General features: G+C 37.3%; 1 protein-coding gene and 1 non-coding gene across 3 annotated transcripts; both read left to right on the top strand.

Annotated features, from left to right (window-relative positions):
* Window positions 1–26,041: 26,041 nt before the first annotated feature.
* Window positions 26,042–136,966, top strand: LOC108986663 (putative pectinesterase 63). 2 transcript variants are annotated; one of them, XM_018959363.2, is made up of 4 exons: window positions 26,042–26,604; window positions 26,985–27,191; window positions 27,382–27,608; window positions 28,026–28,493. In XM_018959363.2, the coding sequence occupies exons 1-4, from the start codon at window positions 26,086–26,088 to the stop codon at window positions 28,183–28,185; spliced, it is 1,113 nt and encodes a 370-aa protein (XP_018814908.1). In that variant the 5' UTR covers window positions 26,042–26,085; the 3' UTR covers window positions 28,186–28,493. The 2 variants fall into 2 exon arrangements, with proteins under 2 accessions (XP_018814908.1, XP_035550472.1); XM_035694579.1 differs by lacking the exon at window positions 28,026–28,493 and adding an exon at window positions 136,652–136,966 and having other exon boundaries at window positions 26,045–26,604.
* Window positions 111,902–112,008, top strand: LOC118349800. The gene has a single exon (XR_004802714.1). It is a non-coding gene; the product is annotated as a small nucleolar RNA R71 (small nucleolar RNA).
* Window positions 136,967–138,275: the final 1,309 nt, after the last annotated feature.

The raw sequence follows: 138,275 nt of genomic DNA, 5'->3' as shown, positions 1-138,275 counted from the left end.
TCATGTTCCCTTGGCAGAGGCAGCCCCTTAGGGACCTCAAAGACCTCTTGAAAAGTGGTCAGGATTTTGTGGACATCCTACCCCCAATGGCAGTGTTTTATGCCTTTTTCCTCCTCCACTAAGTGCAAAAACAACCGTCTCCCCCTCTTAACTGAATTCAGCATGGCCTTATTACTGTCCTCAAGTGTGAGTTGTTCCAATCCAATTCCATCCAACTGAGTACCCCTTCCCTTATACATAAATTTCATAGTGAGAACTGAAAAATCCCACACGATAGGTCTCAATACTTCCAGCCATTCAATGCCCAATACCTAGTCACATCCTCCCAAAGATAGTACATAAAAAGAGGAACTGAAATTAGTACCTTGAACTCTTGTGGTAATCTCCTTGCAATGACCTTCACTTGTGATAACTTGCCCATTAGCTACTTTTACGGTCACCCTTTGAGAGGTGTCCATCACTATTTTGGCCTTTTGTACCACCGATGGGTCGATGAAGTTGTGTGTACTTTCTGAATTAATCAAAATCACCACCTACACCTTCCCAATTAGCCCCATCACTCTCATAGTTTTCAGACATGGTGTGCCCGTAATCGCATTTAAAGAAATCTCAGGTTCCACAGTCACAACCTGAGTTATTATGTCCCCTTCCACTTCCAAGGTTGAGGTCACCACGGTTTCTGTCCCACTATTTGCACATTCCTCAATAGTTTGGATTAAGTAAATCCTTGGGGATTTACATGCGTGGTTCGGGATCCACTTCTCCTCATAATGATAACATAAACCCTTCTTTCATTTTTCATCCATAGACAATGAGGATACTGCTCTTTGAAAGGTTTTCTGCCCCTTATTACTACCTTCAACTCCAAAAGTGGTGTCGTTAGGGCCATGACCAGTTAGCACCAATCCCCTCTCATTGTTCAACTTAATGGGTTTCTGAGTACTACTTATGTATTCCTCTTGAATCCGAACTAACCCAAAGGCAGCACCTAAATTAAGAGGATTAAACATACGTAGGGGCAACCTGATTTCATCTTTCAACCGCTGAGAAAACAACTCAGCTTATGACGGTCAGAGAGTCCACGTAACCTGTTGGATAGAGCCTCGAACTGTGCTTTGTAGCTAGCTACTGATGAAGTTTGCTTAAGATGAGTTAGAGTCTCCATAGGATCATCGTAAGCAGTTGGCCTGAAATGTACCAGCAAGGCTCGAGCCATTGTGTCCTAGCTATTAAACTGGGCTGTGTCAAGAGCATCCTGATACCACACCAAGGCTTCCCCCTCCGTGTGATAGGAAGCAATTAATAGGCGTTGAGCTTGGTTTTTTTGGTGATATTCAAAGTATTGTGTTGCTTTGAATATCCAATCTGATGGATTTTCCCCGTTGAAATGAGGAAAATCTAATCTGATTCCTTATGGAAAGCCACCCCTATTCTGATTTTGATCATCCTCATTTGTGTTTTGCAGGTCCCTGGCTAGTGTTGTTCTGATTTGCTACTAATGTGCACCATATCCATCAACTGGTCCATTCTAGTGTCTACGGTCTATTGGTTCCCACGCACTTCCCGCAACCCTTCCCCCAAAATGTCAATCTTGTGTTGAAGACCTTCAGGGTTGTTCTATTTGGATCATGTTGCTTCAACCATGGTTTTCTGTTTGGTTGGTTTTCTTGAGGTGAATGTGGGTCTGGAATGGTCAGGATTTTCTGGGTTGTATTTCAGGGTTGATCTATTTCTGGGTGTATGTGTTTTTGGGATGTATTTCTGGGTTTATGTATTTCTTGAATGGTTTGGAATGGTTGATTGTAATGGTGAAAGGTTAGGTCTGGTAAGTTCGGTGCTTGTGATACCACTTGTTAAGCTCTGTTTTCTGGAACTGTAAGAATAATCCAACACTCACACACACAGCAATATAAAAAATTCCGAAGAATATGAACAAAAATCTCATAAATCTACTGGGTTACTCGAGGTAACCCAAACCTCCTTATAGAAAGCAAAAACCTTCAGAATATTCTCGATGTCCTTTCCCTTCACCAGTTTCCTCCATATACACGCATCATGCATTCCGTAACAGACTGTAGAGTATGCTAACGTAATCATTACAAAGCGAGCTACAGTGACAGGCAAAACGTATCGTTTTATGCCTACACCAAAAACGGCCTTCACTACAATTAAACGACACTATTTATTTAATGCCCCTAACGACACAGACTCGACCACGACTACAATACCAAATAAATTCTAAAACGCAATATTTACTTCCTTCACTCTAGATGACGCCGTCTTGAGTTCTCTTAAACTTCGATCTCTTCCAGTCTCACTTTCGCTGCACACGATCTTCACCAATGTTTTTCTAGGGCTTCATAACAGAGAGGCCATGAAAGGGAGAAGTCGGAACCCTTGACGGCGAGGGTTTGTTCACAGGCGGCATAGCGTCGCGGCGTGAATTGGTGGAGAGGCTGCTTGAGAGAGGGGAGGGGCAGGGGCTACGTGAGAGATTAGAGCATATGAGAGTATGAGAGACTGAGAGAGGGCCTTGATGTTTTACCCTAAAAAATTTGAAACGACGTCGTTTCTTACCCTAAAAACGACGCGGTTTCAATCACTGAGGAGTTATGTGTTTCTTTTAACCACTAAAACGACATCGTTTTGAGTGTTTGGGGGTTGGGCAGCTGGGCTTTTGGACGTTGGTCTGGGCACCCATTAGTTGGTTTTGGGCTTTTGGCCCGCAGGGCTTTTTGTTTTATACATATATATTACTAAATATATTATATATACATACACAATACATATTATAATTTATATCTATATATATACATATAAATATCATAGTATAATTTATATATATAATATATATATATAGATTAACATGTATAAATTATTAAATATTAGTACTACTAGTAGTATATAGTAATACTATTGGTATTGGTAATCCTATACTAATACTAAATAACTATAGACTATACCAATACTAATATAATAATACATTGATATTAAATTTTTACTAATACTAATATACTATATACTATACTAATAGTGTTACTAATACTAAAATTTTAAGTTAACTATACTATTATACATATATTATGCTCTAACTTTTATAATATATATTATATATTAATATGTCATTCAAAGTTAAATAACAAAATAAAATAGTAAGCTAACAATCAAATATAATAATATAACAATATAATCATCAATGGCTCTAATACCAAATGTGTAAATCGCAAGTAATAAATAAGTAATAATAGTTTAATGATAATAATAGGCGGTATAAGCAGTCATATGCATGAAAACAGATAGAACAGGCTATATAACCGACCATATGCGTAAGGAAGTAAATATAATAGAAAAGATATACAAAAACAACTTCTTTATTAAAGACATAATATTTACAAGGAGACTAATTCTCAAAAAAGTTGGAAGTAGAAGACATGAAGAAATAGAGATTTACAGAGGATGGATTTTGAGAGTGAGGAGCAAGGAGGACAGGACTAGAGTGATTTGGGCGAGAAAGGAAGAGGCTTTAGATGAGAGATTCCGATTGCCTTCTTTATTTACAGACTCCTTTATATAGACACTAGAACAGTACAAAATAGTGATTATAATAATACATGAATAGTATCAGCCAATACTAAAAACAAACGGATACTAACACAGTACAGAACACGTGAACTAAAAATAAGCCGACACTAACATAGTATAAAAATAAACCGACACTAACAAAGTACAGAACACATGAACTAATATGTACAAAGTCATTTGTTATTTTCCTGGACAATAATTATGGGCAGCGACAATAATCTTCTGAGGAGATAATATTTCTGACAATTTCCTTTGTCATGCTGACTAATTGAGTATTCTTCTGGAATCACATAATCTGGGGATCATAATTTGCTAATTCGAGATTAAATGGATCTTGGGAATCCATCAAATGTACTGGATGGTAGAGTGTAAGGGTGATACCCGCATGGTGCGGGGCGGGGGGTACCCTCCCCCACACCCCGCCCCGCACCATGCGGGGGATGGGGGTATTTCCATAGCCCCCCGCCCCTGGGAGGGTGGGGTGGGGTCCCCCGCCCCAATGCCGGGGGGCGGGGGAAAAAACACCATCTGCCCCGCGCCCAGCCTAGGCCAATACACTATGTTTAACAAAAAAATTTTTGGTCCAAAAATCATTTTTAGACCAAAATAATAATATAATTTAAATAATAAATTAAAATTTATAAGTAGAAAAATAACTTAAACTCATTAGAGTTAGATTTTGGATTGTCTTGGACTCCTAGGCGAACCTTTATATAGGAGGCCAAGGCAATACAATAGTCATTCTTAAACAATATGGGACTTACTACTAAGTCCCACATTGCTTAAGGATGTAGTAAGTCCCACATTGCTTAAGGATGACTATTGTATTGCCTTGGCCTCCTATATAAAGGTTGTCCTAGGAGGCCAAGTTAATCCAATGACTTGAATACAATTTTAAGTCTTTAATAAATTGTATATATCTATATACAATATATTTATTTATATATTTATAAAAAAAAAATTTTATATATGTGGAGCGGGGGCGGGGGCGGGGCGGGGTAGAGGGGGCGGGGCCCCGCTGCCCACCCCTAGTAGGGGGAGTAATCTTGAAAATGAGAAGCGGGGGAGTTATCCTAAGAATGAGAGGCCTATTGAGAAGGAGAGGCCTAGTGGGCTAGTGATAATGTAGGTCGCTGTAATGTAGATAATCTAGCTAAATGTTGTGCTTCTTCTTCATCATCGCTATCTGAACCTTGTGACATTGTTTCGGCTAATTTTGTCAAGTCTTTCTTGTTAGTAATTGATGATAATTGTGCTTGAAATATGCTCCATTGAACTAGAACTTCTGGAGGTTTGGTAATTGTTTTAAAAAATTTTAAGACATGATCATAATTGTATTTTTCCCACTATTTGACAGAAACTTGGCGGGTTAGAAACATAATGGTTTTGAGAGAAGGATGAGATTTGATAGCGTATTCCCATTTCATAATCCAATTTAATTTTGTTTTAAGAAATAAGAGAAGAAGTGGTGAGCATATGCTTAATGCTGGTGGGCTATCATTTTGCGGAGTAAAATTCCGAAGGCTTTCTTGGAGGGGGAAAGGAAGGATGAGAGGTTCATGTTCATAATGGTCCCACGACAGTGAAAACTATTTTGGAAGCGTGTTGATTTCTTGTAAGTTGTCAAAATGAAGGAACCACGAATGACGTAAATTTTTGTTTTGTTTTAGGAATATTTTTGTCCATGCTTGCTGGTAATCATAATAATAATAATACGGCGGATCATAAGGATGAGAAAACATTCTTGTTAAATAGGAATGTTTTCCCCATTGTTCCAAAGTGAGAGCCTGTTTAATAGTGACTTTATGAAAATCAATAATTGGATATGCAGGTGGAGACGGTTGAGTTTGAAGGGAATAAGGGATCTCAGAGAGAATAATTGAGTCGATATCTACTAATATGAATTCATAAAAATATTGGATTTTCTTAATGTTTTGTTGAACATAATGCCAATCTGGTAAATGAAAGGCATCAAGTAATTTTTGGGGGTCAGACAGGTGTTGGATTTCAGCTTCGATGGGGAAGACTGTGTGCTAGTGAGATTTAATGGTAATAGAGAGTGTAGAAGGATGAAATAATAATGAAGGATTAATAATTTGAGAATGAGAAGGGGAAGGAGAGGAAACAGTTTTGGAGTAGGTTGGTAATTTTGGAGAAGCTAATGGTGAGAATGGAATGTAAGACGGTCTAATATTTTGTGGTAATGACCCTAATACCGTATATGGTCTTTGAGTTGCAGAAGGACAATGTGAAAGATAAGGAGGAGATGGTGGCCGTGCGTAGAAAGATTTGGACTTTATTTTTTACTTTGAGCTTGATATGATTTTCCCTGTAAGAATTCTCGATATAGAAAATCAGGAAGAGAATTAGATTTTCCTTTAATATGTTCAATATGAAAATAAAAAATACTTAATATAGCTTGTCATCTAGCAAATATTTGTTTAGCAGTCAAGTTTTTCACACTTTAATCAAAACCTCATTGGCTGATTTACCATATCTATTCTAAGTAAAAACTTTTAGTTCAACAAATCATCTTGAAACTTAGAAATACATAATACAATAGCTAAAATTTCTTTTTCAACAGTACTATAATGCTTTTGGGTAGGATTTCAACATCCTAAATGGAATCGAACAATTTGTTCCAAATCAGTTGATAATTTTTGTTTCATAATTCCTCCATAACCAAGGTCAGAAGCATCTGTTTTAACAATTTTTAAAGTATGAGGAGATGAAAGTCTTAAGCGTGGTAATTTCTTAACGTGAGCCTTAATTTATTTTATAATATTTGTATATTTGTCTGTCCATGGAGGCGGATTCTTTTTTAATCTTTTAAATAATAGTTTGCATAATGGCTAAAGAGATTGATAAAAATCTGCAACATAATTGAGGCTTCCTAAAAATATTTGTAGTTGATGCTTATCTTTTATTTCATCTGGAAATTTATCAGCAAATTCTATTGCCCTGCTAATTGATGTAATAGTTCCTTGATAAATTTTATCAGTGAGTTAAAATGCCTAGATTATAATTTAAGGTTTGAATTAGAAAGGTTGATGAATAACATAAAGGATCTTAAGAGAAAACAACAATTGATAAGACAAGATTATACATTAATGATGTCTAAATATCATGTATATCAGAGTAGACAAGCGACAATAGAATTATTTGAAGCTGATTGCGAGTTTTTAAGAAATGAAATTAAAAGTGTAAGAAAACATTTGAGGCTCCTTTCTTTATAATAAAAAAAAAGAAAAAAGAAAAAAAAGTAAGAATTCACTGATACAGATTTCTACAAGGATAACCCATAGCAAAAAAGAGAATGAAGCATATTAAGAAGCTTGTGTTGGTAAGCTATGAAAATCCGTTGGTCAGCTCATTCATGCAGTAAGGCTTTAAAGGTGGTCTCGGTAGTGTTCCCTTAAGTTCTTAATTTACTTATTTCTCTTTGGATATATGAAATCTTTGTTTAAAAATTTGTCTCAATGAATTCTTTCTTTATTCAAACCTAATGAATCCACTACTAGTATCCCCATAGAACCTGATAACATCAACCAAGAAGATTACAATATAATAGATATAGAAAGAAATTTTTAAAATTGGACAATTCCTAATGTTCCAAAAAACCAAATATACAAACATTCTACCTTTTCTTCTAAATTATCATTTCTTACAAATTATACTATTAAAACACTAGAAAAACCATTAGTTGAAATAATGATTATGAATCGCTACAACTATTAACAAAGGAAGCTATTAAACATCACAAAGAACATAAATTTTCTTTCATACATATTGGACTAGTACAAAGAGCTATAAAAGCACCCACCAGAAGCGGATTAAGAGATGGAAGACACTAATTTTCATGATTCATTATTAGGAATGGTAGAATCAAGCTTATTCCAAGGTCCAGTCTATTTTAATTGTTATCTCAATTATTCTCTTTCATTATTTGATGCTAATATCATACATGTTTTAATATTAAATATTAAAACAAACGGTTATCAAATGATGAAAAGATTACATCCTTTAACAGTAGTATATAGGATTCATTATAAACTTATGAAAACAACATTAGAACCATAAGCTCTGATTACCTGTCTAAAAGAATATACATTATTATTACAATCTAGTACACAAAATTCTAGTATACAAATTCCTAAACAAATCAATTGGAATCAAATTACTCACACTAATGAATGGCAATTAAAGAACATTACCTCATTACCTAAGGTATAAAATAATTCTAAAGATGATCTTGAATATATAGATAAAAAAACAGACAAAACAGTCCAAATAGATTTTCAACCTTTTAGAAGATCTCTATCACATTATTATTCTCCAGCACCTTCTAATTATCAAATACCCATATATGTTCTTACATCAATATCTCATAATAGATCTCAAAATTTTGACACCAGTTTCTAGAGTCTAGACATACAGATTCGGAGACTTATTCCCAAAAATATTATTGATACACCAGTATATACTGTTAACCATCCAGATAGAGCATCCACGTCTCATAATCCTGAAAAGAAACCTTCTCCATCATATTCACATGTAGTTGGAGATGATGCCCAAATATATATCCTGAACAAAGAATAATTTAAGATTAACAAAGAATATCTCAAACAAGATTATATGAAAGAAGAAAATAGTGATTAGTATTTTTCTCAAATTCTACAAAAATAGAAAAAGATTATATTCAAGAAAACTATTATGAGTATTTAGAGAAAATACAGATTAATATACCAAGTTCAATCACTCAAATATTGGCTTTACCGATTAAAAAACACAATAATACAATAGAGGGAAAAAATGCCGATAAAAATATTGATAATATAATCCAACAAAACAATTATATAAATTTATATCTAAAAACCATGAGTAAACAATTAGAAAGAATTGAAGCTCAAATATCTCCTATTAATCCTCCTATTATAGAAGTAAAAGAAACATCTTTATTTTTTCACCATGAAATCTCATCTCGTTTAAAAACTATTTTTTCTAAAAATAAAAATGATTTATTGGAACAAATCTTTAATAAATTAGAAAAATTAACTATTAGTAATAATGCATTTACCTCAAAACAACCTCATATTAATGTATTAAGCAAGACAGATTCAACTGTATTATTTGATTATTAAATCAGTAATATTGAAAACCAATTTAAAATTTTAGATTTACAAATAAATAAGATTAGAGGAGATCATGTTAATAGTTTTTCAACTAGAGATTCCAAACATCATGTTTCTATTACTTGCAATTGGTATCCGATGCCTACTCCACCGGATATGCAATTTGAAGAAAGAGAACATATAGTAAGATCTACTTTTACACCAAATGTGTTATTTGAATGAAATATAGATGAATTATCTGGGTATGAAATATTAAATCATTTCCAAGAAATGATTATGATTGCTAACGTCTATAAGAATAATAGAAAAACTGATCACCAAGTAGCACATATTATTGTTATAGGGTTTACTGGTCAATTAAAAGGTTGGTGGGATCACTATCTTTCACATGAACAAATGACACAAATATTAACTGCATATAAATATGATGAAAACATGCAAGTAATTAAAACAGAAAATGGTTTACCATTAGAAAATGCTGTAAATACTTTAATATATGCATTAACTAAACACTTTGTTAGTAATATATATTACTAAAAATGGTTTAACTTTGTGTTATAACTTTTATAATATATATTATATATTAATATATCATAGTATTATAGTGTTACTACAGTAAATTATAATATTATGCTAATAAGTAATATCATAGTATTAATACCAACTTATTAAGTTAATTATATTATACTATAGCTCTTATAATATATTAATATATATTATACTATTATAGTGTTACTACTACATATAGTGTGTCTAAATATATATTATAGCCTATAGGGATATGGTGATACTAATACTATATGTTAATACTAATAGTGATATTATAGGGTTATAGACTTATAGTGTTACTATATACTATACTAATAGTGATATTAATATTAACATATTAAGTTAACTATACTATTATACAAATATTTTGTTTTCTCAACTATTATACATATATTATATTATAACTCTTATAATATATCCAGATATAATAATACTATATATTATATATAGGGATATTAATACTATATATAGTTATAGTGAATCAGTGATCACTATAACTATATAATAGTATTAATATTAGTAAATATATCTCACTGATAATTATACTAATACTAATAGTATAAGTATTACTATATCACTATACTATCATATAGTGATATGGTATTACTATAACTAGTAATACTATAATGATTTATATTATATATAGTTCTTTATATATAGACTTAAAGTGGATTAACTAATATAAATTAGTATACTAATGTATACTAATTAATTAAATCAAAATGTAATTAATATACTAATGTATATTAATATTAGTATTACTAATGTATTATGTGTTTATCAAACGAAATATGTTAATAATTTATTAGACCATAAAATGTAATTAATATTATAATATATATTTTTTATATTAATAAGTTAATAACGTATGATCAAAAAAATTACAAATGTTCATATTTAAAATTAACATTTTATGTTATAAATTATAATATGAAATTATTTCTTACATGATATATAATTATATATATTCTTTATAAAAATTTCATATATGATTATATATTATATATAAAACTTATATATATAAAATATTTTATATAATATATCAAATTAATTTATATATATATTTTCTCAACCGGTACAGTCCTGGAAACTACGGAACCGAAACCAGACCTGGTCTGGTCAGTTTTCATAATACAAGAACCGGTCTTGGATCGGACTGGTTCAAAACCGAACCAACCGGTTCGGTTCAGTCCGGGCTAGTTTTCCGGTTTCCTAATTTAAATTTAAAGCCCTACTTAAGATATTAACATTTGAATATTATTAAATTCACATTCGAATATTATATCTATTTACATTTGAATGTTATTATGTCTATGTTCGAACATTAAGGGTAGGTTTGGGGGGTGAGATGAGAATTTTGTGTTTTGTTTAAAGTTTAAAATATTAAGTTTTAATATTATTATTGTTTTGGAATTTGAAAAATGTGTATTGGGATTTAAAAAAGTTGAATTGTTTATTATATTTTGTATGGGGATTTGAAAAATGTGTAATGATGAGATGAGATGAGATGAGAATTTTGTGTTTTGTTTGATGTCCCAAACCTGTCCTGACATTGACGTTTGAACATTCAAAGGTTACCAAGTTTACATGTGAATGTTATGTTGTTTTTACTTTCGAACTGTAAAACTCGAGCCTAGCGCCAAGCCCTTTTCTTTTCTCTTTTTTAGGTTAAGTATATGAAAAGGCCAGTGGAAAATTTTCGAATATTATTTTATGGGCGGAGATAATTTTTTCAAACAAGTTGGATTTTTTTTATTTAAGTTGGGGTCCAAAATTCAGGAAAGAGCGTTTTATAGGTTTCCTTCACTATTCAAACCATGGGCCCAAATTTTTTTAAAAAATGTGACCTAGCCGATCACCCAATCCCATGTGGATCAATTTCTAGACTCCACACTTTGCACGTCTTCACCCGTCACCGTGCCATGCATGTCTCTCATGCACATCTCCTGTCTTTTTTTTCTTTTTGGTTCTCATCTAGGGTTTTTCTAATCATCTTTATATACATGTATTTCTCTCCAGAAAAAGAATAGCCGCAACCTATTGTTTTCAGTGAATCACCTCCTTCACGTAACTGCTATTGTCTTCCTATTTCACGCCTCTTTCCACTGAAGAAACAGCCCCAAAATCGCATCTGCACCTCCACAAGCCGTCGGTCCACTCACAGTCGAACCATTCTCTGCCGCAGCAACCCACACATAACTCCCTCTCGTTCACTGCTGTCAGCACGTTCACATCCAACCACCAGCCTTGAGCTGCCTGGCCATGACCACCAAGCTGCTGCTCAACTCCAGACCGCATCCTCCCACCACAGAAGCCTATCACGAGTCACCCCCTGCGCGAAGAAACCTCACGCCGCTGCCCTGCCACTCGAAGTCGAAGCTAGCAACTCCTCCTTGCAAATAGTGCACCACCCTTCAGGCCGTCCTCACCACCCGCCTAGCTGTTGAAAGAAAAACACCCACGAAATACTCTGTTTTCGACCACTGAAACAGAGGAAGTAGTTTTCCCCATCGTGTGCAACCAACCTGCCACCCTACGCTGCCAACCTCCTCCACGACATCGCCACCACACAGAGAACTTCGCCTGGTGCTGCCCTCCATCCAGGTCCGTCGCTCTCCACTCGGTAAGCTTCCACCGAACTCACCTATTCTCCTCTCTGTCTCTTTCCGTCTCTCTCTCTTTTTCTACGTGAGGTTCCTCTCTCTCTCCGTTATCTCTCTCACTGTGTTGCTCTCTATCTCTCTCTCTTAGTGCTCCGTCGCGATCACCACCCACCACCGCCCAACTCTTCGTCCGTCGCAACTTTCTCTCTTCCGGTGAGTATTCGTAGCACAACTTCAATATTGAAAATCTGGTTTACCTAAGGTTGCTACAAGAAGAAGAAGAAAAAAAAAAAAAAGAGTTCAATATTACTAGTTTGACATAAAGGCCCACGGGCTTAACTTGTGTTGGACTTATTTCAAATGGTTTTGTCTTTTAAAAATATTATGGGCTAGATTTTACTTTTCAGAAATTATTCTAGTTGTTTTGGATTTGGTTTAAATGGGTTATGTTTTTAATAAATGGTCTTGATTTAATTTTATTGAAGAAAATACATGATTTTATAATGATAATAATATAGATTTGTAATATGGTATTTGTATTATTATATTTTTTAATATATTTTTAGAAGTACAATGTAGTGCAAGACTTTTATTTTGAACCCTTTAAAGAGAGACTAATTAAGTCTATTTTAATTAAATGGTATTTGTCCTTTGTCTGCTTTAATAGTTTTTTTTTTATATAATTATGTTATACAATTTTATTATTATATAGTTGAACTTCAATAGTAAATAAGATAGATTTTCATGTTGTAGTCAGAGTTATTAAGTGGAAACTAATGAATTTAGAAAGTGATGGTATTTTAGAGTAAATAGAAATTTTAGGGTATTAAAATAGGTATTTCAGGTTTAGATATTGGAATACGTGAATTAGAAATTTATGGAAGTTACGTGATTATGTTATAGGTGACGATTAATAGTTGTTCGATATTTTTTAGGAAAATTCTGAAAAAGCTAAGAAGTCCAGATAAGCAGGGTTCCTATACTAGACTTTGCATAAAATAGAATGAGCTGAGGTTAATTTTTAGAAAATATACATGTTTGGTCATGAAAAAAAATTTGAACTACCTCAGTTATTTGTTCTGCATTACTTATGAGATTTTGTTTAAGAATAAAGTATTTTCAGTCATGACTGGTGTGGACATGAGCTTATTTTTGACATTTTGTGTCTGAACCATGGAAAAGAGAGAGAATATGAAATTTTGTGAAGATGTTCAGTACTCTGATATGATATGATGTGTTTTCTGAAATCCTCTAGGATAACATTCTGTTTTTGTTCCGTTCTAACCTTACCCACGGGTGTAAAACTGTGGCCTCTGTTCGGGTTGGTACCAACTTTTCTATTTCTGGTGCACCCACTTTGGAAACAAAGTGGTTTTCTGCGTGGTCTTTCCTATGTGCACACTCAGGGCTCCGAGAATGAATAAGGGGAAGATTCACATTCTGTTTCTGCTCGATTAGCTACCGGGGTTTGCACAACCCTACCACGGGGGTTAAACATGGTATATGTTCCAATATGATAAGATAAGATGTGATGTTTCAGTTTATGTTATGCCAAAGGGATTTTGATTATGAATACTTTTGAACTTTTGCTCTGATATTTTTTATAACATGTTCTAACTCTGTATTCTGAAAACAAATATTCTGATTCTGCATTCTGAAAGAAAGAATTTTGTTTTGCATCCTGAACTCTATAAATACTCATGTTTACACACTAGTATATGTCCTCTACTTACTGAGTTGTTGATAACTCATCCCTTATCTCCAAAACATTTTTAAGATGATTTGAATATTTCAGCTGAGGATCAAGAATATGAAGCATGGGTGAGATGAGTTAAGAATGATTAATTAAGCAAGGTTTATATGAGTATTGAGGATTTTTATTCAGTAATGTTGTTGCGCACTAATGATATGATTTGTTGGGAGGTTGATGTTTATATTAAGATTTATTATTGTCTTAGAATAATTATACTGGAGTAATTGATGTGAATTAATGAGTATTTTGTGTGATAGAGAAAAATTGGAGTATGTACTATGTGGTTGGAAAATGATTTTTAGATATTAAGAGCTAACTTTTCAGACCTCCAAGATCGGGGTGTTACACAAACGTTATTTTAGAATGTCACAATTTACTTTCAAACATATTAGGTTCAGAGGTTTGAAATATAGTAACGTTTGGGCGTACTTTTAGTGACATAATTCAACCATCGCTATAAGTTGATCGTGTCCGTAGGCTCAACCAAAGCTTTAGACACAAACCGTCACAAAAGTATTTTCAGTAATAGTTGCACTGTATACCGTCACAGAATCTATTTAAAGACGCAGTTCTTATGTCGGTAGGTTGACGGTTTTTTTCCATCAGGCAAAAGATTTTTTGTGTCAGTTTGGTTTCTTTGTCACGGTTTTTTTCCATCAGGCAAAAGATCTATTGTACTGTTTCATCCTCAATCCTTTATGCCTACCATTGCCAATATTAGCAACCATAAGCTCAACGTATTTTCATTATGAAAAATTCTACTCATCATTCTCATACCACACACCACACATAATTTTTTATTTTTATTTTTTTCTTACCAAATGTGTGATATATGAATGATAAGTAAAATAACTCAATTAGTTTTGGTTCTTTCAATAATTAGATTACAAGGCTTTTTCATTAATTATATTACTATTTTTTTATGGAGTGTGTTGCGTTTGAGAAAAACTTTTAGAGAGAGAACCTCCAACTTCTTTCTAAAAACTTCATCACTCTGAAATTAGCTTGAGGGGGGTGGGAGCTTTGGCTCCTCCCCCCTCACTTCTTTTCCTGTTTTATTTTGTTTGTGTTTTATGTATTTTTTTTAGATCTAATAAAGGAAGAACACTCTCTTGGTGCTCCCAGTCTCATAAAATTTTCATCTCTGTTTCTCGTTCTACACAAAACCCCTGCTACACAACCCCTGTTTAGAACCAACCCACAAGAGCCGCAAGGAAGGCCTGGTGGTGCTCGTTCGATGGGTGGCCCAGGGAAGGTGCAGGAAGGATGAGGGACGGTGGAGGGCTCTCGTGTTTCGTGATGGGTGTGATTCGTGGTGGCTGCTCGCGATTCGTGGGTGAGGGATGGCAGTGGTGGAGTGAGGTGCTTGTGTAGGTGGGTGGATGCCTGAGGGACGATGGAGGAAGGTCGAGAGTGGTGCTACTTGCGACCCCATGGTGAAAAGGATCAACATGAGGGTGCTCACGTTTCGCGATGGATACGAATCGTGGTGGATGCTCACGAATGCAGTAGGGGCAGTAGCAGATGGTGGCAGTGGTGGGAGTGGTGGCGCTGGTGCTCATGCGGAGCCGGTGATTGAGTGGGGCAGCAGATGTAGTAGGGGCAAGAAAAAGAAATGAAGAAGAAAAAAGGAGGGGGTGGCGGGATTAGTTAGAGATGAAACCCTAGGGTAGTGCTTTTTCTGCAGTCCAAGTGTTTTTTTATATTTTCTATGTAGTTGGAGTTTGGTGTGGATGGGTTCCCTCTCCTCCCTTTGGAGGATGGGGTTTTTGTAGTTTTTCCTTAATGTTTGTAATTTTGTTCAGTTGAGTGAGGTGTTGAGCCACTTGGATCGGACGCAATTTGGGGCTACAGTTGGTCAAGAGGGGCAGGCATTGCTATGGCCAGTGGTCGTGCAGCCGGTGGAGGCTGGTGTCCGTGTGAGAGCTGGGTGCTCGTGTCATCTTGGGTTCGTGAAGCCGATGCTTGCGGTGGGCGTGCCATCTAGGCCCACGCCGGTGCTCGTGGTTTTGTATTTTTTTAATGTGTTTTGTTGTAGTTTTTTATTTTTAGTAATTAATTAAAAAGAAATAGACTATTGGACTTGGGGTTCATAGTAGCAATGTCTCGTACTCCTCCTCCCTGGAAGAACGAATGAGGCTAATTATTTCTGTTTTTACAGAGCGTTTTCTCTGTTAGGAGAGAGATTTTTAGAAGTTAAGATAATGTCCGCTACAAAGAAACTTGTGTGCGGGGAGGCTCTAGAGCATATGCGTAGTTTGGTTTATAGTCTGGGTTTTCTATATATTGATAAGTCACAGTTGTAACTTCGATTCATTGAATGAAATGAAATCTAAAATAAAATAAATTATATTACTTTTTAGAGGTAATTAACTCTAGCAAGGCATGAGTACAATTCCTATAGATTTGGATCCGTTGAATGAAATACGTGTCCTTGTGCCCTATTATAAATCAGGTATGATAATAAGTGGTCCAGTTCCAACGAAAACTAGAGCCAAACTAGACCTTTAATGTAACACCCCGTATTTTTTTTAGTGTATTTTTTTTAATTGAATGATTATTTGTTATTAATTTAAAAATTGATTCTCTTGTTTTAAATTTTTAGATTTTAGTGGATTTATTTTTATGATTTTTATTAATTTGTGAAAATTAAATTTGACATGTTTCCTTAATATTAATAATTTTTATGCATTTAAATTTCTCTTAATTTAAATTAGTTTGTGGGTTTTAAAATTATTGTATTGTTGGTTTTAATTATTTTATTTTACTTAGTCACTGTATTTAAATTTATTTTATTTAAAACTGTTGTGTTGAAATAATCTTTTTATTAGAATTTTGTGACTCAAGTTGTGAGTTTTAGACCTCATTTATTTCCCTTCATTTTTCTTTTCCACTTTCTTTTTCTCTTTGCTTTTTTTTTTTTCTTCTTTCTCTTTTTTTTTTCTTTTCTTCTTTCCTTTTCCGGAACTGCTCCTCCCGTGCGCGACTTCTCTCCCTCTCTCCCCATGCGTTGCATCTCCTGCCCAGCCCGCCGCCGTGCGCCTTTGTCCGGCGACACCGCCCAACCCATGGCCTTCCCCACCCTCCAATCTCAGCCCCTCTCGCGTCGCCGTTTGCCCCCACGTGCAACACTATGCAGCGGCGTACCTTGTGCTCATGTGCCGCCGTCGCGCCACCACCGGCCACCATTTCTTCACCACTTCATCCTCGACCTCCTAGCAACTTAGTGCACACATCCTTGGCTCCGATCTGTCACCGGTGAAGCCCCATCTATCTCCATCTCCGATTTGAGCATTTTGGCCTTAAATCGCCTATTGTGTCGCCACCCACGGCCAATCACCACCACCACTAGCTTCACCGACATCCCTAAGCCCTACCCTATCAATCTCGGGTCTTCGTTTATACCCGTTCAAAAGTGAGTTTTTGAGACCCACGGCCACAGTGCATTTGGCACTGTTTTGTTGCTACATTGCCGCTTCTAGCACCTCCGTGATCTTTCAAAAATTATATTATAGCATTGTAAGTATCTTCTCAAAGAATTTTTGAGATTTAAATGTATTTTCGTGCTAACTCATATTTACTGTGAATTGGTTGGTTGTGCCGGACTAAGTCTGAGGAGTAAGGGGGTCGGTTGGATTGGATGATGGAGTTGTTTGTGTGATTGGTTTATGCTACGAAATTTGTTGGCTGTTTTGGATTTAAATATTGGTGTTTTGAGTTTGACGTTGGTCATGGTGGATATTGGTGATTTTTTTAGGAAGTGGTGATATATTTTGGGATTATGAGGGTTTTAAGTTTTGAGAAATTAAGATAGATTATTTTAGAAGCTTAGGCTTAAATATGGAAATCCGTGATTGATTGAAAACTTACGGAAATTGTGTGATTATTGTTATAGGTGACGATTTATAGTCGACTCGACATTTTTGAGGAAAATTCTGAAAAGCTAAGAAGTCCAGGTAAGCGGGGTTCATATACTAGTTTTGCATAAAAGATATAAAATGAGGTTGATTTTGAAAATAAACGTGTTTGTTTTTGAAAAGAAATGATCTGAAAACAACCTCAGATGTTTATTCTGCATCTGCATAAATTCAATATAAGAGAAAATGTTTTCTGTCATGACTGGTGTAGACATGAGCTAGTTTTGTGCATTTTGTTTCTGAACTATGTAAAAGAGCGAATAAGGAATTCTAAAAGTTTTGTTATGAACAAATGAGAATATTTTGTTTATGTTTATCTCGAACATGTGAAATGATCTAAAACTTTTCAGTGTTTTGTTTTGATATGATGTGTCATTTGAAAACCTTGGCATGAAGTTCTGATTCTGTATATGATTGTAATCGGATTTTCGATGAAATCTGTTCTGTTTCTGTTATGGCCCAGCTACGGGTATAATGGTGGTTTATAACCCTACCACGGAGGTGAAACATGGAATATGGCCCAGCCACGGGTGTAATGGTGGTTTATAACCCTACAACGGGGGTGAAACATGGAATATGGCCCAGCCACGGGTATAATGGTGGTTTATAACCCTACCACGGGGGTGAAATATGGAATATAGCCCAGCCAAGGGTATAATGGTGGTTTATAACCCTACCACTGGGGTTAAACATGGTATTGTCCCGATGTGATGCTAAGAGATGATTTAATTATAATGTTTCAGTTTGGAAATGCCAACGGATTTTCTTTTTGGAATAAGTTGATTTTTCTGTAAATTTCGATCTAATGTTTTTGTATAAAGTTTTGTTTCTGCATTCTGAAAGTAAATGTTTTGTGCTGCTTATCAAATGTTATAAATGCTCATGTTTACATGCTAGTATATGCTCTCTGCTTACTGAGTTGTTGATAACTCACCCCTTATCTCCACATTATTTTTCAGATATTAAGATGGTTCAGCTGAGGATCAAGATTATGAGGCATTGGGTGAGACGATTTAAGTGTAGTGGTTCAAGCGTAGGAAGTTTTTTTTTTAGTATTGTCGAATTTTATTAAGAAATTTTATTCTGTTGTGATGACTTGGCATTTTGGAAAATTGGTTATATTGAAGAAATTAGATTGAATCCAATTTTCTAAATGATATTGGAAATTTGGAGTCTTTTTTTTATATTGTTGGAATGTGAGTTTAAGTGCTAGGAAGTAACTCTCCGACCCGTGCGGGACCGGGGTGTTAAAATAATGTGGAGATAAGGGGTGAGTTATCAACAACTCAGTAAGCAGTGAGCATATACTAGCATGTAAACATGAGCATTTATAAAGTTCGGTATGCAAAACAAGACATTTACTTTCAGAATGCAGAAACAACAAATTTTCTTTTAGAATGCAGAAACAATATATTTTCTTTCAGAATGCATAAACAAAACTTGTCACAAAACATCGGAGCGAAATTTTCAGAAAAACAAACTTGTTTCCAAAAAGAAAATCCATTGACATTTCCAAACTGAAACATTATAATCATATCATCTCTTAGCATCACATCGGGACAAATACCATGTTTAACCCCAGTGGTAGGGTTATAAACCACCATTATACCTGTGGCTGGGCCATATTCCATGTTTCACCCCCGTGGTAGGGTTATAAACCATCATTATACCCGTGGCTGGGCCATATTCCATGTTTCACCCCCGTGGTAGGGTTATAAACCACCATTATACCCGTGGTTGGGCCGTATATCATGTTTCACCCCCGTGGTAGGGTTATAAACCACCATTATACCCGTGGCTGGGCCATATTCCATATTTCACCCACGTGGTAGGGTTATAAACCACCATTATACCCGTGGCTGGGGCTTAACAGAACAGATTTCACCGGAATCAGATCACCATCATATACAGATTCAGAACTTCATGCCAAGGTTTTCAGATGACACATCATATTAAAACAAAATACTTAATAACTTTAGATCACTTCACATATTCGAGATAAACAGAATCAAAATATTTTCATTTGTTCATAACAAAACTTTTAGATCTTCATATTCGCTCTTTTGCATAGTTCAGAAATAAAATACACAAAACTAGCTCATGTTTACACCCGTCATGACAGAAAAACACTTTCTCTTATATTGAATTTATGCATATGCATAATAAACATCTGAGGTCATTTTCATAGTTCTTTTAAAGAAACAAACATGCTTATTTTCAAAGTCAACCTCATTTAATTTCTTTTATGCAAAACTAGTATATGAACCCCGCTTACCTGGGCAACTTAGCTTTTCAGAAATTTTCTAAAAAATGTCGAGTCGACTATAAATCGTCACCTATAAAAATAATCACATAATTTTCGTAAGTTTTCAATCAATCACGGATTTCGATATTTAAGCCTAAGCTTCTTAAATAACCTATATTAATTCCTCAAAAGTTAAAACATTCATAATCCCAAAATATATCATCACTTCCTAAAATCACCAATATCCACCATAATCCACGTCAAACACAAAACATAAATATTTAACTCGAAACAGCCAACAAATCTCATAGCATAAACCAATCACACCAACAACTCCATCATCCAATCCAACCGACCCCCTTACTCCTCGGACTCAGTCCGGCACAACCAACCAATTTACAGTAAATATGAGTTAGCGCGAAAATACATTTAAATCTCAAAAGTTCTTTGAGAAAATACTTACAATGCTATAATATAATTTTTGAAAGATCACGAAGGTTCTAGAAGTGGCAACGTAGCAACAAAACAGTGCCAAAAGCACTGTGGCCGTAGGTCTCAAAAATCCACTTTTGAATGGTGACAAACCAAGACCCGAGATTGCTAGGGTAGGGCTTAGGGATGTCGGTGAAGCTAGTGGTGGTGGTGATTGGCCGTGGGTGGCGGCGTGGGCGGCAGTTTAAGGCCAAAATGCTCAAATCGGAGATGGAGATAGATGGGACTTCACCGGTGACAGATCGGAGCCAAGGATGGGTGCATTAGGTTGCTAGGAGGTCGAGGATGAAGTGGTGAAGAAATGGTGGCCGGTGGTGGCGCGACGGTGGCACACGAGCACAAGGAACGCCGCGGCATAGTGTTGCGCGTGGGGGCAAACGGCGACGCAAGAGGGGCTTAGATTGGAGGGAGGTGGTCGCCGGAGGGTGGGGAAGGCCATGGGCTGGGCGGTGTCGTCGGACGAAGGCACACGACGGTGGGCTGGGGAGGAGACGCAATGCACGGGGAGAGAGGAAGAGAAGTCGTGCAGAAAAGCAACGGTTCCGGAAGAAAAGAAAGAAAAAGAAAGAAGAAAAAAAAAATAAAGGGAAAAAAGAAAGTGGAAAAAGAAAAAAAAATGGAGGGAAAAGAATGAGGTCTAATCCTCACAACTTGAATTACAAAATTCCAGTGAAAATTATTGCAAAACAACAATTTAAATAAAATTAATTTAAACACAGTGACTAAGTAAAATAAAATAATCAAATCCAACAATACAATAATTTTAAAACCCACAAAATAATTTAAATTAAGAAAAATTTAAATGCATAAGAATTATTAATATTAAGGAAACATGTCAAATTTAATTTTCACAATTTAAAAAAAAATTCATAAAAGTAAACCCACTAAAATCTGAAAATTTAAAACAAGAAAATAAATTTTTAAATTAATAACAAATAATCCTTCAATTAAAAATACACTAAAATACAGGGTGTTACATCCATCCCTCTTTAAAAAAATTTCGTCCACGAAATTTGTAAGGTCAAACATCACACTAAAGCAAAAATACAAGATACAGCCCAAAACACGCTCGAAAAGACCATACCATCAACAACTCTCAACAAGCATGAGTAATGTTCTCTCAAGTCTATTTCTATAGGCGATTCCATCATACTTGTATTAGTCCCTCAGTGGCTCAACACGTCCAGTATTCCTAGGGTGGCTATGATATCCAAAATCTCATTTTTCCACAAAAGCCTTAAATACAACATCTAAGGAATCTCAATGATTGATAGCTCTATTCGATAATCTATACTAACCTCAATTAACTACTACGGTATAACTTACAAATCTTTATTATATTTTACCTTTGGTAACCTAATGGTCACTTCCAAAGTTACCATCAATAACATAATTGGTACAACTGTGTGATTAGTCTCCACAGCTACAAGTATCATCTTAAAAAATTCAAGTCACGACTAATTTCTCAAAATCAACACAAAATTTGAACTCCTAATTACAACCAAAATATCACGCTCCTGTTGCGCACTCTGATAATTCGCCACATGCATAAAATTTATGTCCTCATAGAGACAACACCATCGAGTACAAGGTGGCTCCATACCTACTGATCAGAAAACTCTTATCACATTTTGGTAGAAAAAAGCTTGATCTCCCAAAACCATGAATTATTACAAATTTTCCCTCAAAATCACTAAGAATGCCTTCTTGAATCTACACCAACTATCATCCTTAAATTTGATATGGATCAAATCCCAAAACCTGCCACTATAACTCCGAACTAATAACAATCATTATCCAAACTAGATCACTACCTTCAATCTCAAAAAAATAATCTCCTTGAAAATCCCTATATTAATAACTCGACTCTAATCAACCTCATTTTAATGGTCACATAATATTCAATCTCCAAAATAAAGTCTGCAAAACCTTAAACTTTTGGTGAAATTCTTGTAAATCTATCCTTAAAGTTTGTTGAACTTACAATCTCCTATTCTAAATATTTATACCTAACAATGGCATTCTCAGTCGTACCATTTTCCTGCCATAACTTAATTCTTAACCCACTTTTCAACTTCGGACTAAACGAACAAAATAAAATAAAACAAAATAATATAAAACAAAATAAACTTAATAAATAAAATAACATAATTTCAATTCAAATAAAATAAAATCAAACAAAATGGAATAAATTCAATTTAGATATAAAAATAATAATAATAATAACAATACTAATTTCAAATTAAACCTTTAAACTTTTCTGGTACTGCACATATGGTTTTACCCATTCTTAGTCATATCTTTAACCAACTCATATAGTTCTTCCTACCATCTAATATTGTAAACTCGACATTGCTCTAAACTCCCGTACATTTTTAGAATCTAAACCTCAAAATTCTAAACATAAAATCTTATAAAGATTATTTCCAAGTGATGTCCTACATCCTACAGAATAAGCTTACCGGATCTAAATCCTCAAATCCCATCAAAATCAATCATAAGGTTTTTAGAATCTCGAACTTAAATATCCACATGATCATTCTTAAATTCCTCAAGTTCCTACACTGAAATCTTTATATCCTATGAACCCACAGAAATCTAAACCTCCAAGGTTTATAGTATGCAAAATTCAAACCTGACTCTGATACCAACTGTAATGCCCCGGTCCCGCACGGGTAGGAGAGTTACTTCCTAACACTTAAACTCACATTCCAACAATATAAAAATAGACTCCAAATTCCCAATATCATATAGAAAATTCGATTCAATCTAATTTCCTCAATATAACCAATTTTCCAAAATGTCAAGTCATCACAACAGAATAAAATATCTTAATAAAATTCGACAATACTCAAAAAAAAAAACTTCCTATGCTTGAACCACTACACTTAAATCATCTCACCCAATGCCTCATAATCTTGATCCTCAGCTGAACCATCTTAATATCTGAAAAATATTGTGGAGATAAGGGGTGAGTTATCAACAACTCAGTAACCAGATAGCATATACTAGCATGTAAACATGAGCATTTATAAAGTTCGGTATGCAGAACAAGACATTTAGTTTCAGAATGCAGAAACAACAAATTTTCTTTTAGAATGCAGAAACAACATATTTTCTTTCAGAATGCATAAACAAAACTTGTTACAAAACATTGGAGCAAAATTTTCAGAAAAACAAACTTGTTTCCAAAAAGAAAATCCATTGGCATTTCCAAACTGAAACATTATAATCATATCATCTCTTAGCATCACATCGGGACAAATACCATGTTTAACCCCCGTGGTAGGGTTATAAATTACCATTATACCCGTGGCTGGGCCATATTCCATGTTTCACCCCCGTAGTAGGGTTATAAACCACCATTATACCCGTGGTTGGGCCATATTCCATATTTCACTCCTGTGGTAGGGTTATAAACTACTATTATACCCGTGGCTGGGCCGTCTACCATGTTTCACCCCCGTGGTATGGTTATAAACCACCATTATACCCGTGGCTGGGCCATATTCCATGTTTCACCCCCGTGGTAGGGTTATAAATCATCATTATGCCCGTGGCTGGGCCTTAACAGAAAACAGAACATATATCATCGGAATCAGATCACCATCATATACAGATTCAGAACTTCATGCCAAGGTTTTCAGATGACACATCATATTAAAACAAAATACTTAATAGCTTTAGATCACTTCACATGTTCGAGATAAACAGAATCAAAATATTTTCATTTGTTCATAACAAAACTTTTAGATTTTCATATTCCATCTTTTGCATAGTTCAGAAATAAAATACACAAAACTAGCTCATGTCTACACCAGTCATGACAGAAAAATACTTTCTTTTATATTGAATTTATGCATATGCAGAATAAACATTTGAGGTCGTTTTCATAGTTCTTTTAAAGAAACAAACATGCTTATTTTCAAAGTCAACCTCATTTAATTTCTTTTATGCAAAACTAGTATATGAACCCCGCTTACCTGGGCAACTTAGCTTTTCAGAAATTTCCTCAAAAATGTTGACTCGACTATAAATCATCACCTATAAAAATAATCACATAATTTTCGTAAGTTTTCAATCAATCACGGATTTCGATATTTAAGCCTAAGTTTCTTAAATAACCTATTTTAATTCCTCAAAACTTAAAACATTCATAATCCCAAAATATATCATCACTTCCTAAAATCACCAATATCCACTATAATCCACGTCAAACACAAAACATAAATATTTAAACTCGAAACAGCCAACAAATCTCATAGCATAAACCAATCACACCAACAACTCCATCATCCAATCCAACCGACTCTCTTACTCCTCGGACTCAGTCCGGCACAACCAACCAATTCACAGTAAATATGAGTTAGCACGAAAATACATTTAAATCTCAAAATTTCTCTGAGAAAATACTTACAATGCTATAATATAATCTTTGGAAGATCACGGAGGTTCTAGAAGCGGCAACGTAGCAACAAAACAGTGCCAAAAGCACTGTGGCCATGGGTCTCAAAAATCCACTTTTGAATGGTGACAAACCAAGACCCAAGCTTGCTAGAGTAGGGCTTAGGGATGTCGGTGAAGCTAGTGGGCGGCGGCGTGGGCGGCGGTTTAAGGCCAAAATGCTCAAATTGGAGATGGAGATAGATGGGGCTTCACCGGTGACAGATCGGAGCCAAGGATGGGTGCATTAGATTGCTAGGAGGTCGAGAATGAAGTGGTGAATAAATGGTGGCCGGTGGTGGCGCGACGGCAGGGTTCGAGCACAAGGAACGCCGCTGCATAGTGTTGCGCGTGGGGGCAAACGGCGACACGAGAGGGGCTGAGATTGGAGGGAGGTGGTCACCGGAGGGTGGGGAAGGTCATGGGCTGGGCGGTGTCGCCAAACGAAGGCACACGGTGGCAGGTTGGGGAGGAGACGCAACGCACGGGGAGAGAGGGAGAGAAGTCGCGTAGAAAAGCAGCGGTTCTGAAAGAAAAGAAAGAAAAAGAAAGAATAAAAAAAAAAAAGGGAAAAAGATAGAGGAAAAAGAAAAAAAAATGGAGGGAAAAGAATGAGGTATAATCCTCACAACTTGAATCACAAAATTCTAGCGAAAATTATTTCAAAACAACAATTTAAATAAAATTAATTTAAACACAGTGACTAAGTAAAATAAAATAATCAAATCCAACAATACAATAATTTTAAAACCCACAAACTAATTTAAATTAAGAAAAATTTAAATGCATAACAATTATTAATATTAAGGAAACATGTCAAATTTAATTTTCACAATTAAAAAAAAATCATAAAAGTAAACCCACTAAAATCTTAAAATTTAAAACAAGAAAATAAAATTTTAAATTAATAACAAATAATCATTCAATTAAAAATACACTAAAATACGTGGTGTTACATGTTTTGTCTACAGTGTTAAATTCACATACAAATATACAATACATATACCCGGACATTGTAGTCTTTTAGTTCTAAGAGAAGCTCCCTTGAACTCCTAAAATGCCCCAAGCCTAAATCCCTCGTATACCTGTTTCTTTCTCGCCTGCGATAATAAAGCTTTAATCATTGAAATTATCCTTTAAAAGGAAAATGAAATTTTGGGTTGTTTTTCGAGTGAGTAGGAGCATTTGCATGACAAACAAACGGAAGAAACAAAAGTCCCGCGCGAAAACCACGTTAACTTCACATACCTTGATACCCATGATCTCTCTGTCGCTATTTTATCTCTAGTATAAATAACATACAAGCATATGCATGAAGCACCACAAAGCAAGAGAACTTACATTTCTCAACTTATATCATTCGAAATTAATGGCTTTGAAACTAAGACATTTGGTAACTCTGGTACCGTTTCTAGCCACACTGCTCGTGCTCCAGCTTGTCCCGACAACTTTATGCGATGCCAACCAGACGGTGGCAACGAATTCAGGGTCAAACCTAGACGCATGGATTGCAATAAACAAGAAAGAGTACGATGAGGCTTCAAAGCACATCCTTTCCGACAACTCCCTAATCGCATCCCTTAGCAAAGCTCCGATGAAGATCATCAAGGTCAGAAAAGATGGTGCTGGAGATTTCAAGACGGTGACCGACGCCGTTGAGAGCATTCCGTCAGGAAATACAGACCGAGTGCTAATATATATTGCTGGTGGTGAGTACAGGGAAAAGGTAGTTGTCGATAGGTCAAGGCCCTTCGTGACGTTCTATGGGCAACCGGGCAAAATGCCCACCATAACGTATGACGGTACGGCAAAGAAATATGGGACCTGGAAAAGCGCCACGGTGGCCATTGAATCTGACAACTTCATGGCAGTCAATATTATCTTTCAGGTGCGTTTTTGCACTTCTTTTCTTTTTATTTTTCTTAGCAAATATACCAAAAGTAATACCAAAAAATTTAATTTATATTCTTTGTCTTTAATCACTTTTTTATTTATAATTATATTTATGCAAAATATTTTAAGCGACTATCATATAAATATTAATTTATATATTGTTTCATTGGAATGTATTATATATTCATCATTTATTTTCTTATCAATATTTTTTCATCATCTTATAATGTGACATTAAATGATAGATTCATAAGTAAAATATAATAAATAGTTTTTAATTATTTAATATCATATTATGAGATGATGAGAATCGAGATGATGAATAACATTACTCATCTATTTAATTCACATTTAATTTGTGAATGGTGTTTACAGAATTCATCTCCAAAACCAGATCCCAGAAAATCCGATGGACAAGCAGTGGCACTGAGGATATCAGGGGACAAGGCAGCATTCTACGGTTGTAGGTTCATAGGTTTCCAAGACACTTTGTGTGATGACGTGGGCAGGCATTTGTTTCAGAGCTGCTACATCGAGGGCAGTGTTGATTTCATATTTGGAAACGGAAAGTCCATCTACAAGGTAAGCTGCCAATCGTTTTACCATTTTCTATCCTATCATAAGATCATGATATAACAATTCATCGTATTGCATTTTGTGTTAAGATGAAAATATCAAGCTATCCATATTCTCATCTTATACTTAATATAATTAATATATATGTATGTATGTATGTATGTATGTATTAAGTTAAGAATGTATAAATATGCAGGACACCACCATAAAATCGGTTGCAGAGAATTTGGGTGTGATCGCAGCACAAGATATGAATGGCCAATCAGGGGACAGCGGGTTTGTATTCGTCCATTGCAAGATACAGGGGACTGGCGATATGTACCTTGGTCGAGCATGGAAGGAGACATCTCGGGTTGTGTTTGCCTATACATACATGGGCAGTAACATCAATAGTGGCGGTTGGATGAAGTCTCAGCACCAAAAGTATGCATGGCCAATTACCATCTTTCCCCGTTTTTTTTTAATATTTTTCCTTTTATTTTTAAGAAAGAACAAAGAAAATAAATTGATATTTCAAAATTTTTTTATTAATATATTCGGTCTAACAACAAGTTGTATATTGACCGAATAATAATTTTACGTTAACATATATAGAGAAAATATATTTGTAATCATAATTTGTGTAATCGCTTCGTAATCGTTTTGAAAAAAATGAATAAAATATGAGATCTATATTAAATAATTAATTTTTTAATAATATATTTCACTCTTTTTCAAAACAATTACGTAGTATTTACACATTCTACGATTATATGTAAAATAACATTTCCTTCGACATTTTCTTCAAGTTATTAACTCACAAAGGTATGGCCGATTAACATGATGCATGATACATTGTAGGAATGTGTTTTACGGAGAGTACCAATGCACGGGCCCAGGGTCAAGTGCCTCCAACCGCAAATTTGGAAAGATTCTTTCTGACGATGAAGTACAGCCCTTCTTGAGCACGACTTTTATCGGAGGAAGTCAATGGCTTGTCCCAATTCCAAAGATTGCTTAAAAACTCTTTACAATTTGCCAAATGCATAGCGGCAACTTTTCTCTAACTGGATATAAACATCCAATACATTCATGTACAGTTGCATTTAATTTTCTCCTTTTCTAACACTATATTTACATTTATATAAGTATAAAGAGATAAATTCCATAATTACTATGATGTGATGCATGTACAGTATCTTTGTAACGTCCTGGTCCCTGGTCTCAAAGGTCTGGAGAGTTAACTCTTATTACTTAAGAATAACTCCAATATCACAACTATAAAATCTAGAAACTCTATAAAGTATTATTTCATTTGCTCAATCCAAATATTTATGTTCCTTCATATGGGCAACAAAAAAAATCTCAATAAAATAAATTTAAAACTTCTGAACACTTGAAAATATCCTTAACTCATCATATCATAAGTAACAGAAAATAATCAATTTATTAACTATGACTCTCAAATAATTATTTGTACCCCTGAGCACTTATTCATCTACGAACATCAAACCTCCCTAACATTGCCTACTTTTGCTCTCTAGTAGAACCATCAAGATTAGGTGAAAAATGTTTGTAGATAAGGGATGAGTTATCAACAACTCAGTAAGCAGAGAACATATGTTAGTATGTAAACATAAGCAATTTTATAGAGTTCAGAATGCAGAAACAAAGCATTTCAATTTCAATATGCAGATCTCAAAAAATACATATTATCGTAAAATCAGAGCGACACTTCAAACTATTCATATTCAAAAACTAACTTTTCATATTCAAAGACCCCTTTGGCACAACATGACTGAACATCTTCATCTTATCATATCATATCATAATAGAGACTATGTTTAACCCCCGTGGAAAGGTTATACATTCTACAGAAAGCCAAGCAGAACATAAATCACCATATTACGAAAGAAATTGTACTTAGAGCAGAGACCACTAGTATATCTCGTGGTAGGGTCAGAGGTCACTATTATATCCCGTGACATGGCTAGAGGTCACTATTATATCCCTTGACAAAGCCACATATCAGAGCAAAACAAAATCAGAATCACCATATTAGAACCAGAATCAGAGTTAGAACAGAATTAAAATTAGAACAAAATCAGAAAGTCATACCAAAGGTTTTGTCACATCATATCAAAACAGAGTAATAAAATTTAGATTATTTCACATTTTCCAAAATAGATTCAGAACATCTTCACGTCACATGCAAAAATTATCAAATTTTCATATTTGCTCATTTTGCATAGTTCAGAAAACTGAATGCACAAAATTAAATTCATGTCTACACCAATCATACCAGAAAATACTTTATTATACAAAATTTCATGAGTAATGCAGAAAAAATAACTGAGGTATTTTCAGATTTCTTTTCATAACAAAACATGCATATTTTCCAAAAATCAACCTCATTCCATTTTATTTTTATGCAAGTCTAGCATAGGAACTCTACTTATTTGGATTTCTTAGCTTCTCAGAATTTTCTCATAATAGCACTAAGGGAATAAGAATCGTCACCTAATAACAAAAATCATGTAGCTTGAGTAAATCTCCAATTGAACAGTCACCTTGTCTTTACACCCAAAACACCTATTTTAATTCCTCAAAAACCTAAAAAATTTCTTAAACCTAAAATATCATTGATTTCTAACTTCATCAATGTCCAATATAAAACTAAGCTCATGATAAAACAAATTTAACTTAAAAATTAAGCCCAAAACACCCTAAAACATTAACAAACTTTTGAAATAAACCAAGCCTTAACCAAAATTAAGCCCAACACGAGTTAATCCCATGGGCTTTAATGGCAGACTTGTTAATACTGTGCGGCTGTACTTATCCAAGCAAGAAACCATAACCAAAGGCTCATTGTGGCTGAGCACTCCGTTGAAGTTGACGTTCGGCATGGAGCAGAGAGATGTGGCGGGAGTTGGCTAAGGGTGCTATGGAGTAGATGCCATCGAGTTGAGCGACTGAGCATGCGAGAGAAAGAGAGAGTGATTTGAAAGAGTCCGAGAATGTGAGAAAAAGAGGGATAGGCAGAGATGAAATTGTGGGCACGGCGTGAGCTTACCTAGAGGGATCAGCAATAGCTTAGGGTGGTGTGGGGTTCCCGGTGATGCTTTCTGTGCAGTGCGGTGACTTTAAATGGGTCTGGCAATGTGGCTCACGGCGGCAAGCACTTCCCCTCTTTCAGTGTGGTGCAAACAGAGCACACAGTCCAGATTTTTCGGTGGGTGGGCATGGAGGCTTGGGCGACTTTGTGGAGGCTTTTGCCGTTGCACGGTCGCTGATAAGAGAGAACATGACGAACTTGCGACAATGGCTGAAAGGTGCAGTGTAACACCCCGCTTAATTAACTCTTGATTAACCTTTAAGTACTCTAGATTAGGCTCTTATTTTTTGGTTAATCACTTTCATTAAGGTTGATAGTGGGATTAGCATTAATGTTGGTACTTAGTGTTAATGGCTACGGATTAAAGAGGCAAGCCCATTAGTAATTTTGCTGAGGCTTTTTAGGACCCAAGTGCATTCATGGGCCTAGCCCAAGAAAAACCTTGAACCAAGCCCTTAGGAAATGAAGGTTAGTCTTGGCCCAAGTATAGGAAGGCATAAGGCCTTGGTGTAGATTGGACCCTTGGCCCTTTTCAGGCCTATATGGCCCAAAGCCATGTTTGGACTCATTTTACCATTCAAAGACCAAAGGCTCAATACATCATACCATTGGTTTCCTTAAGCCCAAATCACACTCAAAGTACCCAAATTAAGTTTTAAAAATTGTCTAAGGTCATTAAACATCATACTTGAGGTTAGTGCACTTTAACTATGCTTTGAAGCTTAATCATGCTTAATCTTTTCTTAAACTTTTTAATTCAAATTTTCTTGAATTAATACTCTCTTAAACCATGATTAGAACATGTTAATACCCTAGCTAAAACATTCCACATGTGATTCAGAAAAATGACATAACAAGCCCAAACCATGATTCAATCGGTTTTGTTCATTGCCCTTTGTAATGCTTGGATTGTTTTGCCCTTGGGCTCAACTTTTTTGTGGTTTGTCTTCAAGGGTAATATGGTCCTTAAACACCTCATGAGACCCTCCAAAACTCAGTTTGAGCTTTGGAAGAAATTAGTTGCATCAACCAACTCAAAGAACCAAATCGGGTGCACCTTGGTCTAGTTTGTGTAGGAACCATTTGGATTGAATTTGAACCAACCTCCTACCATGGTTTTCACCACTGCCCCATGCCACCTCCTTCTCCACCCAATCAAAAAGAAGTACCATGGCCATCATGAAGGATTTTGACTCATTTTTGTTACCCAAAAAGATCCAAAACCGAACTGATTTTTTGCCACCACAAAACCACCTTCATCCACCTGTTTTCAAGGGTGATTTTAGGGATCTTCTGCCATCCAAATAATGCCCCAAGACCTGGAGTCATCTACAAGACCCTTGCAGCTACTGTGGAGAGGAAATAATAGTGGTTTAGGGCACTATTTCATTATGCACAAGTGACCTAAGCTCATGCAAGCAAATCTGGAAATTTTCCAGATTTCAGCACCTCCCACTTCACCCAATCACCAAGCACTCAAGCCAACGTCCATCACCCCTTGGCCACCTATAAATACTTCCCTTCCCTTCTCATTTCACCCACACCATAGCTCCAAGTATCATCTTGAGCCTTGAGAGCATTTCCCCCTCTTAGAGATCAAAAGAGTGCAAACTGAGTGAGTTTTTGTGAGTTTTTGAGTGCTCTTATGTAAGCAGTCTAGAGTGCTTGGAAGACCACTAAATTTGTAACTTTTATTTCTTTTGATCTTAGCTAGCATGTCAAGCTTTGTTTCCAAGTGTTGGTACGAAATGTGGTTGAGTTTTGAGAAGGTTATGATGCTTAATGCAAAACCGGGTCAATTAAAGGAAGGTTTGAATGATTAAATGTTTTTAATTGGAAATTTAGCTATGCCATGTCCTAAGCATGATTTGATATGATTGATAAATATCCTAACATGATTATGGAAGGTTAAATTTGTGATTAGAAGCATGTCATGATAGGTTTTAAATCTATCTTGTTTTAATCATCAAGCATAAATTAGTTTTAAGCATATTGGTGATTAAGGATTTCTTAGCTTTGATTAAGTGTTGCGATGAACATGATTACTCAAGTATTGGACTTCATAATGTCCCTAAAGATGTTAGTGATCATTAATGATTGAATAAAATCTCATATGCATACATTCATAGAGATCAATAGTTGAAAATACACATAGGCATCAAGTAGGATGCATGCCACAGGTTGGGACTAATTGGACAAGTTGCACTTTGAATTATGAAACTTTAAGGGCATATATGGTTTTAGAATGCCAAAAATATGAAGTCCATGAAATTTGGTTAAATTTGGAGTTCGTTTGCAATTAGTGAAAATTTAGGGCCTAAATGGCAATTTTTGAAAGTCTAGTGGTACTTTTGTAAATACTTTTTTTAAGCCTTTGATTTTGAACCTATCTATAAGATTATTTACCCTAACTTAGTATACACATGATTTTCGCAGTTATGACGCTAATTTTGAATTTTTCCGAAAGTTTGTAAGTTGACCTCTAACTTACACCTTGATAAATTTCTTATGAATTATTGATAAATGCTTCATTTATTCTTCAATTATCATTTTGAGCATAAATTATCATGTTATATGACACCTTGAGTGCATACTTATATAACATATGACATTTTCACCATTTTTGACATATTACATTTATAAATGTCAGTTTTGCATTAAATTTACTACATACGCACGTCATAAAAAATATTGTTTTTAAAAGTATAGCATGAAAATCATTTTGTCATGACCCCAAAGACTGGGATGGGGAATTATTTTTTGGAAGTCCTCTGTCCACTATGGAGTATTTAATAATGGAGTGGTAACTCTTAGGTTGACAAAGAACAGTCAACAGGCTTCGAATGGGTTCTTTTTAAACAACACCGGAGCGAAGTCAACATGTTATGACACCTAACACTAGTGGGTGTACACATTATGAATTTTATGATATTACGTTATATTTACCAATGCATTAAGAATGAGTCTATAGATAATGTAGTTTCAATATAAGTTATACTACGGTCACCGGCAGGTACTCACAGTGCACATGGAGAACTGTAACATTACCACACATTATGTTATTAATTAAGATAATGATGTAAGTCTATGATGATGAAAGTTTATGATGAAATTTTTATGAAGGAGTTATGTCTTTTCAAAAATGGTGACGAAATTACTTACTGAGTAAAAACTCGTGTCTCCATATTTTTTAAAAAATGTTGAGGAATCTGGATGGGAGACATGTATACTGATTTTCTGCATCTCATGCGTTGCATATTTATCATTTTTCATGATTGACTTATCTTTGTGTCAGTTAGTTGTTTAACTTACTGAGATTTCGAGTGAATCTCATCCTTTTATGGGACCACTATCATTCCACTCGAAATGATAGAAGTTGTGTCAAGAATTGACCAGGACGAAATTGATGGAGCACTGGATTCGCATGATTGAGGAGGAGTCGGATCTGGAGAGGAAGCTGGACTTAATTTTGATGTTCATAGCCCAAGTCCTTTATGCTTTAGATCGCATTAAGAGAATGATATGACTTTGTATATAAGTCTATGCTACTTTAGTATTTCGAAATGATGATTATCTAATGAAGTTAGGATGTTTTAGTTATTCTAGCATATTTTTCACCTCAACCTTTTATTTCCGCTACAATTATTGCATACTGCTAGTTGCATATTAGGATGCATTGCATATTAACTGTCATGAACGGGGGGTATGTAACCTTATGTTGCATTCCCGATGCTCTAAGTCTCTGTTCCATCCCAAGTGGGGATTGGGGGTGTTACATGCAGTCTTTGGCTGTTTAGGATGACTTGAACGTACGGGGTTGACAGTGTGGCGAGGCTGCTCTATGGTGGTTTGAGCGACTGTTCAAGGGTGCAGTAGACAACTACGGTGTGCGTGGATTTCCAGTCGTGTGGCTTTTGGATAGCACGGGGGCTGCAAAGATGACTCCATGAAGCAACTGTGTGAGGTTGTGCTAGTAGGTGTTGGGAGGCAGCGGCGAGGAGACGTGTGGTAGGGAACGTGCGGCATGGAAGAAACTAATGTGCAGGTGGTGTGATCTCTGTGTATGCTTGCTAAATAAACATGTTGTTGGAAACCCTAATGGAAGTTGATGATGTACGTGCATGGGATATGGGTGTGAAAACTACTCCCGGGTTGCCACGGCTTGGTCTTTTTCATTGACTTTTGGGCATCTATCCAAAACTCTATAAAATTACGACTTGTCCTATAAATTTTCTAGGCCCATAAAAATATTCTTAACCCAATCCAAAAATATTCGAAGAGTTTAACTACAATGGCAAGTCCATTAGAAAATATGATATCCGTTGAAAAATAAAAAACAATTTGGCTCGTAAAATAGTATTCGAAAAAATTTAACTAGGCTTTTTATATGCTTAACCCAAAAATATTAAAAAGCAAGCTTGGTGCTGAACCCGGGTGTTACAATATTAAATAAATATATTTATTTGCTAATATTATGGCTAACCAAATTATATATCTCAATATCCATAATAAACCCAAAAGTTATATTTGGTTTGTCAGTTATCAAATTATTAGTCACTAATTAGCCAATACATAAAAATAAATAAAAGAAACAAAGAAATAAGCTTTTGTAACACCCTGTCCCTCTAAGCTAGAAAAGTTAGAGAACCAAGTACTACTAACCTAAAAACACCACGTTCATGAACTAGGTATAAAGAATTCTATACATTTATAATTTATGAGTACTTTTGTAACACCCCGTTCCCGAAAAGACATTTTAGAATTTTCGAGGAGCCAGTGTGCTACTACTAAACTTAAATATAAAAAAAAAAACTTTTCATTTTTAACAACGCGCCAGATACGAAAGAATTCCATAAAATAACAAACTTCAATAAATACTGAAAATTTAAAATAAAGTCTGCGGAAGCATTTATTAAGAAATACAGAAGTCTTATGTGCTTATCAAAATAATTTATTTAAACCATAGAAATAATCATAGCAAAATCTGTCTAGGCCTCAGCCTTGCCTCCCGGAGTCAAGTCCTGTCCTGCAGTCTCATCTTCATAAATGTCATCACCTGGGGGGTTTAAAAAAAACATGAAAACAAACTAAAATGAGTCGAATACTCAATAAGCAACACATCATACAGTAAACATAATAAACATAAGGTGTCTTGAAAAGCGTGCATATTCATAAATACATGCATAAATAACATGAGCATGAACATTAACTTATCTTTCACTTATCATAGGCCGTTACCCACTGTTGACCCCCGTGAGTTAGGGTTAGCGAATCTAAAAAGATTCCGATTCCGCCCGTGGCCGCGGGTTGTGGAATCCATACATAAGGAAGACAATACTGGGTGCACTACCAGCATGCACGACCTGGCAATGCAATATGCCCATAACATAGGTACCGTTTTCATATCATAACATAGGCCGTTACATATTTTATCAAATCATACTTGCATACTTGTCATTTCATAGATTTCAAAAGAAATCACATACATACTTGACATATCGTATCATAGATTTCAAACGAAATCGCATTCTTTCATAAACGTCGTGATACATGTTTCATCGCATAAAATCATGATTTTTCATAAATATTTTACGAAATAACTCTCTCCTAAAATCATGCATTTCCTAAATAATTTTATGAATAATCTTTCACTTAAAATCATGCATTTCATAAATAATTTCATGAATAATCTTTCACTTAAAATCATGCATTTCATAAATAATTTCATGAATAATCTTCCACAAATAATCATGACTTTTTCATAATTTTATCATGTTTTGGGTACGTAAAAAGGGGCTTCCAATAAAGGGCATACATGCATAATATCTTTTATAAAAAGACAAACAGCTCACTGTACATACGCGTAAGGATATGATCATGCTACTTACCTTGCAATGCTAATCCACTATTTTCGGCACGAAATCGGTTGCCTATAAAAAATAAACACGTATTTTGCATAAATTTCTAATTAAACAAGTGATTCTATTTAAAAACCTAACTACTAAAATAGTCTATATTTTCTAAACCTAAACACTTCTCGACACTAAAATAGCCTTACCCGTTAGTCTTAAATAAGCAAGGATATTTTTGGAAAATAACATACTGTACATGGGCATTTTGGGAAAATAAAAATAGAGGGGCATTTTTGTAATTTAACTAACCAAAAACAATATTGATTACGGGTTGCATGGATTCAGTTTGGTTTTACGCGTGAAAGGGAAAGGCATGCAATCGGGTTGGGGTGCGATGCTCACCGAGAGAGGAAGCTGATGCGACGGTGGTTCTGGTGGCTGGGCACGACGTCAACTCCGACGAGTGGTGGCTAAGCAACCGAGAGTGAGAGAGAGTTATGAGAGAGGGAGAGTTTACGGGATGAAAGAGAGGGAGAACACGGCTTGAACTTACAGAGCAAGGGTGGCGGCTTGCTGTGGCGTCACAGGGCAGTGGAGGCTAGATCTTCGGCGTCGTCTGTTGCTGCCAACGGTGGCGCTGCGGCCCAAAAGTGGCAAAACGTGGTTCTCGGCTTGAGTGGGGGGGGGGGGGTGCTCTGTTTCGAGGGCCTAAAACAGAGCAGCTTCAGCTTCCGCTTTCCACGGAAGATGATGATGGTGGCTACTGTGTTTGGGCTGCTTTAGGGGGTGGAGAGGAAGAGCTGCGTGTGTGTAGTTGTGCGGTGGTCTCGTGCTTGTTCTACGGTGAGTGTTGGTTGTGTGTTTGGAGGTGGATAAAAACCGAGACTCTCTCTCGGTGACGGACTTGCGGGTTTAGTGGTTTTGTGTGGTGCACGTGACGGCTTGGCTAAGCAACGGGGGTGGAGGGCAGCGACGAGGGCTTGCTACTGGGTTGGCGTGGCGGGGATCATAGTGCGACGTGGGGAAGAAGGTGTGGCTTTGGTTTCCATGGAAAATTTTCAGAGAGGAAAAAAAAAAATAGCTTGGCGGCAGTGGCTATGCCTCTCATGCAGAGGACAGCTTAACTATTTATAACCTAGCCAAAAGAGAGTCAAAAAGAAAAACCCTAGGATGAGAAACGTGAATGTGCATGTGAGTGGCTTGTTTGAAATTCAAAGAAAAAAAAATCCGGAAAGAAAGGAGTTGTATTATGAAGAGGATTCAAGGGCTTGGATAGAAAATAATAATAATAATAATAATAATAATAATACTGATGGAGTCTTAATAAAATTATTCAAATTTTATCCCTAAAAAAAAAATATAGGGTCGGGTCGTTACAATCTTCCCTCCATAAAAAAATTCCGTCCTCGGAATTTGCTAGAACTCAACAACCAACATACTAATTCTCCACATTCTTTTGTTGTCTTTATTCTAAATCCTTGGTCATTTAATCGAACCTATTATTCCCTGACTTTTAATCCTTTGATATTTATTCTTACACCTCGCTAATTCTTCAAAATTGTAAGCCTCGATAATGAATACGATTACAAGCCTAAAAATAATAATTCCGCGAAAAGTATTTAAAAAGAAAATTCTCCACATGCAATAATAATCTCAAATAAATCATAACCTGAGATTCTCCAAAGTTCAGATCCTAACTCCTATAATTCATGCTAAGATTGAATTTCGTTACCTATAGCACCTATAACATTTCCAGTAGTCATCATGAATACCACAACTTACATAGCTAATACTCCAATCAATAACCAATATTTCTAATTAAGGAAAATAGTTACCAGTGTTCTCATTGGCGGGCACATCGGTGTCACGCAACTGTACCAAAGAGAAAACTCGAGCTGGTGCCATATTCTTCTGTCCATCTCTTGTAGCTTGAGTAGTAGCTATGTTCTTCCCAGGACAGTCTCGAAGATGGTGTCCTTCCTTCCCACCTTGAAACATGCTCCGGTTCCCAACAAACATTTCCCTGCATGCCTCTTACTACACTTTCCACATAGGGGAAGCCATCCTGTCTCGCCCTGTCGTGGCCGTTGTCCATTATCCTGACAAGGCCTCTTATCCCTATGTGATGCTGGTTGGAGTTGTTGTTGCTGCTGTCGCTTTCTTTGATTATTGTAATCGATACTTTCTTGAATGTCTTCTTCAGCAATGGTAGCACGGGTGACCAGTTCCGTGAAACTCCGAATCCTGAGAGTACGTACACGCTCCCTAATCCTGCGATTCAGACCTCGCTCAAACTTTTCAGCTTTCTTTTCCTCATCTGGAATTAAGTAACTGGCAAAACGGGAAAGCTCCATGAATGTCGTAGCATACTGTGCTACCGTCATTGATCCTTGAGTAAGATCCATAAACTGGCGAGCTCTCGACTCCTGAAGGGTTTGCGGAAAGAAATGGTCCAAAAAGATTTTCTTGAAATACTCCCAAGTAATGGGGACTGCTTCCCCCAATTCCAACTGAACCAAAGCCCGAGTCGACTTCCACCATTTGTTTGCCATGTCAGTCAAATGGTAAGTGGCATATTTCACCTTCTGATCATCCGTGCAGTAAAGCACTTCGAAAATTTGCTCCATACGTTCAATCCAACTTTCCGCGTCTATGGAATTCAATCTACCATCGAAAGTTGGTGGGTGCTGGTGGGAGAACTGTTCTAATGTGCATCCTACTTGTGTGGTTCTACCTACCACCATATCACCATTGACCATCCCTTGAAAGAAACGTGTCACTGCAGCAGCGAGTACTTCTGAATTATCATCTTGTACGGTATTGTTCTCAGAGGTGGGTACGCGTGGTCTTCTTCCAGGAGGTGCCATTCTAACATGCATGTTTTAACAATGTCAATCAAGATGCATTCAACTACTAAAAGAAAATTTATAACATACTTACTGCAGAGCAGAACTTGCCTTGGGAGACCTTGGCCTAGACATTTATTTCCTTCATTCTCTATTTTCCAAACATTTCTGTTTTTTTTTTTTTTTTTTAAAAAAAAAAAATTTCTTTGCAAAAGTTTTTCTCTCTATTTTGAAAAGTCTACAGAATCTTTTGACCTGTCTCTGATACCAAATGTAACACCCCATTCCCGAAAAGACATTTTAGAATTTTCGAGGAGCCAGTGTGCTACTACTAAACTTAAATATAAAAAAAAAAAACTTTTCCTTTTTAACAACGCGCCAGATACGAAAGAATTCCATAAAATAACAAACTTCAATAAATACTGAAAATTTAAAATAAAGTCTGCGGAAGCATTTATTAAGAAATACAGAAGTCTTATGTGCTTATCAAAATAATTTATTTAAACCATAGAAATAATCATAGCAAAATCTGTCTAGGCCTCAGCCTTGCCTCCCGGAGTCAAGTCCTGTCCTGCAGTCTCATCTTCATAAATGTCATCACCTGGGGGGTTTAAAAACATGAAAACAAACTAAAATGAGTCGAATACTCAATAAGCAACACATCATACAGTAAACATAATAAACATAAGGTGTCTTGAAAAGCGTGCATATTCATAAATACATGCATAAATAACATGAGCATGAACATTAACTTATCTTTCACTTATCATAGGCCGTTACCCACTGTTGACCCCCGTGAGTTAGGGTTAGCGAATCTAAAAAGATTCCGATTCCGCCCGTGGCCGCGGGTTGTGGAATCCATACATAAGGAAGACAATACTGGGTGCACTACCAGCATGCACGACCTGGCAATGCAATATGCCCATAACATAGGTACCGTTTTCATATCATAACATAGGCCGTTACATATTTTATCAAATCATACTTGCATACTTGTCATTTCATAGATTTCAAAAGAAATCACATACATACTTGACATATCGTATCATAGATTTCAAACGAAATCGCATTCTTTCATAAACGTCGTGATACATGTTTCATCGCATAAAATCATGATTTTTCATAAATATTTTACGAAATAACTCTCTCCTAAAATCATGCATTTCCTAAATAATTTTATGAATAATCTTTCACTTAAAATCATGCATTTCATAAATAATTTCATGAATAATCTTTCCACATGCAATAATCATGAATAATCTTTTTGACATAATTTTATCATGTTTTGGGTACGTAAAAAGGGGCTTCCAATAAAGGGCATACATGCATAATATCTTTTATAAAAAGACAAACAGCTCACTGTACATACGCTTAAGGATATGATCATGCTACTTACCTTGCAATGCTAATCCACTATTCTCGGCACGAAATCGGTTGCCTATAAAAAATAAACACGTATTTTGCATAAATTTCTAATTAAACAAGTGATTCTATTTAAAAACCTAACTACTAAAATAGTCTATATTTTCTAAACCTAAACACTTCTCGACACTAAAATAGCCTTACCCGTTAGTCTTAAATAAGCAAGGATATTTTTGGAAAATAACATACTGTACATGGGCATTTTGGGAAAATAAAAATAGAGGGGCATTTTTGTAATTTAACTAACCAAAAACAATATTGATTACGGGTTGCATGGATTCAGTTTGGTTTTACGCGTGAAAGGGAAAGGCATGCAATCGGGTTGGGGTGCGATGCTCACCGAGAGAGGAAGCTGATGCGACGGTGGTTCTGGTGGCTGGGCACGACGTCAACTCCGACGAGTGGTGGCTAAGCAACCGAGAGTGAGAGAGAGTTATGAGAGAGGGAGAGTTTACGGGATGAAAGAGAGGGAGAACACGGCTTGAACTTACAGAGCAAGGGTGGCGGCTTGCTGTGGCGTCACAGGGCAGTGGAGGCTAGATCTTCGGCGTCGTCTGTTGCTGCCAACGGTGGCGCCGCGGCCCAAAAGTGGCAAAACGTGGTTCTCGGCTTGAGGGGGGCTCTGTTTCGAGGGCCTAAAACAGAGCTTCAGCTTCCGCTTTCCACGGAAGATGATGATGGTGGCTACTGTGTTTGGGCTGCTTTAGGGGGTGGAGAGGAAGAGCTGCGTGTGTGTAGTTGTGCGGTGGTCTCGTGCTTGTTCTACGGTGAGTGTTGGTTGTGTGTTTGGAGGTGGATAAAATCCGAGACTCTCTCTCGGTGACGGACTTGCGGGTTGAGTGGTTTTGTGTGGTGCACGTGACGGCTTGGCTGAGCAACGGGGGTGGAGGGCAGCGATGAGGGCTTGCTACTGGGTTGGCATGGAGGGGATCATAGTGCGACGTGGGGAAGAAGGTGTGGCTTTGGTTTCCATGGAAAATTTTCAGAGAGGAAAAAAAAAAATAGCTTGGCGGCAGTGGCTATGCCTCTCATGCAGAGGACAGCTTAACTATTTATAACCGAGCCAAAAGAGAGTCAAAAAGAAAAACCCTAGGATGAGAAACGTGAATGTGCATGTGAGTGGCTTGTTTGAAATTCAAAGAAAAAAAAATCCGGAAAGAAAGGAGTTGTATTATGAAGAGGATTCAAGGGCTTGGATAGAAAATAATAATAATAATAATAATAATAATAATACTGATGGAGCCTTAATAAAATTATTCAAATTTTATCCCTAAAAAAAAAATATAGGGTCGGGTCGTTACAACTTTATTAAAATGGAAGCTCACAAAATAATATTTTTCTGAAACACTTATTAAGAACTATTCAAATTTCTTGAACTACAATTTTCTCTAAAACTGTAAAATAAAATCATATCCTTTCTCGGTGTCTCAAGCCTTGTCAATGTCATCTCCCAGACAACACCTTCGCCCACAGCATCCTCGTAAACTTCCTCACCTGAGGGTGGAAAAAATATAAAAACACTAAAATGAGTTGAATACTCAATAAAAACCACATCCTCTAGTCAATATAATAACAATATAGGGTTTAACATTAAAATTCTTGAAAAAACATTACCTCTAAGCAGACATAAAACACATACTTTAGAGCATTAAAAAAAACTTCATTCCTCAACCTCAAGCATTTATTACCTTAACGTCATATCTTTAAACTAAATTCATACCACAGAAAATGCAAAGGTGAAACACGTATCTCTGTCCAACACTATACTAGATGGGACTCCGAGGAGCCTTACAATTTCCATTACCTAAATTTATGCCAGTTTCTCTACCTGATTTTTCATTCGTATGGCAAAGAAGTGGGCCGACTTTTACAGTCTATCCACAACCACCATGTCGAATCCTATCCTCTGGGAGCTTTCAAGAATCCTGAAATGAATTCCATCCCTAATTCATCCCATGTCCATATTAGGATTTAGAGAGACTGCAATGTCCCTGTGGGCCTTTGGTGCTCAACTTTGACCTTTGACAAGTCAAGCATTAAGCTACATAGGCCTTTACATCCCCCTTCATACCATTCCACCAATAATGCTATAACATCTCCTTCATATTATTGACATAGATTTGGTTTCCATACCAAAGTACATTATCTTGTCACCTTGAACTCCAGTTTCTTCCTTCCTTGACCTCATCAAATATCTCCCTTATGTCTACATCGTCAATTTGGGCTCTCTTAACTAGGGTTGTAAGCCTGTATGTTTACTGTTCCGGATCGAAAAATTAGACCAGACCGAATGGTTTCAGTTAGAGCAAAGGGAGAGAAGGGATCGGTATGGCTTACCAAGGAGAAACGGCGTCGTGCAATGACAGATCTGAGTTGGTTGGGCTAGGTGGGGACCAATCGGACTCTTACATGGCATAGTGGCGATACATTGACATGGAGGAGTACAAAAGATGTGGCTAGAGGCTAGGCTGAGATCAACGATAGCGTGGCTTCGGACGGTGTGATTTTTAAGGCAAATCTGGGTGCCTTTCTGGCTCAAACAGGTCGTCTTTTGTAGTTGAATTTTTTACTATTTTAGGCAAGGTATTGATTGGTTCGTTGTGAGGCAGGTTATAGTGGCGTTAAGAAATTTCCCCCATGCGTGCTGGGTTTCATGACCGATTTGGGTGGTCTTGGCAGTTCTCGGTGTACATCTGGGCAGATCTAGCAGTTAGATGGTGATGGTTCTTTGTAACATACCATTGCTAATGGGAGCTCATACGGTGTTGTAAGGTCTGAGGAAGAAGAGATTGAAACCTAAGTTTGAAGTGCACATGGGTGAAGTCAAACTGAAGTGAAGTCAGAGTTGAAAGGGTGTTGTGAGTTAGTGGGCTTGGTCATCAGGGCCCATGATCTATTATTAAGATCCGTAGAATAGTGGGCTATGGGAGTGTCTTGGGCTATCATCCATTTGATTCGCTATTTTATTTACTTGTTTAATTCTTGTTCTTTAAATGAGTCCATTAGTAGGCCACAGGCCCTTTTCATTTCCAGGGATATATGTACACAGAACGTAAAAGTGTAAGGCATCTGAAAAGTAATGAAAAAACCCTAAGTTTCCTCTTTTCTCTCTTATTCTTTACCTCATTTCCCCTTTTGGAGGCACTCCCCTCTAAGAGAGTTTACTTATTTTGTGTGAATCCGATTAGACTTGTTACAAGTGGTATCCAGAGACTCGTCCTATGAAGATAATAGCAGAAGGAACCATATTTAATCAACTACAAGATGGGCTCAATGCCCTAAAAAAAGCTACGGATGCTCAATATCAAGAAATGAAAAAGGCTACAGATGCTCAATATTAAGAAATGAAAAAGTCTAATGAGGCTAGGTTATCTATTGTAGACAGCGACATGGCAACCTTCAAGAGACAAAATGAGGCCATACTATAACAACTAGCCATTCTCACTGTGCGAATGAAGAAAAAAAAACCCTAGCAACAGCCCCAACACTAAATCATCTGATGGAGCCCCACCAAGGGATGAAACGGGTAACCTGCGTCTGCAGCAGCACCTACATCAACAGAACTTTCAACAATAGCAACAGACTTTTTAGCATCAACAACAGACTTTTTAGCAACAACACCAAAACCTGCACAACACGCACATGGGTGAGATGCAACCCAAAATGGTGAGGCTAGACTTCCCACTTTTTAGTGGAGATGACCCTACATGTTGGATTTACAAAGCAAATCCTTTCTTTGTGTTTTACAACACCATTCCGCAAAATAGAGTAAGGTTAGCCTCCTTTCACATGGAAGGTAAGGCATTGATTTGGTTTCAAGATATGGAAGGCAGTGGACAAATCCCAAACTGGAATGCCTTTACAAAGGCTTTGCTTATTAGGTTTGGTCCAAATACTTATGACGACCACATGGAAGAGCTAACTAAGTTAAGACAGACGGGTACTGTGAAGGATTACCAGTCTAAGTTTGAAACATTGTCAAACAGGTTACGTGGGCTATTTGATGCTTACAAACTCAATTGTTTTGTGAGTGGGTTAAGGGACGATATTCGACTAACAGTGAAAATGTTTAACCCCACCAACCTTATCTCAGCCTTCAGCTTGGCAAGGATCCAAGAAGAAAAAGCAAACATCTCCAAAAAATACCCAAGATCCAGCCTAACCTATTCACCAAACCCAGCAATTTTAAAAAATCCACATACCCAACTAGCCGAAAACTTCAAACCCAAACCAAATATAACCATCCATAGAATAAACCAAAACCAAATGAAAGAAAGGAGGGACAAAGGCCTATGCTATCATTATGACTCTGAATGGGTACCAGGTCACAAATGTCAAAATCCAAAGTTGTACATGTTGGAGGATATAGCAATTGACAGTAAGTGTAATGGGTATGATGAAGAAGAACCTTGTGAAACCAATGAAGATTCCATTCCAACCTTAGACCTGTGCACCACAATAACCAAACCAGAAATTTCCCTACATGCCATAATTGGAACCCACAACCAGAGAACTATGAGAGTTAAGGGGAGAATTGGAGCTCAATGGGTTACCATATTGATTGATACGGGCTCCACCAATAACTTTCTAGACCCTACCATACTAAAAGGAACAAACCTACCATGGAAAAATAAAAAACCCGTGAAAGTGAGAGTTGCTAATGGGGAAGTCATTATTAATGAAGGGAGTTGTAGCGTGTAACAGCCCGCTAGAAATTCATTGGTGGAATTTCTATTGACTTTAGGAATCTCGTGAAAACCCCATAAGTTTTTACGAATCGACCAATTGCACAGGTTTTAGTCTGTCAACATAGTCAGTGTTATCACTCACTATGGTGCTAGAAATATGAGTTTAATTATTTGAGGTAGTTAGAAGTGTCAGAATGCGTTGTGGTCTACGCCATTAGACTCAATGGATTATTTAGGATTTTATGGCGCAATAGCTTATTTTCATAATTCCGGACGAAACGTCTGTTGAAAATTGTGAAATTATTTTTTAGGGGCACTTCGGGGTTGAATTTCGATGAACCTCGAAATTCAAATGTGGATAGTAACCTCGATAAGCGCACCCATTACAGTGTTTTTAAAATCACAGTGTGGAATGTCCAAATTAGGTTAGAGAAGTTTTATTTGGACACTTGGCAAGATCTTAGCCACACATAGTAAATGGTATTAGACACTTGGCACAAACAAGAACCTTTAGATAGATTTGTGAAGGAATCAAGGTGTGAGATCATGCCACCTAAGCAAAGCTATGTTTCATCTGTTCAACCAAATTGTGCTAGACCAAAGAGGGTTTCAACCCTAGCAAAACCCTAAATGGTTGGAATCCAATTGAAACCCCAAAAGCTTGGTTGAAACCAAAACCCTAAATGGTTTTCCCAAACCCTAAAGTTGGCCTCCAAACCCTTTTTAATCCGATTTCTAGCATTGTGTTTAATCACTTGATTAAATCACTTCCACATGCTATTAATTAATCAAATCCTTGTTATGACATCATTATTCAACCTTTTAAACCTTGGGAATTTGATTGGGCCAAGAAAAATTGATTTTGGGCTTGATAGCATCTCAAACCCTAACCAAACCCCATTTAAACCCCAAATTGAAGCCCACTTGATGGGGCCCACCAAGGCCCACGAAATTGGCCACCTTGGCAAAGCTTCTTGGAGAAGTTTCCTCCCCCACATGGCAGACCATCCACTGCCATTGGCTGCACCCAATAGTGCCTTGATGTGAAGGAGAAATCCACTCCATCAACCTCCATCTTTCACAGCTGCTGCAGGCAGTCTTTGCCCCTCACTATTCTCCACTTTATGTCACATAGCCACCTCCAATCAAGGGTCATTCCAGCCCACAACTTCCCCCTCCAGGAGTCTATAGTCGTGCAAGGCACTTTTCATTCCATTTTATCACTTCTTTCCCCCGTTCTTAGAGAGAAACCCAAAAGAGCTCTCTTGGGCAGATTTCTGGGTCTTGTTGCATGGCCATTTTCAGTCCTTTGTAAGTATTATCTCACAATAACTCCTTCAAAAAAGTTGTTCGTATTTGAGTCTAGTTCGTATTAGTCTCATTCCATGCTCATTTGATTGGTCAAAAGTATTTTTAACCATGGAAAGGTCATTCCGGGCGTGAAACTGGAGAGTATTGTAATAGCCCGCTAGAAATTCATTGGTGGAATTTCTATTGACTTTAGGAATCTTGTGAAAACCCCATAAGTTTTTACGAATCGACCAATCGCATAGGTTTTAGTCTGTCAACATAGTCAGTGTTATCACTCACTATGGTGCTAGAAATATAAGTTTTATTTATTTGAGGTGGTTAGAAGTGTCAGAATGCATTATGGTCCACGCCATTAGACTCAGTGGATTATTTAAGATTTTATGGTGCAATAGTCTATTTTCATAATTCCAGACGAAACGTCTGTTGGAAATTGTGAAATTATTTTTATGGGCACTTTGAGGTTGAATTTCGGTAAAAGATTTTCACTATAGGTTAATATGAATATTTAGGAATTTTTAGTGTTAAGTTTATGATTCACTTTTTCGGAGTGAATAGTAATCTCGGTAAGCGCACCAATTGCAGTGTTTCAAAATCACAGTGTGGAATGTCCAAACTAGATTGGCGAAGTTTTATTTGGACACTTGGCAAGATCTTAGCCACACTTAGTGAATAATTTTAGACACTTGGCCCCATGAGGAACGTTTGTTGGATTTGAAGGAATCAAGGTGTGAGATCATGTCACTTAAGCAAAACTTTGTTTCATCTGCTCAACCAAATGGTGGCAGACCAAAAAAGGTTTCAATCCTAGTGAAACCCTAAATGGTGAGAATCCAATTGAAAGCCCAAAAGCTTGGTTGAAACCGAAACCCTAAAGTTGGCCTCTAAACCTTTTCTAATCCGATTTCTAGCATTGTGTTTAATCACTTGATTAAATCACTTCCACATGCTATTAATCCTTCAAATTTGTGTTTGAACATCATTATCCAACCTTGCTAACCTTGAAAAATTGATTGGGCCAAGTGATATTGGATTTGGGCTTGATAGCAACCCAAACCCTCTTTAAACCCCAAAATTTAGGCCCATTCGGTTTAGGCCCATTAAGGCCCACGAAATTGGTCACCATTAGCATTGCTTCATGGCTAAGTTTTGTACCCCCACTTGGCTGGCCAGATCTGTACAAGAAGGGCCTAGAAGGTTCTTGAAATACAAAGGTAAAAGGCCACCTTACTCTTTCACTCTTACACTCTACCTTGAGAAAAGATCTTGGACTGATTTTTATGAGAAGAAAAGGCCAACACTCAACCTTTCCTTCAGTCATATCACTTCCCATAACTTGTGTAAGAGGCTCTTCAGTCCACTTCCCACGAAAAAACAACTCTCCTTTACACTTTTCCTCCATAGAACACAAAAGGCACTCTCAGACAGTTTTTCTTACCTCTTTTGAATGCATGTTTCGAAGCCTTTGTAAGTGTTTCCTCGCAACATTTCCTTCATGAAAGTTGTTTATTTTGGAGTCTAGTTTACGTGGATATCTTATTTGTTCCATTTGGAGATCATTTTATTGTAAAAAGTGGTTTAGAACCCAGAAAGGTCATTCTGGGCGATAAACTGGAGAGTGTGTTATATTTTGGAGTTTTTGACCAAGCTAATGAATAGATCTTGGTCCGAACTTTTTATGGAGTACTGTTAACATTTGTATATGATTATTGGTTGAGGATTTTTTGCATGATTAAAAGTTTTGGTGAAATATTTTCTTAGGTCTAGAAACTTAGAAACTGGAAGAGGAAAAACAGTTTCTGTTTTGAGAAAGTTTAAATCTTTTATAGTTTAATCTTATTCCAATGTCTTTGATATTTTTATTGGAAGATCCTAAGCATCTTATATACATGTTAGAATGTTATTTTGAAGATATTTGATGTTAGTTTCGAAGATATGAAATTTTATGCATTGAGATATTCGGTTAGGCCAAAGTGATGATGTTTTTTGGCTAAATTTATGTTTTGGTTGATGTTTAACCATGTGATCTTGAGTTTGATGCTTGGATCTGTTTTAGAACATCTTTTTAAACCATGTGATGTTTTGGTTTGAAGATCACATCTTTATAAGTCATGGATCAAGAGGTTGATCAAAACAAGTTGGAAACAAATTTCTGTTTTGAACTTAGAAGAAAAACCAAAAAGTTCAAGTATGGTTTTGTTGATTTTGATGACTTTTGTTCATGATTCAAAACATGATTATTCTTAGGAATATGTTACGAGTATAGTAGAAGAAAAATTTTGGTTTAATCATGAGTTTTGAGATTTGAAAGAACTACAACAAAAATCAAAGGAAATAGCTTTTGTAAGTTTCGGCCCTATAGAGTTTTAACGGTTGTGTTTAGTTTTAAATTTTTCTGAATTGATATTTGAGTTTAGGACAAAATTTACATAAGGTATGTAAATTTTGGTGATTTTTGATGTTATGATGCAAAATCTTTAAGTTAGGGGTAAAATGGTCATTTTTCCACATGTATAGAGTAAAATGGTAATTTTACTCTAAGTTGATATTTCTCCATATTCCTAATTGTTAGTGATTAAGTTCTCATTTTTAGAAATCATTACTTTCAGTTTCTCGTGATCGCACTTGAGTTTTTTCTCGAAGCGCGAAGATCGAGGTAAGTTAGCTTTTAACTTACTATCAGTTCAATGTGTATGAGTGATAAGTAAGGGAACTAAAGTGTATGTATGCAAGTTATCATATGTGTCATGCCAAGTCATTACATATTTATCTGTTACACAGAATTTATTCTATCATGAATTATTCATCTGTTACACAATATATTTTGTCACGTATTGCTATACATTGCAAGTATGTCATGTTAAGTATGCCATCTGTTACATGTATTTCATGTCACGTAATATTCACTATCACATGTTACGCCATGTTAAGAAATGTTGTCTGTTATATGGTATGCCATGTTACAAAATGTTGCATGTTACAAGTATGCCATGTTATCAAATGTTCTTTGTTACATATATGTCTCGAGGTATGTCATGTCTGTCGTCTTAGTTCATGTCACGTTATGCTACGTCAGGACTTCTGTCTTTTATGTCACGTTCATGTTACGTCACATTACGAAATTTCATGTATGCCAGTTAAGTTATTCATGTCAATCACGACCCTAAGCGCTAGGATGGGGTAATATCCTAGTGGAACTCCTTTGTTCATGCTGGAGTGTCTAAATAGGTGTGAAATTTCCTGAGTTGACGAAGTACAGTCAACAGGTTGCGAATGGGGCCTAATTAGCTGGTCACCGGAGAGCGCCTGGAACTAACGCCGATGGTGCCACACATTATGTTACGTGTGTCCACAGCAAGTGTGGCACAAACAGATAAGTCATGGGGTCACAACAACTGTGGAGCATGAAGTGTGGGGCCACAACAACTGTGGAGCATACACTACGTGAGACACAGCAATTTTGACACGTAGAATACGTGGTGCCACAACAACTGTGGAGTACGTATTAACGCACTCACAGATGGTATAGAAACCTGTGATGTGATGCGGTAATCGGCAGGGACACATGGCTCAAGGGGACCTGTGTAGCACCCATATGGTCACTTTAATGATTAAGTCTATTTAATAAGATTCCAAGTTCAAGTTATGTTTCACGTTATGTTATGTTCAAGTTTACGTTCACGCAATCATGGTAATCCCATGAGACAAGAATATGTTCCAAGTCCATGTTATGTTTCAAGTTCACGTTCATGCTATGTTTCAAGTCCATGTTATGTTTCAAGTCACGTTCATGCTAAGCTTCAGTTTCAATTCAAGTTATGCCAGTTATGTTATGTTGTATGTCAAGTTATGCTATGATTACTTATGGTTTGATTATGCATTTATACTTTTACTGCCATGCATGCATCATTAACCTGTGTGGAAGTTTCCTGTTAACTTGCTGAGATTTGTAATCAAATCTTACTGTGGTAGTCCCAACTACCATTCCCCCCGAATGGTAGATCTTATTACAGGATCTGAAGGAGAATCGAGAATCGACCATCTGGAAACGATCGAGTAAGCGATGGTGCGACGTAGATGGTAGTGCAGTAGTTATCTCAGGTTACTACTTGTATTGGTGGAGTTCAATCTCTAGCACTCTTTTGATCACAACCATATGGACTATTATTGTGATCTCAATTGTTTAGTATGTCATTATGAATGAAGTATGTTTTAAGTATTTGGGATATTTTGGTTTGGTGCATAGTATTGCTAAAAAGAAAAATTATCCGCTGCGAATATTGCATAATGCTAGATGCAAGTTAGGAATATTGCATCTTATATGTCATGAACGGGGGCAGGTAACCTTGTGTTGCATGTCTCGACACTTCAAATGTCCGTCCGATCCCAAGCGAAATTTGGGGGCGTCACAAGTATGTTATGTTTTGGAAGTTTTGACCAAGCTAATGGCCATATCTTGGTCCTAAAATTTTATGGAGTCTTGTTAGCATGTGTTTATGAATATTCATTGAGGTTTTATTGCAGCGGATAATTTTTTTTCTTTAGCAATACTATGCACCAAACTAAAATATCCCAAATACTTAAAACATACTCCATACTTAACGACATACTAAACAACTAAGATCACAATAATAGTCCATAAGGTTGTGATCAAAAGAGTGCTGGAGATTGAACTCCACAAATACAAGTAGTAATCTGAGGTAACTACTGTACTACCATCTACGTCGCACCGTCGCTTAGTCGACCGTTTCCAGTTGGTCGATTCCCGGTTCTCCTTCAGATCCTATAACAAAATCTACCATTCGGGGGGAATGGTAGTTGGGACTACCACAGTGAGATTTGATTACAAATCTCAGCAAGTTAACAGAAAACTTCCACACAGGTTAATGATGCATGCATGGCAGTAAAAGCATGAATGCATAATCAAATCATAAGTAATCATAGCATAACTTGACATACAACATAACATAACTGGCATAACTTAAACTTAAACTGAAACTGAAGCTTAGCATGAACGTGACTTGAAACATAACATGGACTTGAAACATAGCATGAACGTGAACTTGAAATATAACATAGACTTGAAACATAACATGAATGTGAACATGCATAATTTGAACATGAACTTGAGCATCACATAAGATAAATGTGAATTTGGAACATAACGTAAACGTGAACATAACATGAACTTGAAACATATTCTTGTCTCATGGGATTACCATGATTGCGTGAACGTAAACTTGAACATAACATAACGTGAACTTGAAACATGACTTGAACGTGAAATACATGAACTTGAAATCTTATTCAATAGACTTAATCATTAAAGTGACCATATGAGTGCTACACAGGTCCCCTTGAGCCGTGTGTCCCTGCTGATTACAGCATCACATCACAGGTGTCTGTACCAGCTGTGAGTGCGTTAATACGTACTCCACAGTTGTTGTGGCCCCACGTATTCTACGTGTCACAATTGCTGTGTCTCACGTAGTGTATGCTCCACAATTGTTGTAGCCCCATACTTCATGCTCCACAGTTGTTGTGGCCCCATGACTTATTTGTTTGTGCCACACTTGCTGTGGACACACGTAACGTAATGTGTGGCACCATCGGCGTTAGTGCCTGGCGCGCTCCGGTGACCAGCTAATTAGGCCCCATTCGCAACCTGTTGACTGTACTTTGTCAACCCAGGGAATTTCACACCTATTTAGACACTCCAGCGTGAACAAAGGAGTTCCACTAGGATATTACCCCATCCTAGCGCTTAGGGTCGTGATTGACATGAATAACTTAACTGGCATACATGACATTTCGTAACGTGACGTAACATGAACGTGACATAAAAGACAAAAGTCCTGACGTAGCATAACGTGACATGAACGTAAGATGACAGACATGACATACTTCAAGACATAAATGTAACAGAGTACATTTCATAACATGGCATACATGTAACATGCAACATTTCGTAACATGGCATACCATATAACAGACAACATTTCTTAACATGGTGTAACATGTGACAGTGAATATTACGTGACATGAAATACATGTAATAGATGACATACTTAACTTAACATGACATACTTGCAATGTATAGGAATACATGACAGAATATCTTGTGTAACAGATGAATAATTCATGAAAAAATAAATTATGTGTAACAGATAAATATGTAATGACTTGGCATGGCACATATGATAACATGCATACATACAATTTAGTTCCCTTACTTTTCACTCATACACATTAAACTGATAGTAAGTTAAAAGCTAACTTACCTCGATCGTCGCGTTCTACTAGAATAAAGCGCGAAACACGAGGAACTGTAAAAGGGTTTTCTAAGAGTTAGAAATTAATTACTAACAATTAGGAATATGAACAGAGACAACTTAGAGTAAAATTACCATTTTACCCTCTACATGTGGGCAAATGACCATTTTACCCCTAACTTAAGGATTTGATATTCTAATTCAAAAAATTACCAAAATTTACATTCCTCATGTAAATTTTGTCCCAAACTCAAATATTAACTCAGAAAAATTTAAGACCAATCACAACTATGAAAAACTCACTATGGCCGAAACCTACATAGGCCATTTGCCTTGATTTTGGTTGCAATTCTTTTAAGTTTCAAAACTCATGAATAAACCAAAATCTTGTAACAGAGATCTTCCTATCCTAAGTTTAAAACACCCTTAAAAAATATTCATTAAGAAAAAGCTAATTATCAACACCAAACTTTTTGTAAAAAGACCAAAACTTTTTAACAAAAAGTAAACCTTAAATCACAAGTTTTGACCTTAATAAAAACATCTCCAAGAATTCGAAAAAATCAAATCTTACTTCTAACATATTCATAACATCATCCTAAGATCAAACATACTTTAAATCATCGAACAAAACTCACCAAAAATCACAAAACAACACTTGGAGTTTTCGGTTTTAAACTTAGTCCAAAACAGAAACTGATTTTCCCAACTAACTATGATCAATCTCTTGATCCATGGCTTAAAGACATGTGATCTTCAAACTAACACATCACATGGTTTAAAAATAAATGTGTCCTAAAGAAGATCCAACCATCAAACTTAAAATCACATGGCTAAAATTTAATAAAACATGGATCTAACTCAAAAACATCAAAGTTTAGGCCTAACAGAAATCCTCTTGCATAGAAAATCATATGTTTAAACCTAATACTAAATATCTTCGAAATAACATCCTAACATGTATATAAGAGGCTTAGGATCATAATATAAAAATATCAAAGCCTTTGGAATAAGATTAAACCACGAAATATTCAAACTTTCACCAAACAGAAACTGTTTTTCCACTTCCAGTTTTCAAGTTTCTAACTCTAAGAAAATCTATCATCAAAAGCTTTATCCAAGCAACAAAACCTCAATGAAAATTCATAAACACATGTTAACAACACTCCATAAAATTTTCGGACCAAGATATGTCCATTAGCTTGGTCAAAACTTCCAAAACATGACATACTCTCCAGTTTCACGCCCAGAATGACCTTTCCATGGTTAAAAATACTTTTGACCGATCAAATGAGCATGGAATGATACTAATAAGATATCTACGGAAACTAGACTCAAAGATAAACAACTTATGTGAAAGAGTCATCATGAGAAAATACTTACAAAGGATCACAAATAGCCACGCAAAAAGACCCAGAAATCTGCCCGAAAGAGCTCTTTTGGGTTTCTCTCTAAGAACGGGAGAAAGAAGTGATAAAATGGAGAGAAGTGTGTCTTGCACGACTTTAGACATCTGAAGGGGGAAGTTATGGACTTGAATGACCCTTGATTGGAGGTGTCTATGTGACATAAAGTGGATAATAGAGAGGGGCAGAGACTGCCTGCAGCAGCTGTGAAAGATGGAGGTTGATGGAGTGGATTTCTCCTTCACATCAAGGCACTATTGGGTGCAGCCAATGGCAGTGGATGGTCTTCCATGTGGGGGAGGAAACTTCTCCAAGAAGCTTTGCCAAGGTGGCCAATTTCGTGGGCCTTGGTGGGCCCCACCAAGTGGGCTTCAATTTGGGGTTTAAAGGGGGTTTGGTTAGGGTTTGAGATGCTATCAAGCCCAAAATCAATTTTTCTTGGCCCAATCAAATTCCCAAGATTTAAAAGGTTGAATAATGATGTCATAACAAGGATTTGATTAATTAATAGCATGTGGAAGTGATTTAATCAAGTGATTAAATACAATGCTAGAAATCGGATTAAAAAGGGTTTGGAGGTCAACTTTAGGGTTTGGAAAAACCATTTAGGGTTTTGGTTTCAACCAAGCTTTTGGGGTTTCAATTCGATTCCAACCATTTAGGGTTTTGCTAGGGTTGAAACCCTCTTTGGTCTGGCACAATTTGGTTGAACAGATGAAACACAGCTTTGTTTAGGTGGCATGATCTCACACTTTGATTCCTTCACAAATCTATCTAATGGTTCTTCTTTGTGCCAAGTGTCTAATACCATTCATTATGCGTGGCTAAGATCTTGCCAAGTGTCCAAATAAAACTCCTCCAATCTAATTTGGACATTTCACACTGTGATTTTGAAAACACTGCACTGGGTGTGCTTATCGAGGTTACTATTCACTCCAAAAAAATGCATAATAAACTTAGTACTAAAAAATTCTAAATATTCATATTAACCTATAGTGAAAATCGTTTAACGAAATTCAACGCCGAAGTACCCCTAAAAATAATTTCACAATTTTTAATAGACGTTTCGTCCGGAATTATGAAAATAGGCTATTGTGCCATAAAATCCTAAATAATCCACTGAGTCTAATGGCGTAGACTATAACGCATTCTGACACTTCTAACTATCTCAAATAATTAAAGTCATATTTCTAGCACCATAGTGAGTGATAACACTGACTATGTTGATAGACTAAAACCTATGCGATTGGTCGATTCGTAAAAACTTATGGAGTTTTACGAGATTCCTAAAGTCAATAGAAATTCTACCAATGAATTTCTAGCGGGCTGTTACACATGTTATGTTTCAAGTCACGTTCATGCTAAGCTTTAGTTTCAGTTTATGTTATGCCAGTTATATTATGTTGTATATCAAGTTATGCTATGATTACTTATGATTTGATTATGCATTCATGCTTTTACTGTCATGCATGCATCATTAACTTGTGTGGAAGTTTTCTGTTAACTTGCTGAGATTTGTAATCAAATCTCACTGTGGTAGTCTCAACTACCATTCCCCCCGAATGGTAGATTTTGTTATAGGATCTGAAGGAGAACCAAGAATCGACCAACTGGAAATGGTCGACTAAGCGACGGTGCGACGTAGATGGTAGTATAGTAGTTACCTCAAATTACTACTTGTATTTGTGGAGTTCAATCTCCAGCACTCTTTTGATCACAACCATAAGGACTATTGTTGTGATCTTAGTTATTTAACATGTCATTAAGTATGAAGTATATTTTAAGTATTTGGGATATTTCAATTTGGTGCATAGTATTGCTAAAGAAAGAAAGAAATTTATTATCCGCTGCGAATATTGCATAATGCTAGATGCATGTTAGGAACATTGCATCTTATATGTCATGAACGGGGGCAAGTAACCTTGGGTTGCATGTCCCGACGCTTTAGATGTTCGTCCGATCCCAAGCGGAATCTTGGGGCGTCACACAGCGGAGTGAAGGTTGTAATCTAAGGAACTGCCTTTTTATTAGAATTACAAGTGTTGGTGTTGGCTGGTTGTGACATGGTGTTGGGCATTAAATGGCTTCAAGAGATTGGGAAGTTGTTATGGGACTTTGAAAAGCTTACTATGTAGTTTTCATATGGGGTCAAGAGGTTAAGTTGCAGGGCCTAATAGCAGCCAAGATGATTGAGGAGGGTCCCTTGAATAAATTGAACAAGCTGGAAAACAATGGGATACTTTTACAATTGTTGGAAGATGAAAACCTCATGGAACTGTAGGCCAGAAATGAAGTTCCAGCCACTATTAAAAAATCTGATACAGTAGTTTGGTGAAGTATTTTCTGAACCTAAAGGCCTTCCACCTCCCCGTACCTGTGACCACGCTATCAACCTAATACCCAAGACCAAGCCTATTTCCATACAACCATACCGTTACCCTTATTACTAGAAAGAAGAGATTGAGAAGATTGTTTGGAGTTATTAAAAACAGGGGTAACTAAACCAAGCCAAAGCCCTTACTCGGTCTAGTGTTGTTAGTGAGGAAGGTGGATGGAACATGGCGGCTGTGTGTAGATTATAGGGGCCTGAACAGCGTCACCATCAAAGACAAATTACCTATTCCTATGGTTGAGGAACTAATGGGTGAGTTGCAAGGGTCAGTGAGTTTTTCCAAGTTGGATTTGAGTTCCGGCTACCACCAAATTCGGGTCAAACCCGATGACGTGCCTAAGACTGCTTTTAGGACTCATGAGGGACACTAAGAGTTCCTAGTGATGCCTTTTGGGCTCACCAACACTCCCTCTACTTTCCAAAGTCTCATGAATGAGGTATTCGACCCTTTCTAATAAAATTTATACTTGTTTTCCTTGGCGACATTCTTGTGTACAACAAGTCTGAAATGGAGCATGTAAATCACCTATGGGTCACATTGGAGACACTAAAACAACACCAGTTGTTTGCCAAAGAATCGAAGTGCTGCTTTGGATGTAAAGAGGTGGCCTACTTGAGCCATTTGATTTCAGCTGCGGGGGTCAAGGCAGATCCCGACAAGCTAAAGGCAATGATAGAGTGGCCCATGCCGAAATCCATAAAAGCCTTGAGGGGGTTAACAGGTTATTACCACAGATTTATATGAGGCTATGGGGTATTGCAGCCCCTCTTACCGGAATGCTTAAAAAGGATGGATTCCAATGGACAAAAGAGTCTAAGCTGGCTTTTTACAAGCTTAAGGAGGCTGTTACACAACCTTCGGTGTTGGCACTTCCCGACTTCACTCTACCCTTCACAATTGAGTGCGATGCGTCGGGGACTGCTGTGGGGGTAGTTTTAATGCAAAGGGGACAACCGATTGCATTTTTCAGCCAAGCTCTAAAGGGGAGGTCACTTTTATTGTCTACCTATGAGAAGGAATTGTTTGCAATAGTGTCGGCAGTCCATAAGTGGTGACCCTACTTGTTAGGGAGGACTTTTGTAGTCAAAATAGACCAGCAAAGTCTCAAACATCTGCTGGACCAAAAGATTGGCACTCCAATGCAACAACGATGGATTACGAAGCTCCTAGGCTATGATGTTATAGTGGAGTACAAGTGTGGAGCTGAAAATAGGGTCGCGGATGCCCTGTCCAGAAAGGAGAAGCAGGAAGAAGAGACCTTAATGCTAATCACTTTCCCTAATGTAGATTGGATTGAGGAGCTAAAGGGCGCATGTGAAGGATAGATGGGCACCTACATGCCATGTTACAAAGCTATTTGGAGGACAGATTGGGCTCTAGTTACATAGTCAGGGAAGGCTTACTACTGTACAAGAGTAGACTTCACATCCCAAACAATGTGGAGTTAAAAAACAAGCTGATGGAGTTATCCCACAGTAGTCCATTGTGGGGGGGGGGGGGGGGTCACTCAGGCTACAACAAATCTGTCCACAAAATGAGAAGGGACTTTTACTGGCCCAGGATGAAGAAGGACCTTAAACAGTTTATTCGAGCATGTGACTTGTGCCAACGGGTAAAGGTCAAGAATTGTTTGCCAAATGGCTTGTTGCAGCCATTACCTATACCATCTCAACCATGGACCCACATCACCATGGATTTTATTGATGGCTTACCTAACTCTCATGGGTACAATAGTTTGTGGGTGGTGGTCGATCGTTTGACTAAGTATAGTCATTTTGTACCCTTGAAACACCCCTATACAGCCAAATCAGTGGCTGAGTCCTTCATGAAAAATATTTTTAAGCTACATGGTTTGCCCCAATCAATTGTTTTTGACAGGGACCCCACATTTACAAGTCAATTTTGGCAGGAAAGTTTCACCTTACAGGAAGTTCAGATGTCCGTGAGCACATGATACAATCCTCAAACGGATGGCCAGTCAAAGGCTGTTAACAAGGCTGCAGAAAACTACTTGCGATGTTTTATGGGAGATCGACCGAAGGATTGGTCACTACGGGTTCCACTTGCTGAGTGGTGGTATAATTCCACCCAACATCTCTCGACTAAAGTCTCACCCTATGAAGCCTTCTATGGCTACCCCCCACCCCGTGTAATGATCTATGTTCCGAGAAGCTCACGGGTGGAAACAGTGGACCAGACACTACGTAGCAGAGACCAAATTCTCAAACTCCTCAAACAAAATTTACAACATGCTCAAAACATGATGAACAAATATGCAGATCTTAGACGAAGAGTGCAGCAGTTTGAAGAGGGACAATGGGTATATCTCAGGTTACAGCCATACCACCAAACATCAACGGCTCACATGAGGAATCTCAAGCTAGCTCCAAGGTACTTTGGACCATACAAAATACTGAGGAAGGTTGGAGTCGTGGCCTACACTATTGATCTACCACCATCTTCAAGGATACATCCTACTTTTCATGTAGCCCAGCTCAAGAGGAAGATTGGTTCGAAGATCACGGCCATTCCATCACTCCCTCCCATCGATGAACATGGTGTTCTCCACCCTGAGCCTGAGTAGGTGCTCAGCCGCCGCATGGTGAAAGTGGGCAACAGGGCTCGGGTAGAACTGCTATTGAGAGGTGTATCCAACACTCAAAGATGATTTCCCCCACCTTGAGGGCAAGGTTTTTTTTATGGGGGAAGGTATGTGACACACCATGGCTAAACGGAGCTCATACGATGTTGGAGGGTCTAAGGAAGAAGAGATCAAAATTTAAGTTTGAAGTGCACGTGGGTGAAGTCAAATTGAAGTGAACTCAGAGTTGAAGGGGTGTTGTGAGTTAGTGGGCTGGGTCATCAGGGCCCATGATCTGTTAGTTAGATCCGTAGAATAGTGGGCTGTCGGAGTGTCCTAGGCTACCATCCATTTGATTTGCTGTTTTATTTACTTGTTTAATTCCTGTTCTTTAAGTGAGTCCATTAGTAGGCCATAGGTGCCCTTTTCATTTCTAGGGCTATATGTACACAAAACGTAAAAGTGTAAGGCATCTGAAAAGTAATGACAAAACTCTAAGTTTCCTCATTTCTCTCTACTTCTCTATCTCATTTCTCCCTTCTGGGGGCACTTCCCTCTAAGTGAGTTTACTTATTTTGTGTGAATCCGATTAGACTTGTTACATTCCTGGTGTTCTGGCACAACTGGGCTTCGATGTTGGTATTTAGTGGTTTCGCGACAGATGGTTGACGGCGGCAAAGCAAAGAGTGAAGGAGAAAAGGAGAAGAAGAAGAGAGAGAGAGAAGGAATTTAGGGTTTTTCTCCATTAGAGCAAAACGGTGCTGTTTCAGGGGTTAAGGGGTAGGGCATTAATCAAGGCCATGGGCTGGATTTTTTGGCCCTCTAAGGGCATCCAAGCTTCTGTTTCTCTTCTTTATTTTACAAGGGTTGGGTCACTTTTTACTGGGCCTCATAGTCAAGACAGTCTAAATGGTTCCAGTCAATTTAGAGCAAACCGTAAGTTAAATGGTTGGTCTTGGTCCCTATATTTTGGGAGTTCTAGTTCTCAATTTGTTCATAGGGAATGGGTTTTTCACCCCAAATAAAGCATGGATGTTAATCTAAATTTTTCATCCCCAAAATTATCCTCTCATTGCACATGGATTACTAGTCCTATTGCGTTTGGCATGGTATTTGATTTCAATCTCTTTTCTTCCCACTGTTTTCTTAGTTATGAAATACATTATGATTATACACCTATAATTTCTCATGCATATCTTTCACCCTCTTTAATATTGGCTTTCACATCAAGTTTTGTACCATATTGCTTAAACCATAGGCAAAATTCATTTTATCCCAAAAGCTTAAATTGCTAAGAAATTGTGAATTTGATTATTAGTTTTAGCTTGGTTTTGTTTTGTTTGGCATTCGTCCAAATTAATTAGCAACACAAATTTGTTGAGCTTACTTGTTAAATTAATTAATTCTTGTTTGATTTTTTTTTAAACTTCAAAAATGCTTCAGAAGATTCCACGACGGGAGTTGCTAAAGATGCACCACAAAGGCAAGGCATTCGTCCACTCCCACCCTATAACGCCCCTCCTTGTGTGGGACTTTAATAAATGGTTTCAGAACATGAAACGAGAATTACTGAACCTTTTAATACTTTTTCTCTTTCATTCCAAAGATATAAAAGATTCTATATTTTAAAATTAAAACATGTTTTGTATATTAAAAGAGAATTTACAACGAAAATCATTAAATTAAATTAAAAGGCCTTTTACAAAAATTGACTTTCATACATTACATTAAAACAATCCTAAGCTTCTGTTACTCTTCCCTTGGGCCATGTTTGTCTTGACGCTTCTTACTCATTTTTTTTCTAAGAGGGTGTGGGACATACATAAAAATAAAATGAGTCGATTACTCAGTAAGTATTACTTCTTACGGTAAAAATATACTAACATAGGTTCCCATTCATAGATTGATCATTCCTCTACATACTTTATATAAAACATTCATTTCATTTGAAAACATTATGCGGTTTTTCATTAAAAAGGTTTTCATTTTTCATAAAACATTCCCCACACCTTGTGCATCCTTCATAAAGAGCTAAATGATTACACAACATTCAATTTAACTCTTTTCACTTTTCCTCTGGCCGGTACACACTGTTACGCCCTATGTGTTGGGGTTAGCGGTCTTTTGGACCTGGATTCTGCTCTTAGCCACAGGTTTGGAATTCCTTTCAGTCAGGGGGTGGCACTGGGTGCACTAATAGTACTACTTACATGGCATTGCAATCTGTCCAGTCCATTGGTACTATCATTCATTCATTCAGTCATGGCCGTTACGTATTTTCATACATTAAAGCATTCATTCATTTCATTTCCTTTCATTCATTCTTTTTCATTCATCAGTCCATTTCATTTCATAAACATCATTTAAAAGTCTAAGCATAAACATCATCATTAAACATCATTCCATAGTGTTCTTTAAACATCATTTCGTAGTATTATTTAAAATTCATTTCATAGCATTATTTAAATACACTTTCATAGCATTATTTAAATATACTTTCATCGCATCATTTAAACATCATTTAAAAACATCAAGCATAAACCTCAACATTTCATTTCATAGAAAATAAATATAATAACTACTGCATATAACAATCATTTACATGCATACAACTATTACTTTGGGTGCATAAATAGGGGCTGCCCAAGAAGGCATTTACATGCGTATACCTTTAAATATTAATACTTAGCATACTTTCATAAAGCATCATTTCATTTCATTCACTTCATAAAAGAATATCTTCATAAAAGCTTTTCATTTTCATTTCATACCATTTAGAAAACTCCATAAGAGTATGAACATAATACTTACCTGGAGTACTCCATACTATTTGCTTTTCATGTGCATGTCAGATCGCAACCTACATGCATACATAACCTCAACATCATTTCCTTTTTAAGTGGATATGTAACTGAGAACTTAGAACTTACATAATACTACCATTTACTTACACTTCCTTCACTTCGACATAGTCTATTATCCAAGTCCATCCTCTATGCTTTCGTTTATCACTTTTCTAAATTCTCAAACTCATAACTTGGAACCCACTTGAGGTCACCTTTTCAACACATGTCATTCTATTTCAAATTTTTATTCTTTAAAGTGAACCTCCTTAATTCACTTTAAAGGTTAAGACACACTATTACCTTCATAATATTCTTCCTACCAAACCATCCATTCCGATGCATAACTTGAACCAACCAAATTATACATCTCAATCCTAGTCAACGCATACATTTCTTCCTTCATTCATGCATATTCTAACCAACACTTTGTCATAATCCAAACCAAGCATAATACACAACTTTAAGGCCCGGTTTGGATACACAGTTCATATGAGATGAGATATTTTAAATAGTAGTGAGATTTTTTGAGTTAAGATGAGATGAGATAGTTTTGATTTTTTGGAATTTGATAAAAGAAAATACTAAAATCACAATTGGGTATTCCCAACTGGGATCCCGACTTTTATTTTCCTTAATGATTAAGTAAGTATTTTTTATTGATGTTGTGATTTTTTTAAAAGAATCTATATTTAAAAATGATAAAAAAAATGCATGAAAAAAAGGCAAAAAAGAAAAAAAAAAAAGAAAAAAGAAAAAGGAAACACACTAGGCAGGATCCCCCATGTGTGGGTGTAGAAGCACTCTTTGATAAAGGGGTGGGTCCCACCAATGATTAGGTAATAGTGATGAATATATTAATAAAAAGTCATATTTATGAGTAATTAAAAAATCTATCATAAATAAATTTAAATCCCAAAATATATTGGGAAGTTGTTGGCCGAAATTACTCTATAATTCTAAAAAATAATTTCTCTTTTTTAAAACATGTTATGCTTAAAGATATTATTATTCTAAAAAATAATTTAAATCCCAAAATATATTGGGAAGTTGTTGGCTGAAATTTATAATTTCTCTTTTTTAAAAGATATTTTTATCTATTTATTTTTCTATATATAAGAAATTCGTCATTTTTATTCTATTTATAAATTATAATAATTTTGGATATTGCAATAAATAAGTATATGAATTATGTTGTAGATTTGTTTTGAATAATTTTTTAATTTCAAATTTTCTAATAAAACCCCAAAATGTACTTGTATTCAATACTCACAAAATTATCAATTTCTTTGTAAAAATATATTATTCTAATAATGACTTATTGATTATTCTATTTTAATCACAAAATAATTTTTTTACTTTGTGAGATTCTTTTTACTGTTTACGTCAGAAAGTAATGAGATATATTTGAAAACTTAGAGATGAAATAGAGATGTAAAACTAACTGATTGGATAGACAAAACTATCTCATCCATACAGACCATATGAGTTCATCTCATCTAGCAAACCAAACCGGGCCTAACCAACCTTGAGGCTCAAACATCGTGTACTCATACTTGAGACATACTATCCATTAAATATTGTAAATCTGTCCGGTACATGCGTCCAACCAATTTACACATGTATCTTACCCTTTTTTTCACCTAAGATCAACATATAGTCCACTATAACGTCTGCTTGTGTAAACAAGCCTCATACACATTGAGATTAACATACAACTCAAACCCAACCAACATAACATTTCATACAACCCGTTCAACTGCATAAGTTATCCCGACACTTCACACGACATACACAACATACAACCAAATCATAACTACATCACATCCAATCACTTCACACAGTCCCCAAACACTTTACAAACTATGCAGTGTTCCATAATTCAACCCATCACTTCACATTCACAGTTCACTACACGGAGCACATTCACAATAGTCGCACCATTTCACAATCATAACCCCAGTATAACTTCATATCACAGCTTCACATTTAATCCCAACACTTTATAATATGCTGTCATCTCACCAACTACATCACAACCGCACAATAACCCTGTCACTTCACACTACACACAACTACAACACAACTGCACAATAATGCTCTTCACTTCAATTACATAGCTACATCACAAACTACTCCAACCACATAACACACTTCACAACTACACAACCATCCCAACACTTTACAAGCAGAAAAACATCATAAACTCCACATTTACAATCCACAACCACAACACATTCACAACACCATTTTAATTTTAGCTTCACAACATAATAAATCATCGAGGGAAAGATATAGAAATTAGACCATAATTTTGGGGCTAAAGTTGTTGCATTGCTTGATGTTCGACAAGGTTTCGTGGTGGTGGTTACATACGTGCAAGGAGGGGTTGCGTTAAGGCTTGGTGGTCACTGTCGTGACCCTAAAAATAGGGGATGAAAGGTGGATGGGCAGTGAGCCATGTGTGGAGGGGCTAGGCAATGGCAAGGGTTGGGGTTGGGGTTTTATGTCTGGTGGTGTGGTGTTGTCGTGGGTGGCGGCGGCAAGGCCGTGAGGTGAAAGGAGAAGCTGAGGGGGGTTTTGTGAAGGAGAGAAGAGAAGGAGCCTCGACAGCATGGGGGAGTAGTGATGGAAGTGTACGAGCTTCCGTACGATGGAGAGGACGTCGATGGCTGGGCGGTGTGGTGGCACACAGTGCCGCTGGTGGTTACGGCGAGAGACAGAGAGAAATGAAAGGGAAGAGGCATCGAGACTAAGAGGGGGGAGGGGGTTGCTCGCCATGGGGAAAAGTGAGAGAAGGAGGCAGAGGGCTCATGATGCATGGTGCCTCGCCATGGAGGATGGCGGCAGCGCTGGAACTAGAGAAACAAAGAGGGAGTGAGAGAGAGACGTGAGGGTTGGGGTGCACGATGGTGGCTGCTGGGCCGTGAGAGAGGAGAGGGGTGGTCTCGATGAGGCTCGACAAGGCTGCTCACGGTGGCGGCGTTCGGCTTTGTTGGGTGGAGAAAAGCCGAGGGAGAAGGGACTCACGAGTTGGGTTTCAGCTTGAGGGGAGAGGATGGTGTGGGGGAAAAGGGAGAGGGAGGATCAGAGGTGGAGGATCATCTGCATGAGGCAACGGTGGAGGTGGTGCCGGCGATATCAAATTTGTTGTAGTGATGTGTGATGTCCTTGAGCTGGTTGGCAAGCTAATGTGTTCTCCGGTGTTACTTGTATTCTCTATGTGAAATCAAGTGATTGGACATTCTCTATGTGAGATATGGTGATTTGAAATATTTCTATGTGAGAATTGACAATCTAAACATCTCTGTGTGAGATTAGATGATCTTAAACATCTTTAGGTGAGATCGAATCATTAGAAATATCCATGTGTGAGATTGGATAAATACAATGTGTTTTACATGCTCAAGAAGAGGGTGATTCCCCGCCTTGGTGATATATATATTTATACACTTGAGTTTTTCTCAGAGAGAAATTTCACAGAGGGTGATTCATTGTCGTGCTTATGTATCTGTGTTTTACTCAGAAGGTGATTCTTCGCCATAAATGCCTATGTTTTGCTTAGAGGGCGATTCATGGCCATGCACAATAAATTATAATTCATTATATTGAATCCTTTCAAAATTATCAACAAAATGAGGCTTTATTTAAAGTTTTTAAATAAAAGTTTTTCAATTTATGTTTAAGAAACCAATTTAAACTGATGTCTCATTGTAAATTTTGTGCCTCAATTTAGCAAGATTATAGAAAAACTTATTTAAAAATATAAATTATTCGTTGTATTAAATATAAACCTTAGTATCATGGGGCCTTACACAAATTAAAAAATATAAAAATATTACTGTAAATTTTTATTTAGTCTTTTTATATAAGAAAAAAATAAAAACATCTTCTTTTTTATTTGGGGGCCTTATATAGAGTGGGGGCAATGGCCTAACTATCCTTCCCCTTGGGCGGACTCTTCCTTTTTGTTATCCAACACTGAAGTGTGGAGTACTGTAGAGGATGCGCCATCTATGGGCAGTCACACACTAAAATAGTACTTTCATCCTCAATCCTCTATGCCTACCAATGCCAATATTAGCAACCATAAGCTCAACATATTTTCATTATATTACTTTTTTTAGGTAATTAACTTTAGCTAGCAAGGTTCGAGTACTAATCGGTTGAATGAATATGTGTCCTTCTGCCCTATTACAAATCAGGTATGATATTAAGGGGTCCAGATCCAACAAAAAGTAGAGCCAAACTAGAGACCTTTAATTTAACACCCGGACCAGCAAGTCCGATTTCTAAATATTTTTGGACTTATATGTATGAAAAGACTAGTTGAGTTTTTGAATACTTTATATATATATATATAGATTGCGGGTCTAATTTATTTTCAAGAATCCAACCTATAATTTATTTTTTAAATGTTTGTTACCTTTCCAAACGGACTCTAGAGTCCCTTTTCCATTAAAATTTTACAGTCGATGTTTTATTTATTTATTTATATATATTTAGATATATGTATTTTGCAGCTCCGTATGTGTGGGAAACCTATTTTTTTAAAATTCTAATTAGTTTCAGTTGCCTCTCACCACATTCAGATAGTTTTGTTTTGTTTTTTTGTTTTAAATCCATAGCCCCACTTCGCACCACTCCCGTAGCCAATGCTTACACGTATCTTCATCCCTCATGTAACACCCTGTATTTTAGTGTATTTTTATTGAACGATTATTTTTATTTATTCAAAAATTTATTCTCTTATTTTAAAATTGGTTGGATTTTTAGTGAGTTTATTTTTATGATTTTAATTTGGTGAAAATTATTTTTATGTGCTTTCTTAATATTTATTTATTGTTATACATTTAAATTACTTTTCATATTTAATTAATTACTTTGAGATTTAATTATTTTAATTTCACATTACGATTACGTTTAAATTATTTTATTTAACTTGTGGTTTTGAAATCGTTTCCGTTGGATCATTTTTGTGACCCAAATTATGAGGATTGGACCTCATTTCTTTTCCCTCCATTTTTTCTTTCCTTTCCTTTTCTTTTCTCTTTCTTTTCTTTTTCCTTATTTCCCCTTCTGGTTTCCTCCTGTGCGCGACCCAGCTCTCCCTCCCTCTCTTCGTCCCTTTCCTTCTTCACCACCCAGCGCCGCCGTGAGCCGGCGGTGATTGACACCGCCCAGCCCATTAGCTTCCCCAGCCACCGGCGACCCTACCCCACAAACCTCAGCTCCATTCGCGCCGTCGTTAGCCACCACGAGTCCATTGAAGTCGCGGCACTCTTTCCGCCGCTACGCCGCCGTCGCACAACCATTGGCCACCATCTTCTCACCACTTCATCCTCGACCTCTTGGCAATCCATTGGACCCAACCCCACCTCCAATCCGTCACCGGTGAAGCACATTCATCAACATTTCCGATTTGGGTATTTTGGTCTTCTACCGCTGCCCACGCCGCCACCCACGGCCAACCACCACCACCACCAGCTTCACCGACCTCCCTAGGCCCTACCCTATCATTTTTGGGCCTTCATTTGTCTCCGTTGAAAAGTGGGTATCTGTGACCCACGGCCATAGTGTATTTTACACTATTCTGCAGCTGTTTTTCCACTTCTTGCAGCTTTGTGATCCTTCAGAAATTGCTATATAGCGCTGTAAGTATTTTTCAAAGAATTCTTGTGAATTTAATGTATTTTTGCACTAACACATTACACTGTATTTGAACTGTTGATTGGTTTTGCCGGACTGAGTCCGAGGAGTACGGGGGTCGGATGGTTTGGTGAATGGAGTTGTTTGGTTGGATTTGATTGGGTTGGTTATTGATGGCTATTGATTCGTGTCGGTACATGTACATTTCATGATTTCATGCATGATCATGTTTGTAAAGGAAATTGGGTTTTCGTGTATTGCATTCATGTTCATATGTTTATGAAAATTGGGTTTTCATGTGAGAATGGATTTTTGGTGCGTGTGTATCACGATCCCAAGCCGAGATGGGGCATTATCTCGGTGGAGCTCCTCTGGTTACTCGGGAGTGGAATATACTGAGTAACGTCCCCTGGATTGTCGCTAGGCGACAATGGGAATTGATGAGATGGTCTCGTGCCGACTCCGTAGTCCTTCTGCTGGCGAGGACTAGAGGATGTCTGGCTATGAACGAGCTGGTCGCAGAACTGGGCATCGCTTGTTGCGTAGTGGGCGCTCGGCCATGAACGCGCTGGGTGTGGAATTGGGCATCGCTACGAAGCCAGGACGTGCGGATGATCCCTAGGGGAGATCATGGTGCATAGGGTAATAATGGATTAATTGGCTATTTTCTGGGAAAATAGTTTGTGATGGATTTTGTGTAAATCATTTTCTGGGAAAATGTTTTACGGATATTTTGGGCCAAATGGGATTTTGGCATGTGTTGGAAAATAATCATTTTCGGGAAAAATGATGTTTTGAGGAAAATGCATATTCCATCATATGCATTCATGTTGGTTGCATTAAATGCATTTTATTCCCGAGGATTATTTGGGTTATACTTACCTGTGGTACCATGTTTGGTAAGGCAGATTTTGATGCAGATGAGGAGGATGACGGCGAGCCTGACGAGACGGCTCCGCCTGAGGAGTGATCTGGGATCACTGGCTTAGTTATCTTATTTTACTGTATTGTAATTTAATTTTGGATGACTGTATAACTACATTTAAACCTCTACTGATGTTTAGATTGTATTTAAATTCTGGTACTTAGTTGACTAATCCGCTGCAATGTTTTGTACACCGTTGCATGTACACACACTTGGCACTTTCGTTGGGATGCGTGACCGTGTTGTCATCATCCCGGTGTCTCGATTCCTGTGTTTTCCTTACATGGGGGTCGGGGGCACCACAGGTGGTATCAGAGCAGTTTGGCTCTGGGTAAAACCACATGTCCCTTAAGATAGTACCAAAAATTATTTTATTGTTTTAAAATAATTTTTAAAGTGTTGTAAGTTAAATTATTATTTTAAAAATAAATATGAGATATTATGAGTTTATTGTTATTTTATTTTATGTTAATTGATGTTATTTAATTCTATTTTATTTTATTGTATTTTTGGTGTTGCTTTTGGTTGAGTTTGGTTTTGTCTGGATTTAAGCGGGGTTGGAGATTTCTCTATGACAGGATTATGGTGAGACCAAGAAGGCAAGCTGATGTGTCCTAGAATGAGCTACCCAGGGGTGATGGAAGTTATGCCATGGCGAGGGCGTTGAATAGGATGACAGAGTTCCTCCAGCAAAATTTCCGACCGCCGCAAGGAGATCCAAATAGAGCGGTCCAAGTGGGGTGCACCTATGAGCGCTTCCTAGCGCATAGGATTCCTGCCTTTACTGGGGAGGAGGATCCAATGCGAGCTAGGAGGTGGATTCAAGATCTGGAAAGAACATTTGAAGTCTGTGGGTGCACTGAGGCCCAAATGGTATTATATGGAAGCTATATGCTGCAAGGTGAAGAGGCAAACTGGTGGGAGACCAAGCGGCCACTTCTAGAAATGGAGTTGGGATCCTTGGCTGTTGTGTCTTGGCAGCGGTTTAAGAAAGAATTTGATGACCGATACTTCCCTGTTTCGGTGAGACGGCAAAAGGCTCGAGAGTTCAATAATTTGGTTCAAGGAGACATGACTGCCGAGCAATATGCAAGGAAATTTATGAAGCTTGGACGGTTTGCTCCTCACCTTATTGCCACCGAAGAGTTGCGGGTTGAGCGTTTCCTGGAGGGTCTGCGCCCCGAAATACGCAGACAAGTGGCTTGTCTTCAGATTATGGAATTTCAGAAGTTGGTGGACTTGGCCAGTATCGCAGAGCGAGAGAATAGCTTTGTAGTGGGCTCCCCTCCGGGTCAGAAGAGGCAGAGTTATGTTGGTGAAGGAAGTAGTTCTGGATCGCCACAGAAGTTTGTTCAGAGGACTGGGGCCCGTTCACAGACAACCTCTGGTGTTCGTGCAGGAGGCCGGACTCCAGTGTGCCCTAGATGCAATAGAGCCCATGAGGGCGACTGCGGTCAAAGGGGAATTCAGTGTTTCAGATGTGACTAGCCGGGTCACTTTGCTCGTGAGTGTCCCAGTTTAGTTCAAGGAGGTCGAGGAGGACGAGGAGGTCGACGAGGTGGAAGGGGCAACCAGAGACAGTTGGTACAAGCCTGGGTCTAGGCAGTGACTCCTGGTGATGTGGATTATGGGACTTCCGAGACCCACGATGCTGGGGTGATTACTGGTATGTATTTAGTTATTTTATTTGGATTTTATGTTTGGTGTGGTTGGGTTTTTTTGAATTTGTCTGGTGGATGTGTTTGCTTCAGGTAGAGTTCGTCTATATGATTTCTATGCATGTACTTTGTTTGATTCTGGGGCGTCCCAATCTTTTGTGTCCGCCACTTTTGCTCGGATGTGTAATCTAGTCACGGAGCCTTTATCACAATCCCTAGTAGTGACTGTTCCAAATGGTGAGATGGTATGGTGCTCCAAAGTTGCTTTAGGCTGTCCTTTGGATTTTGGTGGGAGGACACTGGATGCAGATTTGATTATATTCAAGTTGCTTGGATTTGATATAATTTTGGGTATGGATTGGTTGTATCAATATTCTGCAAATATTGATTGTAGAAGTCGAGTAATTGGTTTTCAACTCTCGGATGGGGATTATTTAGAATTCGTGGGAAGCAAGTTGAAGGCAAAACCAACAGTTATATAAGCAATTCAAGCTAAGAGAGATATAGCTTGTGGAGTGGATGCTTTTTTGGTTCAAGTCGTGTCTACACCATCTGAGAAGAAATCTTTAGCGGATACTCCAGTGGTGGAAGAATTTCCTAATGTGTTCGTGGATGAGTTACCTGGATTGCCTCCCATTCGCGATATGGAATTTGTTACTGATCTGGAACCTGGGGCGGCTCCTGTGCATAAGGCTCCTTACCGCATGGCACCGGCTGAGTTAAAAGAGTTGAAGACTCAATTGCAAGAATTGGTTGGCAAAGGATTTATTCAGCCTAGTACTTCGCCGTGGGGAGCGCCTGTTTTGTTTGTCAAGAAGAAAGATGGTACTCTCAGAATGTGCATAGACTATCGGGAGCTTAACAAGGTGACTATCAAGAACAAGTACCCTCTTCCTAGAATTGATGATTTGTTTGACCAGCTTCAGGGAGCAGCTGTCTTTTCGAAGATTGACTTGAGATCAGGGTACTATCAGCTGAGGATAAGGGATAAGGACGTGCCCAAGACTGCTTTCAGGACGAGGTATGGGCATTATGAATTTAAAGTGATGTCTTTTGGGTTAGCGGATGCTCCTGCCGCTTTTATGGATTTAATGAATCGGGTGTTTCGACCATTTTTGGATTCTTTTGTGGTGGTGTTTCTTGACGACATTCTGATTTATTCTCGAGATTTGGAAGAGCATGCTTGTCACCTTCGTCTGGCACTTGGGAAATTAAGAGAGCACCAGTTGTATGCTAAGTTAAGCAAGTGTGAATTCTGGTTAGAAGAAGTTAAGTTTCTTGGACATGTGATTTCTCAAGAAGGGGTGGCTGTAGATCCTAGTAAAGTAGAAGCTGTTTTGTCATGGCCTCGCCCTTCAATAGTTCGTGAGATACGAAGTTTCTTGGGACTTGCTAGTTATTAGCGAAGATTTGTGGAAGGTTTTTCTCGATTATCAGGACCTCTCACTGCCTTGACTAGGAAGAATACTGAGTTTGTATGGTCTGACAAATGTGAGAGAAGTTTTCAGGAGTTGAAGAGAAGATTGACAAAGGCACCTGTTTTGGCACTTCCGGAGCCACACAAGCCATTTGTGATTTTTAGCGATGCATCCAAATTAGGGTTGGGATGTGTTCTTATGCAAGAGGGATGTGTTGTTGCTTATGCATCTCGTTAGCTGAAAATTCATGAAAGGAATTATCCCACACATGATTTGGAGTTGGCGGCAATAGTTTTTGCTCTTAAGATTTGGCGGCATTATCCGTATGGCGAAGCCTGTGAAATTTATACTGACCACAAGAACTTGAAACATCTGTTTAATCAGAAGAATCTCAATATGAGGTAGAGACGGTGGTTAGAGCTAATTAGTGACTATCAATGTGAGATCAAGTATCATCCAGGAAAGGCGAATCTAGTCGTTGATGCTTTGAGTAGAAAGTCTCAACAAGTGGACGAAGCAGAGTCATCGGATTTGGACTCTCTCCTTTGTGGAATGAGAAGACTTCTTATCGAGAGTTCACAGCAAGTGGAATTGTTATCTTTAGTCTTGGATGTCCAAGTAGTGGATTTTGAAGAATTAAAGACTCTTCAAAGAAGGGATCCTAAGTTGTTAGCTATCAGGAAAAGAGTCAGGAAGTCTAGAGGACCCTTGCATTACAGCTTGGATAAGGATGGTATTCTTCAGTTTCAGGATCGTAGAGTGAGTTCCTGAGATTCTGAATTTAAAGAGCGGATTTTGGCAGAAGCTCATGCGGCTCCTTATTTAGTTCATCCAGGAAGCACAAAGATGTATCGAGATTTAAAGAGGAATTTCTAGTGGGAAGGAATGAAGTTGGACATCGCATTGTTTATTGAGAAATGTGACACGTGCCGTCAAGTGAAGGTTGAGCATCAAAGACTTGCTGGTAGATTTCAACCTCTCCCTATTCCTGAGTGGAAGTGGGATGATATTTCTATGGATTTTGTTGTGGGTTTGCCGAGGACTCCTAGTGGAAAGAACTCAATTTGGGTGATTGTTGATCAGTTGACCAAGAGTGCTCATTTCTTGCCTATTAATAATACTAACTCTTTGGGTAAGTAGACTCGGTTATATGTCAAGGAGATAGTGCGTTTGCATGGAGTACCCAAGAGTATCGTGTCAGATCGGGATCCGCGGTTCACATCCCATTTTTGGAAGAGCTTGCAGGCAGCTTTAGGCACTAAGTTGAAGTTTAGTACTGCATATCACCCTCAAATAGACGGTCAATCAGAGTGTACTATTCAGACTCTGGAGGATATGTTGCGGTCTTGTGTCATGGAATTTCAAGGAAGTTGGGAGAATCATCTGCCGCTTATTGAGTTCTCTTATAATAACAGTTTTCATTCCTCCATTCAGATGGCCCCGTATGAAGCTTTGTATGGAAGGAAGTGTAGATCGCCCTTATGTTGAGATGAAGTTGGCGAGAGCAAATTGTTTGGGCCTGAGATAATTCAAGAAATGAAGGCTCAAGTTCAGTTTATAAGGACTAAAATGGCGGAAGCGCAAAGTCGCCAGAAGAGTTACACATATACAAGAAGAAGAGACTTATCCTTTGAAGTAGGTGATTGGGTTTATCACAAAGTCTCTCCTATGAAAGGCGTTAAGCGCTTTCGTAAGAAATGAAAGCTTAGTAAAAGATATGTTGGCCCTTTTCAGATTGTAGAAAAAGTTGGGCTTGTTGCTTATAGAGTTGCCTTGCCAGACTATTTTGGGGATGTTCATGATGTGTTTCATGTGTCTTCGTTGAAGAAGAGTTTTGGACAGCAAGAGCCACGTTTTGTTGACCCTGAACGCATTCAACTCTAGTCTAACCTTACTTATGAAGTTGCTCCGACACAGATCGTGGATCGGAAAGAGCAAAGATTAAGGTCCAAGACAATACCTTTGGTGAAAGTGTCATGGGGTGATCCGTTGGCTCAATATTTCTCTTGGGAGAGAGAAGCCGACATGAGGGAGCAATATTCATACTTGTTTGATTGATTTTGACGGTATGTTCTAAGTTTGCTCTCAGTTGAATCTTGATCCTATCTTAATTTAATGTTTGACCTTGCTAATTTCGAGGACGAAATTTTATTTAAGAGGGGGAGGATGTAACACCCCATATTTTAGTGTATTTTTATTGAAGGATTATTTTTATTTATTCAAAAATTTATTCTCTTATTTTAAAATTGGTTGGATTTTTAGTGAGTTTATTTTTATGATTTTAATTTGGTGAAAATTATTTTTATGTGCTTTCTTAATATTTATTTATTGTTATGCATTTAAATTACTTTTCATATTTAATTAATTATTGTGAGATTTAATTATTTTAATTTCACTTTACCATTACGTTTAAATTATTTTATTTAACTTGTGGTTTTGAAATCGTTTCCGTTTGATCATTTTTGTGACCCAAGTTATGAGGATTGGACCTCATTTCTTTTCCCTCCATTTTTTCTTTCCTCTCCTTTTCTTTTCTCTTTCTTTTCTTTTTCCTTATTTCTCCTTCTGGTTTCCTCCCGCGTGCGACCCAGCTCTCCCTCCCTCTCTCCGTCCGTTCCCTTCTTCACCACCCAGCACCGCCGTGAGCCGGCGGTGATCGATACTGCCCAGCCCATTAGCTTCCCCAGCCGCCGGCGACCCTACCCCACCAACCTCAGCTCCATTCGCGCCGCCGTTAGCCACCACGAGTCCATTGAAGCCGCGTCACTCTTTCCGCCGCTGCGCCGCCGTCGCACCACCATTGGCCACCATCTTCTCACCACTTCATCCTCAACCTCTTGGCAATCCATTGGACCCAACCCCACCTCCGATCTATCACCGGTAAAACACATTCATCAACATTTTTGATTTGGGTACTTTGGCTTCTACCGCCGCCCACGCCGCCACCCACGGCCAACCACCACCACCACTAGCTTCACCGACCTCCCTAGGCCCTACCCTATCATTTTTGGGTCTTCATTTGTCTCCGTTGAAAAGTGGGTATCTGTGACCCATGGCCACAGTGTATGTTACATTGTTCTGCAGCTGCTTTTCCACTTCTTGCAGCTTCGTGATCCTTCGGAAATTGCTATATAGCGATGTAAGTATTTCCAAAGAATTCTTGTGAATTTAATTTATTTTTGTACTAACACATTACACTGTATTTGAACTGTTGATTGGTTTTACAGGACTGAGCCCGAGGAGTACGGGGGTCGGATGGTTTGGTGAATAGAGTTGTTTGGTTGGATTTGATTGGGTTGGTTATTGATGGTTGTTGATTAGTGTCGGTACATGTACATTTCATGATTTCATGCATGATCATGTTTGTAAAGGAAACTGAGTTTTCGTGTATTGCATTCATGTTCATGTGTTTATGAAAACTGGGTTTTCTTGTGAGAATGGATTTTGGGTGCGTGTGTATCACGATCCCAAGCCGAGATGGGGCATTATCTCGGTGGAGCTCCTCTGGTTACTCGGGAGCGGAATATACTGAGTAACGTCCCCTGGATTGTCGCTAGGCGACAATGGGATCGGACGAGATGGTCTCGTGCCGACTCCGTGGTCCTTCTGCTGGCAGGGACTAGAGGATGTCTGGCCATGAACGCGTTGGGTGCGAAACTGGGCATCGTTTGTTGCGTAGTAGGTGCTCGGCCATGAACGCGCTGGGTGTGGAACTGGGCATCGCTACGAAGTTAGGACGTGCGGATGATCCCTAGGGGAGATCATGATGCATAGGGTAGTAATGGATTAATTAGCTATTTTCTGGGAAAATAGTTTGTGATGGATTTTGTGTAAATCATTTTCTGGGAAAATGTTTTACGGATATTTTGGGCCAAATGGGATTTTGGCGTGTGTTGGAAAATAATTATTTTCGGGAAAAATAATGTTTTGAGGAAAATGCATATTCCATCATATGCATGCATGTTGGTTGCATTAAATGCATTTTATTCCTGAGGATTATTTGGGTTATACTTACATGCAATACCATGTTTGGTAATGCAGATTTTGATGCAGATGAGGAGGATGAGGGCGAGCCTGAGGAGATGGCTCCGCCCGAGGAGTGATCTGGGATCACTGGCTTAGTTATCTTATTTTACTGTATTGTAATTTAATTTTGGATGACTGTATAACTACATTTAAACCTCTACTGATGTTTAGATTGTATTTAAATTCTGGTACTTAGTTGACTAATCCACTGCGATGTTTTGTACACCGTTGCATGTATACACACTTGGCACTTTCATTGGGATGCGTGACCGTGTTGTCATCATCCCGGCGTCTCGATTCATGTGTTTTCCTTACATGGGAGTCGGGGGCGCCACACCTTATCTCTTAGGGTTTTTTTTTTTGTTTGGTTTTTTTTTCGTCACCTATATATAATACGTTCATCCCTCCCGCATGAAAAGAAAACTCCAAGACGTAAACCTCCTTGGAAGCCTTCCCCTCCATGCACGTTGTTTCCCTCAAGCACCACCTCAAACCGCAACCAACACCTCCATGTCCAGGATATGCAACATAATGTAAGTTAGCTTCTGAAAAATAAATTAGTTTTTACCCTTTTCTCTCTAAAGAATAGGGTTTCTTGCTGCCGTTGTGTCTGGCCCTTACGTAAGGCTGCATGGCAGCCGTTGATGGTAGCTCCGGTCGGCCTTCTCTTGCCGATTTGGTGGCTGCAGTCCCTCAACCTATACCTGAGATGATTCTTGCTCCCAGACCTCCGAAGATGGTGGAAGGAGAGGTTTATTTTCAATTCACTAAAGAGGAGATCGCACGTTCTGCGGAGCCTTTCTGCTATTCGGTAGTGCTGAAGTTTTTGAAGAACAGACCTTCGTTGGATGCAGTGAGGGCCTTTATTCACAGTCGCTGGGGTCTTACGGCCATTCCTGTTGTATCATCCATGAGAAGGCCTCGTAATGTATTTGTCTGAATGGCTAATGAAGTTGATTTCACCAAGGCTTTATCCCGGGAAGTTTGTGAGATAAATGGAGTATTCTACTGTGCTTTCAGATGGTCACCAGATTTTAATGAGGATGCAAAGCCTTCTAGGGTCCCGGTATGGGTTACCTTGCCGGGTCTTCCTCCAAATTTTTATCAAGAAGCGTTCTTGAATATATTGATGGCACCTATTGGCAATTTCATCCGCCGTGACAACCCGACTCGGTGTGCAACAAGAACGGATGGTGCACACCTCTGTGTAGAAGTGGATGCTGCGAAACCACCGTTGTCTCATTTCTGTATTGGAGCGCCTGGGCTTCCTTCAAGTCGTAGGCAGGAAGTTATCTATGAAACACTCCCGGCATATTGCTCTTCTTGTAATATGCAGGGGCATAATGCAAGGACTTGTAATCCGGGGAAAGTTGGTAAGATTGGGGGAAGAAAAGTGATTAAAAAAGTTCATCCAGAGACAAAGATTCTGGCAGATGATCAGGGGGTGGAGCAATCTGTTGATAATGTGGATATTCCTTCGCTGGTTGTTGTGGATAATATTGTTCATGCAGAAAATAGTAGGAGGATGGAGCAGGAAACAGAGGATGCTGGGGTGAGTAAGGAGTCGGAGAGAGTTGATATAGATCAGGTGCAGTTGGTTCCTGAGACGGAAGTGTCCTTGCAATTGGTAGATCAAATGGTGCAGTTGATTCCTGAGAAGGAGGAACAATCGATACACAGGATTGATTCTATTCCTCCTGTGAATAACAGTGTGGTGCAAGTGTTGTATCCTGAGGAAACAGAGGCGAATACTGAAGAAGTATTAGATGCTGTTGATCTGAATGGTGCTGGGAAGATTATGGGTATGGGTTATGTGGTGAATTCTATGGATGCGAATCATGAGTTGCATGCGGAAAGGATTGATAATGCTGGTCTGGAGCAGAATAAGTCAGCGGTGGAAGAGAAATCTGATGAGGAAGATGCAGAAAAAATTCTGTTGGATGAAAATTGTGTTTCAGAACCGGAATTAGAAATGCAACCAGAGGTATTCTCACAAGTGAAAGATTATTTTACTGAATCTGAGGTGAATGAAGGTAAAAAGAGGTACAACAAAAAGAAATTTATAAAAATGCGTAGCTCTTCTCGGGTGCTAGCCCGAAATTCTAACATTGATTAATGATTGATTCCATCTTGGTATGGAATATTAGAGGGGTTGGTACCTCTAGAATCAGATTAAAGAAGTTAGTGGGAAGATATAAACCGAAAATTGTTGCTCTTTTAGAACCTTTTCAAAATTTAGAGGGTGCCCGTAAGTTGGCTAGAAGTCTAAATTTTGATAAGATTATTTCTAATGAGATGGAAGGGGGGAAAATATGGATTTTGTGGAGTAGTTTGTATAAAGTGCAAGTTGTCAGGATGGGAATGCAATTTATTTCAGTTATGATAGAGAATGTTATGGAGAAATTTTTTCTTCATGTGATTTATGCCAAACGTTCCTGGATGGAGAGACGCTATCTGTGGGAAGAACTCAATATTAATCAGTTGGGTTTAGATCCTTGTGCTGTTGTAGGGGATTTTAATATTATCCGGAATGATTCGGAAAGGAGAAGAGGAAGGCCTAGACCGATTGTGGCTATGGATGATTTTAATGATTGGATTCATCAAGGGGGTCTTATGGAAATGGCTAAAAAAGGGAGTAGTTTCTCTTGGTGTAATGGGCAATCGGGTTTGGCTCGTTCATGGGCTCGGCTTGATCGTGCTCTAATGGATAGTTCTTTTAATATGTTGTTCCCTAATTCTATTTGCTCTTATTTGTCTAGATCGACTTCAGATCATGCTCCCATGGTTATTGAGTTCAAGAAAGATCCTTTTTCTTATGGGCCGTCTCCATTTCGGTTTCAACAAATGTGGGTGGATCATCCGGATTTTCTGGATTGTGTTCGAGCTGCTTGGAGTTTACAAATGGAAGGTTCTTCGATCTTGCGTTTAAGTAAGAAATTAAAACTTACGAAGGTGATGCTTCGGGAATGGAATAAAAGAGTATTTGGCCACACACAAGGGTGTATTGAGGCCCTTGAAAATCAGGTGGAGGAGATTGAGATTCAGCTTCAATCTAATTGGGAGATGAACTTGGAGATTGCTCTTAATGAAGCTGTCTCAAATCTAGCTGGTTGGAGAAAGCGAGAAGAGATGAGATTGGCTCAAATGGCTAAGCTTAAATGGCAGTTGGAGGGGGATAGTAATTCTAAATTTTTTCATGCTTGTCTTGCCAATAAGAGAAGGAAGAGGGTGCTTGAAATGAGTTCTAATGGGGTCAATTATGAGAGTCCGGAGGCTATACACCAAGGGGCGGTGGAGTTTTTTCATAATTCGCTTCGTGGAGAACCTCCTTTAGAGCAATCTAATCTGGAAGGTCTTATTGATCCGGTTATTATTGAGGAGGATAATGAGTTTTTGCTTAGACCGCCCACGTTAGAGGAAGTGTTTGAGGCTTTATCTTCCATTCCTAATCAAAGCTCTCCAGGTCCTGATGGGTTTGGATCGGGCTTCTATAAAAATTGTTGGGAGGTGGTGAAGGTTGATGTTTGGAAGGCTATTGTGGAATTTTTTATGACCAAGAATCTTCCCAAAATTTTCACAGCTTCATATTTGGTTCTTATACCAAAGATGGAGTCTCCTACAGGTTTTGATAAGTTTCGTCCTATCAGTCTTTGTTCTGTTTTTTATAAAATTTGCTCCAAGATTATTGTTTCTCGATTAACTGGTTTTTTACCTCGCCTAATTTCTTCTGAGCAAGGTGCCTTTATTCCTGGAAGAAGTATATTTGAGAACATTAGTCTCACTCAGGAGTTGGTGCAGTCTATCAATAATAGAATTCATTGGGGTAATATTTTGTTAAAAGTGGATATGGCGAAAGCTTATGATCGGGTGGATTGGGGTTTTTTGATATCGGTTTTGCAAAGGTTTGGCTTCTCCTCTCAGTTTTGCGCATTGATTTATTCTTGTATTTCTAGCCCTTGGTATTCTGTCATGATGAATGGCACTATTAAGGGTTTTTTTCCGGGTGGTCGTGGTCTTCGCCAAGGTGATCCTTTATCTCCTTATTTGTTTATTATTCAACAAGAGGTCCTTTCCCGTTTGATTCATAGGAGTGTGCAAGGAAATCAGTTTGGCCTTTTCTCTCAGGCCCGGGGTACGCCTATTATTTCTCATTTAATGTATGCTGATGATATTATGGTTTTTTCTAATGGAAGCCAAAGATCTGTGCGGGTTCTTCATCAAATTTTGAAGCAATATGAGAGGTGGTCGGGTTAAAATATTAATGTTCAGAAATCTGCTTTGTATTGTTCTACTAAAATTCCACATCGGCGTAAGCAATGGATTTTACGACAAACGGGTTTTATGGAAGGGACTTTTCCTTTCAAATATCTAGGTGTGCCAATCATTCAAGGGCGGTTGACTCAGGCTCATTTAGAAGATATGGTGAATAAAGTGAGGCAAAAGATTAGTGGATGGAAGATGAGGCTTCTTTCTTCGGGTGGAAAATTGGTTCTTTTAAGACATGTTATTTCTAGTATGCATATTCATCTTCTTGCTGTTTTACAGGTGCCTCAAGTTACTATTGCCAAAATTCATAGATTGATGAGCTCTTTTTTTTGGGGAGAAACTGATGGGCGGAATAAAAAAAAATGGTTGGGTTGGAATAAGATTTGTAAGCCTGTGGAAGAAGGAGGTCTTGGGTTACGAAGCCTTGGTGACATTCAGAAAGCCTTGCATATGCGTTTTGCTTGGAGCCTTTTTCAAGGTAATTCTTTATGGGCTAATTTTTTTAAAGCCAAATATGTTGGAAACCGTCCGTGGTCGCTTATTGGTAATAATAAAGGTTCTCGTTTTTGGAGAATGATTGCTAATTGTATTCTGTTATTTTTAAACAATTCTAAATGGAAGATTAAAGAGGGTGATCTTTTTTTCTGGTATGACAATTGGAGGGATAATGGTCCTTTAATTAATGAGATGGATATTATGGGTCTTCCTTTCTTGAAAGTAAAAGATTGTAGACTTTCGGAATTTTGGGATGTGGAGTTATTGGAGGAGTTGGTAGGGCAGGATAAGGTGGATGAGATTGTCATTGCTTTAGCTGGCTTGAAGAATGGAAAGGATGTTCTAATTTGGACTCCAACGGATTCAGGTACGTTCTCTACTAAATCTGCATGGAATTGTATTCGTGTGAGAGGTGATGCTATGGATTGGCATGCATGGATATGGCATAAAACTCTACCTTTAAAAATGTCTATCCATTTTTGGAGGTCATGGTTTATGGCCTTGAGTGTGGATGATAGATTACGTCGCATTGGTATCCCGCTTGTATCTAAATGTGATTGTTGCAATCGTGGTCATATAGAAGATATTAATCATGTGCTTTTTGAGGGTGAATTTCCTCATAGAGTGTGGTCTTTTTTTGGTTCTCTTATTGGAATACCTCTTGGTAGGACTTGGAAACAAAATGCTAAGGTTTGGTTTAGACGTGCTAGCTCTTCCTCACAGGTGGGTGTTATTGTTGGCATTATTCCCATTATTATTACTTGGCGTCTTTGGAGGAGGAGATGTCTTGCTAGAATGGAAGGAATCTTGGAATCTCATAATACTGTTGTTCATTCTATTTGTGGGTGGTTAGGGTCTCTTTCTCAGGTGGCTAAGCAAAAGAACAAGTTATCTCGTCGTGATGGTTTGATATTGGAAGCCTTACGGATTATTCCGGTGATTCCGAAAGCTCCATGTTGTAGGGTGGTGAGGTGGGAGAAACCGCCTTTGGGGTGGTTTAAACTGAATACTGATGGTAGTAGTATTGGTAATCCTGGTTCTTGTGGCATTGGTAGGGTTATTCAGGATGATTCTGGTGGGATGGTTCAGGCTTATGCTTCTCATATTGGTTTTGGTTCGAATAATAAGGCGGAGCTTGTAGCTCTCTTGCATGGATTGAGAAAATGCAAATCTTTGAATATTTCAAATGTGATAGTTGAAATGGATTCTATGGTAATAATTTCTTGGTGGCTAAGAGGAAGATGTGGAGTGTGGTACCTTGAGGATTTCTGAGAGGAAATTGTTGAGTTAACTTACTCGGTTCAATGTCAGTTTCAGCATGTCTTTCGTGAAGGTAATAGGGTGGCGGATTGGCTAGCTAAGGAAGGGGCTTCGGGTTCTGATTGGGATTTTTTTAATTTTTATAATTTGCCTCGGGTTCTTAGAGGGTTGTGTCGTTTGGACTCTTTGGGTTTTCCTTCGTTAAGATGTTAGTTTCGGGTTTTGTTTTCATGTTTGTTTTTGTTTGGGTTTCTGTTGGGTTTTGTTTTTTGTTAATTGGTTTGATTAGGTTTTGGGCCATGTTTATGGTATTTTCTTGTTTCCACGGTATTCCTCCGCCATAAGTGAGGGTATTTTTAATAAATATTGGGAGGGGTCACTATTGGACATGTGACTGCCTGCTCTTCATAAAAAAAAAAAAAAAAAAAAGGATATGCAACATACGTTGCCACCACCCTCTCCCACAATGAAGCTGCCACCCTTCACAACCTCCATGCAATCGCTGTCTTTTTCTGTGTGGCAGTGTAATGCTCCGGTCCAGAATGGGTTGGAGAGTTACTACTTGTCCTTCAAGAATCATGTCTCACAATTTAGATATAAACTCTAACTTCTCAATTACACATGAATCTCAATGTTTAAAACTCTGATATGAACCCATGAGAATAAAATCTCTTGAACCGACAATCAATTTGAAAACTCACCCAAGAAAGCTAAAATCAAGCCAATGAAAAATTTTGACCTGTTGAGAAACTCGTTTCAAGAACCTAGATTATATGAAAATCTTAACCCGTTGAAGAACCTGTCTCAAGAACCTAAATTAGAAGGAAGAACACCACAAAGATTGTGATTTGCCTTTGATAAGTTCAAAAGTTATTCAAGAACAAAATGAGATAAACTCAACTCACAATGAATAAATTCATCAAATTTCATAAACTTATTAAAATGAGGTTACAAAGAGTATTTAAAACAAAACCGAATTAAAACCCTAGCCAAAATAAATCTCTATCTTCAAAAAATGCTCCTGAGTGAATAGTACCGCATCTACAGTATGGCTACAGTACTCGGCTATAGTAACTTCTTGAAACCCTAGTTCAACAAAATAATAATTTTCTCAGCATGCCCTTGAATAGGCACCCCCTTAAGTCCTTCTCATAATAAACTCAATTATTCTAAACTAATAAAATAAGTCATTTAAATGAATTAAACAAGTTGAAAGCCTTCATGTGTCCAAAGCGTTTAAGTCATGTTGTTGCCCTCTTCTATATCTTGTATCAAATGAATCAAAATTGGATATTTATCCTTCAAGCCTATCTTGAATGTTGGGCTTTTGCTAGACTCATCCCAAGTGGATTGCATCAATCCTTGTATTGCCTCCTTGATCTTCTAGGCTCTTGACCTTGTAATTGGCTCATCTGAAACTTGCAAATGATCTTTAAGATTAGGTTCATCTTGGTGCCCATCATTTCTCCTCTCCTCAAAAGGATTCGACCTCGAATTTCCACCTACATCAAATGGAGAACGGTCAAAAACATTGAAAGTAGTAAAAACATGATACTCACCGGGAAGATCCACTTTATATGCATTATCATTCATTTTCTCAAGAATTTGAAAAGGTCCATCCAAGCTACTCCTATCATTAACAAGCAATAGCATCAAAGCTAAAGAAGTAAGTGGATCAAAACCATAAACAATTTCAAAAGGAGAATAAGAAATAGTAGTATGTAAAGTTTTATTATATGCACACTCTAATAAGGGAAAATGATACTCCCACAAACGTTCATGTAACAATTCAATGAATGGCAAATGATACTCCTTCATGAAACACATCTAAAGTTTTCCTTACACCAAAATGACCACTCCAATTATATGCAAACTCAACGAATGACAAGCAATACTCCCACAAACGTTCATGCAACACGTTAATGAATGACAAATGATACCCCCATATATATTCATGCAACATGTCAATAAATGACAAATGATACTCCCACAAACATTCATGTAACACGTCTAAAGTCTTCCTTATACCAAAGGTACCCAACAAACCACCATGTCTATCACACATAAGCAAATTACGCATAAAACTAGTAGGCACACAAAGTCTATTATCTCTAAACAAGTAACAATCTAGTTTATAGAACTTACCAAACAATACTTTCTCACATGCTCCATACACACTAGCAAAATTATCGTCATTAGCATGCAATTTCTTATCATATTCAAATCTCAATAACTTTGTATTTAAAATAAAGGTAAGCAATACCTTCTTGCTAATGGATTAACCACAAATTTTTCCTCACCATGCGTGTATTTGATTACATGAGGAAAAATCTCAATACAGTCCTCCCACTTAGCACGCATTCTAGTCAACAACTTACCTTATCTCTTCAAGTGTGTCAAGGACTCGTGTTCTTCAAAGAAAGGTCGGGTAGGAATTGTTGCACCTGACACAAAATCAATATAGTGCTCTATCTCCCTAATAGGTGGCAATCCACTAAACACACTGTTAAGAAACACGACCTCATATCCCTGCAACAAAAACACAACAACACTAGCCAAAGATACGTCAAGTTTGTTAGTATTAAGACTTGCCTTAGCATAAAAACTCACTTTTCTCTTTGTTTTTCTCTCACTTTCTTCACTCTTTCTTTTCTTTCCACTCTCTTTTTCTTTTTCACTATTTTTTTCCCTTTTACTCTCTTTGTCTTTTTCACTCTCTTTTTTCCTGTTACTCTCTTTTTTTTCATCTTTTTTTGAACTCTCGACCTCACAATTGTTTTTCAACTCATTCTCTCCTTTTCTTGAGGTCTCAACCTCATCATTTTTCTCTCTCCCTCCTTTTCGGCCTCACTATTGCTTTTTAGCTCAGTCTCTTTTCACTTCTTTTTTTTTTATCACTCTTTCTTTCACTCTTTCTTTTTTTATCACTCTCATTTTCACTTTCTTTTTTGAGCAACCTCGCTTTTCAGTTTCAGTTGGTCCCCATGGACCTGTGTTGGAGTTAAAGGAGCAAGTTTGATTGTTTTTCCATCATTTTCAAAACTATACATGTTCCTTAAGCCATTGGATCATTTTCCTATCATACTGTCATGGTTTCCCCAACAAAATATGGCCAGCATGCATAGACACTACATCACAAAGCACCACATCCTGGTATTTTTCAATTGAAAAAGAAACTAGCACTTGCTTATTTACCCTAACCTCCCCACAATCACTCAACCACTGCAACTTGTATGGTCTACAGTGTTTCAAGGTAGGTAAATTCAATTTCTCAACTAAAGTAGTGCTAGCCAAATTAATACAACTCCTCCCATCAATGATCATTCTACATACCTTGTTATTGATATAGCATCTAGTATGAAAAATTTTCTCGCTCTGTTGCTTTGTATCATCCATCTTAATTTGTGTATTGAGAGCACGCCTGGTAACAAGAGACTCACTATACTCTTCATTCTTACACTTATGTTCAATACTAGGCTCATGCCTCCTCTTATCTCTCCCACCTTGTAGTTTTCTACACACTGCATCTTGTTAATCCATCTTATCCCTCACTTCGCCCAACACCAAGTTCAACCACTCAAACTGTTGTTGTATGGCTTGCAACACAAATGATGAGTTATCTGCCATCCCCTTGTTGATAAGTCACTCCTAATGAGCTGACAAAAGAATGTTAGTGGAAAACCTCACACACTCCCTTACGTGTTTACACTCGAATAATGGCACTCCACTCATGTTTCACTCTTAATTGGCTTTTTCCATATAATAGTCTCACACTCTCTTGCATTTTACCTTAATAGTTTTCCCGCTCAAGTTCTTTAAGAACTAGTTGAACTAAATCAAGATAATATAACCTTGTATTATTCTAGCCAGCAATAGATTCAAGAAACAAGAATAAGAAACAAGGAAGGAATAAAATGACACGAGACTCAATGAATTTATATGAGGGAAAGAGTAATTATAAAATAAGATACCAACTAGAAAGATGTATTCAACCCCTTTGATGATAAAGCTCAATCAACAAATATCTTTCTTTCTCTTTGTTGTAACTATGTAGAAATCTTTGAATATGCTACCTTTGCTTTTCTTTTTCTTTTTTTTTTCAAATTTTCTTTTCTTTTCTCTAATTCAATCACAAATAGCAATATTCAATTATGAAAATCAAGCAATTGAATTCAAACACACAAGAATTGACAATAAAATAGAAGAGAATCAATGTAATGACACTCCAAACAATTAACAAACTTAGAGATGCAAGAAACCCTAGAATTTTGAAAACCTAGGTGATGCAAATTTCAGCCAAACAAAAAATCCTAAGAATTCCGGCAGCCTACTTTTTGTTTATTTTTTGGAACCCTAGAACAATGAAGTCTTAGAATTAAATTTAAAGATGCAAGAATTAAAAGATGGAATTAGACCTGATTGAAAAATCGAGCTTTGAATACCAAATGACATGAACTCATGGGAATATAATCCCTTGAACCCACAATCAATTTGAAAACTCACCCAAGAAAGCCAAAATCAAGCCAATGAAAAATTTAGGCTCATTGAGAAACTCATTTCAAGAGCCTAGATTATATGAAAATCTAGACCCATTAAAGAACCTATCTCAAGAACCTAAATTATAAGGAAGAACTCCATAAAGGTTATGATTTGCCTTTGATAAGTTCAAAAGTTCATTCAAGAATAAGAGAAGATAAACTTAACTCACAATAATTAAATTCATCAAATTTCATAAACTTACTAAAATGAGGCTACAAAAAGTATTTAAAGAAAAACATAATTAAAACCCTAGCCATAATAATTTTCCATCTTCCAAAAATGCCCCTACGTGAATAGTGTCACGTCTACAGTATTACTAAAGCAACTTCTTGAAACCCTAGTTCAACAAAATAATAACTTTCCCAACATGCCCCTGAATAGGTGCCCGCCTTAAGTCCATCTCATAATAAATCCAATTATTCTAAACTACTAAAATAAGTCATTTAAATGAATTAAACAAGTTGAAAGTCTTCAAATGTCACAACCCAGCCCCAGAAAGGGAGGGATAGTGACATACATGCCTGTCATTTTCTTTCCATTTTCATTTTTTTTCTAATAACATGCGATCAGCATTAACACGTGCACTTTAAATTTCTAATTTAATAAAGGGAACACCTGATAGACATCTTATTCAAACATTCACCCATAAGGGACTCTTAGAGTCCATCCTAACGTAAAACGTCTATGCATAAACATAACCCATCATTCATATAAAGTTGAATAGAATGTTTGACCATTAACATAACCCATCATCCATAAACATAACTGTTCTAGTTAGGGAAGGTCCTAAGCTTCTGCCTCTCCTACTGTAGTAGTGCCTTGCTCCCCAGCCTTTTTGTCATTACCTGGACGTTTAAAACATTTAAAACAAAAGTGAGTCGAATACTCAGTAAGAAGTATACCATGCTGTTAACTTATTAATCACATAATATTTTATTTTGAAAACATGCATACATAAACATTTGCTAATCTTGACAATGCTTTCATGCATAACAATTTAAGGAATAAGCCATACTTTCATGCATAAACATTTTAAGAAATAACTATGCTTTCATGTATAATAGTTTAAGAAATAACTGTACTTTCATATTTCACTTTATTTGGCCAGTACACACTATTACGCCCCGTCCCTGAAGGTTCGGAGAGTTAACTCATATTACTAGATAATCAACTCCAACGTTGCTAATACTCTTCCAAAAGATTCAAATCAAATGTAAACACTTCAAATTTAATTTAACCACACTTACTCGTATATAAAATCCTCAATACAGTAACCCCAAAAATTACCAATTTCTCTACATGTCACTTAAACTCACATTTTAACAACATAATTATCAAAATCACCAATACTCATCGAAAGCTTTCTATTCTTAATTCGCTATTCTTAAGTCATCTCACTCAATTCTTCGTAGTCCTGATCACCATCTGAAATATCCAAAAATCATCTGAAAATATTGGAGATAAGAGGGGGTGAGTTATCAACAACTCAGTAAGCAGAGAACATATACTAGTATGCAAACATGAGCATTTACAAATTTCAGACTGTAGAACAAAACACTTTATTTTCAGAATACAGAGTCAGAACATGTTATAAAAATATCAGAGCGAAAGTTCAAAAATATTCTTATTCAAATTCTTTTGGCATAGCATTACTGACCACCATCGTATCAGAGCATCATATCGCATCAGAGGCCATGTTTAACCCCCGTGGTAGGGTTGTGCAAATCCCGGTAGCTAACCGAGCAGAAATAGAATGTGAATCTTCCCCTTCTTTATTCTCAGAGCCCCGAGTGTGCACACAGGAAAGACCACCAGAAAACCACTTTGTTTCCAAAGTGTGTGCACCAGAAACAGAATAGTTGGTACCAACTCAAACAGAAGCCACTATTAGCACCCGTGGTAGGTCAAATAGGTCACCATCCACAAACCACATCCCGATTCAAAATGTCATGCCAAAAGTTTTCAGAAATCACATCATATCAAAATACGGAACACCTTCAGAACATAACAGAGTTTTCAGAAATCATATCATATCAGAGTACAGAACATCTTCAGAACAGAACAGAGTTTTCAGAAATCACATCATATCAGAGTAAAGAACATCTTCAAAACATAACAGAGTTTTCAGAAATCACAAAACATAATTTTATGCACAAACTTTCATATTCGCTCTCTTTTTCGTAGTTTAGAAGCAAAATGCAAAATAGCTCATGTCTACACCAGTCATGCCAGAAAATACTTTATTCACAAACAGAATCTCATGAGTAATGCATAAAAAATAACTGAGGTAGTTCAAATATATTTTCTTAACAAAACATGTTTATTTTCAAAAATCAACCTCAGTCCATTTTATTTTTATGCAAATCTAGCATAGGAACTCCGCTTACATGGACTTCTTAGCTTTTCGAGAATTCCTCAAAATGCCGAACGAATATTAATCTTCGCCTATAACATAATCACATAAATTTCTATAAATTTTCAATCAATCACGTATTTCGATATTTAAACCTAAGAACCTATTTTAAATCCTCAAAACCTAGAATTTTAATAATTCCTTTAATACCACCATTTTCTAAAACCACCAATATCCACTTAATCGAATTCGTACCGAATAAGAGATTTAATCGAACAAGTATTTAAGCATTCACGGAACTCAATAACGAGTAATAATAAAAAAAATATCTAAAGTACTAACAACATATTATAAATTAATAGAATACTTAGACTACTTAAAGAATCTTATAAAATACGCCATGCAAAACTCTCTCTTAAAAATAGGTTTACTTCTTTTAGTTAACAATATTATTAAAATATTTTCTACACAAAATAATGTTTTATGAGACTTGAAACCAAAACTCATTTTAACATAACAACAAAAATAAATAAATAAATACCTTTTATCCGAAAACACATTTCTGGAAAGTATAGGGGTAAAACTGCAAATAGAATTCAACTATCAAGTTAACACTTTATATATCTATACAATATGTAAATTATGTACGTGAATCACTTATACGAAGAAAAACCTGCTGCACACACAAAATAAGGGAAAGACCCCGTGAGCGGAGACAGTGGCCTACCCAAGGAAACCGAGGCACGCGAGGAGGTGTAAGGAGCGACGGGGCTGGCTGGAGGAGCTATGGTGGTGCAGCAGAAGAGCAAGAGCACGGCGGAGCTTCCGTCTAGCAGCGTTGAGCACGAGAGAAATAGAAGGAGAGGTGAGCAAGAGAGAGGGCGGAAAGAAGCAGATGCTCACCGTGAGGGGCTGCTACAGGATGAGGTGGTCTGTGGGTGTCCGGCGTCCTCTTCCGTGCAGGTGGTGATGGCTTGGAGTGGCTGGTGTGGTGTGGTGCGGTGCAATGCAGTGGTTCAGTGGGTGAAACTTTGTTTCGGGTGCCTAAAACAGGGGAAAAACTGTTGTGTCTTCCGTGAGAGGGGTGGCCTCTGGTGGTGTTAACTGTGGCGGTTTTCGTGAGGTGGGATCATAACGTGGTGGAGCTTTCGGTGGAGGGTGACTGCAGCGGCTTATGGTGGTTGAACTACTCAATTTTTTGGATATCACAAATAGAGAAAGACAAGGCTTGAAACAGAGGCTTCAAGGGCGCTGGGCGGCAGTTTCGTCTGGCTGAGCACGGCTGGGGTGGTGAACTAAAGAGAGGCTGAGGTGCAGACGCGAACGGTGTTTGGCGGCGTCGCAGCACGCAGATTAGCTTTGGGGTGGCGGTTTACTGGAAGCAAACCGAGGCCTTCGGTTTGGTGTCTTACGGAGAAAAGGTTGTGGTCTGCACTGAGGTTGGGGGGTGGAGGCTCAGATGAGAATGGAAGGCTAAGAGCGTGAAGAGAAAGAGCAGCAGCACATAAACTAGGGTTGAGATGATTAACCATATAAGTATGTATATATATAAAAGATATAAATAGTAAATGGAAAATCTATAGGAAAGGGGATGAAAAGGTATGCATGAAAAAGGAATCATGCGACGTGTTCTAGTTATTCCCATGGGATTTAGCTCTTAAGCATAAAAATAGATAAAATAAAACACTAGTAATAATTAAATAAAAAGACTTGGCCCACGACTTGATCATGCATGGAATTACTGTATGGGTTTTACTTAAGTTTTTGGGTCCCGACTCGGCCTAAAACAAATACATTTATCCCATAAATTTTTCTGATGGACATCCACTTGATCTATTAAAGAATTTAAAACCTAATTATCAAACCTATTAAAAATTTATATACCGCCAAAAATATCTTAGGCTCAAACTCTCATCTAAAAAAAATGCTACTCGTAATCCCAAAAATTTTTCATAACTATAACTCATTTTAAAGTGGCTTGACTGGCCTGGGTGTTACACCGTGTGTTGGGGTTAGCGGTCTTCCTTTGGACCTGGATTCCACCCGTGGCCACATTTTAAAATAATTGAAACCTGGGTGTTACACCGTGTGTTGGGGTTAACGGTCTTCCTTTGGACCTGGATTCCACCCGTGGCCACATTTTAAAATAATTGAAAGTAATAAAAATCTTTATCTCAAAATATTTAACTTAAGAAATTAATAAAATGACGTAAGGACCTAGGTAGTAGGACTCGGGTATTACAACTCTACCTCCCTTAAAAGCAATCTCATCCTCAAGATTGAACGTATTTCAAAGAAAAAGGGTGGGATATTTTTCCCTCATACCGTCCTCATGCTCCCACGTTGCCTCTTGTTCGGTGCGGTGGCTCCACAACACTTTGACCATCGTGATTGTTTTACTGCGGAGCACTTGTACTTTCCGACCTAGGATCCAAACCAATGCTTCTTCATAGGAGAAATCCTCATGTACTTGAAAGGGCGTGTACTCAATCACATGGGAGGGATCATGCACATATTTCTGAAGCATTGAGATGCGAAATACATCGTGCATGGCTGAGAATTGTGGAGGGTTTGCAAGTCTGTAAGTCACTGCTCCTACTCTTTCCTAGATCTCAAATGAGCCAGTAAATCTGGGAGTTAGCTTGACTTTCTTTCCAAACCTCATCACCCCTTTCATGGGAGCTAACCTTAGAAATACTCTATCCCCAGATTCTTTTGCACACTCCTCCAAAACACTGACGTGAACCGCGAATCCCAATCCAACACGATCTTGGATGGAACCCCATGTAGTCTGACTATCTCTCGAACCTACAATTTTGCCATTTTGTTCATCGAATAGGTCATCTGAATAGGGATGAAGTGAGCTATCTTGGACAACCTATCGACGATCACCCATGCTAAGTCTTGTCTGTAGGGTGCTTTAGGAAATCCTGTCACGAAGTCCATGCTGATCTCATCCCATGGCCAAACTAGGATTGGCAATGGTTGTAGTGTTCTTGAAGGACTTGGATGCTCGGCCTTAACCATCGGGCATGTCAGACAGTGAGCTACAGAATTAGATACATCCCTCTTCATTCCGCTCGACCAATGCACTGTGTATAAAGACTTGTGCGCCTCTCTCAGTAGCAGATCCCATAACTCTTTCTCTGTCGATAACAAAGCCTCCCCTTGAGCCTCAGGGACCCATCTTCAGAAATAATCTGGTCCTATACTATCAAACTAAGAACCAAGGTACTTGACCTCGCCTGTACATCCCTCACCTTCTCCACTCCTAGCTTCTCCATGTCTAGATGAATAATTTATGAGGGGAGTACATGCTCGCAAGGGTACCAGAAGAAACTTACTACTGAGGGCATTTGCTACAACATTAACCTTGTTGGGATGGTAGTTGATGGTACAATCAAAATTCTTAATTCTTTATCAGCTCCAACCACTTGCACTGTCTCACATTTAATTTCTTCTGATTGAAGAGATATTTGAGACTCTTGTAATCTGTGTAGATCTTACAGTGCTCCCCATACAAGTAATGTCGTCAAAACTTTAAGGCGAAGAAATGCTGCTAGCTCTAGGCCGTGGGTCGGGTAGTTGCGCTCATAATCCTTGAGTTGGCGTGAGGCATACGCTACAACTCTCCCGTGGTGCATTAGGACACATCCCAACCCTTGGTGTGGCATGTCGCTGTATATCACGAATTCACCTGTACCTGAAGGAATAGTCAGAATAGGCACCATCACAGGCTTCTCTTTCAACTCCTGGAAGCTATTCTCACACTCCTTAGTCCATATAAATTTCTCCCATTGCCTGGTGAGCTTTATCATGGGGGTTGTAATGCTGGAAAACCTTTCAACAAATCTCTGGTAATACCCTGCAAGACCCAAAAGGCTACTGATCTCTTGCACAGTCTTAAATCTAGGCTATTCTATAATTGCCTCGACCTTCGAAGGATCCATAGGATCCCATCTTTCGACACTATATGGCCAAGGAAATAAATCTTTTGTAGCCAAAACTCGCACTTAGTCAGTTTGGCATACAGCTTCTTCTCCCTTAAAATTTGTAGGACCACTTCTAGGTGCTTTGCTTGCTCCTCCAGGCTCTTAGAATAAGCCAGGATATTGAAGGTAGTCTTAGGAGCATCTTCCTCCTTGATCTTCAACTAGTGGTATCTGAACGGAGATTGATCTTTGAGAATACATGTGCTCTTTGAAACTAATCAAATAGATTCTCGATCCGAGGTAACAGATACAGATTCTTAATGGTCACCCCATTCAGTTCTCTGTAATCGATGCAAAGGTGCAACGATCCGTCTTTCTTCTTCATAAAGAGGACTGGTGCTCCCCATGGTGACACACTAGGGCGAATAAAGCCCTTCTTTAATAACACCTGCAGCTGATCATTAAGCTCTTCAAGCTCTACAGGTGCCATCTAGTAGGGTGTTTTGGAGATCGGCATTGTTCCCAGTATAAGATCTATTGAAAACTCAATCTCTCTATCCGAAGGTAAGCCAGGTAGTTCATCCGGAAAGACATTGGGGAACTCTCTCACTACCTTGATATTCAGAAGTTGAGGTTCATTTGGTTGAGACATAACCAAATTAGCAAAGAATCCCACGCAACCCTTCTTCAACATCTCCGTGGCCTTTAGAGTGGAAACCGTCTTGGGCTTAGGGTACTTACCCACTACACAGAAGCAGAACTCTGTCTCACCCGATGGTCTAAAGACCACTCTCATCTCAAAGTACTCCATGCAGGCATGGTGCTTAGACAACAAGTCCATGCCCAAAATGGCATCGAACTCCTCCATGTTGAATAGGATTAAGTCGGCAAGGAGGTACCGACCTTGTATCTCTATCACGCATCCCTTCAATACAAAACTACAATTTACTGAGTCTCCTAGTGGAGTAGAAATGGACATCACACACTCCAAGGACTCAGGGGTCCTTTCACTTAAACAAACAAACTTATGAAATATACAAGAGTGTGTAGCAACAGAAACGCCTAACACCAATGCACGATGGGCAAATAGGGAAAGAACCGGTCAGTGAAAGCTTCTTTAAATATCGCCTACGAAATTGGAGTTGCCTTGCTTAACTCTTGCGGAATAAGCCCATGAGTAGAATTCCAACACTCGTTTTCCACGTCAAATAAGTTGTAGGCAGCAAATTCCATCTTCTCTTGTTTCGGACACAAGACTACGCGGAAGATCTTCTCTAGGCACTCGATCCAATTGTCAGCATCTGCTTCGCTATAGTTGCCATGAAGCACCGGAGGATGCTGTCTACCAAATAGTTGGAAGGTTGTTAAGTGGTGGATTCACCTATACGTCTCGTTTTGTCCATCAATAACGATCTCTATCAAGCATGCAACTGCATTGGTGAGGTCCCTCGTATCTGTGGGAACCTCCTGCTAATTCTCTACATTATGGGAACGGGGTCGCCCCCCCCCTCCCCAACATCTATCTTTCTCAGTATTGCCTATCGGTGCCATACTAGAACACGTATAATAGTAACAATAGCAGTGGACTCATATGAAACAAGTATGCATGACTTACAATCATTCTAACATAATTCATGACACTCAATAAGAAAATACCTTTTAAACTTGCTACAGAGCTTGGCATACTTTATAGAGAGAGGACTTCAGCTTAGTTCATCCCTAAAGTCTACAGGACCTTATAACCTTTTGCTTTGAAACCAAGATTTTTCACAACCTAGGCCCGAAAAGGGCGGGATCGCAACGTACATGCCAATCCTTCTCTTTCCATTTTCCTTTTTTTCTCATAACATGTGATCGGCATGAACATGACACACGTACTCTAAATTTCTAATTTAATAAAGGGAACACCTGATAGACATCCTATTCAAACATTCACCCATAAGGGACTCTCAGAGTCCATCCTAACGTAAAACGTCTATACATAAACATAACCCATCATCCATATAAAGTTGAATACAAGGTTCGACCATTAACATAACCCATCATCCATAAACATAACTGATCTAGTTAGGGAAGGTCCTAAGCGTCTGCCTCTCCCACTATAGTAGTGCCTTGCTCCCCAGCCTTTTCGTCATTACTTGGACGTTTAAAACATTCAAAACAAAAGTGAGTCGAATACTCAGTAAGCAGTACACCATGCTGTTAAATTATTAATCACATAATCTTTTCTTTTGAAAACATGCATGCATAAACATTTGCTAATCTTGACAATGCTTTCATGCGTAACAATTTAAGGAATAAGCCATGCTTTCATGCATAAACATTTTAAGAAATAACTATACTTTCATTTATAACAGTTTAAGAAATAACTGTACTTTCTTTGGCCAGTTCACACTACTACGCCTCGTGTGTTGAGGTTAGCGGTCTTCCTTTGGACCTGGATTCTGCCCGTGGCCACAAGTTGGGAATCCCTTTCAGTCAGGGGGCAGCACTGGGTGCACTACCAATACTACTTACCTGGCATTGCAATCTGCCCATTCCTTTTGTACCCTTTTCATTCATATGGTTGTTACGTATTTTCATACATTAAATAATTCATTCATTCAGTCCTTTCTTTCATTCATTCATTTTAGTCCTTTCAGTCTCTTACATTTAACAGTTCATTCATGGAAAATGTCATTTAAAAGTATGAACTTAAATATCATATTTTCATTTAACAGTGCACTCATGAAAGACATCATTTTAAAAGCATCAGCTTGAACATCATTCTTTTATGGCATCCATAAAGCGTCAGTTCATAGGGACTATTTAACTTCAGTTCATAGGGATATCATAAAATGTTTTCTTCGCGTCATTGAAAACATCAGTTCGTAAGGACATTTTAAAACATATTTCTCGCGTAATTGAAAGCATCGCTTAAAGCATAAGGCATGAGACATTCATTTCCTTTCCTTTACAATCAAAACATTTTCATCATCATTCTTACTCCGATGCACATGCATTTTTATGAAAAAGATACATTTTCATGCTATACTACATATAGGAATAATCAATAAGTTTATTGAGAGAGCATGTATGGAAATCTCATGACTTAGAACCTACATGCATGCATGACCTTATACACATACACACAATTATAATCGATAGGGTGCTTAACAGGGGCTATCAAGAAAGGGTTTGTACATACTATATACATTTACTTTTTCTTTAGAAGAACATTTGAAAAGTGAGAGACAGATTCTTTCATAAAGAGAACTTGGTGTAAGAAGCATGGTCATAGCTACTTACCTGAGAGCTTTACTAGTGGTTTCGTTGAATCTTGAAAATAAACTCCTATTCAATTAAAAGACATCAATATTCATTTCACTTTAAGCTTTACTATTCGACACCCCTTAGACGCTCACTTAAATTCCAAATTGGAATTAAAACTGTGTTCCTTAACTCCTTTAGCTACATACATGGCACTAACTCAAGCATTAATATCCTCATTCCGGCATTTAAAGAAACCCATTAAAGTACATAACTCACTTGTTGCCCCCTTTAAGGCCATCGTTTTCTATATTACGGATAGGTAGAAATCAGGGGTTAGAAATATATAAATGATAGGGATTGATTTAAGAATGGAATGGAACAAGGAAGTGCTACAAAATCTGAAACTGTCATCAAAGAGGGCATTTTGACAGCTTTGTAACATCATGTGGAAGTAAATCCAACAAAAGGGTCAATGCCCACAAGAGGGTTGATTTTTGTCGCTTATTCTTCAACGGTTTTTCATACTAAAATTTATCTTTGGTTAAACAAAAGGGTGAAGTTGAGCAAGGGATGAAATGGGCTGATTTAGGCTTTGAAACAGGACTTATTTCAGAAATTTTACAATGCATAGGCAGCTAGCAAGTTCTAGTATATCATGGTCTTAAACATCCATCACTTAACCAAAATCCCAACTAGACATTTAAGAAATATTAGAGTTGTAGAAAACTTAAGAAAATCTTCATATAGTTTCTGAAAACATAGCATAATTAAAAGGGCACAACACTTGGCAACTTAAAATTTCTAAAACAAGCTTGCTAGTTTAACTAAAAATTCTTAGTGGCTTACTTAGGCCATAAACTTGAGGAAAGTATATCTAAAATTATAAACCTCAACTCCATTAATTTAACACATAAAGACATAATTAAAATATGGCTTAACTCAAGAAAACACAAGAAAGAACTACAAAAATCTGCCTTGCAACCACACGATTGGAACACACCAAAACAGAACATGACCCACGGCTTCTTCATCTATATACCAACAAATCCGCTAACCATCACTTGTGACTAATCAAATTAAATACGAAATATACAATTTTCGAAGGGTCAAATAATACACGGCACAACAGTTTCAATATGCATGTTTTTTCCAAAAGAACAGAGCATTGATGTTTGTCAACACATAGACAACAACTAAAAATTAAGATTCAAGCTAAATGTTATGATCCCCAATTGAACAACTGCACTGTTTTGAAGGCCAAGAAAGGCAGCTAAACTTTGAGTCGTCTATAGCTTGCTGTTTAGAATAATAGTTGTTGCAATCTGTTATTTCCATTCTATTTACTTTCCACGTGTTGCATTTTCATTAGTTCTGTTAGTCATGGGCTACCTCCATATGTAAGCCAGAAATGGAACCGAGAAGGAGTTGGAAATTATCTTTGAAACAATTTGTATTTTCATTTGGGAGGAATTGGGGACCTCGAATACCCCAAGACGTAGCCATCATGATCATCTTGTTTGTTCTTGATTCTCTTTTATTGTCTATATTATTATTCCTTTAATTGGGTTCATTAAATTGGTATTCAGAGCCACCAATTCTCCATGGATGTTTTATGATTAAACAAACAACAATGGTTATTGCTGGAAAAGATTTTAGACAAATTAGAGCATTTGACAGAAAGACTCGACAGAATGGAGCAAAGTCGGAAGAGGACGCAGGAATCTTGGGTCGTAAAATTGCACTGGATCGCAACGAAATTCCCAATGGGAATACAATGGTCACTGTAAAAAATGCTATGGAAGTTGATATGAACCCACGGGAAGAAAATGCCTTGAACCCACAGACAATTTGAAAACTCCCCAAGAAAGCCAAAATCAAGTCAATGGATGAGACCCGATGAGAACTCGTTTCAAGAACCTAGATTATATTAAAATCTAGACCTGTTGAAGAGCCCGTCTCAAGAACCCAGATTACAAAGGAGGAATGCCACAAAGGTTGTGATTTACCTTTGATAAGTTCAAAAGTTCAATTAAGAACAAGAGGAGTAAAACTCAACTCACAATGAATAAATTCATCAAATTTCATAAACTTCATGAACTGATTAGAATGAGGCTACATAGAGTATTTAAAGCAAAACCTAATGAAACCCTAGCCAAAATAAAACCCCCATCTTCCAAAAGTGCCCCTGGATGAATAGTGCCGCGCTACAGTAACTTGCTATAGTAACCCTAACCCTAGTTCAATAAAATAATAACTTTCCCAACATGCCCTTGCATAGGCCCCCTAAAGTGCTTCCCATAATAAACTCAATTATTCTAAACTAAGTTCTTTAAATGAATTAAATAAGTTGAAACCCTTCAAGAGCCCAAAGCCTTTAAGTCTTGTCATTGCCCTCATCCGTAGCTGATGAATTGAATTAAAACTGGATCTTCATCCTTCAAGCCACATGTTGAATGTTGGGCTCTTGCTAAACTTGTCCCAAGTGGATTGCATCAATCCTTGCATTGTCTCCTTGATCTTCTTGGCCCATCTGAAAGTTGCAAATGATCTTTAAGACTAGGCCCATCTTGGTTCCCTTCATTCCCCCTCTCCTCAAAAGGATTCGACCTCAAATCTCCACCTGGATCAAAGGGAAAAAAGTTAGTAACATTGAAAATAGCTGAAACATGATATTTACCTGAAAAATCCACTTTATATGCATTTTCATTAATTTTCTCTAGAATTTGAAAATATTCATCCAAGCAACTCCTATCATCAACAAGCAAAAGCATCAAAGGTAAGGGAGTAAGCAGATTAAAACCATAAACAATTTCAAATGGAGAATAAGAAATAGTAGTATGCAAAGTTTTATATGCACATTCTAATAAGGGCAAATGATACTCCCGCAAACGTCTATGTAACAATTCAATGAATGGCAAATGATATTCCCACAAACGTTCATGAAACACACCTAAAACTTTGCTTACACCAAAATGATCCCTCCAATTATATGCAAACTCAATGAATGGCAAGTAATACTTCAACAAATATTCACACAACATGCTAGTGAATGAGAAATGGTACTTCCACAAATGTTCATGCATTACGTCAATGAATGGCAAATGATATTTCCACAAACGTTCATGCAACACAATGAAACTCTTCCTTACACCAAAGTTACTCAACAAACTACCATGTCTATCACACACAAGCAACTTACACATAAAACTAGTAGGCACACAAAATCTATTCTCTCCAAACAAGTGCCAATCTAGTTTATAGAACTTACCAAACGATGCTTTCTCACTTGTTCCATACACACTAGCAAAGTCACCATTATTAGTTAGCAATTCGTTATCATATTCAAATCTTAACAATTTTGCATCTAAAATGAAGACAAGGACATACCTTCCTGCTAAAGCATCAATCACAAAATTTTTCATACCTTGTGTGTAATTGAATACATGAGGAAAAGTCTCAATACAATCCTCCCACTTAGCATGCAATCTATTCAACAACTTACTTTGTCCCTTCAAATGTGTCAAGGACTCATGTTCTTCAAAGAAATGTCGGGTTGGGATTGTTGCACCTGGCACAAAATCAATGTAGTGCTCTATCTCCCTAATAGGTAGCAATCCACTAAACACATAGCTAGGAATCACGACCTCATATCCTTGCAACAAATAAACAACAACACTAGGCAAAGAATCGATAAATTCATTAGTATAAAAACTTGCCTTAGCATAAAAACTCACTTTTCTCTTTCTGTTTCTCTCTACAATCTCTCTTTCTTTTTCCTCTTGTGGCTCCACGCTTTTTTCCTGACTCTCAGCCACCTCTCTATTTTATTTTTCACTCACACTTTCCCTCGACATTTCAGCTTCATTCTCTTTCTTCCTCTCATTATCCTTTTTCGTTTCACGCTCTCTGTTTCTTCCACACTCCTCTTTTCTTGAACTGTCAACCTCACAATATTTTTGCAACTCATTCTCTTTTTTCTTGAGGTTTCGGCCTCACCATCATCTTTTTTCTTCCTCATTTCTCTCTCTCTCTCTTTTTCAGTCTCACTATTTCTTTTTTTATCAATCTCATCCTCACTTTTACTTTTTTGCTCAATCTCACTTTTCAATTTCAGGTGGTCCCCATGAGCCTGAGTTGGACTTAAAGGAGCAAGTTTGATTGTTTTTCCATCTTTTTCAAAATTGTACATGTTCCTTAACCCATCAGGAATCATCTTCCTATCAAACTGCCACGGCTTCCCCAACAAAATATGGCCAGCATGCATAGGCACAACATCACAAAGCACCATATCATGGTATTTCCCAATTGAAAAAGAAACTAGCACTTGCTTGTTTACCCTGACCTCCCCACAATCATTCAACCACTGCAACTTGTATGGTCTAGGGTATTTCAAGTTAGGTAAATTCAATTTCTCAACTAAAGTAGTGCTAGCCAAATTAATACAACTCCTCAAATCAATGACCATACTACATACCTTGTTGTTGATGTGGCATCTAGTATGAAAATTGTTCTCGCTCTGCTGCTCTCCATCATCCATCTTAATTTATGTATTGAGTGCAGGCCTAGTAACAAGAGAATCACCATACTCTTCTTTCTCATACCCATTTTCAACATTAGACTGACGTCGCCTCCTATCTCTCTCACCTTGCAGATTTCTAATCACTACTTCTTGATTATCTATACTATCCCTCACTTCACCCAACACCAAGTTCAACCGCTCAAACTGTTGTTGCATGGCTTCCAATACAAAGGATGAGTTATCTACCATCCCCTTTGGTGAAATGTCACTTCTATGAGACATCATAATATACTGCACAAAAACATTGTTAGTGGAAAACCTGAAACACTCCCTTACGTGTTTACACTCAAATAATGGCACTCCACTCGTGTTTCACTCTTAATGGCTTTTTCCCGATAATAATCTCACACTTTCTAGCCTTTTACCTCAATAGTTTTCCCAATCAAGTTCTTTAAGAACTAGTTGAACTAAATCAAGACAACACAACCTTGTATTATTCCAACCAGTAATATAGATCAAAGAAACAAGGAATGAATAAAATGATACGAGACTCATGGAATTTATACGAGGGAAAGAGTAATTATAAAACAAGATACCAACTAGAAAGATGTATTAAGCTCCAATGATGATAAAAGCTCAATCAACAAACACTTTCTTTCTCTTTGTTGTAACTATGTAGCAACTTTGAATACGCCACCTCTTTTCTTCTTCTTCTTCTTTTTGGTTTTTTTTGTTTTTTTTTTTCCGAATTTTCTTTTCTTTTTTTTTCCTTTCTTTTCTTTTCTTTTCTTTTCCTTTCGTTTCGTTTCCTTTCTTTTTCTTTTCTCTAATTCAACCACAAACAGCAATATTCAATTGTGAAAACCAAACAATTGAATTCAAACACACAAGCAAGGACAATGAAGTAGAAGAGAATCAATGGAACGACACTCCAAGCAATTGACAAACTTAAGGATGCAGGAAACGCTAGAATTTTGAAACCCTAGGTGATGCAAATTTCAGTCAAACCCAAAATCATAAGAATTTCGGCAGCCTACATTTTGTTTCAAATTTTTTTTTTTTTTTTGGCAACCCTAGAACAATGAAACCCTAGAATTAAATTTAAGGATGCTAGAATTAAAAGATAGAATCAGACCTGTTTAGAAACCTTGCTCTGATACCAAATGATACGAACCCACGGGAAGAAAATCCCTTGAACCCACAGACAATTTGAAAACTCCCCAAGAAAGCCAAAATCAAGTCAATGGATGGAGAACCTAGACCCGATGAGAACTCGTTTCAAGAACCTAGATTATATTAAAATCTAGACCCGTTGAAGAGCCCGGCTCAGGAACCCAGATTACAAAGGAGGAACGCCACAAAGGTTGTAACTTACCTTTGATAAGTTCAAAAGTTCAATTAAGAACAAGAGGAGTAAAACTCAACTCACAATGAATAAATTCATCAAATTTCATAAACTTCATGAACTGATTAGAATGAGGCTACATAGAGTATTTAAAGCAAAACCTAATGAAACCCTAGCCAAAATAAAACCCCCATCTTCCAAAAATGCCTCTGGATGAACAGTGTCGCGGCTACAGTGCCGCGCTATAGAAACCCTAACCCTAGTTCAATAAAATAATAACTTTCCCAACATGCCCTTGCATAGGCCCCCTTAAGTGCTTCCCATAATAAACTCAATTATTCTAAACTAATAAAATAAGTTCTTTAAATGAATTAAATAAGTTGAAACCCTTCAAGAGCCCAAAGCCTTTAAGTCTAGTCGTTGCCCTCTTCCGTAGCTGATCAAATGAATTAAAACTGGATCTTTATCCTTCAAGCCCCATGTTGAATGTTAGGCTCTTGCTAAACTTGTCCCAAGTGGATTACATCAATCCTTGCATTGTCTCCTTGATCTTCTTGGCCCATCTGAAAGTTGCAAATGATCTTTAAGACTAGGCCCATCTTGGTTCCCATCATTGAAGTGGAGCAGCGTATTACGAAATCCACGATAGCTTACTCCAACAAAAATTTTCCCCTTCCTTCCCATGTCCAAGCCCAGATCTCTAACCCTAGAATAATGTTCTTCACTGGCAAGATGTGCATTTCCGAAGATCTAACCCCCTCAACCTTACTTTTTGGAGGATTAGTGACTAGGTTGTGGAATTTTGACCCTGGAATCCACACTGGGTTATTCTTCCATAGGTCGAGTTTATCCGCTATTTCACTCTATTTACTATGCCGACACCAAAACCTTCGTAACGAATAATTGTCCAATGTCGTGTTCGAAAGAGGTGGTCGATACTTCCATTGTGGAGGTAGTGAACAATCTGAAGCTGTTCGAAATGCTCGAAAACCATGGCGACAGGGTATGGAGCCTGGCGTGGGACCCAACCGCTGGCGGCCTTGGGACTCCTCTAGTCTTTCCCCCCTGTAGCAGCAATAAGGCCGTCCGAATTTGGGAGCACACTCCCTCTCCATCTATACTTGGACCTGCAAGGTAATTCTGGAAGACACTAATACGAGGACCGTCTACTCTTGTGCAAAGTCGCCATTGAAAAAACTATTGGCCACCGCGAGCTTCGGTGCCACCACTTCCATTTGGGGAAATGTTAACGGTGATTACGATGGTGTCTCCACTTTAGAAGGTCATAAGAATGCAACAAAAAGGCTAAACCACAACCCCATCTTTGTCGACCTTGCCGCGCCACCTCCCACTGCCACCAACAACGGCTTAACATTCAACCATTTTTCTATTGAGTATGCCACGAGCCATGATCTACCGGGCTTTAGACGTTGCCTTTGGAGTAAAATGGAGACAATGTTGCCTCAAAAGCAAGCAGAAGAGATGTTCTCTCATCCGAGACTGCTATCTAGAATATTGCTTTAGGATGGCCGTGACACTATCTGGCCACTTGATTTCCATACTGGTTGGAGTTACTGCATCTCAATTCCTTCTTGGATTTTCCTCTCCGAATCAAGAGGTTCAGATCCTGTGGTGTTTTACAAGATTGAAGTTGGTATACAATCGCCAGAAGGGATCACCACTATCCGAGGGATATTAGGAAGATTTAACGATTTTTTAAAGTTTTTGTCTGAAGTCAAAAAGGAATTTCCTTCAAAATATCTACCTCCAGCTCCTCCAAAGAAGATGTTGAAAATAAAAAGCCAAACTCTATTGGAAGAGAGAAGGTGTTTCTCGGAGGATTGGATGGAGAAACTATTTTCAGACATTGATGTATCAAGGAGTGCTCCACTAGTGACCCTTCTTGAGCTAGAAGCCGCTGCGAGGTCTTCAATCTATGATGAGAACCAGCAAACACCAGATGTTAATTCTTCAACCAGTGGTGTGCTTCCGGATGGGGAAGATCTTCACACAATGAGTTGTGTTGATACTAAAGCTGAAGCAAGCTCTGGATTACAAGTGGTTGGAACAATGATTAGTGCACCTCAATTGTTTCCAATATTGACACTTAGGGATGTTCTGAGGTGGGAAGGAATAAATCTGCTAAAGATCTGGAAGTACCATTGCATAAAGAAACAAATATTGTGGCCATTTGATAGAGGAAATGGAAAGGATGTGGAAGAAAGGTTGGGTGCCGGGTTCACTTTTGTTTTCTCGACACTTGGGAGCAAGGTATTTGCAGAAGGACGGATTGATGAAGGCGGCAACTTGCAATGGTCATACCATGGTTGGTCATTTAATGGATGTGGATCAAGTGTTGCAAAGACGGTTGCTGCCAAGGGATCCAAAAAGGGTGGTTCAGCAATTATCTTTAATTCTCATGTTGCTATATGTGTTGTTTTAGCCAATAGCAAGAACAAGATAAGCTTCCAGTCACTATTTGGGTTATCTTTCAGGCATTGCCAGGAGAGTTGCATCAATATCACAACCTTGAGGACAAGGTTCTTTAAAGGGAGGGAATTTGTTATGATCCCCAATTGAACAACCGCATTGTTTTGAAGGCCAAGGAAGGTAGCTAAACTACAAGTCGTCTGTAGCTTGTTGTTTAGAATAATATTTGTTGCAATCTGTTATTTCCATTCTATTTACTTTCCACGTGTCGCATTTTCAATAGTTCTATTAGTCATGGGCTACCTCCATATGTAAGACATAAATGGAACTAAGAAGGAGCTGGAAATTATATTTGAAACAGTTTGTATTTTCATTTGGGAGGAATTGGGGACCTCAAATATCCGAAGGCATAGCCATTATCATCATCTTCTTTGTTCTTGATTCTCTTTTATTGTCTATGTTATAATTCCTTTAACTGGGTTCATTACAATAAAACAACTGAATGGGTTGACAAAATCAACAAAAACTGAGTGGGTCAAGTTAAGGTTTTTACCTTTGGGTAAATCCTTCCCAAAATATGAAAATGGTGAAGAGGAAGGTGGATTCAGTTTAGGAAACAGAGGGTACACGAAACCCTTAGCTGGAAGTCCAAAACCGAACATCAATAATTAATAAGAGAAACCCACTTCATTAAACTATGGCTAAGTTTCGAAATACACAAGGGAGAGGGTTGAGGATGCACTTAACTTACTATTTCCCTCTTAAGAAGGAAGAAAAATGGAAGCTTGCCTTGAGATTGGAAGAGAAATGGAATGGGAGAGAAGGGTTTGTAGTCGCACGGTGAGGGCTGGAAGAATTTTCTTCCTTTCCTTGCTCTAGACTTCGGTGGGTTCAAGAGGAAAAGGATTTGTTCCTTCTCTTGTAAGTCGGCGTATAAGGGAGAAAAATAAATTTAATTGGCTTATTGAGGAAGCTATGGTTTCAAGGAGAAGAAAAGTCGAAGGGATTTAGTTGCATATCTTAGAAAGGAAGATGAGATTTTATTCATTTCTTGGGTGTTGACCGACGGGTAGGAATAGGATGCTTTAGGATTAGTTTTGTCTTTCTCTTCTCTCCTTTTGTATGGCTTTTACCGTAAGCTTGAGGAGGGACAAGGACTTTTTTGGCCGTTGTTTCCTCCGTCCATCACAAGGAAGCAAGTGGATGGTGGAGATCTATCCACCTCAAAGATACTTTTCACCTACCAATCCAATAGTAGAGAATAATTGGGTCATTTCCTAAATAAATAAAATTAAAGGGTCTAAGGGAAAATATTTCTAAGTCTTAAAAATACCCATGATTGATTTTAATAAATCATATTTTTAAAATAAAGCATATTCATCTCAAAATAAAATAATTGAAAGTAATAAAAATCTTTATCTCAAAATATTTAACTTAAGGAATTAATAAAATGACGTCAGGAGCTACGTAGTAGAACTCGGGTATTACATCAAGTGCCCAAAGCATTTAAGTCATGTTGTTGCCCTTTTCCATAGCTTGTATCAAATGAATCAAAACTGTATCTTCTCCTTCAAGCCCATCTTGAAAGTTGGGCTCTTGCTAGACTCGTCCCAAGTGGATTGCACCAATCCTTGCATTGCCTCATTGATATTCTTATCTCTTGACTTTGAAATTAGTCCATTTGAAACTTGCAAATGATTTTTAAGACTAGTCTATCTTGGTGACCATCAAACTCCTACTCCCAAAATAATTAATTATGAACACTAGTAAGTCTAAAAATAAACCTCAACCTTCCAAAAATACCCAATCGACAAAGCAAAACAGAATTATTGAATAAAATGCTTAGATAACCAAAGTACTCTCTTTGTACTTAATCCACTATGCTCACATAGCCTTATACATGATTTCTAGTCTTGATCCCCAGGTGTACCAACAAAATTATTTGAAAAATGTTATTACACTAGAAATACCTATTTTAATACCTCAAGACCTACAATTCTCATAACCCCAAAAATACTATCACTTCCCAAATTCCTCAATATCCGCTTAATATCTTCGACTAAGATATTAAATTCTAACTTATTTACTATTGAAATCAAACTATAAAATTTAATACTAGATAATATAATATAATAAAAGCAATATACTTTAAAACCCTAATTATCTTCTATAACAAGATTTATACTTAAAACCAAGCCTTCACATAGTAAATTAAAAAAAACCAAGCCCAACGTATAACCATGGGTATTTTGGAAAATATTCATATAATGCATGGGTTCAAAATAAAATAAAATTTTGCACTTACAAATCACTTCCAAAATTCATATTTTAGAAAAATAATATTACAAATAATATAATTCAAAACTTTATCTATTTTCTTGATAAGCTATTGATGACTTGCATAATTTCTTATATTTTATCACTTCTTAACTTTAAACTTTAGTCAATACTCTGTTACTGGACTAAAATGCTAAAGTGTTAATAGAAATCATTGGAATTAATATGTATTCTTGAATTGAGTTTTTATTTACTTTGGGATACTCCTAATCAGTTTTTTATGTTTAATTTTAAAGTTTCTAAAAGAGCAAGTCCAAACACATTCGAATTCAAAAGACTTTCAAGTGGGCAAGACGTTGGAATAACCTAAGAACTTTCAATGAGTGTAGGATTCTTCAAATAAGGATAATGATGGGGTTTGAGAGTAATTCGAATTTGAGTCCAAAACGTGCTAGCAGACAACATGGATACACTTTAGTATTTTAATCATAACTTTTCGCTCCAATATGGGATTGATGTGATTCCTGATGTGTTGGAAATCTATCTTAAAGGGCTACAAAGTTTTATCTACTAAGGTTTTCCAAATTCGAACTCCTGAAGCATGTACATGATTGCCAAGTTGAGTCCTAAAATTTAGGCGATTTTGTGTGCGGGAATATGAAGACATTAGGGTTTCTTTCCTACCCTATTTAAATATATCATTAGCACGAAATTGAGGAGTTTTTCAGAGGGGAATTTCTTTGGAGTTTTTCGTTTCAGACGCTGCAGCTTGCAAGGGATGACATTGCAGACTGTGAGGAGCATTTTCAATGTTCATTTTCTTCTATTCTTCTCTCAAAAAAATTATGGTTAATTCGTTTACGTTGAATTTAATTTTTAGCATGAACTAAATTTTCTCTATTCTAGGAAATCAATTTCACCTAATCCCTCACTATGCTTTACTCATCCAATTAATTGAATTTAATTCTCTGTTTGTTAGCAAATCTCCACAAACATCCAAAAGCCTCTTTCGATAGGCAATTGGAAATTATTCTTGTTCGTCACTTTACACAAGAGTATGCAAATTAATAAAGCAAGAAAGCAATAAACCAATAATTTTCATACTACATAGGTTCATACAAGTCTTTTGATCTCTATAATTACCTATGCCGAAATATCTCAGATCTATCCTATAATTCCCTCTTTCGACAGAAAATCACAAGATTAAAATCATCTAATTAATGGACAGTTAATTAGAAGCAATAAGCTCAGAATAAATCAGACAAATATAGAAGATAATTATTTCAAATTAACATAGAAAAATAAAAATAGTTTGGAAGTAGATTACATCGTTTTCCTAAAATAAAGAAAATTTAGCTCATGCTAAAAATTAAATTCAACATAAACGAATTCACCATAATTTTTATGAGAGAAGAATATATGAAAATGAACACTGAAAATGCTCCTCACAATCCGCAATGTCGTCCCTCACAAGCCGAAGCGTCTGAAATGAAAAACTCCAAAGAAATGCCCCTCTGAAAAACTCCCAAATTTCGTGCTAATGATATGCTTAAATAGGGTAGGAAAGAAACCCTAATGTCTTTATATTCTCACACACAAAATTGCCTAAATTTCAGGACTCAACTTGGCAGCCACTTAAGTGCTTTAGGATTTCAAATTTGGAAAATCTTATTCGAGAGAACTTTGTAGCCCTTTAAGATAGATTTCCAAAGCATCAAGAATCGCATCAATCCGATATTGGAACGGAAAGTTATGATTAAAATACTAAAGTGTGTCCATGCTGTCTGCTAGCACATTTTGGACTCTGATCCGAATTACTCTCAAACCCTATCATTATTCTTATTTGAAGAATCCTACGCTCATTGAAAGTTTTTAGGTTGTTCCAACGTCTTGCCCACTTGAAAGTCCTTTGAATTCAAATGGGTTTGGACTTGCTCTTTTACAAACTCTGAAATTAAACATAAAAATTTACTCAGGAGTATCCCAAAGTAAATAGATGCTCAATTCAAGAATACACATTAATTCTAAAGGTTTCTATTAATATTTTAGCATTTTAGTCCAATAATAGGGTATTTAGATTAAACTTTAAAGTTAAGAAGTGATAAAATATAAGAAATTATGCAAGTCATCAAACACCCCCAAACTTACAACTTTGTTTATCATCAAACAAAAAAAATAAAAATAAAAATAAAAGAGCACTATAGACTATCAACTTGACCCCATATAGAAGTTTCATCACTCACCAAGCCATGATCTGAATTAGATTTAATCACTAGTATCTTACTCTTTTAACATCAAAGATAGAAAGAAAATCAATAAAAAATTTAGCCATTTGTCAAGCAAGAGTTAAGCACTTACTTCAACCTAAAGCTAAGACCTTGAGTGAGTGTGTGTGTGATATACTCAATTCAACTTCAAACTACACTTGCAAACTCAGATAAAAGTAGAACAACTGAAACCTGAAGAATTCTCTCAAAACTTAACCCCATAAGTCCAATTTTCAGAAATCCTCTCCACTAATGTAGTCAAACAAAAATCAAAGATCAAAAGGTCTTTAATCAGGTTGTAATGACAGGCCACAGGGTGAGGGCTATGAAAGAAATGGATATGGAAAATCAATGCAAACTGGGAAAAGACTTGGTGGAAAGAACAATAAAAAAGATGTCCACATGATTCAAACCATAACTATTTCTCGACTATATGCTCATATTGATGACAATATTGTTGTTGTAATCAATGAAGTAATACCAAGTACACCTTTAACAAAATCTGAAGTAATTTACCCATCACTTTTTAAGTTTTCTCTATTTTTTCTGCCATGATGGATACATCACCTCTGAGCAAAAGACAAACCCGGCAATAATACTTTTTTCCTTTTTTTTTTCTCAGCCTCCCATCTTCTTCGTTCAGCCACCTCAATTCTTGTAGCCTTTTCAAATCTTCAACCTTTTTTTTTTTCTTCTTTCTTCGTTCACCTTTTGTTTTCACATGCTTTGATCAAATAAAGCATAATTTCCTTTGAACTAACTTTCTCTTTAAATGTAGATTTCCAACAAAGTATTTTCTCAAACTATAAAGGTAATTTCATGGTCTTTCAGGCTTGGAACGGGAATGGTTTATGTAGTTAAAAAAAACAAATAAAGGCTTATGTAAAATAAGGCTCAAGGGGGTTGACTATGGGAATACACCATGCAATGATGGCATGATAATCAGGACAGCTGGGAAAGCTTTTTTGGTTATAACAAAAAAATTTTCCTAGATCATTTCTCTAATATTTGGTATCAACTAGGATTTCACCTCAAGGATCCATCAACGGATTCTAGAGCAAAGCAAAATTGAACTTCCCTGACCCAGTTAATTCAACTATTTCTCTTCATAAGCAAAATGGAATAAAGAAAACAAATGACTATGTGCTCAATTATGTTTAAGGTCAAAGATTTAAATCAAAGTATCCACAAAACTCAGCCTGACATAAAAGAAATTTTTGAAAATGTTTCTCAATCCTATCCTCAATCACAAATTTCAGAGTCATAGAGAATTCAATCATACTCAAATACATGCTTGGTAAGAGAATCCAACAACTCAAGACTTATAAAATCATAAAAAAATAAATAGCAAACAACAAGACCAAATGACTATAGGAGTTTACACCCCCAAACTTAAACTAAACAATGTCCTCATTGTAATGCAAAAATGAGAAAGATTGAAGAAATGAAAAGAACTTCCCTGGTTTCATGGTGAATCAGCCGTAGTTTGTAATTTTTAGCTCTTTATTGATGCTAAATAAACTTGTATCAAAATCCAAATTATTCAAAAAAATAAAAATAAAAATAATAAAAATAAAAGAATGAAAGAAAGTTCTATGGGCTGCCTCCCATAAGCGCTTGTTTTAAAGTCTACAGCCAAACTTTTCAATCTTCCTCAATCAGGATCTCCAAGAGGAATAAGTGCATAGTTCCTCTCCACTTCATTGCTAAGTGATGTATCCTGCTGCAATACTCATTCTAGGTGATCGGGTGGTGCATCTTCTTGAAAGGCTTCTTCTACACATTGCTTAATGACATCTACCCTAAAACAAGTGCTTGGCTCTTCTAGAATTCTCATGGCTTGGTAGATGTTGAACATAACATCTTCCTTGTTCACTCTCAATGTTAACTCACCATTTTGAACATCAATTAAAGCCCTTCCCGTAGCCAAGAATGGTCAGCCAAGAATTAGTGGGACTTTTTCATCTTCTTCCATATCTAACACCACAAAATTAGCAGGAAAAATAAAAATAAATTTATCCACCTTTACCAATACGTCTTTTATGGCTCCACGTGAATACTTGATGGATCGATCTGCTAGTTACAAAGAAATGGTTGTTTGTTTTATCCCTCCAAGTCCCAATTTTCTGCAAACAGAAAGTGGCATAAGATTAATACTAGCACTAAGATCACATAAAACTTTATTAAAAAATAAATTTTCAATAGTGCAAGGCAAAGTGAAATTCCCTGGATCTTTTAACTTTTGAGGTAATTTCTTTTGAAGAATAGCACTGCACTATTCAGAAAGTTTCACTGTTTCAAACTTCTCCAACCTTCTCTTTTTGGAAATGATGTCCTTCAGGAATTTGACATAATTTGGCATTTGTTCCCAGGCATCTGCAAAAGGAATATTTTGTGAATTTTCTTTAAAATATCCATAAACTTAGAAAATTCCTTATCTAATTTTTGTTTTTGAAAACGTTGAGGATAAGGAAGTGGAGTAGAGAGAATAGGAGGATTGTCAGGAAATGAAATTGCTGGAAGCATGTCAGTCTCTCTTAGTGCATCATCCACAATCTCCTTTTCTTCTACTTTATTCTTGATTTGACCATTGTTTGCAGCTGTAGGGGTGGAATTGGTTTCCTTTTATGGTAACCTCTCAAGTTCTCTTCCACTCCTAAGTGTGTTGGCCTTGCATTGTTCCCTTGTATTCACTTCTGTGTTGTTAGGAAAAGTTCCTCTTTGTTGGACATTGATAGTTGTGGCTAGTTACTCAATTTGCACTTCAATATTCTTTATAGCAGCTCCCATGTTGCTACAATGAGTCTCAATGTTGTCCAACCTTGAATCAGTCTTTTTAAACCTTGCATTTGCCTCCTCAACAAAGGAAACCATGGCATCCTCAAGTGACATATTCATTTCGCTTGGTTGACTATCAAATCCTGGATGAGGTTGCAAAACGTTTTTTGTATTTCCATAAGACAAATTCTCATGATTTCGAAGCCCTAGATGATAATAATTTGGCATAAGATTACCACGATAATTGTAGTTCCAATTGTTGATGTATTGAACTTGATCTTGACTCCTTTCAATTCTTGAAACTGTCATACTTGTAGCTTCAACATATTTTGCACTTTGTAGTATCTTTTGGGTTGTCAAAGCTGAAATCTGATGGGATAGAGTAGCCACTTGAACTGAAAGGGCTACTAACGGCTCCAATTCATGAATCCCAAGAACTTTCTTAGTCATAGTTCTTTCAGTTGGCCATTGATAGTTGTTTGAGGCCATCTCTTCCAAAAGATAAGTAGCACCTTCAGCTGTCTTTGACATCAAAGTTCCACCAAAAGCAGCATCAACTATGGTCTGAGTTTGCCCATTTAACCCATTATAGAACATCTGAACTTGCAACCAATCCGGCAATCCATGTTGAGGGTAGCGTCGAATCAAATCTTTATACATTTCCCATGCTTCATAGAGTGACTCGAAATCATTTTGCTTGAATTGACCAATCTCACTCCTAAGTTGGTTTGTTTTTACAGGTGGAAAGAATTTAGCAAGAGACTTTTCAGCCATATCCTGCCAACTAATGATGCTTCCCGGCTGTAGAGATTGTAGCCAACCTCTTGCCTTGTCCCTCAAAGAGAAAGGAAATAATCTCAGTCTAATGGTGTCTTTAGTAACACCATTAATCTTTACTGTGTCACAAATCTCCAAACCTGTTGCCAAATGAATATTGGTATCATCAAGTGGTGATCCGCTAAATTGGGTTTGTTGCACCATTCTAATTAAGGCTGGTTTGAGCTCAAAGTTGTTGGCATTAATGGTCTAGCGTCTTATACCCGAGTAGTTGTCATTCACAACTGGGCGTACATAATCCTTCAAGGTGCGTGGCTGTGCATCATGTTGTCCGTTAGCCATGGCTAGTACTTTCTTATTTCTTTGTGATCTAAGAGTTCTTTCAAGCTCTGGATCAAAAGGAGTAATGTCACGAGTTCTAGCATGGCGCATCCAACGTAAAAAACACACCCAAAGGAAAATAAAATAAAATAAAATCCTAAATTAAAACCAAGATAACTTTGTATCAATATTGGAAAAAATAAGAAGAAATCAATCCCCGGCAATGGCGCCAAAAACTTGATCGGTGCAAAACTACAAGTGCACCATATCGTAGTTTTATAATAAAGTGATAAGAAGAGTATCGTCCTCAGGGATTGGCAATATACTTTTTTGACAAATACAGAAATTATACTAATCTTGACTTTATTTAGAAAAGTCACTAAGATTTTTGTAATTGCAAATTAAAATAAAATTAATTCAAAGAGAATACTCAAAGGAAAAGAAATATATTGTTCGAAGATCAAATCAATGGGAAAGAAAATTTCTAGGAAATCGATTTCGCCTAATCCCTTACTATGCTTTACTCATCTAACTAATTGAATTTAATTCTATCTGTTTGTTAGCAAATCTTCACAAACATCCAAAAGCTTCTTTCGATAGGCAATTGGAAATTATTCTTGTTCATCATTTTATACAAAAGTATGCAAATTAATAAAGGAAGAAAGCAATAAGACCAATGATTTTAATACTACATTGGTTCATACAAGTCTTTCGATCTCTATAATTACCTATGCCGAAATATCCAAGATCTATCCTATAATTTCCTCTTTCGACAGCAAATCAAAAGATTTAAATCATCTAATTAATAGCCAGTTAATTAGAAGTAATAAGCTCAGAATAAATCAGACAAACATTAAAGAGAATTACTTCAAATTCACGTAGAAAAACAATCATAGTTTAGAACTAGATTACATCGTTTTCCTAGAATAAAGAAAATTTAGTTCATGCTAAAAATTAAATTCAACATAAATGAATTCACTATAATTTTTCTAAGAGAAGAATAGAAGATAATGAACACTGAAAATGCTCCTCACACTTTGCAGTGTCGTCCCTCGCAAGCCGCAGGGTTTGAAACAAAAAACTCCAAAGAAATACCCCTATGAAAAACTCTCCAATTTTGTGCTAATGATATGCTTCAATTGGGTAGGAAAGAAACCCTAATGTCTTCATATTCCCACACACAAAATCACCTAAATTTTATGACTCAACTTGGCAGCCATGTACATGCTTCAAGACTTCGAATTTGGAAAACCTTATTAAAGACAACTTTGTAACCCTTTAAGATAACTTTCCAACGCAGCAAGAATCGCATCAATCCAATATTGGAATGGAAAGTTATAATTAAAATACTAAAGTATGTCCATGCTGTCAGATAGCGCATTTTGGACTTTGATCTGAATTACTCTCAAACCCCATCATTATCCTTATTTGAAGAATCCTGCACTCATTGAAAGTTCTTAGGTTGTTCCAATGTCTTGCCCTCTTGAAAGTCATTTGCATTCGAATGTGTTTGGACTTTCTCTTTTAGAAAAATAATATTACTAATAATATAATTCAAAACTTTATCTATTTTCATGGTAAGCTATATAATTAAAAAAACCGATACTAACACAAACTTTAGGTTAATTTGGAACCCATCTAAAGGGATGGTGTTTTGGGAAATACGTATAAGATGCATGGGCTTATTGGGAAAAACTATGAAAACAAAAGGAAAAGTGAGTTGTGAAATGCTCCAGACCAAAATAATATGCGACTGAGGATTCCAACACTCACCGAGAGAGGAGGTGCGGCGCAAAGAGCAAGGAGATCGGAAGCGGTCGTAGGTGGTCATGCGGCGGCACTGCACTATGATCAGAGAGAAAGTTCTGAGAGAAAGAGGTAACAGATAGGAGACCGTGGGGAAAAAAGAACGAGATACCGTGTAACAGCCCGCTAGAAATTCATTGGTGGAATTTCTATTGGCTTTAGGAATCTCGTAACAACGAGATGCCGTGTAACAGCCCGCTAGAATCGACCAATCGCATGCGTTTTAGTCTGTCAACATAGTAAGTGTTATCACTCACTACGGTGCTAGAAATATGAGTTTTATTTATTTGAGATGGTTAGAAGTGTCAGAATGCATTATGGTTCACGCCATTAGACTCAGTGGATTATTTAGGATTTTATGGCGCAATAGCCTATTTTCATAATTCCAGACGAAACGTCTGTTGAAAATTGTGAAATTATTTTTAGGGGCACTTCGAGGTTGAATTTCGGTAAAATATTTTCACTATAGGTTAATATGAATATTTAGGAATTTTTAGTGTTAAGTTTGTAACGCCCCAAACCCGGTTGATCTGGAGAATTACTACATGTCTCTTAAGAACTTATTTCCCAACACAACTAAAATAAAACTCCAAAACTTTAATAGCAAAACTCAATATCAAGTGTTCTAAATAACCACATTGAACACTCCATAAAGTCATTACTGCAGCAAAAGAAACTAAGGAGTCCATAATCTCTCAGTAGTCATAACAAACCAACTAATAATTTCATAAATATTACTAAACCCAAGATATAAATAAAACTCAAAGACATTAACACTAAGAACATTAGAAGTCCTTCTTCTAACCACATCTCCTCAGCTTAAACACGTTCACCAATCTAATCTAGGTCCTCATTTGGACTCCCCACATCATCTGAAAAATATTATAATGATAGGGGGTGAGTTATCAACAACTCAGTAAGCAGGAGTTATATGCTAGAGTGCAAACATGAGCATTTACAAAATACAATATGCAGAACAAAATATTTTACAAAGTTATTATACAGAACAAACATGTTTTTCCAAAAGTAATGGAGCAATGGTTTTAAGACAAGTAAAACTCGCAATACTTTGGCATAACATAAACTGAGTATCATCATCAGATCAAAACAGAGCATCAAACAGAGCAGAGACCATGTTTCACCCCCGTGGTAGGGTTGTGGTAACCCTGGTGGCCAAACCAGGCAGAGACAAAGGTGAAATCTTTCCTTTATTCTTCTCGGAGCCCCGAGTGTGCACACAGGAAAGACCATAATAAAACCACTTTGTTTCCAAAGTGGGTGCACTCAGAGACAGAGAAGTTGGTACTAACTCAAACAGAGCAGAGCATAACAGAGCAGAGTAGAGCAAAGCAGAGACAGAGTCAAATACAAATACCAGTACACCATGCCAGAGGTTTTCAGATGTTATATCAAAATAATACAGAGTACCAAAACAGAAACAGACAGTTTACACACATTGTCGACAAAAGCCATAACATCTTTCTAAATAAATGCACAATTTTTCATATTCTCAATATCGCTCCCTTTTTCAGATTTCAGAAACCACATGATAGAATTTAGCTGTAACACCCCGTATTTTTTTAGTGTATTTTTTTAATTGAATGATTATTTGTTATTAATTTAAAATTAGATTATCTTGTTTTAAATTTTCAGATTTTAGTGGGTTTATTTTTATGATTTTTTAATTTGTGAAAATTAAATTTGACATGTTTCCTTAATATTAATTATTGTTATGAATTTAATTTTCTTTTCATATTAAATTAACTTCTTGTTGAATTTAATTATTTATTTTTCATTTTAATCACCGCGTTTGAATTATTTTATTTCACTTGCTGTTTTAAAATTGTCTCCGTTGGATCATTTTTTTTGTGACCCAAGATGTGAGGATTGGACCTCATTTCTTTCCCTACATTTTCTCTTTTCTTTTTCTTCCTTTCTCTTTTCTTCTTTTCTTTTCTTTCTTTTCTTTTTTCTTTTTCTTCTTCTCCTGGTCTTTCACCGCGCGCCGCAACTCCCCTCCCTCTCTCTCTCCGTCCGATCCTCCTTCTCACCCCAGTGCCACCGTGCGCCGACGGTGGTCGACACCGCCCGGCTTCCCAGCACCCCCACCCACCGGCGACCTCCCCCTCCGGTTTCCAGCCCCAGCCGCGCTGCCATTAGCCTCCACGCACCACACGAAGCCGCGCATTCCTTGCGCCGCTGCGCCGCCGTCACGCCACCTCCGGCCACTATCTTCTCACCACATCATCATCGACCTTCTAGCAACCTAATGCACCCATCCTTGACTCTGATCTGTCACCGGTGAAGCCCCATCTATCTCCATCTCCGATTTGAGCATTTTGGCCTTAAACCGCCGCCCACGCCGCCATCCACGGCCAACCACCACAACCACTAGCTTTACCGACATCCCTAAGCCCTACCCTATCAATCTCGGGTCTTCGTTTACACCCGTTCAAAAGTGGGTTTTTGAGACCCACGGCCACAGTGCATTTCGCACTGTTTTGTTACTGTGTTGCCGCTTCTAGTACCTCCGTGATCTTTCAAAAATTATATTATAGCATTGTAAGTATTTTTCCTAAAGAACTTTTGAGATTTAAATGTATTTTTGCGCTAATTCATATTTACTGTGAATTTGTTGGTTGTGCCGGACTGAGTCCGAGGAGTAAGGGGGTCGGTTGGATTGGATGATGGAATTGTTTGTGTGAGATTGGTTTATGCTTTGAAAAATTGTTGTCTGTTTCGGGTTTAAATATTGGTGTTTTGAGTTTGATGTTGGTCATGGTGGATATTGGTGATTTTTAAGAAGTGATGATATATTTTGGGATTATGAGGGTTTTAAGTTTTGAGATATTAAAATAGGTTATTTTAGAAGTTTAGGCTTAAATATCGAAATCCGGGATTGATTGAAAACTTACGAAAATTGTGTGATTATTTTTTATAGGTGACGATTTATAGTCGACTCGACTTTTTTGAGGAAAATTCTAAAAAGTTAAGTTGTCCAGGTAAGCGGGGTTCACATACTAGTTTTGCATAAAAGAAATAAAATGAGGTTGACTTTGAAAATAAACGTGTTTGTTTTTGAAAAGAAATGATCTGAAAACAACCTCAGATGTTTATTCTGCATACGCATAAATTCAGTACAAGAGAAAGTGTTTTCTGTCATGACTGGTGTAGACATGAGCTAGTTTTGTGCACTTTGTTTCTGAACTATGTAAAAGAGCGAATAAGAAATTCTAAAAGTTTTGTTATGAACAAGTGAGAATATTTTGTTTATGTTTATCTCGAACATATGAAATGATCTGAAACTTTTCAGTGTTTTGTTTAGACATGATGTATTATCTGAAAATCTTGGCATGAAGTTCTGAGTCTGTATATGTTTGCAACCGGATTTTCGATGAAATCCGTTATGTTTCTGTTAAGGCCCAGCCACGGGTATAATGGTGGTTTATAACCCTACCACGGGGGTGAAACATGGAAAATGGCCTAGCCACGGGTATAATGGTGGTTTATAACCCTACCACGGGGGTGAAACATGGAATATGACCCAGCCACGGGTATAATGGTGGTTTATAAATCTACCACAGGGGTGAAACATGGTATTGTCCCGATGTGATATTAAACGATGATATAATTATAATGTTTCAGTTTATAAATGCCAACGAATTATCTTTTTGGAATAAGTTTATTTTTCTGAAAATTTCGCTCTAATATTTTTGTACAAAGTTTTGGTTCTACATTCTGAAAGTAAATATTTTGTTCGGCTTATCAAATGTTATAAATACTCATGTTTACATGCTAGTATATGCTCTCTACTTACTGAGTTGTTGATAACTCACCCCCTTATCTCCACAATATTTTTCAGATATTATAATGGTTCAGCTGAGGATCAAGATTATGAGGCATTGGGTGAGATGTTTTAAGTGTGGTGGTTCAAGCATAGGAAGTTTTTTATGAGTATTGTCGATTTTATTAAGAAGTTTTAGTGTTATAATGACTTGGTATTTTAGAAAATTGGTTATATTGAGGAAATTAGATTTTATTGAATTTTCTATATGATATTGAGAATTTGGAGTATATTTTTTATATTGTTGAAATGTGAGTTTAAGTGTTAGGAAGTAACTCTCCGACCCGTGCGGGACCGAGGCGTTACATTAGCTCATGTCTATACAATGCATGTCAGAACATATTTTTCCTTTTTCATAAAGATTTGATGAATAATGCAAGTAAGTGACCGAGGTTGATCTTTGTTTTCACAAGTTCCCATCATATCACAAAATATGCATGATTTCATTAAATCAACCTCAGTTTTATTAACTTGTATAAAACCTAGCATAGGAACTCCGCTTACCTGACTCTTGTAGTGAATTATCTAAGTCTTGAAAATGACCTCTATCAGTCTCGTCACCTATTCATAAAAACCAATGAAATATACACAGATTATTAAACGACAATTGGCATAACTTCATCTAATAATTAAAAACCCACAATTAACTCACTAAGACAACCACTTAATAACATTGGACAGCCCGCATTCCAACTCAAGAACCAAGTACTAGTCTTTGATATTATCCTAAACACTCTCCAAGGTCAACGTCAAACATATAAATAAAATATCAATCGTACTTCAATGGTCAAAAAATACCAACCCAACAGTACAAAAAACAGCACCTACTCAACAGAGTATCCATTTGCTTTACTGCACCTCCAACCCAAATAATTCAAAACCCAGAACAACTAACACAATCCTGAACAAATATAGAACTCATCCTACACCCCACGTCAACCCAACAATTTACCACAGCACCTCATCAAAATCCCAAAATTTATAATCCTTCATCAACAACAAAACCATCATATTACAAAGCCCTCAACTCTGATTATAAACAGAAGAATCCTTCCCATGCTCAAACAATTAAAAGTCATAAATTACACCATGAAAGAGAATGGTTCACGGCTTCCTTACCCGTTCAACAGAGTTCAATGCCAAACCACAACAAAGAGATTAAACACTATGCGGACATAAGTGAAACAAAGTGGACTGTAAGAGAATGAGCGTCAATAAGGGATTTCGGAGTGGAGAAGAACACAACGGCACCGCCTGGAACTATTCGAAGTTGGAAATGCATAAAACCAGAGAAATCAACTAAGAGGAAAGGCCTCGACTTGAGAGCAAAGAGAGAGATTTACCTGAAGACGAAACACTGTGCAAGAGGGAGAGAAGAGCCGAGTTTGAAGAGGGAGAGAACCAACCGAAAAGTGGAAGGATGCGAGAGGGAACCCAGTGCTCTGGTGCAAAGTGAGAAATAGATTTTAAGGGAAACTGATAAAAGGGAGATTTGGGCATGAGATACGGAAGCCACAAAGTAAAGCCAACAACAAGAAATAGAACAAAACCGGAAAGAAAAAGATAGACGTGGGAGAGAGAGAGAGAGTTTAATTTATTTGAGGTGGTTAGAAGTGTTAGAACGCATTATGGTCAACGCCATTAGGCTCAGTGGATTATTTAGAATTTTATGGCGCAATAGCCTACTTTTATAATTCCGGACGAAACGTCTGTTGGAAATTGTGAAATTATTTTTAGGGGCACTTTGAGGTTGAATTTCGGTAAAATATTTTCCCTGTAGGTTAATATGAATATTTAGGAATTTTTAGTGTTAAGTTTATGATTCACATTTTCGGAGTGAATAGTAACCTCGGTAAGCGCACCAATTGCAGTGTTTCAAAATCACAGCGTGGAATGTCCAAATTAGATTAGAGAAATTTTATTTGGACACTTAACAAGATCTTAGCCACACTTAGTGAATAATATTAGACACTTGGCACCATGAGGAACGTTTGATGGATTTGAAGGAACCAAGCTGTGAAATCATGCCAATTAGGCAAAATTTTGTTTCATCTGCTCAACCAAATTGTGCCAGATCAAAGAGGGCTTCAATCCTAGTAAAACCCTAAATGGTGGGAATCCAATTGAAAGCCCAAAAACATTGTTGAAATCGGAACCCTAAACGGTTTCCCCAAAACCCTAAAGTTGGCCTCTAAACATTTTCTAATCCGATTTCTAGCATTGTGTTTAATCACTTGATTAAATCACTTCCACATGCTATTAATCCTTCAAATTTGTGTTAGAAAATCATTATCCAACCTTGTTAACCTTGAAAAATTGATTGGGCCAAGTGATATTGGATTTGGGCTTGATAGCAACCCAAACCCTCTTTAAACCCCAAAATTTAGGCCCATTAAGGCCCACGAAATTGGTTACCATTAGCATTGCTTCATGGCTAAGTTTTGTACCCCCACTTGGCTGGCCAGATCTTTACAAGAAGGGCCTAGAAGGTTCTTGAAGTACAAAGCTAAAGGGCCACCTCACTATTTCACTCTTACACTCCACCTTGAGAAAAGATCTTGGACTGATTTTTATGAGAAGAAAAGGGCAACACTCAACTTTCCTTCAGTCCTATCACTTTCCATAACATGTGTAAGAGGCTCTCTAGTCCACTTCCCACAAAAAGCAACTCTCCTTCACACTTTTCCTCTATAGAACGCAAAAGACACTCTCAGACAATTTTTCTTACCTCTTTTGAACGCCTGTTTCAAAGCTTTTGTAAGTGTTTTCTCGCAAAGTTTCCTTCATGGAAATTGTTTCCTTTGGAGTCTCATTTACGTGGATATCTTATTAATTCCATTTGGAGATTATTTGATTGGTAAAAAGTTATTTAGACCCCAGAAAGGTCATTCTGGGCGATAAATTGGAGAGTGTGTTATATTTTGGAGTTTTTGACCAAGCTAATGAATAGATCTTGGTCCAAAATTTTTATGGAGTACTGTTAACATGTGTATATGATTATTGGTTGAGGAGTTGTTGCATGATTAAAAGTTTTGGAGAAATATTTTATTAGATCTATAAACTTAGAAACTGGAAGAGGAAAAACAGTTTCTGTTTTGAGAAAGTTTAAATCTTTTTTGGTTTAATCTTATTCCAATGGCTTTTATAACACCCCGTTCCCAGAGGTCCAGAGAGTTAACTCTTAATACCTCAAATCAACTTAAATAGTACAACTATAAAATCCGGAGAACCCAATAAAATATTAACCAATTTAATCAATCCAAATTTCTAAGTTCCTCGAATTAAAATATCCGAAACATAAATTCAGTTTACTAACTACGACTCTCAATTAAGCACTTGTACCCTCGGGCACTTATTCCACTCTAATCATCACACCTGCTAAAACTTTCTACTCTTGTTCTCCAGCTGAACTATCAAAATTATCTGAAAAATATATGGAGATAAGGGGTGAGTTATCAACAACTCAGTAAGCAGAGGACATATACTAGTGTGTAAACATGAGCATTTACAGAGTTCAGAATACAGAACAAAAATATCTTCTTTCAGAATGCAAAATCAGAATAATGTTTTCAAAATGCAGCAATTGAACATGTTATAAAAAATATCAGAGTGAGAGTTCGAAAAATATTCATAATCAAAATCCATTTGGCATAGCATAAACTGAAACATCACATCTTATCTTATCAAATCAGAACAAATACCATGTTTAACCCCCGTGGTAGGGTTGTGCAAACCTCGGTAGCTAATCGAGCAGAAACAGAATGTGAATCTTCCCCTTATTCAGTCTCGGAGCCCCGAGTGTGCACATAGGAAAGGCCATGCAGAAAACCACTTTGTTTCCAAAGTGGGTGCACCAGAAACAGAAAAGTTGGTACCAACCCGAACAGAGGCCATGGTTTTACACCCGTGGTAAGGTCAAAACGGAACAGAATCAGAATATTATGCCAGAGGTTTTTAGAAATCACATCAGATCATATCAGAGTACAGAAAATCGTCATAACAGAAAAAAATCATAACACAACATAATTTATGCACAAAATTTCATATTCGCTGTCTTTTTCAAAGTTCAGAAATAGAATGTAAACAATAAGCTCATTTCTACACAATTCATGACAGAAAATAATTTCTTCTTAAACAGAATCTCATGAGTAATGCAGAACAAATAACTGAGGCAGTTCAAATTTCTTTTCAACATCAAATATGTATATTTTCCAAAAATAACCTCAGCTCATTTTATTTTAAATGCAAAGTCTAGCATAGGAACCCCGCTTACCTGAACTTCGTAGCTTTTTCAGAATTCCTCAAAAATGTCGAACAATAATTAATCGTCACCTATAAAATAATCACGTAATTCTCATAAATTTCCAATTAATCACGTATTTTGATATTTAATCCTAAACTTATAAAATAACCTATTTAATTCCTCAAAACCTAAAATTACCAATCATTACTTTCTAAAATTGTCAATGCTAATTTAATACTATGACTTAAAACATTTAAAAGACAGACATATTAATTAATGAAAACAACTTATGAAGCTTAATACTAAATAATATAATTATCCCAAAATATGTTAGAAAAAACCATAACTATTATTAAATAGACTAAAATATATCTGAAATGTAGAAATAACATTACACCAATATTGTTTACTATTAAAATAAATCTTTACTTAATAACATATTAAAAATACTTAAGTGATTTTCTTTAATCATAAATAAAATGTTCAAAATAAAATTTCACACTTTTAGTAAAAATAATAAGTTACACTTAGTATAATTTAAAAAAAAATCCTATATAATCACTGTACAAAATCTTATACATCCCACAAAGGGTAATATTGTAATTCTTAGACAAAACATTTCCTAAACTACGGAAGTTTTCGGAACAAGAACAAAACATACAAGCAACAAGACAACGCCGCGCAGTTGGAGAGTAACGGAGGACCTACCGAGAGAAGTGGAGCTGCGACGGAGTTGGGTGGGTGCGCTAGAGGTGGTGGGTACTGCAGCGGTGCACTGGAAGAGAGAGAGAGAGAGAAAAAAATATGGTGAGAGAGAAACAAAGAAGACGGAGAAGTAGTGCAAGCAATGCAGCGTTCGGCAAAAGCTCACTGCGAGGGACAAGACAGAACTGAGGCGGCTCGAGGCTGATAGAAAAGTGACAAACGGTGGATTCTGTGGCTAGCCCAATAGTTTTCCCGACGTACAGTGGTGACCAACCGAAATAGTGGTGATGCTCTGTTTTTGAGAGGAGAAGCAGGGGCTCTCCTATTTTTCTTGGTGATGGTCAGCGGTGGTTCCGTGTGGGTTCACAGCGGCTTAAGGAGGTGTAGACCAGGTTCGTCGGGAAGGCGGCTGCGATGGCTTCCTGCAGCATGCAACTCGGTGCACGCTACACGGAGTAGGAAGGCAGAGGCTTCCTGTTAAGTTGGCGTGGTGCTTTCCGAATGGGTGAGGACAGGCTGCGGTGATGCTGGGACGGCGTGGGTCGTGACTGAGCTAGAGGGTGATGCGCTGTTTGCAAAGAGGAGGAAAAAAAAAATGCTAGGCTAAGGTTTTGCGTGGGAGGGCAACGGCGGAAGCTTTCTTCGAATACATATATATATAAATATATATAGGTGGATGAACAAGAAAAGAAAACCCTAGAGGAGGAGATGTGCGAGTGGATGAAGATGGGTTGTGTGTGAGCATGCGCGACGTGAAGGAAAAAAAATCTTACGGGAATTTAGAGATAAAGACCGAAAGAGAAGAAAACAAAAATGAAACATGCGGAAAAAAAAACGCGTGCAGAAAAATAAAATAAAATAGCTTTGATATTTTATGGGTATTACAGCTTTGATATTTTTATTGGAAGATCCTAAGCCTCTTATATACATGTTAGAATGTTATTTTGAAGATATTTGATGTTAGTTTCGAAGATATGAAATTTTATGCATTGAGATATTTGGTTAGGCCAAGGTGATGATGTTCTTGGCTAAATTTATGTTTTGGGTGATGATTAACCATGTGATCTTGAGTTTGAAGCTTGGATCTGTTTTAGGACACCTTTTTAAACCATGCGATGTTTTGGTTTGAAGATCACTTCATTATAAGTCATGGATCAACAGGTTGATCAAAACAAGATAGAAACAAAAAATTCTGTTTTGAACTTAGAAGAAAAACCAAAAAGTTCAAGTATGGTTTTAGTGATTTTGATGACTTTTGTTCAAGATTCAAAATATGATTATTCTTAGGAATATGTTATGAGTATAGTAGAAGAAAAATTTTGGTTTAATCATGAGTTTTGAAATTTGAAAGAATTACAACAAAATCAAAGGAAATAGCCTTATAAGTTTCGGCCATATAAAGTTTTGATGGTTGAGTTTAGTTTTAAATTTTTCTGAATTGATATTTGAGTTTAGGATAAAATTTACATAAAATTTACATAAGGTATGTAAATTTTGGTGATTTTTAGAGTTAGGATGCAAAATCCTTAAGTTAGGGGGTAAAATTGTAATTTTACTCTAAGTTGATATTTTTCCATATTCCTAATTGTTAGTGATTAAGTTCAAACTTTTAGAAATCAATAATTTCAGTTTCTCGTGATCGCACTTGAGTTTTGTCTCAAAGCACGAAAATCAAGATAAGTTAGCTTTTAACTTACTATCAGTTTAATGTGTATGAGTGATAAGTAAGGGAACAAAATTCTATGTAAGCATGTTATCATATGTACCATGCCAAGTCATTATATATTTATCTGTTATACAGAATTTATTCTGTCATGAATTATTTATCTATTACATAAGATATTCTGTCACGTATTGCTATACATTGCAAGTATGTCATGTTAAGTTAAGTATGCCATATGTTACATGTATTTCATGTCACTGTCACATGTAACGCCATGTTAAGAAATGTTGTCTGTTACATAGTATGCTATGTTACGAAATGTTGCCTGTTACATGTATGCAATGTTATGAAATGTTGTATGCTACATTTATGTCTCAAATTATGTCATGTCTGTCGTCTTACATTCATGTCACGTTATGCTACGTCAGGACTTCTGTCTTTTATGTCACGTTCATGTTACGTCACGTTATGAAATGTCATGTATGCCAGTTAAGTTATTCATGTCAGTCACTAAGTCATGGGGCCACAACAACTGTGGAGCATACACTACGTGAGACACAACAATTGTGACACGTAGAATACGTGGAGCCACAACAACTGTGGAGTACGTATTAATGCACTCATAGCTGGTATAGAAACATGTGATGTGATGCGGTAATCGACAGGGATACAAGGCTCAAGGGGACTTGTGTAGCACCCATATGGTCACTTTAATGATTACATCTATTGAATAAGATTTCAAGTTCAAGTCATGTTTCACGTTATGTTATGTTCAAGTTTACGTTAACGCAATCATGGTAATCCCATGAGACAAGAATATGTTTCAAGTTCATGTTATGTTCACGTTCATGTTATGTTCCAAGTTCACATTTATGTTATGTCATGCTCAGGTTCAAGTTATGTTCAAGTTCATGTTCAAATTATGCATCTTCACGTTCATGCTATGTTTCAAGTCCATGTTATGTTCCAAGTTCACGCTCATGCTATATTTCAAGTCCATGTTATGTTTCAAGTCACATTCATGCTAAGCTTCAGTTTTAGTTTAAGTTATGCCAGTTATGTTGTGACGCCCCCAAATTCCGCTTGGGATCGGACGGACATTTGAAGTGTCGAGACATGCAACACATGGTTACCTGCCCCCGTTCATGACATATAAGATGCAATATTCCTAACATGCATCTAGCATTATGCAAAATTCGCAGCGGATAATTTTTTTCTTTAGCAATACTATGTACCAAACTAAAATATCCCAAATACTTAAAACATACTCCATACTTAACGACATACTAAACAACTAAGATCACAATAATAGTCCATAAGGTTGTGATCAAAAGAGTGCTGGAGATTGAACTCCACCAATACAAGTAGTAATCTGAGGTAACTATTGTAATACCATCTACGTCGCACCGTCGCTTAGTCGGCCGTTTCCAGTTGGTCGATTCCCGGTTCTCCTTCAGATCCTATAACAAAATCTACCATTCGGGGGGAATGGTAGTTGGGACTACCATAGTGAGATTTGATTACAAATCTCAGCAAGTTAACGGAAAACTTCCACACAGGTTAATGATGCATGCATGGCAGTAAAAGCATGAATGCATAATCAAATCATAAGTAATCATAGCATAACTTGACATACAACATAACATAACTGGCATAACTTAAACTGAAACTGAAGCTTAGCATGAACGTGACTTGAAACATAGCATGAACGTGAACTTGAAATATAACATGGACTTAAAACATAACATGAACGTGAACATGCATAATTTGAACATGAACTTGAGCATGACATAACATAAATGTGAACTTGGAACATAACGTAAATGTGAACATAACATAACATGAACTTGAAACATATTCTTGTCTCATGGGATTACCATGATTGCGTGAACGTAAACTTGAACGTAACATAACGTGAACTTGAAACATGACTTGAACGTGAAATACATGAACTTGAAATCTTATTCAATAGACTTAATCATTAAAGTGACCATATGGGTGCTACACAGGTCCCCTTGAGCCGTGTGTCCCTGCCGATTACCGCATCACATCACAGGTTTCTATACCAGCTGTGAGTGCGTTAATACGTACTCCACAGTTGTTGTGGCCCCACGTATTCTACGTGTCACAATTGCTGTGTCTCACGTAGTGTATGCTCCACAGTTGTTGTGGCCCCATACTTCATGCTCCACAGTTGTTGTGGCCCCATGACTTATCTGTTTGTGCCACACTTGCTGTGGACACACGTAACATAATGTGTGGCACCATCGGCGTTAGTGCCTGGCGCGCTCCGGTGACCAGCTAATTAGGCCCCATTCGCAACCTGTTGACTGTACTTCGTCAACCCAGGGAATTTCACACCTATTTAGACACTCCAGCGTGAACAAAGGAGTTCCACTAGGATATTACCCCATCCTAGCGCTTAGGGTCGTGATTGACATGAATGACTTAACTGGCAGACATGACATTTCGTAACGTGACGTAACATGAACGTGACATAAAAGACAAAAGTCTTGACGTAGCATAACATGACATGAACATAAGATGATAGACATGACATACTTCAAGACATAAATGTAACAGAATACATTTCATAACATGGCATACATGTAACATGCAACATTTCGTAACATGGCATACCATATAACAAACAACATTTCATAACATGGTGTAACATGTGACAGTGAATCTTACATGACATGAAATACATGTAACAGATGGCATACTTAACTTAACATGACATGCTTGCAATGTATAGGAATACGTGACAGAATATCTTTTGTAACAGATGAATAATTCATGACAGAATAAATTATGTGTAACAGATAAATATGTAATGACTTGGCATGACACATATGATAACATGCATACATACAATTTAGTTCCCTTACTTATCACTCATACACATTAAACTGATAGTAAGTTAAAAGCTAACTTACCTCGATCGTCGCGTTCTACTAGAATAAAGCGCGAAACACGAGGAACTGTAAAAGGTTATTCTAAAAGTTAGAAATTAATTACTAACAATTAGAAATGTGAAAAGAGACAACTTAGAGTAAAATTACTATTTTACCCTCTACATGTGGGCAAATGACCATTTTACCCCCTAACTTAAGGATTTGATATCCTAATTCCAAAAAATTACCAAAATTTTCATTTCTCATGTAAATTTTGTCCCAAACTCAAATCTCAACTTAGAAAAATTTAAAACCAATCACAACTATGAAAAACTCACTATGGCCGAAACCTACATAGGCCATTTGTCTTATTTTGGTTGCAATTCTTTCAAGTTCCAAAACTCATGAATAAACCAAAATCTTGTAACAAAGATCTTCCTATCCTAAGTTTAAAAACACCCTTAAAACTATCCATTAAGAAAAAGCTAATTATCAATACCAAACTTTTTGTAAAAAGACCCAAACTTTTTAACAAAAGTAAACCTTAAATCACATGTTTTGACCTTAATAAAAACATCTCCAAGAATTCCAAAAAATCAAATCTTACTTCTAACATATTCATAACATCATCCTAAGATCAAACATGCTTTAAAACATCAAACAAAACTCACCAAAAAACACAAAACAACACTTGGAGTTTTTGGTTTTAAACTTAGTCCAAAACAGAAACTGATTTTCCCAACTAACTATGATCAATCTCTTGATCCATGGCTTAAAGACATGTGATCTTCAAACTAACACATCACATGGTTTAAAAATGTGTCCTAAAGAAAATCCAACCATCAAACTTAAAATCACATGGCTAAAATTTAATAAAACATGGATCTAACTCAAAAACATCAAAGTTTAGGCCTAACCGAAATCCTCTTGCATAGAAAATCATATCTTTAAAAATAATACTAAATATCTTCGAAATAACATCCTAACATGTATATAAGAGGCTTAGGATCATCATATAAAAATATCAAAGCCTTTGGAATAAGATTAAACCATGAAATATTCAAACTTTCACCAAACAAAAACTGTTTTTCCACTTCCAGTTTTCAAGTTTCTAACTCTAAGCAAATCTATCATCAAAAGCCTTATTCATGCAACAAAACCTCAATGAACATTCATAAACACATGTTAACAACACTCCATAAAATTTTCGGACCAAGATAAGTCCATTAGCTTGGTCAAAACTTCCAAAACATAACATACTCTCCAGTTTCACGCCCAGAATGACCTTTCCATGGTTAAAAATACTTTTGACCAACCAAATGAGAATGGAATGAGACTAATAATATATCCACGGAAACTAGACTCAAAGACGAACAACTTATGTGAGGAATCATCGTGCGAAAATACTTACAAAGGGTCGTAAATGGCCACGCAAAAAGTCCCAGAAATCTGCCCGAGAGAGCTCTTTTGGGTTTCGCTCTAAGAACGGGAGAAAGAAGTGATAAAATGGAGAGAAGTATGTCTTGCACGACTTTAGACTTCTGGAGGGAGAAGTTATGGGCTTGAATGACCCTTGATTGGAGGTGGATATGTGACATAAAGTGGAGAATAGAGAGGGGCAGAGACTGCTTGCAGCAGCTGTGAAAGATGGAGGTTGATGGAGTGGATTTCTCCTTCACATCAAGGCACTATTGGGTGCAGCCAATGGCAGTGGATGGTCTGCCATGTGGGGGAGGAAACTTCTCCAAGAAGCTTTGCCAAGGTGGCCAATTTCGTGGGCCTTGGTGGGCCCCACCAAGTGGGCTTCAATTTGGGGTTTAAAGGGGGTTTGGTTAGGGTTTGAGATGCTATCAAGCCCAAAATCAATTTTTCTTGGCCCAATCAAATTCCCAAGGTTTAAAAGGTTGAATAATGATGTCATAACAAGGATTTGATTAATTAATAGCATGTGGAAGTGATTTAATCAAGTGATTAAACATAATGCTAGAAATCGGATTAAAAAGGGTTTGAAGGCCAACTTTAGGGTTTGGGAAAACCATTTAGGGTTTTGGTTTCAACCAAGCTTTTGGGGTTTCAAATGGATTCCAATCATTTAGGGTTTTGCTAGGGTTGAAACCCTCTTTGGTCTGGCACAATTTGGTTGAACAGATGAAACACAACTTTGCTTAGGTGGCATGATCTCACACCTTGATTCCTTCACAAATCTATCTAATGGTTTTTCTTTGTGTCAAGTATCTAATACCATTCACTAAGTGTGGCTAAAATCTTGCCAAGTGTCCAAATAAAACTTCTCTAACCTAATTTGGACATTACAGACTGTGATTTGAAAACACTGCAATGGGTGCGCTTATCGAAGTTACTATTCACTCCAAAAAAATACATATTAAACTTAGTACTAAAAAAATTATAAATATTCATATTAAGTTATAGTGAAAATCGTTTAACGAAATTCAACCCCGAAGTGCCCCTAAAAATAATTTCATAATTTTCAACAGATGTTTCGTCCGAAATTATGAAAATAAGTTATTGCGCCATAAAATCCTAAATAATCATCTGAGTCCAAAGGCGTAGACCATAACGCATTCTGACACTTCTAACTACCTCAAATAATTAAACTCATATTACTAGTGCCATAGTGAGTGATAACACTGACTATGTTGACAGACTAAAACCTATGCGATTGGTCGATTCGTAAAAACTTATAGGGTTTTCACGAGATTCCTAAAGTCAATAGAAATTCCACCAATGAATTTCTAGCGGGCTGTTACATATGTTATGTTGTATGTCAAGTTATGCTATGATTACTTATGATTTGATTACGCATTCATGCTTTTACTGCCATGCATGCATCATTAACTTGTGTGGAAGTTTTCTGCTAACTTGCTGAGATTTGTAATCAAATCTCACTGCGATAGTCCCAACTACCATTCCCCCCGAATGGTAGATCTTGTTACAGGATCTGAAGGAGAAACGGGAATCGACCAACTGGAAACGATCGACTAAGCGATGGTGCGACGTAGATGGTAGTACAGTAGTTACCTCAAGTTACTACTCGTATTTTGTGGAGTTCAATCTCCAGCACTCTTTTGTTCACAACCATTTCAGACTAGTGTTGTGATCTCAGTTGTTTAGTACATCATTATGTATTAAGTATGTTTTAGATATTTGAGATATTTTAGTTTGGTGCATAGTATTGCTAAAGAAAAAAAAATATCCACTGCGAATATTGCATAATGCTAGATACGTGTTAGGAATATTGCATCTTATATGTCATGAACGGGGGCAGGTAACCTTGTGTTGCATTTCTCGACGCTTCAAATGTTAGTCCTATCCCAAGCAGAATTTGGGGGCTCACATGCCGTGGTCTCACCTAGAGGAAAAGCAATATGGTGATGGGAGGTGGTTGGTGGTTGGTAGTACCTCCTCTACAAGTGGAGGCGACGTGGATGGCTACTGTCGTCTCTAGGCTTCACCATCATGGCTGGTGGCATCTAACGGAACTGAGAGCTAGGGAACAAAAGATGCTCTGCTTCAGGGAGTTCAAACAAGGGACAAAGAGGCTGAGTGTGGGTATAGTGGTGCAAAGCAGTGCTGTGGAGTTGCTACCCAGTGGGTGTCGGGGTGGGCGTGGTTTTCATGGGTTTGCTGTCAGTTATTAAGGCTCACATCTAGCAGTGTATAAGGAATAACGAGTGGGTTGTTCCACTGAGGTTTGGGCCTTGAGTCAACTTTTAAAAAAACTAAACCAACTTGTCCAAAAGGTTTCCCAGCCCATAAAAAGGTTGTTAACCTCATAATCAAACCCAATGAAATTCAAAAACATAAACGGCCTAAATAAAAAATATATATATATAAGCCCGTAGTACATTCTAAAAATTTATCCGAAATTCCAAAAGGGCTTCTCATACATAAAAACCCAAGAAAATTTTAGAAAACAGGTTGGGTGTTGGACCCGAGTGTTACATTTTTAGAAAGTTCGGTATGTAGAAACAAAACATTTCATTTTCATATGTAGATGTCATAAACGTGTTATCAGAAAAGCAGAGCGACTTTTCAATCTTTTCATACTAAAAGAAACAACTGTTCATATTCAAAGATCTGTTTCATATTCAAAAATTATTTTCATATTCAAAAACCATTTTCATATTCAAAGACCCTTTTCATATTCAAAAACGCTTTAGTATAACATAACTAAACATTTTCATCTTATCATATCATATCGTATCGTATCATATTATGATCATATACCTTGTTTAACCTTTTGGTAAGGTTGCACTATCCTTGGCCAAACCAGACAGTATCATATTGTGAAACTTTCCCTTTTTCAATGTTGAGCCTCGAGTGTGCATACAAGAAATAACACAAAAACCACTTTGTTTCCAAAGTGGGTGCACTCATATCATATCATATCATGTTGGTAACAACCATATCACGTGAACCGTTATCATCATATCAGAGCCATATTCAGAATCAAAATCAAAACAGATAAGTATACCAAAGGTTTCTCATATCCATGTCATATCAAACCATGCGCTAAACATATTCATATCATTTCCATTTGATCAAAAATAGGTCCAAATCATTTTCAAATCACATGTACAAAAATTCACAGACATCATATTCATTCTTTTGCACATTTCATAAACATGTCAAATATTGTTCATGTCTATACTATTCATGTCAAAAGCATTTATTTTCTCTTTCATACATATCTCATGAGTGAATACAAAACATATACTGAGGTTGCTTTTCACATTTTCTTTTTAAAACAACATGCACATTTTTACAAACCAACCTCAATTCATTTGTTTTTATGCAAATGTAGCATAGTAACCCTGCTTACCTGGACTTTTTAGTTTTTTGAAAAAATCTTCACAACAGTGCTAAATGAATATCGATCATCACCTATAAAAAAATTCTTGTAACTTGAATAATTCTCTAATTTGAACAGTAACTTCGTAATTACACCTGAAATACCTATTCTAATACCTCAAGACCTAAAATTCTCGTTACCCCAAAAATACCATCACTTCCCAAATTCCTCAATATCTGCTTAACATCTTCGACCAAGATATTAAATTCTAACTTATTTACGAGTGAAATCAAACTATAAAATTTAATACTAGATAATATAATAAAAGTAATATACTTTAAAACCCTAATTATATTCTGTAATAATATTTAAACTTAAAAGCAAGCCTTCACATAGTAAATAAAAAAAAAAAACAAGCCCAACGTATAACCAGGGGTATTTTGGGAAATATTCATATAATGCATGGGTTCAAAATAAAATATAATTTTGCACTTACTAATCACTTCAAAAATTCATATTTTAGAAAAATAATATTACTAATAATATAATTCAAAACTTTATCTACTTTCTTTATAAGCTATATAATTAAAAAAAAAATGATACTAACACAAACTTTAGGTTAATTTTGAACCCATCTAAAGGGATGGTGTTTTAGGAAATACATATAAGATGCATGGGCTTATTGGGAAAAACCATGAAAACAAAAGGAAAACTGAGTTGTGAAATGCTCCAGACCAAAACAATATGCGACTGAGGATTCCAATACTCACCGAGAGAGGAGGCGTGGCACGATGAGTAGGGAGGTGGGCGGCAGTTGTATGTGCTCATGCGGCGGCACTACACTAAGATCAGAGAGAAAGTTATGAGAGAAAGAGGTAACGGAGAGGAGACCGTGGGGAAAAAGAAACGAGATGTCATGGTCTCACCTAGAGCAAAAGCAACTAGGTGATGGGAGGTGGTCGGCAGTACCTTCTCTACAAGTGGAGGCGCGTGGATGGCTGCCATCATCGCTAGGCTTCACCATTGTGGCTGGTGGCACCTAACGGAACCGAGAGCTGGGGAACAAAAGATGCTCTACTTCGGGGAGTTCAAACATGGGACAAAGAGGCTGAGTGTGGGTACGGTGGTGGAAGGCAGTGCTGTGGAGTTGCTGCCCAATGGCCATCAGGGAGGAGGTGGTTTTCGTGGGTTTGCCGTCAGTTGTTCCTGTGGTGGTCCCTGGTGGAAATGGGGTTGTTGGAGTGGAGGAGCATGTCGTGGGTTGGTTTTCGTTTGAGGAAAAGAGGGGCTGGGTTGTGGGGGTTGTCCCATCTTGCTGCATCTAGGCACGACTAGAGGCTTCCAGCGATGGTCTGGTGAGGTCTTGGGAGGCGGCTGGTTGGCAAAAGGCTTGGCTTCAGTGCTTGGTAGTTCACAACAGTGGTGTTGCCTTATGGTCTGGGTCCGTGGGTTTTGGGGGAGAGGGTGAGAAACTGATGTGAGGGAGAGGAGAGAGTCTGATGAGAGTGAAATTTCTGAAAGTGAAGAAAAAAGAGATGCGGTTGAGAAGTTGAAGAAAAGCGGGAGTGAGATTCGGAACAAGCAAAAACTAAAAATCAGAGAGGGAGAGGGGAAAAGACCATCGGAGGAGGAAAAGAAAAAGAAAGGAAAACAAAGGGTCAAAGCCTTACCTGAAAACGATGCCGTAATGCCCATTTGGGGAGAACTGGTCTGGACTTGGGTTCTGTAATACCCAGACTCTAGGCCCAGCCCCTTTGAAGTTAGTCAGATGCACGAAGCCCAGCCCACGAGCAGCATGTGGAGAGACGGACGGCGTCGTTTTGGGTGAGTTTCCTTTTTTGATGCACTTTTTTTCTTCTCCACGGTTTCTTCCCTCTGCATTGCAATTCCGCACATTGCACTAACCGTGCGCACCAACCCACGATTTTAGCAGTTGATTTCTATCTCTTACCACGCTCAAGAATCGGTTTCACTCACTTCTGCACACATTTCAATTGGTTCCTCTCATCTGTTTTTCCCCTTCTCCTTTCCTTCACCGTGCGCTCAACTCAGTTTTGGAACTTCAATTTGTTTTTCCACTGCAGTTTCGTTCGACTTCCTGAACAAAATTTGGTAATTTCTTCCTTCAATCTGGCTTTTCTCTCTTTCTTTTTATGTTTATTCTTCTTTCTTTTTCCTATTTTTCTGGTTTTACTCGCGCGGCTTCTCTTCTTGGACGTGAATTGTTGTGAATATTTTTCTGTTTTTTTTTTCTGGTTTTATGTTTCACTAGAGATTGCTGTGAATATTCTTGGACGTGAATTGCAGTGGCCATTCGAAGTGGTTGAAGTTTTGGACGTGAATTGCAGTGGCCATTCACACAGATTTCATGAATAATGCAGAATAGTGACCGAGGTTGATCTTTGTTTTCACAAGTTCCCAACACAACACAAATTATACAAGTTTTCATAAAGTCAACGTCAGTCTTATTAACTTGTATAAAACCCAGCATAGGAACCCCGCTTACCTGACTCCTACAGTGTATTATCTATACCTTGAAATTGACCTCTATCAACCTCGTCGCCTATTCATAAAAAAATATATAAACTAAGTATTAAAAGATAATAACACAACCTCCATCTAAAAATGAAAACCCACAATTCCAAACCATTTTATAGCAAAAATAGTTTACTAAGTCAACCAAGTAGTAATCTGGACAGCCCTAAATTCAATCCAAAATATAATATACTAATCTTAATATTTACTAAAACACTCTCCAAAGTCAACGTCCAACACCAATAATCAAAATTTCTAAGACCATTCTAATACAAAGTGTTGGCTTACTCACTTAAATGACCAAGAACTAGGAATCACAAGCCACGGAAGTCCAAGAACTGACGAAAAGCAAACTCAACTCATGGCAACAACAAACTGCAGAAATGAGGATAAAATCAAAATAAATTCGAAGAGGAAACTGCATGAGTACGCTACAGCAATGAGAAATTCCAGCAAAGGCTTCAATGCCTACCCGAAACACACCAACCCGAAATACTCACCACGCACAACACCCAGACTCACAAAACGCAACCCAACCTCATGGTCAAAACAGAAGCTGCAGCAAAAGAGATTAAATCAAACCAAAAACTAAGGAGCAGATTCTGCATAGTTTTAGTAGATGAAACCGAAACCTAAAGGGATGAAAAGGAAACACTTACCAGTCGAAAAAATGGAGGGATGAGAGGTATTGCTCGCTGACTTGCAGAGGAAGATTAGAAACGTAAAAAAAAAATGGAAAGAAATAGAGATGCAGCAGACGGCAACTCACTGGAATAAGATGCAGCGCAAGAGAGAAACCGAAACAATGAGGAAGTCTAGGGCATGGGATTCGGAACCTCAAAATAATGCCAACAACTGGAAATAAAGATGAAACCGAAAAGAAAAGAGAGACGTGAGCGAGAGAGGTGCGGGAGAAACTGAAACTGCGGAAGAGAAGGGAGAAAGAAACGGAAAACAGAGGAGATATTCTTACCTCCCAAAACGACGCCGCTCGGTGGTCCTACTAAGCACTAAAATGGCTGGGCCATTTTCACGCACGGTCCGGGCCACTTTGATGAAGAAACTGGGCCTTACAACGTTTGTTTATAATACTATCTGTTTTGTGGATGGTGTTTACAGAATTCATCTCCAAAGCCAGATCCCAGAAAATCCGATGGACAGGCAGTGACATTGTGGATATCGGGGGACTTGGCAGCATCCTACAGTTGCAAGTTCATAGGATTCCAAGACACCTTGTGTGATGACCGGGGTAGGCATTTGTTTCAGAGCTGCTACATCGAAGGGAGTGTTGATTTCATATTTGGAAATGGAAAATCCCTCTACAGGGTAAGCTGCAAAAAATACCAAGCCATCCATATTTCTAGAGTTGCATGCTAATAATTTCTCATCTTATATATGTATGTATTAAGTTAAGAATGTATAAATATGCAGGACACCACCATAAAATCGGTTGCAGAGAATTTGGGTGTGATCGCAGCACAAGATATGAATGGCCAATCAGGGGACAGCGGGTTTGTATTCGTCCATTACAAGATACAGGGGACTGGCGATATGTACCTTGGTCGAGCATGGAAGGACACATCTCGGGTTGTGTTTGCCTATACATACATGGGCAGTAACATCAATAGTGGCGGTTGGATGAAGTCCCCGCACCAAAAGTAGGCATCAAATTACCCATCAATAGTGCAGTTTTCTTCAACAATTTCTTCGTGTTATTAATTCACAAAGGTATGGCGTATTAACATGATTGCATGATACATTGTAGGAATGTGTTTTATGGAGAGTACCAATGCTCGGGCCCAGGGTCAAGTGCCTCCAACCGCAAATTTGGAAAGACTCTTTCTGACGATCAAGTAAAGCCCTTCTTGAGCACCACTTTCATCGGAGGAAGTCAATGGCTTGTCCCAATTCCAAAGATTGGTTAAAAACTCATTACAATTTGCCAAATGCATAACGGCAACTTTTCTCTAACTGGATATAAACATCCAATACATTCATGTACAGTTGCATTTAATTTTCTCCTTTTTCTAACATTATATTTACATTATTTATATCAGTATAAAGAGATAAATTCCATAATTACTATGATGTGATGCATGTATTGTATATTATATGAATATATTTATTTACTAATATTATGGCTAACCAAATTTCATATCTCAAAATCCATAATAAACCCAAAAGTTATATATATTTTGTTTGCAGTACTAAACACATATAACCCTGTCAATTATCAAAGTATTAGTCACTAATTAGCCAATACATAAAAATAAATAAAAGAAACAAAGAAATAAGCTTTTGTAACACCCCGTCCCTCTAAGCTAGAAAAGTTAGAGAACCAAATACTACTAAGCTCAAAACATCATGTTCATCCCCAGCAACGGCGCCAAAAATTTGATCAGAGCAAAACTGCAAGTGCACAATATCGTAGTTTTATAATAAAGTGATAAGAAAACTATTGTCCTAAGGGATTGGCAACATACTTTTGACAAATATAGAAATTATACTAATCTTGACTTTATTTAGAAAATTCACTAAGATTTTTGTAATTGCAAATTCAAATAAAATTAATTCAAAGAGAATACTTAAAGGAAAAGAAAGATATTGTTCGAATATCAAATCAATGGGAAAGAAAACTTCTAGGAAATCGATTTCACCTAATCCCTAACTATGTTTTACTCATCTAACTAATTGAATTTAATTCTCTCTGTTTGTTAGCAAATCTTCACAAACATCCAAAAGCTTCTTTCGATAGGCAATTGGAAATTATTCTTGTTCATCATTTTACACAAGAGTATGCAAATTATTAAATGAAGAAAGCAATAAGACCAATGATTTTAATACTACATAGGTTCATACAAGTCTTTCGATCTCTATAATTACCTATGTCGAAATATCCAAGATCTATCCTATAATTTCCTCTTTCGACAGCAAATCAAAAGATTTAAATCATCTATTTAATAGCCAGTTAATTAGAAGTAATCAGCTTAGAATAAATCAGACAAACATTAAAGAGAATTACTTCAAATTCACATAGAAAAACAATCATAGTTTAGAACTAGATTACATCGTTTTCCTAGAATAAAGAAAATTTAGTTCATTCTAAAAATTAAATTCAACATAAACGAATTCACCATAATTTTTCTAAGAGAAGAATAGAAGAAAATGAACACTGAAAATGCTCCTTACACTTCGCAGTGTCGTCCCTCTCAAGCCGCAGTGTCTGAAACAAAAAACTCCAAAGAAATACCCCTCTGAAAAACTCCCCAATTTCGTGCTAATGATATGCTTCAATTGAGTAGGAAAGAAACCCTAATATCTTTATATTCCCGCACACAAAATCACCTAAATTTTAGGACTCAAATTGGCAGCCACATACATGCTTCAGG

Source organism: Juglans regia, chromosome 10 (genome assembly GCF_001411555.2).
Source record: "Juglans regia cultivar Chandler chromosome 10, Walnut 2.0, whole genome shotgun sequence".
NCBI lineage: Eukaryota > Viridiplantae > Streptophyta > Magnoliopsida > Fagales > Juglandaceae > Juglans > Juglans regia.
This window is presented reverse-complemented; position numbering and strand designations above follow the sequence as displayed.

What these genes read in the sequence shown, in the direction of transcription:
- LOC108986663 (XM_035694579.1), top strand. Translation starts at nt 26,086, where the DNA reads ATGGCTTTGAAACTAAGACATTTGGTAACTCTGGTACCGTTTCTAGCC. An exon ending in ACGGAAAGTCCATCTACAAG is followed by an intron (nt 27,192 to 27,381) that starts GTAAGCTGCCAA and finishes ATAAATATGCAG; the next exon opens with GACACCACCATAAAATCGGT. An exon ending in ATGAAGTCTCAGCACCAAAA is followed by an intron (nt 27,609 to 136,651) that starts GTATGCATGGCC and finishes GATACATTGTAG; the next exon opens with GAATGTGTTTTATGGAGAGT.